At 38.4% G+C, this 101,586-nt stretch overlaps 5 protein-coding genes and 1 non-coding gene across 10 annotated transcripts; 3 read left to right on the top strand and 3 right to left on the bottom strand.

Annotated features, from left to right (window-relative positions):
- The first annotated feature begins 23,750 nt into the window (after positions 1-23,750).
- Positions 23,751-26,178, top strand: LOC113309669 (solute carrier family 35 member F2-like). The gene is made up of 10 exons (XM_026558145.1): positions 23,751-24,029; positions 24,116-24,173; positions 24,296-24,490; positions 24,623-24,699; positions 24,929-25,011; positions 25,119-25,170; positions 25,301-25,369; positions 25,532-25,618; positions 25,715-25,779; positions 25,911-26,178. The coding sequence occupies exons 1-10, from the start codon at positions 23,817-23,819 to the stop codon at positions 26,020-26,022; spliced, it is 1,011 nt and encodes a 336-aa protein (XP_026413930.1). The 5' UTR covers positions 23,751-23,816; the 3' UTR covers positions 26,023-26,178.
- On the bottom strand, positions 26,149-27,173 carry LOC113309670 (30S ribosomal protein S7, chloroplastic-like). The gene has a single exon (XM_026558146.1). It carries the CDS (start codon positions 27,053-27,055, stop codon positions 26,387-26,389), a length of 669 nt encoding a protein of 222 aa, XP_026413931.1. The 5' UTR covers positions 27,056-27,173; the 3' UTR covers positions 26,149-26,386.
- Positions 27,174-27,239: 66 nt separating this feature from the next.
- Positions 27,240-28,226, top strand: LOC113309671. The gene is made up of 3 exons (XM_026558147.1): positions 27,240-27,626; positions 27,706-27,759; positions 27,863-28,226. Exons 1-3 carry the CDS (start codon positions 27,333-27,335, stop codon positions 28,097-28,099), a joined length of 585 nt encoding a protein of 194 aa, XP_026413932.1. The 5' UTR covers positions 27,240-27,332; the 3' UTR covers positions 28,100-28,226.
- A 16,059-nt stretch (positions 28,227-44,285) lies between these two features.
- TRNAD-GUC lies at positions 44,286-44,357 on the bottom strand. The gene has a single exon. It is a non-coding gene; the product is annotated as a tRNA-Asp (tRNA).
- A 247-nt stretch (positions 44,358-44,604) lies between these two features.
- Positions 44,605-48,824, bottom strand: LOC113313475. Of its 5 annotated transcripts, none has more exons than XM_026562255.1 (6): positions 47,138-48,824; positions 46,928-47,041; positions 46,723-46,830; positions 45,889-46,103; positions 45,669-45,786; positions 44,605-45,165 (listed from the first exon to the last, which is right to left on the bottom strand). In XM_026562255.1, exon 1 carries the CDS (start codon positions 48,766-48,768, stop codon positions 47,530-47,532), a length of 1,239 nt encoding a protein of 412 aa, XP_026418040.1. In that variant the 5' UTR covers positions 48,769-48,824; the 3' UTR covers positions 44,605-45,165; positions 45,669-45,786; positions 45,889-46,103; positions 46,723-46,830; positions 46,928-47,041; positions 47,138-47,529. The 5 variants fall into 5 exon arrangements, with proteins under 5 accessions (XP_026418040.1, XP_026418042.1, XP_026418037.1 ...); XM_026562257.1 differs by having other exon boundaries at positions 46,955-47,041; XM_026562252.1 differs by having other exon boundaries at positions 47,575-48,824.
- Positions 48,825-60,576: 11,752 nt separating this feature from the next.
- LOC113311475 lies at positions 60,577-61,896 on the top strand. The gene has a single exon (XM_026560308.1). The coding sequence runs from the start codon at positions 60,577-60,579 to the stop codon at positions 61,894-61,896; it is 1,320 nt and encodes a 439-aa protein (XP_026416093.1).
- The last annotated feature ends 39,690 nt before the right edge of the window (positions 61,897-101,586 follow it).

Here is a 101,586-nt window from a genome sequence, read left to right as displayed (position 1 = left end):
AGACTAAGGAATGCATTTGCAAACCGTGGCTATTAAAGTTCATGAACCGATTCGATTGAATCAAATCATCTTTGCTTCAATTGTGTCTTGTGTAGTTACATAAGATTTCCTTGCAATTGAACAACTCTCTTAACTAGTTCATTTGAGTCAATTGAACTAGTTATGGTGAAGAAGAACATGGTTGGTATGAGACACTCATATGGTTAACCTCTTTGGGTAGACTATTGTTGAACCAACAATGTACACGTTTGGGTGCGGTTAACAAACCTAAAAGCGTACAATCATTTTTGTATGACAAGATAAGTTTTCGATCTAACGGTTGAGAAATATTATATTGAATCTAAATCAGGTTTTCATCTAATGGTGAATATTGATTGTTTTGTAACTAAGGCAAAACCCTGATTTGAAAGGCAATATAAAGGAGACATCTAGTATTGTGCAAAACTAATCCCCACACCTTACGTGTGATACTAGTTTGCGTGCTAGAGTTGATTCTCCTTTAACCTTTGGTTTTCTTCTTCTAAAACCAGGTTAACGACTTAAAGACTTCATTGGGATTGTGAAGCCAGATATATACTACTTTTATCATAGTTGGGTGATCTGATCTTGCATCTTCTATCGTAACAGTACAATCATATTGATTGGCTTGAGATCGTGAGAGTTCTCCGATAGGCAAGATATAAAAAGTAATCACAAACACCTTCGTTTCATCGTTTGTGATTCCACGACATCTTGTTTCGCTACCATACGATTAAGATTGTTGTGAGGTGATTGATTAATCTAGGATGTTCTTTGGAAATATAATACCGGATTATCAATTGGTTCCTGTTCACCTAGATTATTATTAAAAGACGGAACAAAAACTTTTAGGGTTTTTTTGTGGGAGACAGATTGATCCTTTGATAGACTTGTCTGTGTGAGACATATTTTTTTATTGTTAAAGCCTGCGATTTTGGGTCGTAGCAACTCTTAGTTGTGGGTGAGATCAGCTAAGGGAATCAAGTGCTCAGTATCCTGCTGGGATCATAGGCGTAGGAAGTACAACTGTACCTTGGATCAGTGGGAGACTGATTGGGGTTCAACTATAGTCGATTCTGAAGTTAGCTTGGAGTAGGCTAGTGTCTGTAGCGGCTTAATACAGTGTGTATTCAATCTGGACTAGGTCCCGGGGTTTTTCTGCATTTGCGGTTTCCTCGTTAACAAAATTCCGGTGTCTGTGTTATTTCTATTTCCGCATTATATTTGTTTATATAATTGAAATAATACAGGTTGTGCGTTTGAATCAATCAATTGGAAATCCGACCTTTGGTTGTTGATTGATATTGATTGATCCTTGGACATTGGTCTTTGGTACCGTCCAAGTTATTCCTTGTGTTTGATTATAGACTCGCTGATTTCTATTAGCTTGAGTGAATCAAAACAAGAGAGAGATGTTAACTCCTTGAGATACTTTTATCTAGATTGAGTCTGACTGTCTAGTTGATTCTCTAGTAAGTGTTTCGGAGTTAGTCCATACAGATTGCTAAGAGAAGTATTGGGTGGTGTTGTTAGACCCCCCTTTTTCAATTGGCATCAGAACAGGCAAAAATGTTTAAGACCTTACAAGTCTGTGTTTGTAGCAATCTGAGTATGAGGACGAAATCTCGTACGCATACCAAAATGCCTCCTAAAGCTTTCAACATTGTCAAGTGTCTCGGAAATACCTCAAAGGATTACTTCTTAGTTGATTCTTCTGAATCCCGAGATAGGAAGATTGTATCATCTTGTGTTATCCACTCTGCCTCCAATGAGACATTGAACACAATGGAAAAAACTAAAATGGAGCTCACCAGAATTGCAAAAAATTCTACTGAGTTTGTTGATCTTCAGAATCATGAACAACCCATTGATTAATTTGAAAAGTCTATTGATCGTGAACATGTACTCTATAACATCATAGAGTCATTCTCTAAGGATATTGAGAAACTTCTTCAAGAGAATAATCTACAGCATGAAAAGATTTGTGATCTTGAAAAGTTGATCAAAGAAGGCTCAATTAGAGAAAAAAGGTTTGATCAAGACACATTCATCTGATCTTGACAGACTTCGTGTTGAGAAAGAAAAGCTAGATGCATCACTTTCACTAGCCCATGAACAGTGTATGACCTTGGAAAAGGAAAACTCTGTCTTAAGGAAAATTTCTTCTATTTCAATTGTTCCCCTTGACATACAGTACATGAAGAAATATTCTCCAAGAGAAGATTATGTCGAGAAAAGTTTATATAACTTACAATCTTCTTACAGGGCTGAAAAGTTAAAACAGATACCAACTGTTGCGTCTTCTCCACGAACCTGTATTTTTTATGGAAAAGGAAATCACTATGTTGTCCATTGTTTTGCCAGGAGGAAAAAAATTTCTAGACTTCGCAATTTTCTTCTTTCCACTGACAATGGAGTAAATAGTCAGACGACTACTGCAGTGAACCTCTTCACAAGAAATCAGACTTCTTATAAAAATGATATTCTTCCTAGAAGTCATTACAGGACTGGGTTGCATTCTAGTGGTAAAATTTCTTGTGCTACCCATGAAAGCATGTCCTGTGTTTATAAGAATAACTCTGGTAAATGTAAGTCTAGAGTATGGAGACTCGTTTCCGAAGATCCCCTAGAACCAATCTCTAGAGGTCATAGACTTTGTAATCAGAAAGATTCCTCTCCTGTGCTTTCAGGAAGGGTTGTGAGACAGTTCTCTAAATCTGGAGACTGCCGTGAAAAGTTAGGAAATGCTGAAATCAGATATCCTGGAGGAAATCACAACTATTCTCTCAGAACCTTTGGTGAGACTATATCTCCCTCTACTACCTAGTAGAAAATCTCCATTCTTGTATCTAACTTGAGAAATACAAGGATGATGTCTGAGAGATGCTCAAGTATGATCGTTGATTTTCTTTCGTTTTGTATGATTGATATGTTTTTGTATTTCTTTCTTATGACTCTCTAGAGACAAAGGATCCTTGAAAAGAACACAGTATGCAATGTTCCGGATTGGGTCTAGCTTCTTTGGTATTTCGGTCGGCCCAAAAACGTCAATATCTCCTCAAGGAACTCTAGGGTTTCTATCTAGGGTGTATACTTGAACACATATAATTCTTATAGGTGTTCATTAATATTCAGAAAGGAACTCGATGGAAACTGTTCCAAAAGAAGAAGTTAACCCTAATATGGAGGATGATCTCAAAGGATGTGGTTCTGCTCAAGAGTTCATCATGAAGAAGATGCTTGAAAGGAAAGAGTATAACTCTTGGATTGGAGAATCAGTCAAGGATCTAATTCGCGTTCAGAATGAAGTCAAGAATGAACTTGCTAACCTTCAACTGCAGATAAACCAGCTCATTGATGGACATACAAAAATCCTTGGTACTCAGAATATCTTAATCAGAAATCAGAAGAAAGTTATCCTTGACTGCGCAAAGGCTCGTCATTATGCTCGCATTGTTGATCGAATAACTAACGTTCTAACGTATGAACATGGTGTCTCTACGGTCAACAGAATCAAGGATATCAGTGATCTCTATTTCGATGGTCCATTTCAGAGGTATGAAATCATCAAGGAAAACTGAGTTTAGTTGCCTAGTAAGTCTTCTGTTTGGTTTAGTTGGAAGAATAACTAGTGCTTTGAATAGCGATGATTGTGACTACACATAGCTATTATTTTCATCTTCTTGTTTTTAGGTTTTTTGGTTTAAAATTCTAAAACTATTTGGAGGATGACGTTTTGCAATATTTTTGATTTTGTTATATTGCAACTTATCATGGGATATTTGTGTTTACGTCTGTGAGCTTTGTTGTCCCATATTTTGTCAAAAGTAAAGTCGTTCATGAACAGTATTCATGTATTGGTTTAAGAATGAATAGACTTTTGACAAATACAAAAGTTAAGCCTATATTGTCAACCCTTGACAGAAGATAGGTTAAAATCTTGTGTATCCAAGGATTATTGCTATTGTATATGCTTGTGCAAAAGAATGAATCCTTGTGTATTCCATGGTATAGATCTTCATTGATCCATCCTTTGTATTACCGTGAGACTCCGTAATGTGTCTTATGTTGAGCACGATACGACTAAGTTGATTAATTTTTGATTAGCTTGGTTGGTTGTTCCGTAAGATACTTTATGTTGAGCATTTGTGAACTAAATTAATCATCTTGTTTGGTTATTTAGTTATTGCTCCGTAAGTTCTCGTATGTCGAGCAAAACAAATTACAATTAAATTGATTACATTTGTGATTAGTTTGATTGTGTATTCCAATTAGATTAATTATGGGATCTCTTGTAATTAATCTAGTTGAGTTTTTATATATTCCATGCGTTTTTCTTGTGTTGAATATATGAACGGCTATCTTAATCATTTTCTAATGGTTATGTTAGTCGTTGCTCCGTAAGTTTACTTATGTTGAGCACAATGAATTAAATTGATCACCTTTGTGGTTAATTTGATTATGTATTCCGATTAGATTATTCATGGGTTTTCTTATGAATAATTTGATTGACTGTTGGATATAAAAATCATTCTCATGGTTTCTGTGTCCAATAAAATCATTCGTTTCTCTTGAAATTAAGGTCGCTCGTTGTTGTTCCCTTGGGAATGACATCAAATGGGGGAGAGTTATTTTGAACTTGTGCTTAATGGTCATATCTTGAGGGGTGTGCGGCTGTGGAATTTTAGAGGGGTTATCTTGTATCTTTAAACTCCTTGATGAATGTTGTTAGCTTCGGCTATATGATTGCATCTAAAAAAGATGATGTGTATTTCTTTCTCTCAGTCATGAAATGTCTATTACGAAAATTTCATTATGATCCCGTTCTTGTACCTTTGCCAATTTTATTGACAAAAAGGGGTAAAATTAATATGTAGTTCACACTAAAAATACATATGTTTTTCGGATCATTGTGTAAGGGGGAGTGGTTTTCATGTGAGATGGAGTATTGCCTAAGGTGGAGTGATACATATCACCATAGTATTATTGTTGAAGTTGTGATACAATTGGACTTTGACACTGTGTAATAATACTATGACACTGTATAACAATGATCGAGGCCGATGCTTTCTCATTGTTATAGCTACAGATCTTCAACAACGGTGATGCTAAACTTACAACCTTTGGGATCATTGGAGTACGTAGAAGTGACGAAGATTTCGAGGAATGTTGAAGATTAGACATGTGTAATAGGAGCTACTAAAGTTTCATTATCTTTTTTGTATTCCATATGTATTGATAGTTTTGTCCCTAAAATTGACAAAGGGGGAGATCGTTAGAGCACTGCTCGGTCAAACTCGCATGCGTTGTTATCTCAAGCATGTTTTTCAATGTTAGTGATCAAAACTATAAGTCTTGATTTCTAGTCTCTTATAGCTAAGTCTCGGACTAGGATAGTAAGTGTAGTTGAGCTCAAGGACTTCATGGCGATTCATCATACAAGTAGAAGATCTACTCAAGGAACCGGTGGAACTTCTCGACAAAAAGGTATGTGGAGACTTGAATTTATATGTCACTCAAAAGTCTATCTATTTTATCTCCTACTATTTGAGACAAAATTCGTATGCTATATATATAGACTAGATCATACACATTTGGTATTTCGAGTCGAGTATACCTCGCCTATCTATATCTCGAAATATGTGGTGGTAAGCTTTTCGCTTTGACCAATTTTATCTTTACCAAGTGACGAAAGTCATGAATGTTTTAATCACTTTGAAAATTGTTTTGACGAGAAATAATGTAACAACTATATAACGTCCTCTAATAATGTTTCAATGATTGGAATGAGAGTTTAGATTACATAACCAATGGAACCGAAGCTTTCGAACTTTGTTGATCAAGAGAACCGGAAGTATGGCAAGTGCCAAGTCCGCGAACTCAGTCCGCGAACTTCCGAAGTTCTCAAACCCGAGAATTTCTGCTGAAGTTGACAAACTACTTGCGTGAGCCAAGTCCGCGAACCCAGTCCGCGAACCGGCGTAGTTCTCGAACCCGAAAATTTCTGCTGGAGTTTGTAAACTTTATCCGGTATCTTAAGTCCGCGAACCTAGTCTGCAAACTTGAGAAGGTTATATATCTAAAGATGATTTCTGAACTTAATCTTAAAAGACTAAGGAATGCATTTGCAAACCGTGGCTATTAAAGTTCATGAACCGATTCTAATGAATCAAATCATCTTTGCTTCAATTGTGTCTTGTGTAGTTACATAAGATTTCCTTGCAATTGAAAAACTCTCTTAACTAGTTCATTTGAGTCAATTGAACTAGTTATGGTGAAGAAGAACATGGTTGGTATGAAGCGCTCATATGGTTAACCTCTTTGGGTAGACTATTGTTGAACCAACAATGTACACGTTTGGGTGCGGTTAACAAACCTAAAAGCGTACAATCATTTGTGTATGACAAGTTAAGTTTTCGATCTAACGGTTGAGAAATATTATCTTGAATCTAAATCAGGTTTTCATCTAACGGTGAATATTGATTGTTTTGTAACTAAGGCAAAACCCTGATTTGAAAGGCAATATAAAGGAGACATATAGTATTGTGCAAAACTAATCCCCACACCTTACGTGTGATACTAGTTTGCGTGCTAGAGTTGATTCTCCTTTAACCTTTGGTTTTCTTCTTCTAAAACCAGGTTAACGACTTAAAGACTTCATTGGGATTGTGAATCCAGACCGATACTACTTTTATCGTAGTTGGGTGATCTGATCTTGCACCTTCTATCGTAACAGTACAATCATATTGATTAGCTTGAGATCTTGAGAGTTCTCCGATAGGCAAGATGTAAAAAGTAATCACAAACACCTTCGTCTCATCGTTTGTGATTCCACAACATCTTGTTTCGCTACCATACGATTAAGATTGTTGTGAGGTGATTGATTAATCTAGGATGTTCTTCGGTAATATAAGACCGGATTATCAATTGGTTCCTGTTCACCTTGATTATTATCAAAAGATGGAACAAAAACTTTTATGGTTTTTCTGTGGGGGATAGATTGATCCTTTGATAGACTTGTCTGTGTGAGACAGATTTGTTTATTGTTAAAGCTTGCGATTTTGGGTCGTAGCAACTCTTAGTTGTGGGTGAGATCAGCTAAGGGAATCAAGTGTGAAGTATCCTGCTGGGATCATAGGCGTAGGGAGTACACCTGTACCTTGGATCAGTGGGAGACTGATTGGGGTTCAATATAGTCCAGTCCGAAGTTAGCTTGGAGTAGGCTAGTGTCTGTAGTGGCTTAATACAGTGTGTATTCAATCTGGACTAGGTCCCGGGGTTTTTCTGAATTTGCGGTTTCCTCGTTAACAAAATTCCGGTGTCTGTGTTATTTCTATTTCCGCATTATATTTGTTTATATAATTGAAATAATACAGGTTGTGCGTTTGAATCAATCAATTGGAAATCCGACCTTTGGTTGTTGATTGATATTGATTGATCCTTGGACATTGGTCTTTGGTACCGTCCAAGTTATTCCTTGTGTTTGATTATAGACTCGCTGATTTCTATTAGCTTGAGTGAATCAAAACAAGAGAGAGATATTAACTCCTTGAGATACTTTTATCTAGATTGAGTCTGAGTGTCTAGTTGATTCTCTAGTAAGTGTTTCAGAGTTAGTCCATACAGATTGCTAAGCGAAATATTGGGTGGTGTTGTTAGACCCCCGCTTTTTCACTTTTCAATTCCCGCATCTAAGCGGAGTAATACAACACTTAATGCATGCGGTGTTGATGCTAAATATATCAACAATTCTTCTCCTGGAACTGCTTTCTGAAAAATAGATAAATTCATCAAATAATCCTTAATACTTTGTAGCGCTTTCTCACATTCATCTGGCCACTCGAATTTTGCTCCCTTCTTCAAGATGTTGAAAAAATGCTTGCATTTGTCGGAAGAGCGCGAAATGAACCGCCCCAATGAAGCTAGTAGTCCGTTCAACTTCTGTACATATTTTACTGTGGCAGGTGATGTCATGTCACGCACTGCTTGCACTTTTTTTTGGATCTACCTGTATTCCCTCCTTTGACACAATGTAACCTAAAAATTTCCCTGATGCTACTCCAAAGATGCATTTTGCTGGGTTTATCTTCATTTTAAATTGACGCATCTGCTCGAATATTTCTCTCAAGTTATCAACATGATCTACAACCTTCTTGCTTTTCACCAACATGTCATCAACATAGACCTCCAGTGTTGTGTGTACCCATTTTGCAAAAAGTTTCTCCACCATCCTTTGGTACGTTGCACCTGCATTTTTTAAACTGAAAGGAAATCTAGTGTAACAATATAATCCTCTTGGTGCGAAGAAAGCCGTGTGTTCTTGAGCTCCTTCTGCCAAAGGGATTTGGTTGTAGCCTGAATGTCCATCCATTAATGATAACCTGTCATAGCCTGCAGCCGCTTCCACCGTTTGTGGTATATCTGGGAGTGGGAAGCTGTCCTTTGGGCAAGCCTTGTTTAGATCACTAAAGTCAATGCAGATCCTTATTCCTTTATTTTTCTTCGGTACCACCACCATGTTTGCTATCCATTCTGGGTATTTTGCTGGCGGGATTATTCATGCGTCTAGCATCTTTTGCAATTCTGCTTCTATTTGAGGATGATATGCGGTTGCTATCTTTCTTATCCTTTGTTTGAATAACTTTATATTCTTGTTGATATCTAACCTGTGACATGCAACATAAGAATCTATACCTGGCATTTCATCCATACTTCATGCGAATACGTCTTTATATTCCCGCAGAAGGTTAATCGTTATTTACCCTTCTTCTTTGTCCATCTTAGTTCCTATTTTCAATATCTTCGGTTCTTCCTCCGTCCCTATATTTATTTCTTTTGTCGGTCTGCTGCGGTAACGTTCGCCTTTGGCTCCCCCAACGGCGATGGTTCCTTTAATTGATGCACTGGTTCTCCTTCCTTTTATGGGATCTCGCTTGGTATCCCCTTTTCTTCTTATGATCTTATCATGTATATTCTCAGTTCTTCTTATTTTCTTGATTCTTTTGCCTTTCTCCATCGATATTTTCGCTTCTTTGCGCGTCCTTCATAGTTCTTTACATCTATTAGATTGCAAATTTTCGCGCCCCCTGTATCTCCTTTGATTTCGCCTATACCGCTTGGCATTGGAAAGCGTATGCGTTGATGAAAAGTTGATGTTACGCCTTTTATTCGGTGCACCTATGGTCTTCCTAGAAGCATGTTATATGGTGACTCCACGTCTACTACGCACAACGTTACCTGTGTTTCAATTTCTCCTAAAGGTATGCATATAATCACCTCACCTTTTGGCTTTGTGATCGCCTTATTAAAACCGTGAATATTGTACGTAGGCTGCATTAGGTCTGCGTCACTATATCCATGTTTTTGAACGCGCTGTAAAATAGGATGTCCACAGAGCTCCCTGCATCTATCAAAGTTTGATCTATCGCCCATTCTTCTGATGTTTTCGCACCGTCTCCGCTTTCGCTTTGCCTGACAGGTACAGTGACAACCAATGGATCTGTTCTCCTTAAGCTTTCTTCTGGTATTTCATCTGCTGTAAACGTTGTCTTCTGCTTTTTCCGTTCATTCAGGGGTGCTTCTTTATCAACAGTCAGGATCTTCCTTCCTTCATAGTCGTGCTTGTGTATTTTTCCTGTAATTCCTGCGTGAAAATCTGCAACATTAAAAATCGATTTTGTTATTAAATTGCACTGCAGACGTATGCTTCCTCTTCTTTCTCCTATGATCCTTATTGTCTTTATTGGTTCATTTTGTTCATGTTGACTCTGCGCGTTCCTGTATAACCCTGTTTCCATTTTTTGTTCCGCCTCCTTCATCAACATATCTTCTGTTCCTTTTCTTGAAATAGATTGTTAGATCCTAAGATTTCGCTTGATTTCTTACAGTAAATCGAAAGAGTAGAGATGCTTCACAAAATATACTCTTATATTTGTGAAAACTTTTATCAAATCATGAGTTCGTTAAATCAAATATGTGTGTTTAAGCACTCTTAAGAAATCTTTACTACGCTGAAAGTTCTCAAAACTCCATAAAAGCAGCAAATAAAATCTCTTTTGTAAAAACAAGATTAACAAAAGGTTTTTAGTTTTTCTAGAAATCTAAACAGGCGGGGATGATGCCAATTACTCATCCGAGCTGTATTCTAGCGCCAAAATGTAGTTGCAGGAAATTCCACAACTACACCCTAATGATAATCTATCAAATAAACTAAGAAACCATTGATGAAATACTCAAGATCTATTATTAAAAACTTAGAACAAATACAAATGAGGTATGATGAAACCCTAACTTGGGAAGCAAATAATACTCTCTCTCCTAAAATTCTAAGTTCTACTCGCCAAAAAGATCTCTCCCCTTTACAATAATGGCTGGTCCTTTTTATAGGAGTTTACATAGTGGAGGAAAGCTAATAAAGCCCTTATTTTCGGATCTGACGTGCGTCAACGTCGCTTGGACATTTATATTGCCGCACAGGTTATTTGCCGACGCATAGATCTTCACACTTCTATCGTGACTTAGTGACATCATTAAATTCGTCATCTTGGATATGTAATGTGCGTTCGTCTTCACATAGTGCTAAATATATTAATTCGCGTAATTAATGAGTGTGCGGTATTTTGCATCCACAAAACTATACCCATATTAAGAGCCATGGATTTTTTCTCCTCGGAAAAGTAGAACTGTTTTAACTGTCTCAAGTAGAGATGACTAGTTAACCATTAACCATTTAATTTGTAGATATCACCGAAATAAATAAATAAAGGACTATGAAAGTTGAGTTAGGCGGAGCCGGTTGTGAAATCCACACGGAAGTACGTAAGGATGGGCTGGTAAGCTGTAGCTATATAATATGCAAATGCAAGCGGCATCAAAAAAAAAGCTTTGGCAAAAAAGTTGCACATATAAATTGTTAGGATATGGGATTTTAAACGTGGGACTTGGATGTCCAGTGAATGCAATATCCAACATTTGTTCCCACTTTTTTAATCTTTATCTAGTATTGTAATCCTAAGGCCAAGTATATATATATTATGGTCGGCCATTTTGCTTGGCTATAAGTTCATTATACCCAAACCAATATGCACGGGATAATAGCTGATCGTTGTATTGGAAATGCAAAGTATAATTGAGAAACATGAGACACAATGTTAATGTGTATTGAAGAATGCAAATTTGAATGGATTTTCTAATTTTGTATTCATAAACAGTGAGGTTTTTCATTTTCTAATGTAGGTGAATATCATCTCTCTTATGCATTCATGCATTGGTGCACAAGATAACAATACCTCAACAAAGGTGTATTTCTTAGCTTATAGTGACGGGAACTGAGTATCCGTCCAAATAGTTGCAGTCTTTTTGATTTGAGATTTCGCTTTTAATGAATAAATAGAAAAATTCCTAAATTTTAGCAAAAATATCAAAAATTGAATAAAACAAATTAAGTTTATGTCATGCATCGCATAGTTATAACGAGGAACAAACATTTTCCCCTTTTAAGCCAAGCCAAAAGATATCGCCGCATTATAGCTAAGTGATGGCTCATAGTGGTTGGCTCTCGCTATAACGTAGCTAAAGCTAAGCCAAATGCATTATCTTAGTGCCTGGCCTAATACAATACAATTGAACTAGACTTGCCGATCAATTTGCTCAAGAATCTAACTCCTTTAAAATCCTAAGCTCTTTAGGCTCCATGTTGAACGGTGACCGTCACCCTCTCACATAATCGCTCCGTTTCACTTTTCCTCAAAGGAGAGAAAAAAGAGGAATTCCTACACAAATTTCGGGCGCAAAACATAAAAAAAAAAAACATACTAAACCCTTTTCTGTTTCGCTCATAAAACATTAAATAAAAAAAAAAACCTAAAAAAAACCCTAGGATATGCTTTCTTCATGGAGATAATGATACAAAGAAAAGAAAAGCAACTAGCCAGGGGACAAAGGCAATCTAGGGTTTTGGTTTTCTCCCATTAGTGTTGCTTCTCTTGTTGTAATTACTGTACGATTGAATCTATGAACGCTGTTAATTTTTTGCTTTTTGATGTATTATCAGGAAAAAAACTTACTGAATCGCTCAAGTATTAACAGATTTTGGGAAGAACAGCAGGGGAAGTAGACGGAGCGAGAGATGGTTTCGTCTCCATCTCTGATAGGTTTCTATGGAAATTCTTACTGATTGGAAAGAAAAACATGTACAGGTGTATCAAAAAGGGATGACTAGGTTTGTTCTCTTAATCTTTAGCAACCAAAAGATGATGATTTAATTATGACTGATGAAATCCCCTTTTGATAGTATTGTTTCCAGGTTTTTAAAATGGTCGATGTAAAATCCAAAAGATGTGCAGCTTTTAGGGTTGTTGTAATCGGATTCTTGCGTCGAAACGCTAAAGTATTAAAAGTTCTTAGTTCTTTTTTTTGGTTTGAAGTTCTAATCAAGATAAAATCAATCAATCTCTTCCTTCAATTTATGATTTCAAATCGAATTTTATAGAGAAAAACAGGTATAAAATAATCTAGGGTTAGGGTTTTGGTTTTCTCCCATTAGTGTTGCTTCTCTTGCTGTAATTACTGTACGATTGAATCTATGAACGCTGTTAATTTTTTTCTTTTTGATGTACTATCAGGAAAAAATCTTGCTTCAGCTGTGAGCTTGGTCTTTCGTGTTTGAAGAACTGAGAAGAGGAGAATGGAGCTTGCTTTGGTGAATGGGTGAATTGCAGTTAGGTTGAGTTGGAACCAGTGGTGGTTGCAGAGCTGTTGTTGGTGTTTCTACCAGAGCATACTAATTGATAATCTCCAAATTTACAGAACGAGAGGTTGCGGCCATTGAATCTGGTGTTGAGCTGAGATTAAGACTAGGAATTTCTTTTATTCTAATCTTATGTAAACTCTCAGCCTCTCAGGGGTAGTGTCAGATATATGTATTGTTTCCAGTATTGTAGCAAGTCCCCTTTCTCTATGCTAAGTTCCCTTTTTGTTGTGCAGTTGAGATTCCCTTAGCCCCACGGATGGATTGTTTCAATATGAATATCACAATAGAGATCATAAGTCCTTTGACATGAGGTTTACAGACATTGGTCGGGACAAAGAGGTGTACAACTTCTTTGAATTGTAAGTTTCTTATATCCTGTGTCTCTTTATAAGATCTTTTGTGATTGCCAATGAAGCGTAATACTTATAACTTTTGTGATTGCCAATGAAGCGTAATACTTATTAAACTTCACTATTTTCAGGGTAGTTTTAAGTCAATGTTGTATTATCAGTTTGTTGCCTAATAATTAAAGTGACATTGGCTCATATGCTCCATTTTTTGTTGGAAATAGTGTGGTGGCTCAAGAACGTGGTACCTTAAAGTTTTTGCATTCTTAATATTCGATATTTGTTTGGTCTTGGAAAATCTCTCGATCTGGGAGTTTCTTTAGTATATAAGGATTTCATATATGCCCTGAAGTTGGTTGGTCGTTCAATCACAATTGTTTTAGCAGTGCATAATCTTTTACTAATTCTAACTCAGATTTTACATAATTACATCATTACACAAGGATATTATAGAGATAAGAGATTGGGAAACACCAGACTCTGACATATTCAAAACGACATTCTCTGACAACTAATCCCAATCTCAGAGATTGGGAAACACCATTCGCAATCTCAGATTTTACCTGAGATTGGGACAATTATAGGTACCTTTCAGTACCGACAATGTATTTTATCTAGCAAGATGACATTCTCTGACAACCAATTTTGAAGTTAATTGTGGTTTTGATCGAAGTGGTTGCTTTATCCTGAGGTACCCATATGTCTTGAAATGCTTACTGCAGAATAGATTCACATGTTTAATAGTTAGTATTCCAGCTTTGGCTCCTTTACTTTGCTTAGTTTTTATATCATCGATTCATTATCATTTTATATATAGCATCCACTCCACTCTTGAATTAAATGTTAAAGTTGTATCACGAATTGGCTGCTGATTTATTTTCCATGTAGAAGATTTTGTATCAATGGTTTCCATCATAGTTTATGTGTTTGGTGCTGATATAAGTCATACCATGGATGTGTTTATATCTTTTATTTCCAAAATGTCTTGAGCTGGTGATGGGGTTGAATGTTAATGGAAGCTGGAGTCGGATGTCATTGTTCTGGAGTACAAGAAGAATTTTTTTTTTGTTGTTGACGCAATTTGGTGATAGAGCAAAGCCTCAACCTTTAATAGTGTCTTCCTTCTTATCCTTCATTTATAGTGTGCTAACTTACTAACACTTTCTTGGTTCCATAAGAATATGCAGTGCCTTTATCATATCTTTGAAAACTGCTTTTATTTCTCTTCATGTGAGCATGTAATAAAGACGGTTCTCTCTACTAAGTTCGATTCGTGTAAAATTTCCGGGATATAATGGTATTGGCTAGCAAAACAATTCGCTTCAATTGGCATGCTTATGTAAGCAAGAGAAAACTCAGGTATGGTATTGAAAATTAGGACTGTGAGTTTAAATTAGCATCTTCATAAATAACTTTACTTATACTGCAGTTAAATAAAAAGGACGTTCTTTGGTTTTGTGTTATGTGCTTACTGAATCCAAGACTTAGATTTAGTGATGCATTTTCGTGGAGTGTGAGAATTAACTTCATAAATTAGTGATTTTGTAACCTTTAAGGTCAAATACCATTCTCTGGACTGATGCAATATTAGTTTAAATTCAGGTCAACTTCATGGTGAATTTAAATGGTTGGTGATCACTTTTGGATCACCATTACAAATATATAGTTCCAATATCGTTTTGCAGGTGTGGTGATTTTGGAAGGAAATAAAATGCTAAAGATGGCTTTATCACATGCTACAGTTTTACTAAAGCATTTAGTTTAACAAAAAGTTTTACTAAAGCATGTATTGGAATTTTCATGGCACTAAAAGTTTAGTTGTGGTCATTAACTGAACCGACGCGGTCGAGAAACGTCTGAGTGAATCTCAAACAAATCCACTCAGTTTTTATGCTACATTTTTTTTGAGGACATGATTAAGCAAGTGTCTTTTGGCCTTTTGGGTTAATGTTCACAATACATGAAAAGAAAGATCAGTAGCCCATGGAGTGTTATTCATGGATACATCTGGCATAAAACACAGGGCCTACTTGAAAATATCAATCAATGAGTGAGATGATAATATCAGTAGGGGCCTTGGAAAGTCCTCAATTAGTCAATTATTGTTGCTGAGTGGTGTTTGACCAACATATCATTTGCGATCCCTCAAACGAACCTGAAAGCTTATTTGGTTAAGAGTAAAGTTTATATCTTTGATAATCTGACTTTGTATTTTTGATAATCTGATTTTCGTTTCTAAAATACTTTAACAAAATTTAATAAGCATATATTGTAGTCATTGATCCTTTTAGTTTTTGTTTGTTTGTTTGTGCCTTTGTGGTGTATCCGTTTTGTTTGCTTAGAGATTTGGAGTTTATTATGGTTGTCTAACTAATATATGTCGAATTTTAGGTTGTTGATGATGTTGTTATGAGTTCTTATCATCTTCAAGTTTACTGACTCTGATTACTTGATACTAGATGGCAGCATTACTCTCTCCGTGAGCAGTGAACTTAATAAAATGTTTTGCATATTGTAGGTACCACCTATGCTAAGGAAGAAGGCAGATGTCAGGAAAAGGGAAAAAGAATAGCAGCGACACCATTACAGGTTGCTAATGGTTCATTTTGCTCCCTTCTTCTTTGTTTTAGCTTTCCATTTTGAACATTACATATCAATACTAGCTCAGGTAACAATCTTTTCTTTAAATTCTTTTTCTTCTATATTGATTACTTGCTATCTTAGCTCAAATGGAAGATCACATGGTTTTCAACCATGTAGATGTGCGGTTCGACTCCCACATATGGTATTCTTATTTGAGTAGGCTAAAATGTTACATGATTCCGGCGTCACATATATAATTTTTGGTCACGTAATGATCTGGCAGTCACATAGTGTATCGAGCGTTCTATTATTCAGATTTACATAACGAGCCTTGGCCAAGAAATTAAGGGTAGCAATTTTATGTTTTTGTATGGTTAAAATGTCTTAGATAATAATTAGTTATTCATCACTAATTTGCCTACATTTTTTGTTGTATAACAACAAAAGTGTTAAAATCATGATACATGCAGGAATACAAAGCAGACAATACACGAAGGATCAACTGAAGTAGAGAAGAGGAGGCTGCTCGAGCAAAAATGTCATCAAGCAGTTGTAACTATGTCTGTAAACCCTGTCTTTCAGCTCCACCATTATCAACACGCTAATGTTGTACAACTCAAAAATAAACGACGGGACGAGGCAAAGCCAAGCCAAACCAAATCAAAAATACTAAGGGACGGGGCGAGGCGAAGCCGAGCCACACCCAATCACAAATTTAACACAAAATCAAAAATACACAACGGGACGAGGCGAAGCCACATCACACCCCATACTATATGGTTAAAAAAAAGATACGCACCTAGTTGATTTTTATTGAAGTACAAATATAAGATATTGGTTTGCGAAATAGCCATAGTTCCCCACCATGGTATTTTGGCGATGGATCTTATAATGGAACAATAAAATATCATTTTACCGTTAAGTTAGTATTACATTTATACTTTTTCTCCATTAATTTTGATTTTAAGTGTGAAACGGAAAGAATAAACAAAAAAAAATCTTGAAAACCTTGTTTATAAGAAAAGGCTTGCTACCTACAAGTCCAGGTTGATTATATTTATTTTAATTGTAGATGCTAATTAGAAATAAAACAATTGTTGAAGAATATATTAGAAACAAAGATATTCGTTTCAAATATTGGTGCTTTATTAATTTGACTCATGAGTTATGACTGAATCTTAGTCTTTAATTCTTTTATCTTTACTTTTGTAATTTAATGTCTGAAATGAACGGATATATTCCTTTACTTAACCATTCAGTGACAGTTTTTCGTTACTAGCTAGTTAGTAACGTTTGTCGATTACAAACTTCTTGTACAAGTATCCTATTAAGCTCTCAAAATCTATAAATTAAATTTCATAAAATATCTAGGTCTGGTTGTGGAAAAATAGTTTAGCCTTCTATATTATCAAATGCTTTGAATCCAACAATAAAAGAAGAAGTTCGGGCATGTAATTATTCTCGATCGATTGCTTTCTTTGAATGGAATGTTATGGGTTGTGTTCTTGAAGTAAACAACTGATTTTTTGTTATTGAAATGATTTTCGGTTTCTTGACCGAACATGTTAGAAAAATTTGGTTTAGATGATTATGTGTTATTGTTCATGTTCTAGAAATAATTTTTTAATATGTTTAATGTGTTTGATAACATCCAACTTTTCAGGAAAAAAGAAAAAAAATAAGTGATAGCAACATTCCAGAGAGTAGCTATATTAGTCGGGATACTGGAGTTAGTCCATTCATCTAACTGATACACTAAAATCCCTCTTGGATGACAACTCAATATTAGCTAGTATACATGTATACTTTACTAATATATCTTCCAAAGGTATGTTTTATTTATTGGGAGAACATAACATATAAATTCGAAAACCCTAAAAATAAGATTCTCAAATATTTTTGTTTGGGATCTCAACTTGATTACTAATGAATACTTTTGAACAATGAAAGAATAAGAATTTAACGTGTGTTCAAATTACTCATTATGTCGACATCCCAATATTCACACAACCCTAAAGAATATGTAAAACCGAAATAGAAGATATGCTATTGGGACTGGTCAAGCAAGCGATCCCCAATCGGGATCGGTCCTCCTATAAATCCTCAATAGGAATCGGACCACTAATCCGATTAATTCCTTTCAATTACGAAACAAGTTTCCCAAAGTTTACTTCCTTAAACTCATGTCGTTAAACCTAGTTTTATAGGCATGGAATCAATCCTAAATTCATTACACAATCTAGTAACAAGTTACAAAAATATTGTCTATGTCCAATCACGAAGTTCAATAGATTGACGTTATACTTCGTAATTTAATATACACAAAGTTGTGATACAACTTGTATATTCTTCCTTGACACTTTGATCATAATGATCGATATGATCAAGTCTCTAATAATAGAGTTTCTTATATATAACTTCGCATGCTATGTTTTCAATCTAAACGACTTGAAAGTAACGTAGATAAAAACGGAAGTGTATTATATTATTAACCTCGAATAGAAGGATGGTACTTGATTCGAAAAAATTCCTACTAAAATCAAATACTTGTTGAAAATTACCAATTTTCCTACTAAAATCAAATACGGAAACAACGTACTATATTAAGCTCGGATGTTGACGTTGTCTCCCCAACTTCTTCTTACTCAGAGTCATGTGAAGAGAAGGAGAGCAATGCTCTTAATGGTTTGAAAAATTGTTGTACAAAAAAGAAAACGGGCATAGCCACGTGGTTAACTTTTTCTGAATAGTGTGTCGCGCACCAAAAAGGGACTTAAGCAAACAACAAAAATCTTTGAATATGTATGTTGCATGCTGCGTAGTCCATGCCTTAGGTACCTCCAAAAATAAATCCGTGTGGTACCGTAAACGTGCATATATACAATTATATACACTTACAGACACCAAAAAAGGAATGAAACATAAACATCCACACCATCATCAGCAATGAAGAACATTTGGCGGCAACACATTTGATTGTAACAATTGAAAATGATGATATCTCGGATATTGCAGGAATGCGTTGCAGGACAAGAAGCACACACAAAGCCCATTTAGTAGGCGTGATAGCATCCCTCATGATAGCTAGGAGAAGAAACATGAAGGAAGTCAATTTTACAGTTGAAGATATTAGCTCGAATATAAATCCAAAGGCAGGTGCAGAAACGAGAGGAAAGCCTTGATAATATTATCTTAAATTCTATTAAAAACTTATTTAATCATTTTAGTTTATTAAAATGTAATCTTTCTAATAGGCCAATCAGGAAAGACTTTTCTGACAGTGCAAAAATATTTCTCAATTCTCCTGCAATAGGAGGCAATTCGAAACATATGATGCCTGAAAACTCTTTATTATCTGTTTCTAATGCTAAGTGGGAATTTTTCTCTCCCACTCAGTCGATTTTAATGTAATGGTTGTTCAAGAAAAGAAAGAAAAAAACTGTGAGATTTTTTCTCTTTGCCGATCTATCTTTTTTCTTCAATATTTCTCAAAATTACCGAATTTCAAACCCAACTTGATTCATCAACACAACTTGATTTTTAAGGAATAGAACTTGAAGCTGTTGTTAAGAAGATATGTGATAGTTATAAAGAAATAGGTAAAAAGCAAATAAGTCTTCAAGTTTTGGATATAGGTAAGAATAAGTAAAGAGGAGTTCAAGGCAAGGAAATTTTGAAAGCAAAGAAGAGTACTATTAACGAAAACAAAAGACACTCCATTTATGAGCGCATTGATTGGAAGTTATGTGAAATGAAGAAGATAAACAAGATGAAGAACATTGTCCCAGATTTTTATTTTCAAAGTCTAAATTTTAAATTGTTATTGTCTAGTTTATGTCGTGTAAAATGACTATTAATGATTAGTTCAAAATTTATATCAAAAAAGTGAAATATGTTTTATGAATTTGGAAATTTAACTTATTGAAAATTAAACTTATATTCTTAATTCAGTCTTACATTTTAATTAGACTTACATTTTAATTTTAACTAATAAAATAAGAAAAATACTAAAACTTACATTTGAGCTAAAGTTGAAAATTAAGAAATTAAGACATAAATATTGAATTATATCTGGGAAACACTCTTAAGATCTCAAAGCAATTTCCATATTGGAAATATTCTCCGTTGATGCGGCGCCATTCCCAACACCTTTGTTCAATGTCCATTATGATTTCACCACTCCTCATGTTTCGAGCCGCTTTTATTATTGAAGTAACATGCAAATCAATTTCTTTATTGATTACATTGAAGCGGTGACTCAATCCGTGCTCATCCCCATTGTTGAGGTTCATTGTTTCTTTTTGAAATTTCAAAAATTTGTTTTCCAAAATGGTTGGGCTTGGAGTGCAGTACACCACCAATGATAGGACCATTAGTAAAAAAAATATAATTCCTACAATACATTCATCTTTCGTTGTATTAAATTTTGGGTTAAGATTTCTTATTTGGTTTTCTGTGAACTTAACTATATTCATAGAATCTTGTAAATGTTGGAAGATTTTTTTTGTTGTTGAAAAAATATGAAAGACGTGTGAGTTTAAAAAATTCTAGAGAAATTTAAAAATTTTAGTGTGGGTTGAAACAAACGTGAAGTTAAATATCCCATGATTTATAAAGGAAATACCACCATTACTAAGTGTTGATACCGTTTCATATAGGACAAAAAAATCCCACCGATCCTGACCGTTGGATCGATGAAATGGTATCAACGCTTAGTAATGCTGGTATCTTATAAATCGTGGAATATTCAGTGTCAACCGAAAGAATCTATTTTTCATCTTTTGAAAAAGTAGGAATTACCTATAGGTACTAGTTTGGTGATACTAGTTAGTGGCAGGTCCACCCATTAAAGCCCAGTAAGCATAGGTCCATAATTAAAATAAAACATGAAACTTGACCTAATTTTTTAAGCCTAGGTCCTGTACACGTGCGGGACACATGTGACGTCTTATCATAATTCCCAAAACACCCCGCACTATATAAAAATGGATAGAGACGTTTTTTTCTTTTTCATTCTCTCAATTTATGTTTTCAGAGAAGAGCTCTGCAAGTGAAGATTATTTGAGGTCCTTGTTCGATTCGTGAGTTCGATTCGTGAGTTCGAGCTATGCAAGTGTAATCGGTAGGTGGATTTTTTGTTCTTACGATATTCATGCTTGATTTTTTAATTTTTTTACTTCGATTTTGATAAAAATCCTTCAGATCTAGATAGAAAGTCATGTTTTATGTTCATTTCATTAGTAGATCTGATGTTTTAATTCCATTTTGTTGGTCTTTGGTTTGTTTTTAGTTTGCCTTTGTGTATTAATCATCAATACGTATATGATGTACTGGTGGTTTTTGATGAAAATAGTCCAGATCTAGTTATAAAATCATGTTTTACGTTTGTTTCGTTTGTAGATCTGGTATTTTAGTTTCATTTTGGTGGCTTTTGGTTTGGTTTCAGTTTGGTTTTGTGTATTAACCATCAGTACGTATATGACGTACTGTTAATATGTGTTTACTATGCATCTCTAGGTTTGGTTTCAGTTTTTTACAGTGTTTTTTTTGGTATGAATTGACAGTACATATATGGCGTACTCTTCTGATTTTGTTTTATTCGAAGTTTTTCCAGTTTTTTTTGTTCGATCCATGAGTATGTATGTATAATACTGAAGTGTTGTCACCTTTTTTAGTCTTATCCGTCAGTACATATACGAAATACTGTAATATTTGTTTCGATCCTCTTATTTTTCATAGATCTATTACCTATTCTTGTCATGTAGTTGATTTGTTGTTCATGAATCTTCAGTACATATGTCAATAATTTGTTGTTCAGCGCTCCACAAACAAATGAGTATAAAATGTTATAAAATCCTTTCATTATTAGCTGAAAATGATGGGTGAAATTGCATGCATGATTCAACTACCATTTACAACTGTCAACTGTCAAACAAATTTACAAGTAAGTGAATGGCCTAACAAAAATTCTTTTGTTTGTCAGCAACTCTAAGGTTACTCGAATGGGAACTCACTGATTCTTCGCCACTAAGTCATTTATACTAGAAATGTAGTCAAGTTTTATTCTTAAACGGGTTGCTAATTTTTGAAAGAACCAGCTGTGTGCATCGAGCATGTGATTAGGTTACTAAAAGTCACGCACCCCACCGACAAGAAGGTTGGACACAAAAGGAGAAACTATCTGCGCAGGGGTGATTACTCTTCAGATTTTGTTTTATTCGAAGTTTTTCCAGTTTTTTTTATTCGATCCATGAGTATGTATGTATAATACTGAAGTGTTGTCACCTTTTTTAGTCTTATCCGTCAGTACATATACGAAATACTGTAATATTTGTTTCGATCCTCTTATTTTTCATAGATCTATTACCTATTCTTGTCATGCAGTTGATTTGTTGTTCATGAATCTTCAGTACATATGTCGCATACTGATAGGAAATGCTATTTGGATGTGCTTTGTCTCATTTTTTAGTCTTATCCGTCAGTACATATACAAAATACTATAATATATGTTTTGATCCTCTTATTTTTCATAGTTCTGTCACCTATTCTTGTCATGCAATTGAGTTTGGCCACTTCTTTGACATGAAGTTCAGTTTTTAGTTCATGACTTTGCAGTACGTATATGTCAAACTGATATAAACTTCTTCTAATTCTGTTTTATTCACAATTTTGCTACTTCTTTTGGTTCGTGCAGCTTCAAAAACTAAGGAGGCATTAACACATACACAAAACAAAGGGAACCAGATCAGTGTAAATGGGGGTTCCCCTCGAAATGGTAATACTAGTGCCTACCTAAACGGGAACGTTGAGGATTTTCAGGCTGTTGCTTCAACTGGCAATGGATCAGTTAAGGTAGGTTCAACGATGCCTTTTTAGAATGCTCTCCAACATCACAGTTGTAAACGTTAATGGCAGATATTTTCCTGCACTTGCATTTTCAGTTCTGGAGCTTTGACAGTCATGATTAACACATTACATGTGATGAACAAAATTAATTGTTGGATAAATTTGCCTGTTGTTACGTCCCAACTCAGTATCATCAATTTATGTTGGCATGGGTAGAAAATTTTAACTTCCCCCTTTCTCATCAACAGCAAGATCAAGTTCCTGGAGTTCATATTGTTCCTTCGTCCCTGTTTGGAATTGGTGCCTACGGTCTGCCTGGACAGGTTGCTGCGCTGCATCCCTTTGTTATGCAGCAGCAAGGTGCTCCACCCTATGTAACATCAGCCAACACGCACATTCCTCAATCTCATGTTGGCCAACTTCAGTCAGGGCCTGCAATTTCATTACATCCACAGTGGGAGAACCAGCAGGTAAAGGATGAAGTAATTGTACAACTTGTCGTTCTATATAATGTTGCTTGTGATCTCTTAAACCATTTCGTTTCCATTTAGGCTGTACCAGAGAGCTCACAGGTATCAAGTCAGAGTCAATATGAAATGCCCCAAACTGAGCAAGGATCTGGTGCTCGTTACGAATACGAGCTTCCTGCTGATTTGTAAAAAGTGCAGCAAATATGTACTCAAATTTTAAGCATGGTGGCAGATATGTACTCAAATTTGTAACGCAAATTTAGCAGATATGTACTCAAATTTGTGGTATTTTATATGTTGTAATTAAATTTGGACCTCCCGATAAATAAAATCTCGATTTGGTAGAAGTATATTATTTCACACATATTTAACCAGTAGTGTATATTAGTCATTTCCATGTTTTCAAAAAACTTTGGACCCTAGGATAAGAATAAAATCCGGTTGGACCCTCCTATAAATAACCTTATGGACTTAGCACCAAGCAAGAAATTTTCCCTTGAACAACGGCAAACTTACCTCGTTGGGGGTTACCACTTCTCCGACAAGTAGCACGTGACTATAAACACCACCAACAACAACCAGTCCCTTTAACCGTCAGATTAGTAGTTAGATGAGAAACTCAAAATCAAACGTCCCACATCCAATCTATTCCTTAAACCTCGTAACTACCTTAATAATAATCCAACGGCCAAAATTCATCCAACAGTATTGATCTTTGACTTACTTCCTCCTCCTCCTCCTTCAATCATCATCATCAAGAAATTTTCATTTCTGAGTTTCAAAAGTTAGGGTTCGTGAATCATGATTGAATGGAGAAGCAAGAATGTGTTAGGAGTGATATTTGTCTTAATTCTTGGTCAAATCGTATCAACTAATTTAGCTGTTACTAGTTTCACTTCTTCACTCTTATCAAATCGAAGTATAAATACACCACTTACTCAATCTCTCTGTACTTACACCCTACTAGCTCTCGTTTACACTCCTATCTTCTTGTTCCGTCGACAGAAATTGATGGTAAGAACAGGGGGGTGGTTCAGTTTATCAATTCAGCAGCAATTTATCAATTTACTGTATAAAAATTGAATCTTTGGTTTTTGCAGGTCCCTTGGTATTGGTATCTTCTGTTGGGGTTTATTGATGTCCAAGCCAATTTTATGGGTTAGTAGTTGCAGAATTTATGTTTTACTGGTAGAAAATAGAAATGATTTGCAAAATTGAATTTTGGGTGTGTTTTAGTGTTTGTCATGGGTGCTAAATTGGGAATGTGATTTGATTTGTAGTGATTAAGGCATATCAATATTCGTCGATTACGAGTGTGACGTTATTGGATTGCTGGACAACACCATGGGTTATGATCTTAACATGGATATTCATAGGGACTAGATATAGTCTATGTCAGTTCTTTGGTGCAGCTACATGTGTGGTTGGTCTTTGTTTGGTGCTCTTGTCGGATTCATCGGGCGGTGGCTCATCAGGTAATTGCTTTTCTTAGATCAGTCAGTTGATTAAGCGAGCATTGTTTGTTCAGTTGCCAGGGTACTAATTGAAATTGCATTAAACAGCACTGTTGGTTCAGTTCTTGGGGTACTAATTGAAATTGCTTACAGGTGGATCGGCTCCTCTTCTTGGTGACGCACTTGTCATTGCTGGAACACTTGGTTATGCACTAAGCAATGTTGGCGAGGTCAGAAATGATGTTGTTTCATTTTCAGTCATATCATTCATAGCTTGTCACTTGTGAGAGTCCACTGGACCTGTCTGGGGTATATCATAGTTTTTCTTAAGATCCGTAACAATTTTGATAAGTCGATAGCTATAGTGATTTTCTTTACCTTCATAGTTTTTGGTGGTCATGATAGAGAGGTTGTTGCATTCATTTACTTGCATAACTTGTGTATCATCCGTATATGCAGGAATTTTGTGTTAAGAAAAAAGATCTTACTGAACTTCTTGCAATGCTCGGTATTTTTGGAATGCTTGTGAGCATATGCCAGGTGTATCCTTTTTGAAGTTAGTTTACTTTCCGTTTCTGTCAGAAGTTAAAGGACTTAGTGCCATGGCTTGCAAAATCAAAATTTGTTTCATTCTTTGACGCTATCTTAGGCTACTACTTGAGAGGAGTAATGTGGAAGCGATCAAGTGGTCTCCTGAAGTTGTAAGTAATTACTTTCTGTATGCCTCTGATTTCTGCAATGAGTATTCTATAGTAGTTAACTACTTACATCATGTGTTTCCGTCAGTGACTGTTCGCGCTGAACTAATGGTTGTGCTTCTCTGGTTTCCAGATATCACTTTTTGGTGGCTTTGCACTATCAACCTTTATGTTCTACTCGATTGTTCCTTATGTTTTGAAGGTCAGTTTCAGATCAAAAATTTGTGAAACTGTTTTCTAAGTGGGAACGAACTAATGGTTGTCCTGCTTGAGTATCATTTCTTTAAGGAGTGACAGACTAAATTGGAATATAATTTCATATTGTTCTCCATGTTTTCCACCGATGTTTGTTCTTTTCATGCAGTTGGGAGGATCTGTGCTATTCAACCTCTCAATTCTAACATCAGATGTTTGGGTACTAATCATTCGGGTTTTCGTGTATCAGCAGAGTGTAACTGTCCCTGAACTCTACTTACTTTGCTTCTAGTTTTAGTTTCTTTTAAACTTACACACAGAGTAACTAGCGAACCTGATCACCTCATTGCAGATCCCCTGGTTATACTATCTCTCCTTTGTTGTCGTGGTTATTGGACTCATCATTTATTCAACAACGTAAGTTCATATTCCAACTGCAAACAAGGCTCTTCCATCCAATATCTCTGTATATCTATTCTGCATTCGCGAATCCAATTCTTTAACTCATCATTCTGAATTCTGATACACACTTTTATTTACTCTACCAGGGACAGGAATGCTATCAGTGCAATAAACTCTGAAACTCGGGATGATGACGTTCAATACCAAATACTCGATGAAGAAAATGAGGGTGCTAGAAGTGAGACTTTGACGACCTAATATGTATGTTCTTTTGGCAGTAAGTAAAGTCATTCAGATCCTGAATTGTTATTTGTGTAGATATTTCTTATTTGAGAACAAATGTACAAGTATAGCATTCTAGTCGAGTTGAATATATGGCCAATACATCAAACTTAATAAAATCACAATTACCATAATGCTGTTCCTGTTTCACTGTTTTGAGTTTGACACAAACCATAAAATTGTGGTTATGAACTGACAATGCATTGCAAAAACATCAAAGTTGTTCGAATATAAGCGTTAATCTACATAGTCACACCAGCTAATCTAATATGAAAACATGAACTGAAACAACATTAAGCGAGAAACAAGTAGACTCATCTTTTTATCATGTACTCATGGATCACCGAAAATGCGCAAAAGCTCGATTTGCCTCGGCCATTTTATGAGTCTCTTCCTTTTTTCGCACAGCATCGCCACTCCCATTTGCAGCATCCATCAATTCACGGCTCAACTTAACATCCATACTTTTCCCCGGCCGTTTTCTGGAAGCTCTCAACAACCAACGAATAGCAAGTGCCTTCCCTTGTGCATACCCAACCTCAATAGGAACCTGATGAGTCGATCCGCCTACACGTCTTGATTTCACCGTTACATCAGGAGTTACTCCTTGTATCGCATCACGCAAAACAATCAACGGATTTGTATCAGTCTTTTGTTGAATCTTTTTCAGTGCTCGGTATATGATGTGATACGCTAATGATTTTTTCCCGTTTTTGAGAATCCGATTAACCATCATGTTAACCAATCGATTGCGATAGACTGGATCGGGTTTTCCAGTGTTTTGATTCACCCATGGTTTGGAAGATGAAACTGAATTGGGAGTGTCTCTTCTTGAACCCTTCATCACTAGTGGATGAATATTTGGAGATGAAACATTAGGTGATGGGTTGATCATCAAGAAGTTGTTGAAGTTTGGAGATTTTGATTTACTGTTACTGATCATAGAATGATAAGATGAAGAAGAAGAAGAAGAAAGGGTGATCGCTCCATTGAAAGATGCAGCAGCCATGGCTGCTATATCAAAAACCCTAGAAGGAGATCAGAGGGAAATGAAAGTAAGAAAAGGGAGAAATGACAAAATCGGAGATTTTGGGCCCCGTTCTCTGGGGCACCCTCATTTCTTTCTTCGGGGCACCCTTATACTCTTTTTGAGGTTGCATTTGCATATAACTTGTGGCTGTACATGCCCAAAGAGAGTTATCTCTAAAAAGGTGATAACATAGATATCTTCAAGCTTTTTCTTTCACATTTTGATTTTCTGGTGGTAGTTTGAGAATTTATAAGCCATGGTTGCTGCTGTTGCGAGGAAATTCTTCGCTCCTGCGTCTGCTAAGTTGCACGTCGTCCCGCGTTCATCTTCTTCATCACTTCATCAGTTCAATACCCAACAAGTTTTGTTCACTACCAACAACAATTTTGGTACTCAATCTAGTAAATTGAGTAACAGAGTTTCACTAGTTGTATTGAAGGCAACATCAGACAAGAATATTGTTCAAGCTGACACTGAAGGTGTGTCCCTTGGTACCATGAAATTGCCAGCCAATATCGATATCCCTAGATTCGAAAGCTTGTTGTTTCAGGTAAAACAATGAATTCAGCTTAATGCTAAATTTACGCGGTTTTAAATCGTCTTTTTGAAATTTTGATCTGCAATAACAGTGGGCTAATAGCTTGTGCCAAGGATCTAATCTACCACTTGCATATCCGCTAAAGGTAAGACAATGATTTATAATGTACTAGCATCATCTACATTTAGCAAGTAACTGTTGGTTTTAGGCTGTGGAATGACTTGGGGGGAGTTTGTTTCGATATACAGGTGGATAAGATAACAGGGGGAGCAAGACTGGCGTTCATTACAATTAATAATGATGGTGAAACTGAGGTTTATGTTTACATAGATTGCTTGGTAACTCCGTCAACTGACGGTTCTGGTCCAGTTTTTCAAGCAATAAGAAATGGAGGCGCCAAAGGTCAGACGCCTCCAGGGGAGCCAAGAATTATGAGAAGCTTACTTGAAGCCCTAAAGAAGTGTGTCGAAATCGCTAGAGTTTAATCATACGCACAAGTAAAAAAGATAAGGTATTAGCAGCCTTTATCTTTAATTTCAGGGTTCATACTTGTTTTGCCAAGATGTAATAATAATATACAGTTTTATGTTTGTTTCAAAACTCAGATTGTAAGTCTGCTTGTAAATAGGGGGGGAACTGGGGAAGGGACACCTATGAAAATTAAAAACACGCCGCTACTGGGGATCGAACCCGTATCACCTGCGTGACAAGCAGGAATACTGAACCATTATACTACAACGACTTGATTTGCTAGGCTAGTCCCATGATTTATTTAGTAACCATAAAGGATTCCGTCCTTGACTGGCACAAACACTCGAGTTTATTGTATCAGAACCCAGTCTCATTTGTATCTGGAGGAGATAATTTTGGCCCTCTTGGATCTTTATTTTTCCAATATGTATTCTCATCATTGTCCAACAAATCATCGTTTTTTCCCATCTCATTAACCAAATTTCCCATTCTTCATCATAGTCATTCATTGTGTTTTTGTTTGAAACCAAATATTCATCCATTGCTCTTCTCATAGAACTCATAAGTTTTTGGCTCTTAGCTTCGTCTGTCTTTTAAAAGCATCACTTGTGCATTTTGTCTTTCTAAGGCCCGTATATGATCGGAATCGGTATTTGCTCACTTCAAGAATCAATAAATATAAAACTTGTACACAATCGTGCCAAATTCATGTGACCATGTCAGTTAACTGACAGTTAAAATTTAACAATCATCATTTTGGCAACAATAATAACACAACATAAACTAAGTTGAAAGAGTACATGCTTAAAAAAATTGAACCAGTGAGTCAACTTTTAGGCTAAAGACCAAAAGCAAAATAACAAAATAAGAATTAAAAAACAAATGCTAAATTAATTGTTATACTTAGGAAAAAAAAAAGTTTGAACTAAATTGGCATTTGACAATACACAAAACACAATAGCCAAGGATGGCCCTGCTTGAAACCAAGTGCAAGTTCAGGGGCGGAGGCATCATATTGCAGGGGTGCACTTGCATCCCTGCCCAGCTGGTTCCAACGCCCATTTTAAACCAAGTTTGAGATTTTTTTCCTATCTAAGCCCATTCTCGCATTTTTGCACTCCTAAATTTTCTTTTGCATCTGTTGATACAAAGTAATTAACCCTAAAGGGGTAGCACCTTAGCATATTAAGGATTCCTCTTAAGAAAAGGGAACTTGGGGACTAGGTCCAACCCATAGGATAATGGATGGACCTAGCCCAAAAAAGAGAAACTTGAAATAGTTGGGTCTCATCCCTAACAAAATGGGCCTTTTCTAGTTCCTTGAGAACGATTTTTTGGGGACCATGGTTTTTTTGGGGGACCATGGTTTTATTTTGGGTAAAGACATTAGAAGTAATTCTAGGTCACCCCATATCTAGTTATTCATTTAATACCTAATCTACCCTCTTAATTAATTAAGTTTATGATTAGTGAAATGATTTAGTTAAAACAATTAGTGAGATTAAATTAAAAGATGGGTTTATTATTAGTTGAGTAGAATTATTGTGAGAGTAGAGTTAGAGAAGATGAAGGAGAAAAACATGGAAAATAAAATTTTTTTCCAATTCACCCCCTTTGAGTATTCAAGTGATGAAAACTCATCTGATTCTTCATCTCCATCCTCTCCTAGAATATTTGTTAATCTTCAAAATGATCCGGATTTGGTTTGTTTCTTAGATGGTGATTGTATTCTTCCCCAAAATGAAACTCAAGATGAAAATGATGGATTTTATCAACCACAACCGGAGGAAGAGTATTTGGGTGAACAGGTATGCTCCAATCTTAGATAATGTATGTTGAATTGGTAAAAACTTCCCCAAAAATGTAAAATTTTGAACTGGATTTTGCACAGTTCGGTTACATTATATGAAGAACATGTAACCGAACTGTTCTGAAGGTGTAGTTCGGTTTCCTTGTGAGATGAATAAGTAGCCGAACTCATTTGAAGATGTAGTTCGGTTACTTTATCCAAACACGCAGGTTACCGAACTCCATATTAATGGAAGTTCTGAGATGCAGTGTTACGTTCAGTTGGTTCGCAACTAACCGAACTTTACGTAAAAAAATAAAGTTTAACTAAGTGTATATAGTTCGGTTGGTTCGCAAACTACATGTACCAACTATCTAACCGAACTATGTTTAATAAGTTCGGTTGTTTCGCAAACTTGGACCTACCAGCATAACCAATCAAACTTAACAAACAAAAAAAGTCTGAAGTTCTAGTGTCTATTTCGATTATCTACATAAAATACAAAGTATTCGAACTCTGTTCCTTTTATTAGTTCGGTTGTTGCGATAAAATTCACATGTTACCGAACTCGGTTCCTTTTATTTGTTCGGTTGCTTTGCAACTTGCTTAACCAACCGAACAATGAGTTCGGTTTCCCCGATAAAATTATTATGTGACCGAACTTATTTGTCATTGCATTGATGTTGTTACATTTCTTGTAGATAGAATCATAACCTATACCAATGCATGATCAACCTGCTCCGATTGGTATGTTGTTCGAAGATACATCTACTCACTATGCGAATGAGTTGGTATTTGACTTACCTATTGATGCGAAGAATTGGGCTAGAGAACATGCCAAGAGAGTCAATTGCGTCTTGGTTTTGAATGGAAAAGAAAGCAACACTCGTTTTGAAATGGTTTGTGAGAGAAGTGCAGATCTCGATGTTAGTCACAAGAGGAAGGGTTATGAGTATAAAGGAAAGACGACGAGGAAGAACACAACGTGCTCAAAGAAAATAAAATGCCCGTTCACTAGGAAGAGCAAATTAACGACGAAATGGTTTCTAGCTATGGATAAGGTGGTAGGTCGTCATAACCACCCTCGTCCGGATGATCTTGAAGGGCATGCAATGGCCGCAAGGCTCACTTCTAGAGAAATGGAAAAAATAGCCGAGTATAGGAAATTGTGTATTCCACCTTCCACAATGCTTCGCTTATTAAAGCAAGATAACCCGGGTAACGTATCATCTTTGTACACCATTTACAATGCAATTGAGACGATTAAAAGGAATGAATGGAAGGATAGAAAAGTAATGCAATAATTATTTTTTTTGGCTCAAGAGAAAGGCTACGCGGTTCAAAAGAAGGTAGGTCCGGAAGAAGAAATAACTCATCTCTTCATTGCCCATCCGAAGAGTGTTCAATTGGCTCAATCATTCCATGAAGTTCTTATAATGGATTGCACTTACAAGACAAACAAATACGAGATGCCATTGTTGAACATTGTTGGTCGTACGTCGACGAAGTCACTGTTTACCGTTGCTTTTTGTTTTCTAAAGGACGAGCAAGAACCAAGTTACACTTGGGCGCTACAACAAGTTAAAGGAAAAACCGGAATTTTACAAGAGAATGTTTTCCGATGGGGATGATAGCCTCAACATGCAATTCCTTAGGTATCAAATCCGTCTCCACGGGGGCAATCCAATCACAAGGGATCATTGGATGGGCATGCCGATATGTGGGCACTTAATCGTCAACGCATTCAATTGTGTGGTTCACTATTTCTCAAAAGGTGATAGTTTCACTTACACTCCCAAAATAACCATATGTGTCGAGCAACTTAGACGCAGGAGAGTGGTGATTGCGTTGGTGAGCTGACGTTTTTTCCTAGTTAACCGAACCTGCATCTGGATGTTTTGGCATGTTTTCGTTTTTGTTCAACCCCTGAGTTCGGTTACACTGCACATTTGCGATAAAACCGAACGCTGAGTTCGATTACACCGTATTTTTTGTAGGTCGCCGAACTGTTCAGTTCGGTGACATGCCGTTTTTTCCTTGTTAAACGAACCTGACTCTGGATGTTTTGGCATGTTTTCGTTTTTGTTCCACTCTTGAGTTCGGTTACACTGGACATTTGCGATATAACCGAACGCTGAGTTCGGTTACACTGTAAATTTGCGATCAAACCGAACTACTTGTGTTGAATCCAAAATTTTAATTTAAGCATGACTGTAACAACAACAACATAAGACCAAATTATGAAATTCATTTAGTAATCCATATAACTAAATGTTGGAAGCAAACATAAGAAAACAAACTACCAAATCCGCAAAACAAAAGTCTTCCAAACATAAGGAAACAAACTACCAAATCCGCAATAAAAAAGTCTTCCAAACATAAGAAAACAAAGTACTAATTGTTGCAATCACTCATTTACCACGACTACTACGAGAAACTTTTCTACTCTTGCGTTTAGGAGCTTTAGGTCGTCCTTCGTCACTAGGAGTGTCATCTCCACTGCTTTGTTGTTGAACCATCCGACTTGAACCTTCCCCTTGTTGGCGACTCCTTTTCAACGGCATGGTCTGGCTTGGATCAACGTGGCTTGTATCGACAAGGTCGGGATTAAAAACATTTGTTATTTGGTTGTAGAGGTATGTTTGTTCTCGAGTGTCCATCGGCTCTCCACTCCGGATTTTTGCCATCAATTTCTTCAACAATTTAGCACTTGCCTTCACCTTTTCTCATCAAAAACATAAGTCACTATTATTTTTCAATACTTTATAACATTTTGAAAAACAAAAATAAGAGGAAATATCTTACCGCCGAATTCCACAAGATCAAGGCCTCATCACCACACACAGGGGTGGGCTTCATAATCTTCTGAGCCTCTTTCTCCATTGCCGTCGCTTTTGCTTTATCAACACGGGCTTGTTGGACACTGTTTATTACACGAGGATGAGAAAAATGTTCATACCATTCCATATATCCATCTTCAGCGGCATTTGGCTCATCAAACGAATCTTGTAACTCTTCGACTGGAACAAGATAATCCCCAAAGTTCTTCCACTGGTCCACTGGTCCACTGATGGAGCAGGATCGTATTTGGGGATGAAATTCTTCTCGTTGTTCTTAGTTCCGGCCTTCTTTACTTTGAAGTTTTCCACTTGTGGGACACTTTGGACACAAGAAAGTTGTCTAAGTACTCTTCGAGGATTATACATTGTACAACCCCCAGGATGAAACAACGGTCCATTATAACCCGCAACAGGTGAGAAATTAATAACATCAACATCCTCCTCGTCTTCATCTGATGCAATGCTGTAAGGATGGAAAACCACATCTTCCATTGTTAACTTATCCAATGTCTCCCTCAACTCCAACACCTTTTTTTCCTTATTCTTTTCCTGTGAGTTCAAAAATTCATATTTACCAGCTGTAGGCTTCGCATAAGTCCAAGGAGTGCGAGCATTAGACAATTGCAGTTTAGGGAAGTGGTCGTACACCCAAACCTATGAGAAGAGGCAAAAAATAATACATTCGCAATATGATTAGTAACAATACACATTCATTCACTTATATATTCAAACACACAAACGATAATTTAACGGGGTACCTGAACAAGGGTGTATAAGCCTCCAAAATATAGACTCCTAAGCCTTAAAGCTTTTTTGAGTTCCACTTGAACGAATGAAAGAACCGCAATGCCCCAAGAGTAGTTGTTCATCTCATCCAAGGGGTCCAATAGCTGGAGGTAATGAGCATTTACCACGTGGCCTGAAGTGTCAGGGAAGAAGATGGTTCCAAGTTGATATAACAAATAAGCAGTCACATGGTGCTTAGTCTTCTCCTCTGTCATCACCAACTTTCCTTGAGCAACCAAATCTTTCGTCCCTGAAAACTCATCAAACAAGGTTTTGAGCTTGATCTTTTTTCAATTTCTTCTTATACGTGCGGTCTTCCTCAAACTCATTATACTCATCACCTTCCTTAGGATCCTTGTTAGCTCGCCTAAACTCACATTGTGCCTTTTTATCGCTCCATCCTAGACACCTTTCGACTAGTTTTTCAAGAACTTCATAACTCATCGAGGGATCGTAGCCATCTCGAACACTTGTTCCTGTAATTGGTAGGGCTGTGATTATAAAACAATCATCCGGAGTTATTTCCATCTCACCAAAAGGTAGATGAAAGGTATCCGTTTCTGGATAAGACCTCTCGGCAAATGCAGTAACAGCGACAACATCAAATTTTTGGTGCGCATGTTGTATCCCGTTCCATAGTACACAATCAAATACCGCCAGGCGAACCTCATCACACTCATTTTCTATATTCCATACCTTGTTCTTTTGACGTTTCAAAACACGAACAACATTTTTATGATCCTAAAAAAACAATATCATATCTTATATACTAATATATATAGAAAAGAACAATATATGTCAAAATATAATAAATTGACTGAGAAATCTAAATCTTGATGGTTAAGATTGAACCATACCTTTGTTGCAAAGATCTTGGCAGCCCATGAGTTTTTGTAGCCCATCAATACCTCCCCGACATCTCTTGGAGTACCATATGTTGGATTCTTTGGCGGAAAACACAAATCCTTATGAGGAATGTACGAATATCTAGCACAAGGCTTTTTAGGCGTCTTTCTAGGTCTCTTTACCACTATGTCTGCGTGTTCCTCTTCTTCTTCCTCTTCATCCGAGCCCTCCTCTGATTCATCATCATCCTTATCTTCATCCTTGTCTCCGTCTTCCTCATCATCTCCACCCTCATCATCTCCACCCTCATTTCCTCCTCCTTGAGCTAGTTCATCTTCTCCACCTTGATTATGTTCTTGATTGCTCATCTCTTCCACGATCTCTTCATTAACTTGTTGGATTACGTTGTCAACATTATCTCTATTGACACCATCTTGGATGACAACACCCGGTAATGACCCACCTCTATACTTAGCATTTTTGGTTCCACGCTTATCGGCACCTAAGTGTTTTGGGCCTCTAGGCGTGGGAGTTCTTAAATCTTCCGGTAATGGTTGGTTAGATTTCTTACCTTTGCCACTAAACAAAAAAACAAAAGAAATAAGGAATAATTCACGAAAAAAAAAACCAACTCAAGAAAAAAAAATCGTGTTCCAGGGTAGAGTTCGGTTACTCAATTATTTTTTCGAGAAAACCGAACTCCACATATATATGTAAATAGCCAAGAGTTCGGTTTGTCAAAGTTTTTTGCGAACAAACCGAACATATAGGAACAAGTTCGGTTATATGGGTACTAAACATATAGGGAAAAAAAGAACAGTTCGATTACATGGCAATTTTTTTTTTTTTTTTTTGTAATAAGGGTACAGTTCGGTTACATGGAAGTTTTAAACATTTATGCGAAACAACCGAACAAAGGTGCTAGAGTTTGGTAGTGTGGGTACTAGAAATTTTGGGAAAAATCAAACAGTTCGGTTACATGGATTTTTTTCCTATTTTTGGTAATATGGCTATAGTTCGGTTACATGGAAGTTCAACAATTTTTTTTCGAAACAACCGAACTCACGAGTTAGGTAACCTAGTTTTCAATCCTATAAAACCGAACTGTTCTCCGTGTTCTTCGTTTCATGGAGTTCGGTTAAGAAACTAGGGCAACAATAAAAGACGCTATAACAGAACTAAACACTGTAACTTCAATTTGAACCCTATTTTGATGATTTCTAATCAATTGAATCGATGAAAATCAAATTAAAAGAAATGGGTTTCTCGGGAAATACTTGCGAATCGGTCCCATGGAAGAATCAGGCTTCTTACTGTATCTATTATACTGGATTATGGATTCACTTGGCTCTTCCACTTCTTTATGAATCTCAAAATCACTTGGCTGATTTGCTAGATGTCCTTATAGGGGACATTTTCCTGGGAGTCTTTTGGTTTTCTTTCGAAGAACCATTCTTATAGTCTATTAATTAATCGACGATGAAAATTTTATGAATCGACGATTAATCGATGATGATGACGCTGAAATGGGGAAGAAGAGAAGAACAAGAGGGAGAATAGTTTTCTCCTCAAAACTGTTTTCTTTGTTTTCCTTTTTTGGGTGCGGCTAGGTTTAGTTTAGGTTTTGAATTAGGTTTTGTTTTAGATTAAATTAGAAGCAGTTATTAAGTTAGGGTTAATTTTAATTAGGGTAAGGGCCAAATTAGTAATCTCATGATTTTGGACATTCCTTAAAATTGTAGGGTAGGTGGCCTAATAGGACCATGGTCCCCAAAAAACCATGGTCCCTAAAAAATCGTTCTTCCTTGATAACTTGGAAAAGAGGAAAGTGGTAGTTTTGTAATATATTACCCTTATGAGTGTTTATTCATAAGGAGGAGAGGAAAGATTATTATAAAAGGAAAATAAAGGAGACTTAGGATAGGACAACAATTCATCTCTTTCTCTCTTTTCTTCTAATTCTCTTTCCATTCACCTCTAAAGGGATGGGCTTGCTGTGGCTTGGACTTGCTTCTCCTTCCCATTTTTACCCTATCAACAACATCCATAGTAAATTTTTGCACCCCCATCTTATAATTCTTGGCTCCGCTCCTGTGCAAGTTAGGGGCTTTAGTTATGCTACGCCTTATCTAACAATCCTGTTATTGGGGCGGCATGTTCCATTAGAGGGGCGGCAAGTGTGATAACAATGTCCCTCTAGTTGGTTAGGGGATGTCCTATACGGGGTGTAAACTGACTAGATTACCCATTTCACCTTAAATGGACTAATTTACCCTTGTTTTTTTGGTTGAAAAGACTGAATTGTCCTCCCCTATTTTTAACCTAATGGAATTAGAAAAATCAAAACAGTTACTATTTTTTCAAATTCATCTTCTCTTCTCCTCCTCCATTAAAACTGATTTTTCATCGTCCTCGATTAATCGGCGATTTGAAAATTTGATAATCGTTGATTGAAAACTATATTAGAGATGTCGAAGAAGAAGGTTGACGAAGATTGTAGCCGTTCTAATGAACCACATCCTCCATTAGGTCAAGAACATCAATTTGAAACTCCTCAACCGTCAAAATTAGGCACAATGACTTATATGAGGTATGTTTCGAAAAACCCAGTTTGGTTTTAGTCTATTGTGTTTGATTTAAGTTAGTTTTGTATCAAAAATTAGGGTTTTGGATCAAAATTGAAACTGAAATTTCTGTGTTGCATGTAAGTTACGGCTGGTAGTAACTCCAGTTGGAACCGTAACTATAGATTTGGTTGATGTTACGGTTTGTTGTAACTCAAATACCAACCGTAAGTTCTTGATTTTGAGATAAAATGTTCAGTTACGTTTTTATTTTGAAACCGTAAATGGCTTACGGTTGGTATCGTTACTTAAGTTACGAAACGTAATCTGTCCTGTAACTTTCATTTTTTTTTTACGGTTTGTAATTGCATCACTGTTATCAACCGTATTTGAGTTACGACTTGTAACTCAAATAACCTTACCAACCATAGAACATCCTGTAACTTAGTAATTTGCCCAAAAAAACTTACAGTTTATCTCTATTCATTAGTTACCAACCCTAGGTTACCTACGATTGATCTCGATTCATTAGTTACCAACCGTAGGTTATCTACGGTTGCTATAAGTTGTCATTTTACAAACCGTAACTATGCATGCTCACCAACTTTTTTGTTTTTTGTTTTCTATATTATTTGTTCTACCCTTAGTAAATCAATCAATTGTAATGCTTGTGTAGGAATCCTGATAGGGTTAATAAAAAGAGAGGAAATAACTTAACCCCGATTAATCATACGCCCACCCCTCGCGGTGACAAGCATTTAGGGGTAGATAATAGAGGTATCCACAAGAATGAGAAGAGGAAGAATAAGTTTGAAATTAAGTTGAGAGAACCACCTGTGGCTGAATCTAGAGTTGAGTTAGAAGGAGTGGAACATAATGATCAAGAAGAGGTCAGAGTCGAACTAACCGTGAAGACAACGAAAATGAAATTGTAGAGGAAGAAACTAATGAAGATGAAGAAGAATCTAAAGAATCCGATGATGAAGAAGAGGAAGAAGAGGAAGCAAATGATGAAGATGAAGAAGAGGAAGAAAATGATGAAGACAAGGAAGATGAAGAAAATGATGAAGATGGCGAAAATGCCAAGGGAAAACAGATTGTTGTAGATGCACCTCGAGTGAAAAACAAGAAGCCGAGAAAGGACCCCGCACCGAAAGGGATGCATATTCCTAAAGAAAAGAGTTGTTGTTGCCACTGAAGAAGAATATGATACCTTGGGGAGAGGCCCCAGATAAGTCTTCAATCTTATTTGGTTATACCGGTTCCTGGTCCGCAAAAGTCTGTGAGACAAGGGTATGCTTTTTGTTACTTTTCTTAAAACATTCAATTTATAACTTATTTTGATACATTTTGTTTGTTTATTTCAGTTCACCAAAATATGTTTATATTTTTGTATATTTGTTTTTTTAGGACCGTGTAAGATGCATAAATTTGGTCAAGCGTCAAAGGGCTAAACATTGGCCATTAAGTGAAGAATGTGCTTCGATTCGCAATCTAGTGGTTAGTACATGATTAGGGTCTGGAATTCTTCATTGCCAATCGGAGTATGATAGTGTTTTGGTCTCTGCCTTCAGGGAACGATACTGGCTTGAAACCGATACGTTTCATCTTCCATTTGGAGAGATGACAATAACACCGGACGATGTGAAGCAAATTCTTGACCTTGAAGTTGAAGGACAATCTGTGTATGAAGGTTTCGACAACAACATATCTTGGACCTTTACAACCTTGTTCAAGAAACACTCGGGTGGGAGAAAGACGAAACCGAGGTGGAGTTTCGGTTGGCTGCTGGTTATGACCCAAGTGAACCACAGAAGCAACCTATCATCAGAAAGCTATTGTTGAAGAATCTGAGGACAAAGTTTGAAGGAACGCATTTAAAGGAAAGGGCGGGTGAGGTGATGGATGAAATAAGAGTTAGGCGTACAACTAAAGCGTATTTGTTGTATTCCCTTGGGACCGTATTCTTTCCCGATAACTCGGGAAATAGGGTGAATGTTCATTACCTATAATTGTTGAAGAATTTGGACAACATCAAAAACTATTCGTGGGCCACTGCAACCCTTGCATATTTACTTGACAGCCTAAGAAAGGCCTCGAGGGTTGGAGCTACTGAAATTTCCGGGAATGTTGCGCTTCTAATGGTAAGTTTGGTTACATTTTTATTAGTTTGTTATATTTTTAGTCATGTGCCAATCGTTTATACGTAATTTTTTTTAGGAATGGGTTTATGACCACTTTCCGAGCCTGAGACCTCCTATTGAATGGGAAGAACATGATTATGGCCTACGGGAAAAAAGTTCAAGTTCACTGACAGAAAACTAAGGAACAAAGAGGAGAAGCTCATTCAAATGAGGGAGCAAATAGATGCTTTCATTGTTGAAGATGTTGTCTTTGACCCTTATTTGAGGATCGAAAATGGAGTTGATGTTCGTAGGTTCACAGAGACTACAGGCTACAACAGACCATTGTATCATCCCACAGGTTACGTTATGACCAATCCTCGTCGAACTCTACGCCAAATTGGTCATATTCAAGAAAGGGTTATCAAGGAAAACTTCAAATTATCCAAGGAAGGATCTGAGACAAAATTCCCCACCATTGTACTCAACTACAGCCCAACTCCGACGGTTGATGCTCGGAACAACCACCATCAAGAAAGATACCAACTCGCAGCGGCAGAGGCAATTTCTTGTAACAACACGAAAGAAGCCGTTGCTGATTACATAGTTTGGTATTCTCATTTTAGTCATCCATATGTGATCAATAATGATCCGGAGGCCCATCCGTATATTCAAAAGGCTATAGCACAAAGGAAGGCGGTCGACGAGACTAAAGAGAAAAAAAGTCTATTTGGTTTGACTTGGAAGAAGCTATATTTCTTGTCCGTACGTAATTTTATTATCCTCATGACATTGGATTTTAAGATTAATGTATATTATGAAATAATCTCTTAACATTCTTTTTGATATGTGAATAGAAAGAGCGAGGACAAGCTTTGGCAAATAGCATGACTTCATACATCCGTAGTAATGGTGTGATTAAAGCTCCTCAACAAAAGATCTTGCAAGAGAAAATAAGGAACATGCATAATATAAACATGGAAGAATTGTATGAGGGGTTGGTCACGGAAGAAAGAGGCTTAAAGAGGAGTAGAAACTCTCTTAGAGGTTCGAGTAGTAGCCGTAGACAACCTTCACCTAGCAGCAAAGAGACAAATCTTGAAGAGGAGGTGCACGGTATGGGCACTAGCCAAAGAGGTGGTCGTGGTAGTCGTCGTGATGGTCCTAAAACTCGTGGTGGTGGTAGCACCAACAAAAGGGGTCGTGGTGGGCGCCATGCTTAGTTATGGTTGTGTGTTAGTTATTGATTTATGTTAATTGTGTGGTTAGTTATGAATTTCAACTTATGGATTTTAGCTTATGGATTTTAGCTTATGGATATTATCTATGAATTTGAAATTATTTGTGTTAGTTATGGGTTTGAACTTATGGATATTATATATGAATTTGAAGTTATGGATTTGTGTGTTTGTATGTGACAGTTTTGGTTTGAAAATTTTGAGTTTCAGAGTCAAATACGGTTCGTAAGAAAATATCGAGACGAACCGTAGATTGAGTTACGGTTCGTAACTAATTTTTGTTGCGAACCGTAAAACACTCTGGAACCCAATTTTTTTCTAACTTAAGTTACGGTTGGTTTCTTTATTGTTATTACAAACTGTAAATCACCCTGTAACTTTAAATTTTCAGATGCCACCAATTAAGGTTGGTTTGTATTTATCTAACCAACCGTAATTATGCCGTTAAACAACCATAACTCTGGAATTCAGTTTCTCCAGAGTTACGGTTCGTACATTCGAAATAATTACGAACCGAAATTCTGGAATTCAAAATTCTACAGTCTTACAGTTGGTTGAGTGATTGTAGTTACCAACTGTAACTTCTATTATCCAGAAAAATAAATAATTGTTTTCACTGACATGTCCTTGTTTGATTTGAATATATAGACGTTATAACATTCAACAACTTCATTTTCAAAAAATAGATCCGTTACATAGTATAATTTTATATATATATATGCTTATCCTCCTCAATAGAAGTTACACCTCCACATGAATCATCTCTTACCTTAAACTAGATTATGGCTCAAAATCCTGAATTCACTTTGGAAGAAGATTTATGTATTTGCCGCAACTTTGTTCTATGCTATCCAAAAAGAGGAGAAGAATGACGTCGATGTGGTTTTGTGAGTACAAGTTATTTGAGAACTCTTTTTGAAAATTTTTGTTTCGAAACATGTAACCCTTATAACCGCGATCAAATTATGTTGTATGTTCGATGTGGAACTATTCGGGATAACGTTAAAGAATTTATGGCATTAGTTCGTATTATGGGTGAAATACGATTACGGGGTGAAACTGACACTGATGTTTTAGAGAGCTCTATTCAATAATGGAGACGATGGAAAAGGTCGAGTTTTCAATACTTACCTCATTTCAACATTCTTAAAGACTTCTATCGCACTCATAGGCCTGGATATTAGTATCTTTTTAAGTCGCATGAAAGAAAATGAGTTGTAATGTCATTTATATTTGTAATGGTTTAATGGTTGTAATGTTTAGTAATGAATATGGTTTAATGGTTTTAAATGACTTATATATGCTTGGTTCTTGTTTTCAGTGTAAGTTACGGTTGGTAATTATATTATCGTTACCAATCGTAAATAACAATGCCAGTTAGAGAATACTTGTAAAGGTAGTTACGGTTGGTAACTAGATTATCGTGACCCACCGTAAACAACAATGCCAGTTAAAATGTGTTTCTGAGTCTAGTTACGGTTGGTAAGTAGATTATTGGTAGGCTCAGAAACCTACAATAATAATACTGCAAGTGCACAGTGTCTAACTAGGAGAACAATGGAAAGTACAGGTCGTTCCAACGAGGAGTGTGAAATACTTCTACTAACTAATACCAAGAATCAACAAATCAATAAGGTGATGTTTAACGATTTTTCAGAAATTCTGGACAAAATGAAATAAAAATAATTGTTAACAATAAACGGAATGAGAGCGGGTTATTAGGATTTTCGGTTTCTACCAAATAACTATGCAAACTCTACTAATCTTTAAAAATATATTCCATGATTTTATTTTCAAATACTGTTTCTCCGCTATAGTTTTCTTCGCTTCATGGGTAGTGATTCTAAAACATTACCTATCAATCCTTACATACCACGTCTAGGGATTTAACCGAAGCACGAAATATCAATTCAAAAGCATAAATAATCAAGAAAATCACATAAACGATTAAACACCAAGCTTTGTGAAGAAAAATTATTAATCAATCAAATCATTATTAAGCATATATCAATGTAGAGTTTTTACAATTAATTGGTTTCTACCTAAACCCTAACAAACAATCTAGCAAATCATGGAGAAAAAGAAATCAAAACAGCAAAACCCTCTTCTCTATAAACGACCGTAGCCGCGCCTCCTCGTTTCTCAAATAGTCACCCCCTTCTTATACACCTTCCTTTTCTTTTATTTTATTAATCAAAGTATCAAAATAAATTATTCTATGAAATATCTTGCATGCAAGTTTATGTCGTCATCAGTATCTTTCCCCAAATAGTATTGCCACCTCGTTCTTCCAACGAAATAATAAACTCCCCTTATTTCCAAAATCTCCCAAATGAAGAAAGAGTTATTTTATTTCCAAAATAGTCACGTGTAAATATTCCTCAATTAATTCTTCACATGACAAATAAATTATCTTTCTCAGTGGAATATTTTCGTAATAAAGTAAGAAAGATAAAATAGTTCCCATTTTCAGTTTCCATGTGCCAAACCCACTTTGATTTCAATTCCCTTGCTGCGTTTCTGCCTCGCCTCTGAAACAATTCTATGCTGCTGATATATATGGAGATACCAGACCAGCTACATTTTGTCATTTTTTGTTATTGTGGTTGCTGATATACGGAAATACCAGGCCAACCCATTTCATCATTGTGGTTGCTGATATATGGAAATACCAGGCCAACCCGGCTGTTGATACATGGAAATACCAGGCCAGCATAATAAGTGCTGCTGATATATGGAGATACCAGGCCAGCATAATAAGTGCTGCTGATATGGAAATACCATGCCAGCATAGTAAATGCTGCTGCTATATAGAAATACCAGGCCAGCATAATAAGCTGCTGATACATGGAAATACCAGGCCAGCATAATAAGTGCTGCTGATATATAGAAATACCAGGCCAGCATATTTCTCTTCTGCTAAGATACTTCAGCTTGAGGGGTCTGATAGAATTCACCGTTAGTGACACTCCTCTTACATCATTAAACCTGCAACAGTCATTTAAAACTGTATCTAATCCATCATGTCCCAAGTATGAACTGTCATTCTTTGATTGGTTACTTCTGATCAGTCATGTCGGTTTGTCTGTGTTTATATCGTTTCTTGTTTCTTCTTTATTTGTAACCAAGACAATTGAGTTGATCTATTGCCTCTCTGTAACTATTCTGTGAAATGAAAACCTTATACTAATTTGTGCCGAGCGATCTATGCTAAAGCGGTGGCGTCTTTGATACAAACACTCGGCCAAAGTTCCGCCGCTAAACAGATATATCGTAGCAACTACATTTTTGGTTATCCGAAATTCTAATTTCTTCCCATATAAATTCAGCTCTTGTGAACTCAAAATCTCACATCTTCTACTCCCATAATTTCACTTTAATCACGAAAAATGCCTCGCGGAATTCGTGGTGTTCAGTATACTCAAAATAAGGATTTAACTGTTTGTAAAACATATGTTTTTTAAATCAGAGAACGTATATGTAGCGATGAAGCCGAGTAGATTCTCGATCTTTAGGGTAACATTTTTGCAATGTTCATGGATGAAATGAGGAACCAGATGATGCGTGATGCTTAAGAATTGTCGGGTAGTTTTTAAAAATTAGTCGTGTAGTCACGCTAATTTGCAGCCCAGGTAACACACAATAACTGCCATTGATTGAACAATGAAACTGTCGACGAAGTGGTACAAAGAACTCTAGAGACATGACAATCATCTAATAGCAGACCCTTCCGTTTCCGAAACTTGTTTCAACATCCATAGGAAGTTTCACAGATTCAGCCCCTTCTATCTCCTAAAACCATCGCATATTCATCTTAATTATACAACTTCCTTCGACTGTGAACTATGAACTTCCTTCGACTGTGAACTATGTGCTACTAGAAACTTGGTTTGCAATAGTGGGCTAATAGCTTATGCCAAGGAGCTAATAAGAGATAGTTATCAGTACTACTGAACTATGTGCGCATTTACATTAAGCAAATATAGGTGGAAAAAGATATCAAGACAAAAAAAACGCCGTTGCCGGGGATCGAACCCGGGTCACCCGCGTGACAGGCGGGAATACTTACCACTATACTACAACGACCCTATTTGCTAGTTTGCCCTGACCAAACTTACTAAACTGAAATTTGCAACGCAGTTCCGCAACTCAACCGCGGTATTCCCGGGGCTTGGGATGTAGGAGACACCAGGCACAGACCAAGTATGAGGCATGCGTTCATTGGTTACTAGTCGGCCCAAATGCACCTGAGTCCTGTGTCATGGTCATAGATGCACAGTCCAAGTTATCTTCTGGTTCTTTCTTTAAATCTCCAAAACAAATTTATAACTTCTTAGGAATAAGGGTCATTTTTCTATTAACCAGCCAAATTAGGCAAATCAATACAAAAGGACACACAAAAGTAACATCAAAAACCAACTAAAGAAAGGAACCTCAGAAAAGGGCGCCCTCCAAAGAAGAGAGAATCTACAGTACTGTTGATGTGGTGACTCTAAGTTTGCCAAGAATGAAGGCGTAGTATGATAAACCACCCGTCTTAGCAGCCCATTCCCACACACAATACTGCCAAAATTCTGGCAAAAGAGCTGGCGGCAACCCTCCAGATACAGCAGTTAAGAAATCACTGCTTCTAGCCATCACCAGTATTTCCTTTTGATGCACCACTACTACAGCAGAGGACTTTGGTCTTCAAAAGGTCGATTGGTTTCCATTACAGAGGAGAGACGGAATTGAGGAGAATAATCTGAGCAAGTCAGTCACAAACTTCATTGAAAAAGACTTCTCCTGACAACCTGTTCTTGGTTCCATCGTACTGCAGTATTCAAGCCTGAGAGCAACTGCCTGCATATTGCTTGATTCTCTTCTGTTGCTGCTCTAACTTCACTGAACTCGCCTGCAAATTTGAACATTATAATACCAATTCGAGCATTTTGACTTCTCAGATTTAAGAAAATAAAAAAAGATAAAAAATAATATATTAGGTAGAGGGAAGCAACATTTACCAAGACATATCACACGTTTGCAGTAATATATTTGAAAATTTCTAGTCAGCTCAAAAGACGACAATTAAAAACTGATCTAATAACTTAGATCCATGGTGAAACTCTTCCGTTATATGACCCTACTCCTTTGGGCAATCCATCTATGGAATTTCGATGCACAAAGACTCACAGGATCAAGAAGGAAATTACTTTCTAGTTTCACCAATAAAAGCAGCATTGACTAAGACATATATATATATGTACGTGCCAGACTATTATCATTTCCAAATTTATAATCAGCTCAAAAGAACGACTGTGAAAATGATCTAGTAAAAATTAGATAAGATAGAACAACCAAACACACTGTACTTGAAAACAAATACTTATATAGGGCAGCAGCGCAAAGAAGAACTACCGTATCTTCCCATCCTCTCCAAGTTTCCCATGAGTGCCATTTCTATGGAGCCATCTCTATGATCTTTCCGATGTCTCTTGTGTGCACCTTCACCATCTGAATTAGGAGTGCATGCATGCTGCCCAGACGCAAAAAAAAAAGGAAAATTTTAGTTTATACATGCTATGACCCCCGGAATTAAGGAACAAGCAACCAAGAAGTGAACGCATGATACTATTACCTATTCTTGATTTTTTTCTAGAACTACTATGTCTTTGTGATTTCTTTGAATTATCTTTTTCCTCCTCCTCCGAACTCATGTCTTCAGCCCCACTTTGGTCACTTTCAGAGTTTCCTATCCTTATCCTTGTCCCATTTTCTGTCCTCCTTCACGCCAGATGCATCAACAGTGTCGCTCTCTGTATCATCCTTCTTGGAGCCTCCCTCTCCTTATCCCTATCAATAGATATGGACAATTTATGTAAAACATATTGCCGAGAATTGCCGAGAGAAAGAGAACACAAAAGATGGGAAATATTAATGAACTTAATTCCAAATCTCATATTTGCTAAATCTTAGTCGCCTCCAAGTAGTGGCCACAAATGAATTTTAACCTTTTTTCTGATTTTCTACCCAGGTGAAAATAAAAACTGACATTATCCTCGAACTCTTGGAATCACATGCAAAGCATACAGAAGATACTTAAAATGCTAAAAATGTAACGTAACTCACATAACCTGTATCATCTTTTGTTCCAGGTACCATACAATTAGACAATTGAATGTCACATATTAACAAAGTCTTCTTTATTGTCCTAATTCGTAAATTCAGAATTTATTTCCCCGGAATTAAAATACCTCAGACTTCACCAATTTCAGGGGTGTGACAGTTGTTTATATAAAGAAAGTTTAAAGTTCGCAATACCTATACTCTTGGATGTCCCAACTTGAAGATGTCGTTCTACTCTAAGGTGAGAGAATATATGAGTGCTAATGTTTGCGAAGACTATCATCTTATGAAATATTGCAGACTAAGGATATAGAAGTTCTAGTGCTAGTATATAATCATGATATACCTTAATTGAGCGTAATAGATCAGAGAAGTCATCAGCTAGGAGTTGACGGTTTTTAGCCTCCTTCTCTTCCTTCACCTTAATCCTTTCCAGCAGCTCTTCAAATACAAGCTGCAACACATGTTACAAGTCAGTGTAGACTCGCAACCACACACATCGTACACAAACATCAATAATGGAAAAAAGATAATAAGGAGCAGATACTTACGTCGCTGTAGAAGAGAAAAATCACTACCTGCAAGTTGATATCTTATACCGGGTTCAAGTACTCGGCAATAGCAGCCATGAACTCTTCATAAGTCGAAGCAGATGACATAGCAATCTGCAAATTAACCAACATATGAAATCACAAACAAACCCAAAATTTGCAACTAAACGATTTCTTCGAATAAAATGAACAGTTGGAATAAGAAATTACCTTTCCCAACTTCATAACATCTTTTACTCGAGTTCTATTGTCTCGGTACTTGGAAAAAAATAATGAAGTGTTTACATAGAAGAAAAAGAAAAAAATATCTAATGGACTCCAAAGGACAGTTGAGCTAACATAAAGTTACTAAACTGCCAACCTTCGGAAGAAACAATAGTAATCCAACTATACAAACTTTCTTATCAAACAAAAAACCACAAATAACATGCCCAAAACATAGGACTACTACTTCGTGATATATATTCTTCATTTTTTTCAAACGAATGAAGCATCTCAATATTTTTAACTGAAATAGCAATACAATCATAAACAAGAGCAGAGCTAAAATATGAAAGACCAGCAGGAACAGGAAAAAGAAGAAGAGGGAAAGACAAGGTACACTAGTTCTGAAGTAGGTCTAGGTAATTAAGCTGACGCTGGAATACCTTCATTAGTTCGGGAACTTCTAGCTCGTATTTCTTGATATATTTTTCCAAAAAAGACTTGTCTGTGATTGTTACAAATGAATTAATACAAGGTTTTTTCTGAATCAGACCCTTGGAGACTAAAATCTTAACAACAGAACACCTAGGTATAATCCTGTTCTTCAAGCTATAGCAAAAAACTTTTGAGGCTCCAGAAATACTTAATGAATTATGACCCATATCGTTCACAAGGAAATTCATAATCCCCATAATCTTCTTTTCGGAAGCCATCATACAGCTGGGATGTTTCCTAAATGCTGCATGAATGTGATCTTCAGACCAACCCCATCTCTTGTAAACATCCATCTTTTTCCTCCAATTGGCTCCATTCATTGATGTTAATCCATGTATAGCTCTAAGAAATGTGGTTTGTAAGTGATGGAACCCCATTTCTTTAACCTTTTCTAAAATCTCTTTAAATCTATTGGCGCTTTCTGAATATGCTCTTGGTTGGGCGCTTAAACACATATGAATATTAGTTTCAGGAACACCTTCATTTCTCAAAAGCTCTACATTGACCATCACTCTTTTAATTCGGTCCGCACTGATAATCCAAGAATTTCGTTTAATCATTTTAATGACATGTACATCAGAGTGAACAATGCTCTTAAGTATTTCAAAGGAAGGAATTATTTCTCCCTTTAAGCCTCGCGTCAGAAATTTTGGGAACCTGGAGATGAAGTTGGCAAGCTCAATTTCATAAATTCCTTTTGATTTGAAGAAATCCAGTTTGGGTTGAAGGGTTTTATGAGGATTAGATAAGAGGATGGATGGTTCCTTGTTTATTAGCTTAGAAATGTCGGGTTCAGTAAATCCATATGTTTTGAGTAGGGTTAATACTGAATCTGGTTTCGTTGTGGTTTTAAAATTGATTTTTTTAGAAGCAATAATTGCTTCAGTTTGTGATAATCCACATGAATTAATCAGATAAGAAACCACAAATGATGAATCAAAATCATAAGAACAATTGACATTATTACGCTTATTACTAGTGGTAGTAGAGAAGGAAGAGAAGATGGAAGTAACCCTAGATTTTGAAATTACAGCAACATTTTGATTTTGTATTCTGAAAAAATACTTAGCTGGTAATGTTGAAGAAGAAGTTGTCGTCCTCTTCAGAGTTACTCCCAATTCACACCACAAAGATCGATACATTTCGCCCTAGAAATCGCCAGAATGAAGAATTAGAGAGACTGGGCTGGGAGAGTGAATTTCAGGGGTAGTAAGAACCAAAAGAATCTTATAAGCCCCCTCTCCTTCTAGAGATGCGACATATATATTTCCACCCCTTAGAGCAATTCCAATGGGCTGATTATACACCTGGTAATGGAACCCGAGTGTCGTCTCACACTGAATCGGTCGGTTCTTCCTGCCCGACAACGACTAGAAACATCCAACGGCTACGAATCCCCCATATAAATTGAGTTGATTTCAACACTAAAATCACACCTTCTCCTCCTTTCACACTTATAAATTCTTCATAATTTCACTTCAATCTTCATCATTTAATCTCCAAAAATGGTTGTTCGAGTTCGTGGTCCTAGGTTTTTTTTAAATGAAGATTTAGCAATTTTCACGGCTTATGTTACTCAAACAAGAAATAACATCCATGTTGTTACGAATTTTACGCAAGAGACTTTCTGGCAATAAGTTTTTGCAATGTTCGTTGATACATGAAATAATCGCCCCTTAGCAGGGCTAGGAAGCCCCTAAAAGGGAGAGAAACCCAACTTAAAGCGTATGGGACTTGGAGACTAAATCCCAAGTCCATTAGCAAAGTATCCATATGAAGGAAACGATAAGGAAGGAATTAATGGAAAAGAAGAAGGTCACATTAGAGAGGCATGGCATTAGTGGTAATTAAGAGGTTTAAGGACATGTGTCATGATGACAGAAAAGGAAGGGATTTTGGGAAACTCTATATAAAGAGGTACATAGTACAATAAAAAACAAGTTATCTCTCATTTTATTCCTAGAAAGTCTGTCATTAGGTGTAACTAGGACTTGTAGAACCAAGATCACCCCTAAACATTTGGCGACCACAACCAGAGGCTTGTCTCTAGTTCACCATGACGCACCAGGAAAGAACCAACAAGGGCGCGCCAAGAAATCAATTGACCGACCGACCCATCAACCTTGATGAAGTAACAATAGAAGAGGAAAACGAGAACAACGAAGAAGAAGTTCCAACACAAGATGCAGTCCCATACCCAGTGATACATGAACCCTAGAGCGAGGAAGCAAAAGCAACACGGGATGGATACATGACAAATAACGCAGACACCAGGCTCGCCATCCCTGAAAGATATACATAAAATCTAGAAGGACGCGTTCGAAGAAAACAAGAATTGAAGGAATGGATGGAGAAAGCAACAATGACACACCAAGATCTCCCTGAGAAAACAACGAGAAAACAAGAATGCAAGAAAAATAAATCCACAACAATGTCGCAGAAAGCCATAGAAAAATATATAGAGACAAATTACCACGTGACAAGGCAAGAAAATCATGACTTTATACTCGACCCCTACCCAACGAAGATCAACACGCACCAATACCCATGAGATTACGCATCGCCAAAATTTAAAGGGTATGACGGGCAACGAAACGCGCGTGAACATCTCAGCTGATTCTTGTCAGCAATGAACGACAAGGCCTCTGACCAAAGGCTATGTCTGAGGGAATTTTCTAAGTCACTCATAGGCACGACATTCACTTGGTATGATAACCTGAGAGATGAGAGTGTTGACTCATGACAGACCATGTCCACCCTATTCTTGAGAAAGTTCTACTCAGCCAAAGGAAAGATCACATCAATAGATTCGAGAAAGTGTAATCAGCGAATATATGAAGATATAGAAAAATTCATCTCTCGATTTCGACATATTGCTTTAGATTACCACGAAGACATTAAGTGAGGGGCACTGGTGGAAATCTGTGTACGAGGAATGATACCCGTCTTCAAAAGGAACTTAACCAATTTTAGATTCCATACCTTTGCCGAGTTAGAAGAAGCGGCCGAAAGGATTTTGTCGAAGAATCACACACGGATCATACTTGGCAATACACGATTAACACTATTTCTAAAGCACCGCGTAACGTAAAATCAAACATCAACCAAGGAAATAAATAGCCGCTTCAGAATGCTAATGAGAACACGGCAGGAAACAAATAGAAAAGGAGATTTATCCCGCCACCTACCTACCATGCAGCCAAGAAAAAATAATTAGGCTTTCGGAACGATGGTTAGAAAACAAAGAAGTCGAACTTCCACCAACAGTCGTAGTAGATGTCAACGAAATGGACAAAAGCGCCGCAAAGTACTGCCACTACCATAGACGACTAGGTCAACAGTGGAACAGGGGAATGCTTCGTCATCAGGAGCATCTTTGACCATAAGCGCGTAGCCGGTGAAATTAGAATAACATGACAGGCGATCGAGCGTAATCCTCTTCACCGCCACTAAACCATAAAAAGTCACCACGCAGGCGAAGCGAGAAAAAAAAACGGAAAAATAACATAAAGAGAGAAGAAGAGTGCGGCGAACCCTCTTCACTTTGCAAACCTAGTCCGCGGAAAATAAGCAACAGCGACCCACCAACAAAGGAAAGTTGTACTCTTTTTGTATGTTTCCTAGACATATATATATATGCTACTAGATTTTGTGCCCATGCTACGCACTGGGCGGACCCGAAAACCATCTATCGTCATTCTATTTTTTTTAATCATTTTTTAGTTTGGTGTGATGTGGCTACGCCTCGCCCCGACGCGCTTTTTTTTTGTTGATGTCGCGGGGGTTTCCACCGCCCGGTTGCACTAAATTTTTGATTTGGTGTGGCTCGGCTTCGCCCCTCCTCGTCGCTTAGGAGTTTTGATTTGGTGTGGATTGGCTTCGCCTCACCATGTCACTTAGAATTTTTAATTTGGTGTGGATCTGCCTCGCCTCGTCCCGATACATGCTTAGGATTTTTCAACATGGTGTGGTTCAGCTCGCCTCGCCTCGTCCCGATGCATGTTTAGGATTTTTTATTTTGATGTGGTTCATCTTCACTTCACCTTGATGCATGCTGAGGATTTTCGATTTGGTATGGCTCGGCTTCGCCTCGTCGCTTAACATTTTTGATTTAGTATTTTTCTTTATCTTGGTTCAATAAAGACAGTGTTCGAAAATATGGTGCTTTTGTCCTATAAGAAGGAAGACACCTCTAAATTTCATTCTTTGTTTTCGTGAGTCATGACTAACAAATCCAACCCTTCCAAACTCCGTCAAACTACCTATTTAAAAGTTCATGAATATGAGCTGATAAAAAAAAATGAAATTCACTATTAATTAACAAAAACAATAACTAATGTACTTATTAATTAATATATACCTAGTCAATACTGAAAATTCACTATTTGTATCGTAGTACCAAAGAGTGGAAACGTCCATACTAATAAACAAAAAGAATAAGTGAAACCAAAATTAACCCTTGGCCTTTTTTTCTAATAAGCAACACAAATCTGGCTCCCCTCAAGTGTGCGCTGCAAGGCCTCGAGCATGTCTTGACTGAAACGAAACACAAAACAAAAAACAAAAAAGTATCAGCAAGAGCAGAAAGCATGTCAATATCACTCTTTAGTGTTCTATTCTCTGGAGATTTCATTGTATTCCCCATCTTCCTTATCCGTTTTTCTTTTCCAGTTTCTTGTTTCCTAATGGAAATGTGATCACACCACTTTTCTTTCATTTTCTTAGCCTACCAAACATCAAGGAGTCCGAAGCCATTTAAACCCCAACCATATAACTTTAACTAAGCTAATGATTGTTGGTAGGATTGCAAAGATTCTTAATTTTGTTTCTTCCTTTGGGTCAAGAACATCAACTATGTAAATGAAACATTCTTTTCGAAATTGTCTAAACTATTAGACGAAGAATACAAATTTTATGATTGGAACCGGAATAATGGAAACAAACCCTAACATCATAGATTGGTACAGACAGCAAATTCAAGACATAAAAACGAAAGATTAGTTCGCTAGTCCCTTAATTAGATTCAGGTCAAATTCTGAGATGAGCAATCTTAAGGGTAAATAAATAATGAAGGTCTAAGAAAACGATCTGAAATCCTTCAAAAATGAGGATTAAAAACATATTTATTTTAATGGAGAAAGTGAAAGCAGGAGGAAAGTATAAGTGAATCCCTAAAGAATGTCAAAGGGGTATTACTAAAAACATTGATAATGATCTTAAAGTATGGAGGAAATAAGTTCTCATTCACTTAAAAAGATACTCAAAGTACCTGACATTTGCTGCTAAGAGAGTTGGACGACACATGAGGGATCATTTCTGTTTGGTCGAATTGATGCGATTGTTTCAAAACTGTTTCTTGTTTCGCCTTGTTCTTTGGTCTAGATTCCTTTCTATACCTGGATTCAACAACAAATGATTTACTTTAAAATTTTATACAATTAGCAAACAAAAATGCCATTTTAGGATGAATTTAGTTTTAAAAGTTCGTACAATCAGCCAACAAAAAGTTCATCCATTTAGCCAACTACATAGACACCGGTGCATCATACATGTAAGTTGTACATAAAGTTGGATGAAATGAGAGGCAACGTTAAATAGAAGGAGAAGCCTTACTTTCACGACTGACAACACCAACACTTATTTGGCTAACTTGAAATGAAAGGCAGTGATTAATAGCAGCAGAAGCCTTACTAATGCGACTGTAAATCACTTTCTAAAAAAGTGTATGGCTAATTTAAAAACAATAGTGAACCAACTAAAAACAAAATTAATAGCTTAAAATTAAAATTAACCTGGTTAGAATATTAATAATAATCATAATTGACATTAAATTGTTATTCCCTAGAATAACAATGGAGATAACATCAGTTACAACTTATAAATCATGACAATATCTCAAGAGTGGAAGCATTGCCATAACAGATGTCTTCTTTTAAGATTCGAAGATGTCAAGTTTGAGAGGCCTGTAAATGTAAAATATTACAAAATTATATAAGAGAGCATGTTAATATAACGAAGAAAAGGATGAAGATAAATAAGATGATTAGATGTTAGAACATTATGGAGGTGGATAGTGATTAGAAAAATGGTACGAACAAAAGACTAATGCTATTCGGCGCCGTTTTGCGGGTAGATATCCCGCTCAAACGGCTTCTGGACCGTTAGATGATCAAATTAACGGTTGGATTCGCATTCAGGAAGGGGCCCACCACTTTCAGGATAGGACCCATCATTTTTCTAAAAGGTTCAAGGCTGTTAGATGTGGGTTTTAGCATGATCTAACGGTAAAGAAACCGCTTGAGCGGAATAGCCACTCGCAAAATGGTGTGGGACATCACTGCTCCAAACAAAATCAAGACTCGTATAAGCTAATACTATAGAAAATGTATAACCTAAGTGACCACACACATGCAATGGTAGAACAGACCACATATATACATGAAATGAAAGAATTACAGCTAAATAGAGTTTACCTGATTCATAATTAATGGGTCAGTCTTCGTATGATTTTAGGATTTTCTTTCTCCTTTCCTTGTTTGTTACCTGTAAACAAAAATAAAAGAGCCCCAATTTGGATACAGTTAGGTTGATTACAAATTCAGTTGAATCGATCCAGTGCGAATATCTCCTATCCACCTCACATGAAGCCCATAGCATCATATGTAGTCGTGCACATGAGAACGCTCCTCTTTCACTATGTCGGTTGATTGCAGCTTAACTGATAGCCATAAAAACAAAAAGATCAAATATGAGCATTATTTCCATTGCTAACCTGCACATGTAGAGGGAGAACAAGTATCCAAAAACTGAACTGTAATAAAACCAAACTAATATGGGAACCCTTCAAGCAGGACACAGAATCTAGACCAACGAAGGTATGCATTAAAATATCTTGTCAACTCTCTTTATTTCTCAATGTGTCCTTGTCCCATTTCAATGAATTGCACAATAGTAATGTACCTTAATAGATCTTAATGAGCTTCATAGGACTCCATTATTCCTCTGATACAGTTTCATGACCTTAAAAATAAGAAATATTGGAGATCAATCTAAAATTACTTTTTTTTCTACTCTAGCTGTAAAAATCGATTGTGGGTTTACCTTGCTGTTGGAGTGCGACGAGATGATCACTGTGATTTTTAATGCCATCTGCAGGAGGATTAGATAGTTCCTCCCCTAGGATGGGAGGATGGATTGTCTTAATCATAGTTCGATCTGAAAGTAAAATTAGGGGGTTTTGCTGTTGGATTACTTGTATGTTAAGAATTGAACTGAACGCACATTTTGATTACTATCAAACTCTGATAAGAAAAACAATCAACCAATTAAAATTGTAGGTGTAAATAATCCACATATCCAGGTGGAGGAATCCTAGGTAGTGGGGGCATCGACAGCAGATGAGGCGTGAAGCACCAAATCATTCTACCTGGCCTAGGCGCGAGAAAAGAGACACCAAGGGAACCCGTGCAGACAATACGTGTAAAGGTCGGAAGTGAGAGAAGAGACAACCATCGAGTACAAGAGCAATAAATGCATTGACGAAGTAGTTGAGCAGATAAGAAGAATCTGGTCAAAGTAAGACCCAGCTAAGAATATCAAGGGCGATATCGTCCATACTCACTAACTGATCGACATCGGATGAATGGATGTCGGGAGAAGATATCACCAGGCCTAGCCCTACATCTCGTTAAAGACATCGCCTGCTACCCGATAGGGACATCAAGGAAGATACGTCGCGACTTACACTGTAACTTGGATGTATCATCACTTGTAGTTATAAACATAGAGCCATGTAGAGTTAGAGGGCAAGTAATGAGTGAGGGAAGAGAGAACACCAAGAGATTAAGAGTGAGACTTGAGAGTTTGTAAGAAGAGACGTCCTTCGTAACCTTGAATCAAGTAATAAGATCATCCCTTTACCCCCGTGGAAGTAGGTAATCATACCGAACCACGTATATCTTGTGTTTTTGTGCTTCTCTTATTTGTTTACTTCATTAGGAGTGTGTATGCTTATCTTCGGATGTAGTTGTAGGGTTTTCCACATCTACATTCTGGCGCCGACTAAGGAGAGCGTGTAACATCTTTTGATACCTTGCATCGAAGCCATTAAAGAGAGATTCACAAGCTCCTAAATACATCCTTCGATGTTAGTTGACGCTAAGTGAAAGACTCTTATGGTTGAGAAATATGAGTTGATGGAATAGTCTTTTAAAGCTTTTTTCTTTTTTTTCTTTCCTTTTCGAAACTCGGTGTGTTACTTTCGTTTTCATTTAATTTTCGTCGAGTTTGCAAAGTTCTGATTTAGACTCGTGTCAACAATCAGAGCTGTTGTGCTCTTGTAAAACAAGATTTTTCGTTGCATATTTATTAAAAATGTATTTTATCTTACAAGATTCTCTTGTAAAACAAGCTTGTGAGGTATGCTTTTGAAAACTTTCTCTTTACGTCAAATAGTTCTGATAAGAAGTCCGGTTTAAGTTTTGATCGATTGTGTTTTCTTTTGTGACTGAACGAGTGATCAGAAGGATTTGAAAATCCCAAAAGGACTGTCTTTTATGTTTGGTAGAAGCTAGAAAAAACACCACCCCGCTGGTCGTGGGTAACTTAATCACAACAGTAGCAGCAGTAAAATCAGCTCGAAATCGTTGAGTTAGGGTTTTCCAAAAGCTATGGATAGAAAGGGTGCGATAAGTACTTTGAAAACAGTCTCATCTTAAACCTGTCACAAGAGCCCTACGACATCATCACAAAGCCAAAAGGAAGAGAAAACTCATTAGGACAACTTGTGCTGGTGAGACACCGACAGATCGATTGGCGGAGGTCATCACCATAAATCTTAGTCAAGAAAGAAACTTTCCGACCGAACGTACAGATAATTAATGATTTCTGGAAAAAAGAATGTTGGGACAAATGATGATTATTGCATAATAAAAGTAACGAAAGAGACATAACAAAACAACATTTCTAAAGATTGTCTTATTTGTCAAAACGACCTTTTTTGCTGAGTTCAGCAAGATGAAGCAAAAAGGAATCGTACTTGGTTGAACTTTTTCTTTTTTTGAAATTCAGAGTTGCTGTACTTCATCCTTAACTTTTTCAAAAACAGTCCAAAGTGAGGTGATGGCTACTTTTCTGACGTAGGTAGGGAAGGGCGAGCCGAAGAGTATCAATTAGACCCGAGACGATGGCAAGTACTTCCGGGACGGTCAGGATTCTGAGGAATCGAACGGTAACAGGAACTAGCGCGCAGGAGGGAGTAACGGACTCTCGACAAAACAGTCAACAACATCAACAAGAAGAGTCATGGGCACCAGGTGGAGGCATGACAACTGTTAATGAGGAAGTCGACTTAGGCCAAGACGATGAACTCACCCCGAGAGAACTAAGAAATGACCCGAGTCAAATGAGACGAGGGGAGATAATAGACGGAATGACTGCATCGGACACAAAGTAAGACGAGTAAGCACGAATAATATGAGAGGACCGTAGACGATCTCGGCAACGTGCAGAGTATCAGTGGGCTTTGGAATAAAAAGGCGAGAGGCTTAGGCGAGTAACCTAGAATTGGGTAACACCACCCGAGACATCCCACCAATTTCAACCGCTCCCCCCGTAGCTCCTCCTGTGGCACCACCAGTTAAACCACCCAATACGGTAGGGAACCAAGGAAATGGTCATTCCAGTCACGAGAGCACCGACCCGACACTGCTGGCAATTCTGGCCAATCAGAGGGGACAGGAGGATATGATGAGGAAATTACAGAGAAGGAACCTGGCGTTGGAGCATGAAAACTATCAACTTCGAAATCAAAGATCTGAGTCACGAGGGTCATCGAGCCGAGGAGCTTCCAGCAGCCACACCCGATAAGGACGAACTCAAACACCGCCCTTGACCCGAGGACATGCACCGGACCCCAACCGGACGAGAAGCGGGTATGGTCCACCCGAAAATTCTTCAACCGACGAAGAAGTGCACAATGGGAGATCTGAGGCGGCGACGGAGGCAAGAAATTGGCGGGAGACGGCGAGGACGACAAGTTGGCAGAGGTGATTAGCGAAGAACATAAAACTCTTTTCACCAAGGAACTTGAACGAGCACCGTTCCCCCCAAAATGCACACTTCCAACCTTCCCATCCAGGTTTGACGGCACCGGCGACGCAGGAGAGCACATCAAGATGTACATCATGTCCCTAGTACAATGGAAGAAATATGACGTGGTTATGTGTAAGTTTTCCCTATCTAGCCTAGAATGCGAGGCGAAGAACTGGTTTTATACTTTGCCCGATAAGTCCATTGGAAATTATGGCGTCCTAGTGGAAACATTTCTCGAAACATACATGCATAACAACATTTCTCGCCCAAGGGTGAAAAAACGGTTCACACTGGCACGAAGGTTCAGGGAACGTTTAAGATCTCTAACGGACAGATGGAGGAAGTTGTGCACCGATATCGGAAAAGTACCAGTAGACCAACAGATTATCGGATTCGAAAATTCATTAGCAAAATCCGACCCTATTTGCATAGCTATGTATACTGAGAAACCGCAAAACTTAAGGGAGATGAGGAAGATGCAAGAGTATTACATCGCCTTAGAGTAGATACAAGAGGGAGCGCATGACAGAGGAGTACAAGAAGCCAGTGCGTCGGTGGAACCTGTTCCTCGAGAAGACCCAAAACGATCAGAGAAAAGGCCGATGGCACCACATCAAGGCTCGGGCAAGAAGGAATGGGTTGAGAAAGGAAAGAAACCTTGTCATGAACCAAGGAAGTACACGCCTCTGAATGCACCATTAGAGGAAATATTCAAGGAAGTAGAAAAGAGAAACGACATCATATACCCAAAGACAAGGGGAATCCAGTTTGACGAGACAAGAAACCATCCCGAGTTTTTCCATTACCACCAGTACCGAGGCCACTCGACTAACAACTGCCGGGAGGTAAAAGACATTGTTCAACATTTGATCCGAGATGGCTATTTACGACATTTTGTTAAGACAGCGCCGACATCGACCCAACAGCCCGATGCTCCCGTGCATCAAATGAGGATCGACTGAGGGACTCAGTTCACCTGCAACACCATTTCACACTCGGCGACCCAAAGATTCGACTTAGGGGGCAGTATCACTTCTAGAATCTGCAAGAGGGATCGGGCAAGAAAAGATATCCTTAGTGTAGTCAGAACTTTGCCTATGGAACCCTGGATGATGCAGCCGATCACCTTCTCGGCCGAGGACGTCCCATCGAATGGCCAAGCACATGGAGATCCCTTAGTAGTTACCTTACTCATCGAGGAGTGGGGGTGAAAAGGATACTGATGGACAGTGGAAGATTAGTCGAGGTCCTATTTTACGACACCTTCAAGAGGATGGAGCTATCAGATGACGTTCTGATCCCTTTAACTTATCGGATCTACGGCTTAAACGGTACAGTGACAGTGCCAAAGGGGGAGGTCACTCTTAGAGTCTCGAACGAACAAGGATACTTGGACACACTTACCACCTTTTGTGTAGTGGATGTCGTATCGCCCTATGAGGCTATCATTGGAAGACCTTGGATCGCGGGTATCAAAGGTGTGGCATCAGCATACCATCAGAAGTTAAGGTTCCCATCTTACCGAGGGGTTGTGGAAGTACTGGGCGATCCACAGGCTGAAAGACAATATATGCAGCTGGATATTCAACAAAATGAGGAAAGGCAGTCAAGACATCGCCGAGAAAAGAACAAAGCTAAAGAGGCTAAAGCAGCGGAGGAGTTAGAGAAGGTACTCTCGCAAGCCATTGCGACCTATGAAACATGCGAGCAAGAAATTTTGTAGCAATCAAAGGAGGCCGAGGAATCAAAACCTAACTTCTCAGCCTTAGAGGCTACCCGACAAATCAACTTAGGGACCGAGGAGGAACCTAAGATATTAAGAATTGGGACCTTACTATCAGACGAACAAACATAACAACTAATAACCTTATTAAAGGAACACCTGGATGTGTTCTCCTGGTATATGCATGATATGGAGGGAATCGACCTAGAAGTATTCTCACACCACTTAAGAATAGATCCTAAATTCAAACCGATCCGACAAAAAATACGGAGGATTGCGCCCGAGTTGCAGGCAACAGTAGAGGCCGAGTTAAAAAAGCTACTGATAGTGGGGATCATTCGGAAGGCTCAATACCCCCAGTGGATATCTAATATGGTGATAGTCCCTAAAAGGAATGGAGGGGTCAGAATATGTATCGACTTCAGCGACTTGAATAAGGCCTGCCCGAAGAATAGTTTTCCCCTCCCCAGCATCGATCAATTGGTAGAGTCCACAGTTGGGTACAAGGTGATAACACTGATGGACGTGTACTCGGGATATAATCAAATTCCCCTAGATCCATAGGATCAAGAACATACGTCTTTCTTCACACCTAGAGGGCTATATTGCTATACCAAAATGTCTTCCTCAAACATGTCCTCCACCAACCGTTGATGATCTTAGGGAAATATTTCGAACCATGAGAAAATATAAGATGCGAGTAAACCCGGCCAAATGCACCTTTTGGGTTACCTCGAGTAAGTTTCTGGGATACATAATCACTAATAAAGGTATATAATCCGATCCAGAGAAGATTAGGGCTGTGTTGGAAATGCCGTCCCCGGTGACGATCAAAGATGTACAACGGCTAAACGGAAACTTTGCGGCACTAGGACGATTCATCTCACGATCCTCAGATTAATGTAAAGATTTCTTCGGGACATTAAAGAAAAGAAAAAAACTCAAATGGAGCGAGGAATGTGAGGATGGCTTCCAAAAGATTAAGCAACATCTCGCAAGCCTACCAGTTTTGCAATGACCCGAGCCCGATGAAGTGCTTAACCTGTATCTCAGGGCGACAGTTTATGCCATAAACGCAATTTTATCCAAGAATTTGGGGACCGAGGAGAAGCCTGTGTACATCATAAGCAAAACCATGAACCCGGCAGAGAAAAATTACACTAGAATTGAGCAGTTAATACTAGCCTTCGTATTTGCAACACAAAAACTTCGAACATATTTCCAGACCCACAGAATTCGAGTGCTTATGAAGTCTTCTATAGAGTCAGTGCTCAACAATGCAGCGAGGCCAGGACGGATTTCTAAGTGGAGTGCTCAAATCAAGCAGTTCGATATCTTCTATGAGATGAGAATAACAGTAAAGGCACAAGCAGTGGCCGACTTCCTGGAAGATTTCCCTTTAGACGATGAGGAAGGAGTTGACGATATACCAGGCATGGAAGAAGACCGAGAAGACCCCTCCGACCTCCTTGAAACTTGCAGCTCGACGCGATGGGGAGCATTCGTCGATGGGTCGTCCAACAAAGATGGGTCCGGCTTAGGGCTCGTCTTCACCACACCAAAGGGGAAAAAGATGGTTCATTCTTTCAAGATGGAGTTTAAGGCAACAAACAATGTCACGGAGTACGAGGCCGTGATACATGCTTTACGAATGATAGTAGAAATGGGGATCCACGACGTGAGACTGACCAGCGACTCCCAGTTGGTCATTAGGCAGATCACTGGGCAGTATGCTATACATGATCCAGTATTGCAGAAGTATTGGGAGCTCGCCCAATTCTATATCGGCCAGATACCAAACATCAAATTGCGACATATTTGTAGGAAAGACAATCGACATTCGGATGCACTGGCGTATATCGCCTCCATGCTAACAGACTCAAGCATTGAAGGCATCAGAGTCATGAGAATCATGATGCCATCTTTCCCTGAGCCAGTAGACACAAAAGCATATGTAGCAGTAACTACAGCTGATAAATACGAGAACGACGATTGGCGCAAACCCATTCATCAATATTTGGAGACGGGAGAATTCCCTAAGGGACGACCCGAGATCAGTAAAGTTAAAAGCAAAGAGGCGGCATACGAATTACGAGACGGCGTTCTGTATAGGAAATCCTACCTAGGACCATTATTCAGGTGCCTAAGAAAAGAAGAAGGACACTCAATCTTGAATGAATTGCATTATGGGGCTGCGGGCAATCACAGCTCGGGTCGAAGCCTGGCAGCCCGAGCTAAGACCATGGGTTATTTCTGGCCATACATGAATGACGACGCAAAACACATAGAATTAGCCTGCGATGAATTCCAAAAATTTGGAAAAAAGATACATGCACCTGCAGTAACTTTGAACTTAGTAATAAGCCCCTGTCCCTTTGCCAAGTGGGGGATCGATATCGTGGGGCCCCTACACGTCGGGTCGGGGGCAGAGAAAATACTTGATCGTGGATACTGACTACTTCACCAAATGGGTGGAAGCGGAACCACTAAGGCACATTCGAGATAAAGACGTCTTTCGCTTCATTTGGGAGCACATTATCTGTCGTTTTGGCGTGCCGACGGAAATTGTCTCGGAAAATGGACAACAACTCCAAACAAAGAACATTGACATGTTATTTAACACCTATAACATCCGCAAAATCAAGGCTATGCCTATTTACCCACAAAGTAATGGGCAAGCTGAGATTACAAACAAAACCATAGCCGACAACCTAAAGAAAAAGTTGGATAGAGAATATGGAGACTGGTGCGAGGAGCTCTACAATTTCCTATGGGCATATAGGACCACCCGCAGGGACGCAACCGGATTATCACCCTTCATTCTAACATATGGGACCGAAGCTTTCCTCCCAACTGAGGCAATGATACCTACTACAAGGACTCAGGCGTGGAGAAGGAACATCTCGGCAGACCTCATTTTGGCTAAGCTGGATGATTTAGAAGAAACTAGAGAAATGGCCCTACAAAATATGGAGAACTACCAAAGGAGGTTACAACGTGAATACAACAAACGGGTTCGACCAAGAGAATTTCAACCTGGACAATTGGTATTGAAGGAGCTACCCAGTTACGAACGTGATAAGAAGGGTGGGAAGTTGGCGGCAAGATGGGGCGAACCCTATACTATAGTGGAAAAAGTCGGCGAAGGAGTGTATAAGATATTGAAACCAGATGGAACACCCGAGCCGAGACCGTGGAACACCCAACATCTGAAGCTATACCACCCATGACAGGTGTATCAACAGGTATGATATTCTGTCATTTATTTCCTTAAAAATCCACGTGGGGTAGGGAATGTGACAATTGCGTCTGATAGTCATTCATACTCGGGGCGACGACAGTGTGCAAGTGCCGAGGTGACTTACACTCGAATGGACATTCGTACTCGGGGCGATGGCAGTGTGCAAGTGCCGAGGTTTCTTACACTCGACGGGCTATTCGAACTCGGGGAAATGGCAGTGTGCAAGTGCCGAGGTAGTCTAAGGGCCCTGGTGGTTGGAAACCAGTGGACGATTATCGGGGCATGAGTACCCGATAGTCGAGCATACAACATTGCTCCCATCGCAAGTGGACGAAATCACTTTCCCAATCTAGTTAATTGATAACTTCTTGGGGTATCTAGCCAATAAAACCTAGGAATGACCGAATAACCTACCACTAGATCTAAATGGAGGTGATGAGATACCTCAATCGGGACATGCCATTGGGCCCGATGACCCTCCCTGTTGATTGTGTTCGACATAAATGGACTTTATACTAACTAGTTCAACCACTTTCATGCAGGAAAACGTCGACATGCCTTGAAAAAACAACGAAAGATAATCGTAACAACAAGCATGAAAATGTCAGAAGTTCAGTAAACAAACTGGTTGGCGACGCAGCACCCCTTAAAAAGAAAATGTTAGAGAAAATAAGGATGTTCAAACGATTTACAGCCCAACATAAGGAGCATAATAGTGGCGCAGCACTACAAAAGATCTACTCAGGCCTTTGGCGGAACTGATCCCGAACCAGCCTTCTTAGTAGCAGTATCGGCTCGCTTCTTATCCATGACTGCCTTCACACCTTCTTTGACCTTGAAGATAAGCTCAATTGAACTTCTCTTTCTCGGCCGCAAGATCCTGAGTCAATTGAAGAGATGCTGCCTCGGCAATAGCTACCTGCCCGAGTAGCTGGGTCTCTCTCGCCTTTAGCCGAGCAGCTTCCTCCTCCAACGACTTCACTTTTCCTTGTTCAACTACAAATAAGAAAGACGATTAGTAACAGGGGCACCAACATCATAGCAACAAAACACGAGCAAACACAACACAATATGGGCTACAACACCTTCTAGCAAAGGAAAAACTACTTTAACGATCTCCTCGGACTTAAGTAGACTACACTCAAGGGATGAAATCTCGGAGGTTAACTCATGATAACGTTGTTCATTAAACTCATTTTTGGGGCAATATTTCTTATGATCACTCCAATCGGCCTTCTGTCGATCATGTGCCTTCTGCAGGCCTAACAACTGAGCCCGAACCCTTCTAATTCCTGATTGGACCTATCAACAACGTATCTTTCCTCTAAAATGCGCTGACGATCAGCATGCAAATCCACGTTCTGACGCCTTAAACGTTCACACTGGCCCTCCAAATTATCGACCAACAGAGCCCTATCGGCGGCAACACCTTGAGCAAGGGAAAGACTCGCTCGCATATTATCTATCTCCTTGGGCACATATTCGAAGTTCTCATAGCGGTATAGCTTGGCTCGGAGCTCCTCAAGCTCGGTTTCTTGGCGATCAATTTTTCATCCTTGTTAACGATTCTTTGGCGGAGATTCTCAACATGGCTCAGCTCAATATCCAGTTTTCTCTTTAACAAACGATATTCAGAAGCTGCATCGGCATCTATACTAGACATCTCGGCTAACAAGATAATACTAAGTTCAGGATATTGGCACTACGAAATCAATCATAGCTACTTAAGTTCTAAACAAATACCTTAGGTCTCGACCAATCTTTTCTCTAACTCTCGGGATCGGTCCTACTCTTGCTTTAATTGGAGACGAAGACTCTCCTTCTCTGCTAGTTCTTTTCGCCGAAGAGAAGCCTCCAACAACTCCTTATTGGCAACCTGAAAAAACTATGAACGTCAACAACCACTCCACGTTATAAATGTATGAATAAAGAAATACAACTCACCATTTGATCAAAATTTCCCCTCAGAACGGTAGAGTATAAAGATACAACACTGATCATCTGATCATCAGAAAATGATGCAAAGTCGGGAAGTGAGAGCCCCGAGAGAATTGCACATCGGATCCCATATAGTAAAGAAGGTAGCCCCACCCGAGCTAGGGTCATGAATAACAGGAGATACCTTTTCCAACAACCTACCCTCAGGGGTAACATTTTCTTCACCAGCACCAGACTCATCCTCTTTGTCGCCCACACCACCAGTACTATCCTCCTCTTCAAAAAGATCGCCATCATCCTCACAATCAGAAATAAGGAGAACAACACCATCGGCAAGAGTGACACTTCTACTAACAGACTGCTGCGGCATAACTTCCCCTGGGGCAGATTCATCGACCTTCGATTCTTTTCCCCCTCCACTAGGCTTACCACCTACAACGGTAGAAGAAACACCAGAAGATTTCTGAGACAACTTCCTCAGAAAATGAGAGAAGGGAAGCCGCTCGTCGGGGTCCTCACCCTTAATCGCCGGAGCATTGTCCACATCTCTCCCATCAGCTTTCGATTTCTGCACATGAGTCTTCGTTAGATCCATTCAAGGAAACAAATAGGAGAAAGTACATGTACTGTAGGAAGAGCAATATATTTGTTACCTTCCTTTCCTCTCCCTCGACTCCTGTGTTAGGACCCATATCCCTCTTCTTAGAAACCGAAGCTTTAAACTGACTACTTTGAAACTGAGACTGCAAAACAGCAATGAATCAAAACATGGCACATCTGCATACCCGGGCTGACAAAGTTAAAACAGACGAAGAGACTTACTCGATCAACATTGACTACCCAGAACGGGTAGGACTCGTCTGGAGGTGGAAATTGGCCATTAAGAAGAGGACCGTAGATAGCAAGCGGAACTCGGTCCCAAGCCACATCACTGGTATGTCGGGCATGCTTGTTAGTCGTCTTCCCCTCAGGGTCCTCATCCAGGAGAAGCTTCTTGAAACCATTATGGATAGTCTTATTACGGTCAGGATTAGCAGCAAAACCGGCAAGGTCACCATTAGTGGAAGTCCCACTCCGATAATTGGCAGCAAAACTGGCAGGGGCATAGTCGCCTGCTTCAGACGGATCATAGGTTGTCCAGGCCGTAGGAGTGCAACTGACCCGACTTCGTCTCTCCCACTCGTTTATGAGACGAAAAGTATTACCATTCCACTGATCTAAGGCACGATGAGGACGAAGATTTGAAAGAGCCTCATACATGAATGGACGGCTAGGGTTGTACAGAGGGAAACGTATCCCGATCTCCAATTGACCTTTGGTGACGACGGTCGCCTCGGCCGAGTGAGGGAAATTCACAACATCACTTCTCTTCAAAATGCTCCTTTGGCCCGACAAGAGTCTGATGTCGTAACCATGAAGATCAAAATCACTCTTCAACTGCTTGATGAACTGTTCATCAGTCAAGTCTTTGGCAACTTTCTTGTCATTCCTACATACAAATGAAGGAGAACCATCAGAGAGGATAGAGTTAAGGGCATGATGATCATGGTGTGAAGGGATTTCAACAATAAAGAAAGAATCAACGGGAACACCATCATCCTCAGAAAAGGTATAGCTAACACACCTCTTTTCTGTCATGGAGGGAGTCGAAGAAGCCATGGAAAAACTGTTGGGAAGAAACTTCGAACCGAAGAAGATAACAAGCAGCAAAAATCGCAACAGCAGCAAGGGGAAAGTAATGGAAGGATCAAAGGATGATTGAAACTTTCAGAGAATCAGAAGATAAAGGAATATCATAGCAGCAGTTGGAAGAAGAAACGAATGAGAGAGAGTGTAAATTTTCGGAGAAAGTAAAAGTGAAAATCCAAGGGTTTAAGGCTTGAATTTATAGTCCCAAAAATTGTAACCGGCGAAGAGGGTAAACAGGTCATAAAGACGAGTGTAGTGGGGAACAACATGGCGTGAAACACGGCATGGAAGCGGACGTGGAAGGCGAAGCAGTTTATTCCCCTCGTGTCGATCACACGAGTGAAAGAATGGGCATAAATGTAGGTGTAAATAATCCACAGATCCAGGTGGAACAATCCTAGGTAGTGGGGGCATCGACAACAGATGAGGCGTGAAGCACCAAATCATTCTACCTGGCCTAGGCGCGAGAAAAGAGACACCAAGGGAACCCGTGCAGACAATACGTGTAAAGGTCGGAGGTGAGAGAAGAGACAACCATCGAGTACAAGAGCAATAAATGCATTGACGAAGTAGTTGAGCAGATAAGAAGAATCTGGTCAAAGTAAGACTCAGCTAAGAATATCAAGGGCGATATCGTCCATACTCACTAACTGATCCACATCGGATGAATGGATGTCGGGAGAAGATATCACCAGGCCTAGCCCTACATCTCGTAAAAGACATCGCCTGCTACCCTAGAAGGACATCAAGGAAGATACGTCGCGACTTACACTATAACTTGGATGTATCATCACTTGTAGTTATAAATATAGAGCCATGTAGAGAGCTAGAAGGAAAGTAATGAGTGAGGGAAGAGAGAACACCAAGAGCTTAAGAGTGAGACTTGAGAGTTTATAAGAAGAGACGTCCTTCGTAACCTTGAATCAAGTAATAAGATCATCCCTTTACCCCGGTGGACGTAGGCAATCATATCGAACCACATATATCTTGTGTTCTTGTGCTTCTCTTATTTGTTTACTTCATTAGGAGTGTGTATGCTTATCTTCGAACGTAGTTGTAGGGTTTTCCACATCTACAAAAATTATATGATAAATTGATAATGATAGATGTCATTTGGCTCTTATTAAGAGAGAGTGCGGGCGAGAGCCAAATAAGCATAAACTTAGGGTTATGAATTTTTGGTTGTGTAGGGTTCCCGGAAAAAGTAAGAGACACAAATAGAAAGATAGAGAAACGTGAGTGAATATTAATCAGGTATCGATGATTCAAAACCATTAAATTGAACCAAATTTTCCCTAAGCTTTAAACCCTAAAAACCAAACTTTAAACCCTACCTGCAACCTTCACTACCGCCATTAATGAAAACCTGGTCAGGGATCTCCCCAAATTCTTTAACCAACAATATAAAACCGTAAAAATGAAAAATCGTAACTGATATTCCCTGTACAATGAAACTCAAAAGGAATAACCCCAACCGAAAGAAGAAGAAAAAAATTCGATAGGAGAATAAAGAGCAATTTTCTTTTTTTTTTGAGTTTCCATAAAGACCGTTTCTTTATCCGTTTTTTTGTTTCCGTGAAACTGTTTTTTAATTAAAAACCGCTATTCACTGTTACATTCATAGAATTTGAGGAAATGTGGAATAGAGAATTTTCAAGGGGGCGGTGATGCTCACCCAAAAGTGAGTATTTTCACCGTGCGATGTGGGGACTTATATGACTTAGGGATTTAAAGAATTTGATTAATAAAGTTGTTGCGAAGAAAGAACGGCGAAACATCGTAACCACTAAAAGGCCACAGGTCATGAAAATGCACCTGATAGGCTAACGATTATTAAAAGGCTACGGGATGAGAAAACTCACCCGATCCGCTAACAATCATAAGAGGCTGCGGGATGTGAACGTACACCCGATCGACCAACAACTATCAGAGGCAACGGGATGTGAAAGTGCACCCGGTCGGCCAACGACTATTAAAAGCTACGGGATGAGGAAACGCACCCGGTTGGCTAGCGACTATTAAACACTACACGCCCTGAAAATGCAGCCGGCTGACTAACGATTATAAGATGCTAAGGATGCGAGAGTGCACCCGATCGGCTAAAAAAAGAAGAGAAAAAAGAAAAGAAGAGAGAAGAAAGAAGAGAAAATGAAAAAAAAAAAAAAAGAGAGGGCGAGAGAAAGAAAGAGAAGAAGAGGGCTACAGAATGCGAAAGCGCACCCAATTTTTCCAATGACCATTAACGGCTAAAAGGAAGACATCGGCTGGGCGATGAAACATTACTAGAAGATAGGGGGACTACAACTACCTGTCTAAGAACTCGCCTTGAAGCAATCGGAAGATAAACGCTTACCACAAAACAACTACGAACATACTGCCAAGCTCTCGAAGGAACGACAAAATTTCATGAAGCACAGGAAGATACAATAACGGGAGGACGCGCCTCACACCCACCTACAAAATAACAATGCACAAAAGGCACTACATATACACAGGCTGATCCCAAAAGAAACACGCATACCGGTTTTCCCCGAGCATAAAAAACAAAAAGAGAGAGAAGCAGAATAGTAGCTTCCCATCCCTGCAACACGCTCGCACCAACATGGCCGTCCTTTACACGCGTGAGCTGGTCAGCTACCTCGACAAAATTCTTATTCATGTAACACAAAATTTTCATGTCAAGCAAACCCTCCTTAACCATGACCACCACCGCGCTCCAGAATGTCCCTATAAGTGGCATCCAAGGCAGAGGGCACCCAAAAACCATGAACCCGCTTGTAAGTAGCAGTGTCCACACCAGCATCAGCGGTATCCACCACCGTCGGAAAGAAAAATTCAGGGTCCCTGGAAACAGCGGGTCAGACAGTTTGGCTTGTTTTTTTAAAGGGTCAACCAACGAAGGGCCGCCTCCATCCAGTTTAGCACGCTTTATAGATCCCTCGCCATTGGGATTAACTAGCCCCCCACCTTAAACCCCAGAACTTTCGGGTTTCAACTTTTCCTTACGACTATTGCCCATGCTCTAATAAGAACATGGTATAATAACAATTAATAACTAAGGAGCTAACATAATATGAGAGGGCGAGGCTTCCAAAAGAAAAGAAAGAAAGAGGAAAGAGGAAAGGAAAGAAGATAGAACCAACCTCGTAAATAGGGGACTCAAAGGGGCGACCGTAGGACTTCGAACGAGAAGATGATAAGCCAGAAGAAGACGCGGAATCACTCGTGGAACCTGCAAAACAAGAAACACACAACATTGTGAAGACAAACCTGGATATAAATAGAAGTCAAAAACAAATGATGCCACGAATTAAACAAACACACACGTGTCGAACGAAGAGTGAGCAGTTACCTTTAGGGGAATCTAAGGGAGGCGCCGTGGGGCAGAAGACCCACCTGAAACCAACCGATTTGACCAGTAGGGACTTCACAAATGCAACACATCGCCTGGGGACTCCAAAGACTGACCCTTAATGCGAACGGTCTCTTCCCGCAAAGGGTGAACCGACGATACATGTAAGCGCGGAGACACCCATCCAGCGCCACCCGACATCTTAACCCGAGACTCAGCATAATATCTACGAATGAAAGAGTTGGGATACCACAAGTTCCCCGGTGTGCCTATATAGGAAACGCAGACTAAGGATCAATAGAAGAACTAAGATGGGAAGCGGATAGTTTGGCCGCCTCTCGCTTATCATTCTTAGCAAGACTTTTCTCAGACCAATCACGCTCAGAAATGTTGAGATACTATTCCACCAAATAAGAGGGCGGCTTCCACCTCACGGGATAGGATAGAGGAGCTCCCTGAGAACGTAACACCCGACATCTTTTAAAACAAAAAAAACGGGGAGAGAAAGGCATCATACAACGAAGAAAAATAAAAGACATACCTACGCCATCGTAGAACTAGTGATGGCTTTTGGATATGAAGCAATGGAGTTTCTTACTGGAAAAAGGCTTTGCCCCCTATTTCTTCTTCCTTATGGGATCGCACCTTTCAAGAGGATACCAGGAAATCACCACTGGCTCTAAAGGGCGGCCTCTGGTACCCGGACTGAAACCATGCACATCAACCACTTCGTCATCAAGTTTAATATGACCTGACGCGTGGAAAATCCTAAGATATGCATAAGTCAAATCTTGAGAAGGAACCGGATCATGCATAATAAAATTTAGGGCACGACGACGAATGAGATGTTGATAATCATGAGCCAGCTCAGTAACCGCCAAAGAGCGCTCAACAATGGGCTACTGAAAAGAAAAGTTGATACCGCGATCACTCAGACGAGTCGGACCCTTGAAAACAAAGCGATCAAAACCCACTTGTCGAGCACAACGATCAGGGTTATAAGACATTGCTATGAACTTACCAGCATGAAAACCAGGCAGATAACCGGGAAGCACCACCATCATCGAATGAAAATTCGACTCTGATAAGAACTGCGCGAAGAATCTAAATTCACATTTCCCAAAGGCGATGTGAAATCATAATGTGCTAGACCAGAACGACCATCATGGTAAGTAAAAGACTCGAAGTTTTTAGCTATATCCATGAAGTTTGCTATGTCTCCTTTATCCACTTTCCCCTTGCCATTCCAAAGAGCTATCCTCGGATAACCATAAGTAACAACAACCTTACGGACAATGCCATCATCCTCTTCACGATGAACCGCCAGAACATGAGGATCGGGAGCATACTCAGGAAGATGCTCCCAAGACCACACTTGCATAAAAGAGGCGAGGACAAAGGTCTCAACCTTGTAAACTGCATTAACTACACAGATGTGATGACAAAGCAGGTCTAGCTGACGATATAAGCTACCAAGAAACATGGGAGCAAGAGGAAAGGAAACACCACGAGACATCAATATTGTCATCGGCATGAGATCGCTCTTAATGGTGTCTTGATGGATATACTCAAATACGTCGTGAAAAATACAGAACTAGATAAAGGCAACTAGTTTAGCGCGAGGTCTCTTTTCCTCTCCGTTAGGAGGCATAACCTTCTTATCGACTAACCGCGGATCCCAATACTTTATCCAAAGAGGAGAGGAGGCACGCCGATTACATTTAGGAACGAGTTCTGGACCAACTGGCGTAGAAGGAGTGGTCGATCCTTGAAGAGTTTCATGAGTGCGGATTGAACTAGCAAGAAGACGCTCACTTACGGGGCGCGGAGAAGGGGATTTTTTATACTTGGTCACCTTATGCTTTCCTTTGGAAGCGGGCGTCAATTTCTCCTTCCGACTGGCACTAGCAGACTTTCCGTTCCACGTACTCTTTACCGGCAACTGATCTCTCCTCACTAGATCGTTGCTCGAATCATCTTTGCATTGCAGTAGATAAGTCCACAACTCGCCGTCTTCATCAGTTAAGGCTTTGAATGGGAAACCCCGTAAGAGAAACCAAGTCCTCAAAGACCACAGTGGCTTCCTCCCACGAAATAAACAAAGTATGAACAGGAGACGCCCAACGGAAAAAAATTCGCATTATATCACGCTTGTTAGAGCATTGCTCGGTCGAACTCGCATGCGTTGCTATCCCAAGCATGTTTGTCAAGTTTAGTTGTCAAAACTATATGTCCTCATTTCTAGACTACTTATAGCTAAGTCTCGGTTTATGAGAGTTTAGTGTAGTTGAGCTCCAAACTCTATGGAGATCATCTTACGAAGATGAAGAACTACTCAAGGAACCAGTGGAATTTCATCCGACTAAAAGGTATGTGGAGACTTGAACTTATCTATCACTCAAAAATCTACTCTATCTCATACTCTTGAGACAAAGTCGTATAAGTATGATAGTTTTCATACATACACATTTGCTATTTCGAGTCGAGTTTACTCGCCTATCTTTTTCTAGAAATATGTGTTGGTAAGCTTTCACTTTAACCACTTTTCATCTTAACGCGTGACGAAAGTCATGATGACATTTCAATCTTGAAAATAGCTTTGATGACGATAGTTGTGAATAACGACTGTTATAACATTATAGAAGAATGTTTCAATGATTGAAATGTAGAGTTGATATTACGTAACCAACTATGGATATAAGCATATATAGTGTGTTCGCACATTAGTGTATAAATCCATGTTCCGGAAACCAAGTGTTTGCATATGTGTGCATACGGTATTGGTGAAGGAGACAGGTTGGGTACGCGTACCAGCAGAAGTTTTCGAACCGAAAATTTCTGCTGAGTTTGTAAGTTTGCAAACTGTTAAACAAGTCACCTTAGGTACGCATACTCGTACGCGTACCCACAGAAGTTTTTGAACCGAAAATTTCTGCTGAGTTTCTAAACTCAAATCCGGTAGCTATGGTACACGTACCCGTACGCGTACCCAAGCTGGTTATATTTCTCAAATCGGAAGATCATGAACTTAAACAATAAATCAATAAGGAATGCAATCTTTGCAAACCATGGCTATATTGTTCATGAATTGATTCAAGTGAATCAAACCGATTTCGTTTCAATTGTGTCTATTCATAAAGACCTAAGAAATTGAACAACTCTTCAACTAGTTCTTATGAGTCATTTGAACTAGTTATATGAAGAAGATGAATATGGTTAATATGGAAGTACTCAAATGGCTAACCATTGCTTAACTATTTGTGAACCAACTAAGTGTACACGTTTAGGTACAGTTACTTAAACCTAAATGAAATACATTTCATTTGTATGTGACAAGCTAAGTTTCGATCTAAAGGTTGAAAGATATTAGCTTGGTTAAATCAGGTTTTTCATCTAACGGTGAATATTGAATGCTTTGTTACCAAGGTAACTTGGATTGCAAAACCTGATTTGAAAACTATATAAAGGAGACATCTAGCAACTGGAAAAATTAATCCCCACACCTCCTGTGTGATACTAGTTGGTTTTGCTAGAGTCGATTCTCCTTTAACCTTAGGTTTCTTCTCAAGACCCTGTAGGTTAACGACTGAAATACTTCACTGGGATTGTGAAGCCAGATAAAACTACTTCTCTTGTAGTTGAGCGATCTAATTTTGCCATTTTCTATTGTACGAGTTCAATTGAATAATTGACTTGAGATTATATCTCCGATAGGGAAGGATAAAAAGAAATCACAAACATCTTCGTCTCATCGTTTATGATTCCGCAATATCTAGTTTCGCTACCATACGATTTAGATTATTGTGAGGTGATTGATAATTCTAGGATTTTCTTCGGGAATATAAATCCGGATTATCAATTGGTTTCTGTTCACCTTGGTTTTATCAAAAGACAGAACAAAACTCTTAGGTTTATCTGTGGGAGACAGATTTATCTATCGTCGTAGACTTTTCTGTGTGATACATATTTATTTATTAAAGTCTTCGACTTTGGGTCGTATCAACTCTTGGTTGTGAGTGAGATCAACTAAGGGAATCAAGTGCGTAGTATCCTGCTGGGATCAGAGATGTAAGAAGCGCAATTGTACCTTGAATCAACGTGATATTGATTAGGGTTCAACTACAGTCCAGACCGAAGTTAGTTTGTAGTAGGCTAGTGTCTGTAGCGGCTTAACACAGTGTGGTGTTCAATCTGGACTAGGTCCCGGGTTTTTCTGCATTTGCGGTTTCCTCGTTAACAAAATTTCTGGTGTCTATGTTATTTCTATTCCGCATTATATTTTGTTATATAATTGAAATATCACAGGTTGTGCGTTAAGATCAATCAATTAGAATATCCAACCTTTGGTTGTTGATTTAAATTGATTGACACTTGGATATTGGTCTTTGGTACCATCCAAGTTTATTTCTCTAGTATTTGATAAAGACTTGCAGATTTCCATTTGCTTGAGTATAAATCAAATCGCGAGATTGAGATATTAACTCTTTGATATACTTTTATCTAGATTGAGTCTGACTGTCTAGTTTATTCTCTAGAAAGTATATTGGAGTTAGTCCATACAGATTGTTAATCGAAATATTGGGTGAGGTTGTTAGACCCACGCTTTTTCAACGCCTACACCTAACTACCTCCCGTTTAAGAGATAAGTTTATAGCTTATTCAATACCTTCCGAACGAAGGGAGGTTACCTGATCAGGATTGGAACGGATGTAAGATACCTAATGTGGCCATATTGTTGGCATTGTGGATGTAGAACGAATCTCTATAGTAGGAAGTCATAGTCGCCTCGCTGAGTAGCAATACGCAGAACCTTTTTGAATGAGAAGGTATCCAGATCATCCGAGTTGGGGTACATAAGACATCCAGGTGTGGAAGTGTAGATGGTGGATTTTCGACAAGGGCTAAAATCGTAAACTCATAATTATACGAAGTTCTGATACAACAATCAGACATGAGTATCGAGACACGGGTCTCTCATCGAATTCTCAACGGAGAGTACTTTCTCTCAGAGTACATGTAGATATGTAGTCTCACGACTGGACAACGACATATCTCATGAGTACTGAATACTTTCAGTGATTAATTCTATATAGTATCACGAGATGGACGGCTCCTAGACAGCTTGCTCTGCTAGTATAGAGCGATAACGTCTTCAGGAACAGACAACGAGTTTACCCAGACTATATAAAAGATATGACTTACCGACAAACTCATATCGGGATAATTAATGCTCCTAGACATCTTGCTCTGCTAGTATAGAGCCACAAAGTTAATTATTACTAATTACAATTGCTCCTAATCCATGGTTGAATCCACAACTGGTCCCATGAAATGACAATAACAATTGCTCCTATTCCATGGTCGAATCTGCGATTGATCCCAAGGAATGGCAATAAACAATTGTTCTGATTCTATGATCGAATCCACAGCTTGATCTCATAGAATAACAATAACTATATTATCTCATTACTCCGATTTCATGATCGAATCCACAACTGGTCTCATAAATGGTAATAGATAAATCTTAATTACTCTGATTCTATGGTCGAATCTACGATCCCATGGAATGGTAATGCTCACTTTATTATTCTGAATTCGCAGTTGAATCCTCAGCTGATCCTATGAATTAATAATAAACATCTTATTACTCAGTTTTGTAAATTATTCTCCACTGTATTCCACAATTAGTAATAAATAATCAACAACCGGTCGTCTGAGCTACCTCTAAGTAAGCCCCGATTCAAATGGTGAAAGTGTATTCAACGACGATACACTAACAGTCACCGCACGAACGAGTATTTCAAAATACAACGAAACGATGAACCTATGCAAAATAGGAAAGAAAATAATAAATAATTAAAAATATTGACCAAGGTGCTGGGAACACGGACACACGACCTACCGACCGTACCATGGTCAGTTTCACGCCAGTTTTATATTTTTAATACATTTTTATTATTTTCCATGATTTGATGAAAATTCTCTCATCTGATCAAATCTCCTTCGTCTCGAGGAAGATCCTCGGTTTCATGGTACTTCCATAAATCCATAACAAATAATATAAAATTAAGGAAAGGAGTGTGGGGCGTGACCATTGGCCAACCGGCCATGCCTTAGTCCCAGCCAGCCCCACACCCCACGGTTCCCTATTATTTTATTATTATTATTATTATTTCTCTAATTTCATGAAAAAACTCCTTGATTTCATGGTATTTTTTGCACAAATCATCATATAATAATAAAATAAAATAAAATAAAATAATGGAAACTTATGGGACCGGGCCACTAGCCGGTCGGCCATGCCCTAGCCGGTCCCACACGCCCTTTGCTTTATTATTTATCCTATTTTTCCTTGAATTCATCAAATTCCTTGATTTTATGGTATTTCTCTCAAATTAGGAAAAATTCCCTCAAATTATCAAAAATACCTAAAAATATTAAAAATTTATGAAAAACTTGTGGGACCGGTCCATAGCCGGCCGGCCATGCCTCCATGGTCCCACACGCCCGAGTTTTTTATTATTTTAATATTTTGTCTCCATGAACTCATGAAAACTCCTTCAATTCATGGAAACTCCCTAAATTCATCAAATTTCTCAAAATTCATGAATTTTTCATAAAATCATTAAAATATTATAAAATTAAGGAAAAAGCACCACGGGACCGTGGCCACGACCGACCGACCATGCCTTGGCCTCGGCGGTCCCACGCCTCCTCATTCCTTATTTTATAATTATTTTCCATCATCTCATGGTGTTTTCCTCAGTTTCATCGAAATCCTAATTTTGGCATATTTTCTTGAATGGATGCTCAATTGCACGCCAGAAAATATCAAAATTCTCAGGACTGAGACGCGGACGCCTTGAAGACACGATCACGCTATCTTGACCGACTAATATTGGCTCTTTGGCTCACGGAAGCCGGTCCCATCAATTTTCACAGTTTTGACCTAATTTGCACAATTGCTCGTATTAGGTCCAAGACTCTTCCAAACACTTTGGATTTTCATGAAGTGATCGTCAGGCAGTCACGTGACAACCCAGGGCCGATTTCATGACTTCATGGTTGGTACCTCTTCTCGTCATAATTAATTAGGTTTTCTCACCTAAGGCTCAGACGAGCATTTTTGAATAAATGATTAAGCAAGCATTTAATCATTCTTCCACCAAAAAATCGTCAACTCTTCAGGAGTTCTTCGTATTTTCTCACGTGAGCATATGGACATACATGGTTGATCCACGGTCCCGTGTAGTCGCTCCCTCCTTCTTCCCATGGTTAAACTTCTGACGAACCATGAATTGATCATCAATTGATCAAATTAGGGTTTCTGAATCCAAGGATCATCATTCCAGATTCCAACCTTAATAATTTTACGACGACCTCATGGTCATTAATTTTATTAATTATGCTCGGTTCAACGACCAGTATTTTAATTAATATTTTTGGTACGCTGCCAATAATCCATCAGATGAGCAACACATGCTCAGACGATCAAATATTCAACAATTCATCACATGAGCAACATTTGCTCAGATGATAAATATTTGCTCAAACCAAGGAATATTGGTTCAACAAACAATATTCAACGATCCACCGAATGAGCAATACTTCCTCAATTCATCATAAGAATTATACATCTGTCTAATGACATGTTCAATTCATGAGTTTCAGAACATCATGTTCGACACTCAGCAACTACATGGACTCATCGTCCCATCAAACCACGAAGTCATCAATTGACTAACAAACCACGAGACGTCAATCGTGTCAATTGGGGGGGATATCACTTAGGGTTTTGGTCTATCGGTCTATGGAACGTGTGTTCAAACACACGATGGAATGTGAGCAAGTCGTGCAGTCAGTTGAAGGAATTCACGAGGTAGTGGGTGGAAAATCGACCAAGTCTCCACACGTTGAGCAACTGGTTTCAAACACGATCTCCACTTCCCCACTCCTTGATTCCATCAATTGTCAAACTTCATGGGATCATGGTGTCTAATATTCCAACAAGATAAATAAGTCTCTGAATCATGATTGAATCATCAGCATCATCAGTATCATCAGTCTCACGTCAAACTGACAACACGAGATCATCAACTCATCAATTGAGCAATTTCAATCATTCAGAGCTTATCATATTCAGAATTCACACACCCACCATCTTTGATTACCATTGATTCCACACATTTCCCAGATTCCCTCCTACAGATCAACCCATCCTCTCCTGTGATCGAATTTACTCTCGAACGGTCATTGTCTTGATTTAGGTCGGAGTACTGCAGATTGATCTATCGAATCTAAAGCACCCCCTTTGCAGCGGTGCATCTGTGTGAGGTTTAACATTTCACTCGGTTCGAGGAGTCTCCTCCGTACGGTCGTCTCCTCAATCCCTTAAAAACCAGCAAATCGTTTTTACTCATCTACAGATTGGCGACCACAGTGGGAGATCATTCTCTCGGTTGCAATCTCACAATTTCACAACATGGTTGATCTCAGGTCGGGTTCAGTTACGAATCCTAACACAAACCGTGCTAGCACTAGCAACAACAACAATCAGAATATCCCGGAGACAATTCCGACCTCCAACACTGATGGTGGTGACATTACTCCTCCTCACGCTGAAGGTTATCCACTGTCCGGACGACACCCTTAAGAAGTCAGAGGAGATCCACCACCTACCATTGCTGATCTTATCAAAGCGCAGGAGACTCTTGCAAAGAATCAGACTGACATGGCTGCTACACAGAAGGAGCTGTGTGATTATCTCAAAACTCTTACTGACAAGATGTCATAGAAGACTCAAGAGAAGGGAAAGGAGAAGGAGAAATCCTCAGACGACGATCCTGAAGTAATTCCAATTCATACAGTAGAAGGCGACGAAGTCCACAAAACTGCTGCAGACAACTCATCAGCGCAGGGATCATCCAATTTCATCACTCGCGAGGATATGGAGAACCTTTTGGAGAACCGTGGAAAAGACAAAACATCGCATGTCCATGGTCATCAACCTCCTTATCCTGCCGCTACGCAGAGGATTGCACTCCCCAAAGGTTACGTTTCTCCAACCTTCACCTTATATGATGGAGTTGGCAATGCTCGAGAACATGTCTCTCGTTTTCTCGAAGCCCTGGAGAACATGAACATAATTATGTTTTTCTTCTCAAGGAATTCTCAAAATCTCTGAAAGGCAGAGCATACACCTGGTATAACAACATCGCACCAGGGAATATCAACAATTGGGGAGAAATGGTTAATGCATTCTACAGGAAATACTTCTTCGTGTCAGAACAAGTCACCCTCTCCGACCTTGGAAGGATATTTCAGAGGGTCAGTGAAAATCCCAATGATTATGTGAAAAGGTTCATAGTCCAAGCACTGGATTGTCATGACCCAAACGTCACAGAGCAACAACTGGTGGACTTTTGCATCAATGGCATGCTCCCGGTCTACAGGGCCTTGCTGGAAAACCTTCTATTCCAGATTTTCTCAGAGCTTCACGAAGCTGCGAAGAGGTCGGCAACCACTGCACCCACTCTTTTGGAAAGAGCAAAGTCTACAAAGACTGGGGATTCAAAAGACACTCGAGGAAGCAGGCGTTTGATCAACAAGCAGTACAACCTGCAACCTTCAACAAATGCTGTCACAGAAGGGAGTAAGCGAAAAGCAGAACCACAGCATAAGCAGACTTCCTCCACCCCTTCAAAGGCACACAAGAAGGAGAATTCGAAAATCCCTCCTCAGCATACGGAAGATCCAGAAGCACCTGATTTTCCCTGTTCAATGGAATAAGTTAATGAACTACTCGATTCCTGGATACAAGATGGTGCAATCAAATTGCCTTATGTCAAGAAGGAGCCAACTGAAAAATCCATGGAAAATCCTCGGTATTTCCGCTTCCATAGATACGACATCCATCCCACAAGTGATTGCAAATTCTTGAAGCGCATATTCAAAGAAAAGGTCGAATCAGGAGAGATCAACCTGGGGACTGAGGGAGTGCACAAAAAACCCCTCCCAGTCAGAACTTTTACCATCTCTGAACCTCCTGTCAAGGAAGCGTTCCAATCTCTAATCGAACATGTCTGCGAGTTTTTGTATCTTTTGAAAGCTCAAAGGAAAGACATGTTTGCTGCAGTGAACCACATCGTGTCCGGAAGACGTCTGCTGATCCAAGAAACCACCACCGAACCTTCATCCACCGAAAAAGAAATGTATGACTGGGGACTGCTCACCACAGTGCACATTAAAGGAAATGAGTTCAAAAGAGCGTTCGTCGATGTTGGTACCGCTGTCAACATCATCCCTTTGAAAACTCTCAGAGCTTCCGGTATTACTCGACAGGAAGCCACCCACGCTCCCATAGCAATTAGGGACCACGAAGGAATCTCCAGAGACGCATACGGCTTCATCACTCTCAGAGTTACGAAAAGATTGATCTGCACTGAGGCCAAGTTTTTCATAATCCGGGAAGACCCTGGATACGACATGGTCCTTGGAAGAACTTGGATTCATTCCGGAAGGATAACGATGCCTTCAACACATCCTGTCATCGACAAGGATTCCGAGTCGGAAGATGAAGCAGAGGACGCACCACCGTTTGAGCATCTGGAAGAAGTAAAAACTCTGATGGGACTTACGCAAGAACTTGGAGAAAATCCGCACACCTTTGGCAGAAGGTTTCGAGCTCAGGCAAGTCTTATTCTTCCTCATGCTCCAATATTACCAATGTTTAAATACGCTACTATAGTCCAGGGACTTCTCCCCATGAACAATTTAGCAGTCATCAAAAGCTATGAGTGGGTAACTTCACCTCAACAATATTACACTCAATGGTTGGGTTCAGAACTTCTTCAAATCGGTCACTCTATCGAGAGGTTTATTGCTGAAGACCTGTCTAAGCATGATCAACACTATGCTAGATACTCTCTTCCGCGCGAGTGTCCATATGTTCCACAATCGTGGAATTCCGTCAAACAGGGAATTCCGAATCAGCGGAAGATATTCAAGGTACGATCGACCAAGCCTAACAAGTTTCATGAAGGGGACCTGGTTCTCAAAGCAGTTCAGCGCGGTCTTCATTCTACAAGGAACTCCAATTGGTAAGGACCATTCATGGTCGTTAAGTCCGTGGCCGGAGGATACTACAAATTGATCAACACAGATGGCATGACCTTACCAGTAATTCACGAAAAAGGCGTTTATCTGAAATTATTGGACATTTAAGGTATTGGGCATTCGAAGCATTCATGGCGTTTGGATTTAACATTTAGGATTTTCTTTCATTTGTATTTCAATTCCTCCAAAACATTTGCAATACTTGCAGTCAGTATTTGAATTCAGCAATTTATCAAAATTCAGTTCGTATTTCGTAAAAGAAAATCCCTAACAAATCTACAAGAATTTCCTGAACCATCAGTCAATCCAAAACCATCTAAATATCAAAACCCAAGTATAAACCTCACATCTCTCAGAAGATCAGAAGTTCAGCAAGAAAAGGTTTTCGCTCATCAGCATCCTTCAAGATTTGCAAAGCCGCCCTCTCCTTGTTCAACTCCTCGGTCAGCTTGGCAATCTTGTCTTCCTTATCCTTCACAGCATTATTGGGAAAGGGTATGTTCTTCTCACATGAATCCTTGATAACGTTTATTTGCTTACGAAGCCATTTCACGTTGAGGCCAAGTCTTTCTGAATTCTCCAAGTTAAACTCCCAATCAAAGAGTATATCTGGAGTCACGGTATTCCTGGGTCTCGTATGCATATCACTCACGACACGCAAGATAATGCCTACTTGCATGGTTAAAGCATAAGCACGCCCAGGGTTCCTGTCAACGATCATGTGGCCAAACTTCTTCCATATCGTCTCGTACAAGCGTGCATATCCAATGGGAACGCTGAATCCACCGACCAGTTCATGATACAGGAGTGAAGTATTAAAGGGAGGATCGAAAGCAACCCCTGCAGTTGGATATTCATACACTATTATACGATTTTCAGTCACTGGAACGGCTTCCACGACCAAAGCAACAGTTCCTTCGGTATTCTCCGCTGCTATCTCAGTTTTTTCTATCACTGAGGCAACAACCATCTGGTTTTCCATAACATCAGCAGCGACCTTTTCATGGCCTCGAAGTGCAGGGATGGCTGTCTCTTCATCAATAACTTCGGAAGGGTTAGAGTTATCATCATTGGCTCCAGTATCCTCAACTTCGGTATTTAGCACCTAATACGAAGCTTACATGAGGTTAGAGTCACGAAGCCAAAGGAGATTATGAAACACAGTATACCCGCAAGGAAATATCATCAAACTTCATCATACTACATTCAAGGCACGAGCAAATAACATGAAAGTCATGAAAACACATTTTATGATGAGTCCGTCTGAAGAAACTGAAATCTGCTCTGTACTAAGAGACGGACTGGGAGCAATCTACAAGGAATCTTAGGATGGGTCATATACAATTCTCTTCGTATGGATGTCCTCTATGACATGTCTACATTTCATGACAATCCGATGAACGAGCGAGTAAATGTGGCCAAAATATCAAGTGATGCACAATCTGAAAAAGTTCTAGAAGTCTCCTGGAAGTTTACTATTTCGCCTTTTTCAGGCTCTGAACGTGCTCAAAACTTAAAAAACTTCTTTGGTAAAGCTTGGGAATTTTCCGCGCTTGAATTTTCACATGCAGATCGTCAAAATCCAACTCCGGACGAATATTCTACAGCGTTTCTACTAAAAGCTAGGTTCTGAATTTTCTGACGACGTTTTCATATATTCACATGGGTTCTCATTCATTCATTCACAATCCAGCACTTTATACTTCTATAAAGAATATACAGGATATACACTTACTTTAGGAGTCTCCAAAGTGTCCAAGGGATTGGAATTGTCCACATCAACGACAAGAGGAACATCACTTCCATCCGGCTCTGAATCTTGGGAATTACCTCCATTCCCATTCCCAGAGGATGATTGAGTTCCAGAATTCTCCATCTCCATGACAATATCCTCTTGTACACGTCCTTTACAATCAATATTTTCATCTATGAAGCACCACATTTGAACATGTGAAGAAATACTTACAGTTTCTTCGTCACTCAAATCAGCGATTGCTTGTTCAGTAGCAGAAAATTGAATACCTTCAAGACTTGATGGAGTAAAATTCTGCAAAAAAATTAACAACATTGGCTTCATGATTCTAATGTTAATAGAAATGAAAGTCACGGTGAGAAATATTGGGAACTCACCAAAGAACGAACTTGGGACTTCACGGTATTAGGTAACATCTTATAACTTTTGTTCCTTCCTTCTCTGCCATGAAAACTTCTCCAATATCTGAAAAATCTGCATGGATTCGAGGTCTTACGCTACGAACGTCCTATAAAGAATTAAATGACATGATCAGAATACAGTTACTATGGTTTCATAAAAGACATGTGGAGAATCTTACTTGAGAACATCCTGGAGATAATTTTCGTTTATCACCATAAAGGTACTTCAGTCTTGGTCGACCAGAGATCATCTCAGCAGACGGAGGAATCTTCACTAGAGGCTGACTAACTGTCACGAATTCATGCAACCTCTCAAATTGTTGATGCCAGAATTCTATATAACCTGGGGTGACATATGCAAATCTATCAGAACCAGGAAACCAGTAACTACTCCCTTCCACGTGAGTGTGATCTAAACGAGACGCAAGCTGATCAACTGATGGTTTCCTTCTCCGGGTAGTTGGAACACATTGATCCATACCCATTTGTCGAGCCTCCCTATCAATGTTGTATTCTTCTACGGCCCACTATCCATGCATAACAGATAACAAGTGACCAGGAGTATAGCTCAACATGAAGGATCTCTCACCATCATTAGGGTTAGCACCATATTTCAGAGTCGTGCTCTCTCCAGTATTGAAAGTCATTCGTTGAGAAACATAATTAGGAACCGACACCCATGGACGAAAGTCGAACTCCGATTCTTCGTCCAACACATCAATGAGGCGTGCTTTAGACCGAGGTTTCTTTGTAGACCAACGCATGATTCAGGCATTATCTTTCTCGGCGAAGATGTGACGGGCATCAGTATTTGGTCCTTGCAGGATATTACGTGGGATAGGCACATAATTATTGAAGTGTTCCCACATCAAAGCTTGAAGAAACATCGTGTTAACATAAAACTCAATCTTCATGAAGCCATTCGACACGATGGAATCTAACACCAAGGAGTCTAAGTTAGAATACAAGGAACCCAGGAATAAGCTACCTATTGGGAGTCGCTCACCTTGAGCCATCTTAATAGCAAAAGGGATTGTGAAAGGCTTCAACAAATGCCCACTGTCTTCGAATATGTCTCTGGATAACCATAAGCATAAGAAAGCGGCAATAAGTAACATACCGGTGATGGGACTATCAGAAACTTCATCTCTTGGCCACCAACGTGTCAACCAATGGGCATAACAACCTTTACTACCAGACTCCTTGTTCACTTCTTCCATCGCAGCTGTTAGAGTGTCAAAAACCACTTTTTCCCCATCCGAAAGACCTCCAGAGAAATTACCTGTAATCGGGAGATGCATCAAAGCAACCACATCTTCTAAGGTAACAGTAAATTCTCCCCATCTACATATGAAGGTGTGAGTGGGAACACACCAACGAGCCAGCAAATCCACGATGCTTTTCACATCATGATTAATAGACAAGTCTCTAGAAGCTTGAATAGCTCTCGTCCCTTGTGCCTGGTTGAGCATAGTCCTGACATGAGGGAAACCCGACATATGCCTCGCCCATCCAGAAATTTTTTCCAAAGGGCGTCGAGAAAGCTTAAACTCTATGGTCGATGCAAGGAAAAGCCCTCGTTCGAGACAAAGTCGTATTACCATCTTCGGGGTCACCAATTTCTTCTGAGTCACAGTCCTAGGGTTGATCAGATGACGATATACTGGGGATTTGAGATATGCTTCAGCTCCTTTTGGATCTTCCTCAAAGAATGCGTCGTCTATATTAGGAATGTTCTTCACGCCAGTGTCATCCTCCTCTTCCTCACCAATGGAGGTCTCGTTCATGCATGCATCATCCCTGGAGATGTCATCATCAGTATGCGATTCGTCCCTTGAAGTATCGTTGGATGGGGAATTGGTCATTTTGCTAAAACAACTGCAAAGTCCACATTACATTCTACTTCAGTATGTTGTCCAGACATGAATCAAGGATATACGGCAAAAATGGTAACTCTTAACTCTCACCTTTTTTACTTCCACTAAAAATAGTGATAGTAACGGTAGAGTTGACACCTCAAAATCGTTCGTCTCTTCGAAAACTGCAAAAACGAACGAAACTTTATTAATTCCGAAACTGATTTTCATGAAATCGCGAACACAATTTTCATAATGTGAACATTCACACAACTGAACTATGAAGTTTATAACAATAAAATATTTCATCATAAATATATTGTGTATCTTCGAAGGTTCCTCAAAACACACGTTTTGATTTTTTCAAAACAGCAATTAATGCAACTTGCATACATAAATTCTCAAGGATTTTTATCTAATGAAAACAAACTCATGAAAATAAAATATATCATCATATTTTGCACAATATATGTCACGCCTGCATATATATATATATATAAAGAAAAACCATTTTTCCTTCGTATCGTCGTTATTTGTCTTTAAAACGAAGGTTTATTTCGAAATATTGTGAAAGCTCACATCTCATACATATGATAAAGTTTTGTATTTACATGAAAGCTCATAAGCAAAATTTTATCACTGGACACAAGTTCATCATACATATTTTCCTTCGTGTCGTCGTTATTTGTCTTTAAAACGAAGGATTATTCCGATTTCATGAAAATTCACTTCTTTTATGATGAAACCTTGGTATACATGAAAGCTCATACACTAAGTTTTATCACTGGACCTAGGTTCATAAAAAAAAATCTCTCTAAAAAATCAGGGATTATAGTTAGTTTTCAAAACTAACGATCGAACGAACGGACGTTTTCAAAACTAACGATCGAACGAACAGACATTTTCAAAAAAACGAGGTTTTTTCATAAAACTCACACCAATTGTATACACATGTATATGATTTCAACATGATCACTTTATGAAATTCATGTAAATAACAGCAAACATCAAAAAAAAAAAAATCGCTCACCTGGTCGGCGCCGGCCGGAAACTGGTCGGACGGTGGCGGCGACGGTCGGCGGCAATCGGAACTCCGCCAAAAAACTCCTGATGCTCGGACGTGATGAAAATGAAGGCGTGATGGAGCTCTGGGAGTGAAATAAAAAAAAGGGGGGATTAATTCCTTTTATACAATTTTTTATTGCCAAAACCTAATTTTCTAAGGATTTCCTTATTGGGCCCGGCCCGCGAATCCTAACCGACCATGGACTCGTCGTCCAAACCAGCGGATCAACACCAATTTATGCTCATCAAACGATGCTCCAATCATGACATTGAAACCTTCATCAAGTCGTGGTTTGCTAATGCTCTCTAAATTCGGTAACGTCTCAACTTACGACTAAGTTCAATTACTGGTATTATTATTTATGGCCGGAAAATCACCATTTAATGCTGACTGAGGAACACAACTTTCCTCAGTAAGCAGGGGACTTAATGTAGATGGTGGATTTTCGACAAGGGCTAAAATCGTAAACTCATAATTATACGAAGCTCTGATCCAGCAATCAGACATGAGTATCGAGACACGGGTCTCTCATCGAATTCTCAACGGAGAGTACTTTCTCTCAGAGTACATGTAGATATGTAGTCTCACGACTGGACAACGGCCTATATCATGAGTACTGAATACTTTCAGTGATTAATTCTATATAGTATCACGAGATGGACGGCTCCTAGACAGTTTGCTCTGCTAGTATATAGCGATAACGTCTTCAGGAACAAACAACGAGTTTACCCTGACTATATAAAGGATATGACTTACCGACAAGCTCATATCGGGATAATTAATGCTCCTAGACAGCTTTCTCTGCTAGTATATAGCCACAAAGTTAATTATTCCTAATTACAATTGCTCATATTCCATGGTCGAATCCACGACTGGTCCCATGGAATGGCAATAACAATTGCTCCTATTCCATGGTCGAATCTGCGACTGGTCCCAAGGAATGACAATAAACAGTTGTTCTGATTCTATGATCGAATCCACGGCTTGATCTCATAGAATAACAATAACTATATTATCTCATTACTCCGATTTCATGATCGAATCCACAACTGGTCTCATAGATGGTAATAGATAAATCTTAATTACTCCGATTCTATGGTCGAATCTACGATCTCATGAAATGATAATACTCACTTTATTATTCTAAATTCGTAGTCGAATCCTTAGCTGATCCTTTGAATTAATAATAAACATCTTATTACTCAGTTTTGTAAATTATTCTCCACTGGATTCCACAATTAGTAATAAATAATCAACAACCAGGTGTCTGAGCTACCTCAAAGTAAGCCCCGATTCAAATGGTGAAAGTGTATTCAACGACGATACACTAACAGTCACGGCACGAACGAGTATTTCAAAATACAACGAAACGATGAACCTATGCAAAATAGGGAAGAAAATAATAAATAATTAAAAATATTGACCAAGGTGCCGGGAACACGGACACACGACCTACCGACCGTGCCGTGGTCAGTTCCACGCCAGTTTTATATTTTTAATACATTTTTATTATTTTCCATGATTTGATGAAAATTCTCTCATCTGATCATATCTCCTTCGTCTCGAGGAAGCTCTTCGGTTTCATGGTACTTCCATAAATCCATAACAAATAATATAAAATTAAGGAAAGGAGTGTGGGGCGTGACCATTGGCCAACCGGCCATGACTTGGTCCCAGCCGGCCCCACACCCCACACCCCATGGTTCCCTATTATTTTTTTATTATTATTATTTCTCTAATTTCATGAAAAAACTCCTTGATTTCATGGTATTTTTTGCACAAATCATCATATAATAGTAAAATAAAATAAAATTATGAAACATTGTGGGACCGGGCCACTAGACGGCCATACCTTAGCCGGTCCCACACGCCCTTTGCTTTATTATTTTATTATTATTTATCCTATTTTTCCTTGAATTCATCAAATTCCTTGATTTTATGGTATTTCTCCCAAATTAGGAAAAATTCCCTCAAATCATCAAAAATACCTAAAAATATTAAAAGATTATGAAAAACTCGTGGGACCGGTCCATAGCCGGACGGCCATGCCTCCATGGTCCCACCCGCCCGTGTTTTTTATTATTTTAATATTTTGACTCCATGAACTCATGAAAACTCCTTCAATTCATGAAAACTCCCTAAATTCATCAAATTTCTCAAAATTCATGATTTTTTCATAAAATCATCAAAATATTATAAAATTAAGGAAAAGGCACCACGTGACCGTGGCCACGACCGACCGACCATGCCTTGGCTTCGGCGGTCCCATGCCTCCTCATTCCTTATTTTATAATTATTTTCCATCATCTCATGTGTTTTCCTCAGTTTCGTCGAAACCCTAATTTTGGCATATTTTCTCGAATGGATGCTCAATTGCACGCCATGAAATATCAAAATTCTCAGGACTGAGACGCCGATGCCTTGGGGACACGAGCACGCTATCTTGACCGACCAAGATTGGCTTTTTGGCTCACGGAAGACGGTCCCATCAATTTTCACAGTTTTGACCTAATTTGCACAATTGCTCGTATTAGGTCCAAGACTCTTCCAAACACTTTGGATTTTCATGAAGTGATCGTCAGGCTGTCACGTGAAAACCCAGAGCCGATTTCATGACTCCATGGTCGGTCCCTCGCCTCTTCATAATTAATTAGGTTTTCTCACCTGAGGCTCAGACAAGCATTTTTGAATAAATGATTAAGCCAGCATTTAATCATTCTTCCACCAACAAATTGTCAACCTTCAGGAGTTCTTCGTATTTTCTCACGTGAGCATATGGACACTACATGGTTGATCCACGGTCCCATGTAGTCGCTGCCTCCTTCGTCCCATGGTTAAACTTCTGAAGAACCATGAATTGATCATCAATTGATCAAATTAGGGTCTCTGAATCCAAGGATCATCATTCCAGATTCCAACCTTAATAATTTTACGACGGCCTCATGGTCATTAATTTTATTAATTATCCTCGGTTCAACGACCAATATTCTAATTAATATTTTTGGTACGCTGCCAATAATACATCAGATGAGCAACACATGCTCAGACGATCAAATATTCAAAAATTCATCACATGAGCAACACTTGCTCAGATAATAAATATTTGCTCAAACCAAGGAATATTGGTTCAACAATCAATATTCAACGATCCGTCGAATAAGCAATACTTGCTCACTTCATCGTAAGAATTATACCTCTGTCTCATGACATGTTCAATTCATGAGTTTCAGAACATCATGTTCGACACTCAGCAACTACATGGACTCATCGTCCCATCAAACCACGAAGTCAATTGACTAACAAACCACGGGACGTCAATCGTGTCACATGGGGGGATATCACTTAGGGTTTTGGTCTGGCGGTCTATGGCACGTGTGTTCAAACACACGATGGAGCGTGAGTAAGTCGTGCAGTCAGTTGAAGGAATTCACGAGGTAGTGGGTGTAAAATCGACCAAGTCTCCACACGTTGAGCAACTAGTTTCAAACACGATCTCCACTTCCCCACTCCTTGATTCCATCAACTGTCACACTTCATGGGATCATGGTGTCTAAAATTCCAACAATATAAATAAGTCTCTGAATCATGATTGAATCATCAACATCATCAGTATCATCAATCTCACGTCAAACTGACAACACGAGATCATCAACTCATTAATTGAGCAACTACTCTCAATTGAGCAATTTCAATGATTCAGATCTTATCATATTCAGAATTCATACACCCACAATCTTTGATTACCATTGATTCCACACATTTCCCAGCTTCCCTCCTACAGATCAACCCATCCTCTCTTGTGACCGAATTTACTCTGGAACGGTCATTATCTTGATTTAGGCCGGAGTACTACAGATTGATCTCTCGAATATAAAGCACCCCCTTTGCAGCGGTGTATCTGTGTGAGGTTAAACATTTCGCTCAGTTCGAGGAGTCTCCTCCGTACGGTCATCTCCTCAATCCCTTAAAAACCAGCAAATCGTTTTTCCCCATCTACAGGAAGGATAAGAAAATACAGGAGGATTAAGAAGGCGCAGTATAAGAATATCATACATGGGAGGAGCGCGATAACCATCGTGGAGGCCTCTCAATTTTTGTGCGCGTTTTATGATGGGGTAGTGTGTGATTTCCGTGACAGTATAAGATTTTCCATCTGCGGGAAGAGGAAATTGCAACACTTCCTGACCCGCATCGTTGCTCCCCTCTGAGACAACACTCATCTCTTCCTCGGATTCCTCATCCTGCTCGGATGAACTATTACTACTATAAGAACTGTTCGACATGGCGCGTGTATGAATGTACTTGAAGTAAAGTGAAAGAAAGTGAGAAAATGAAAACAAGAAGAATGAATCAGCGAACCTAGATATAGGTGGTCCTGGGGAAACGACGTGGAGGTTACGAGAGAGAGAGAGAGTAACTAAAAAAAGAACTGCAAAATCCTCTGACACGTCGCGGAAGTCCAACCGTCACCAAGGGCGTGGGACTGATAAAGGGGGACCCCCTTTTCTTACTTTTAGGGGAGGCGTACACATGAGAAAAAGAGATTGACTATTGGGTCATTTGAAAATTAACCCAATAGTCAGGGGACTAATGTTGATACATGAAAATAATCGCTCCTTAGCAGGGATAGGGAGCCCCTGAAAGGTAGATAAACCCAACTTAGAGCATAGGGGACTTGGGGACTAAAACCCAAGTCCGTTATCCAAGTACCCATAAGAAGGAAAGGATGAGGAAGGAATTAATGGAAAAGAAGAAGGTTACATTAGAGAGGCATGGCATTAGTGGTAATTAAGAGGTTTAAGGACATGTGTGATGATGACATAAAAAGAAGGGATTTTGGGAAAGCCTATATAAAGAGGTATATAGTACAATAAAAAGCAAGTTATCTCTCATTCTATTCCTAGAAAGTGTGTCATTGTACTAGATTCAACTTCTTTTAGGTTAAAATAGAAAGTTTAGGAATGTTGGTACATACAAGTATTATTCCGAAGAGCTAAAGAATTTGAAGAAGTAACGACTACAACGCCGACATCATCATTCCACTTGAGGTTAGTAATATTTACTTGAATTGTTTCAATTCCCAACATATCTTTCAAGTTGTGCTATATTGAAAACATAACTGCGAAGCTTTATATATTGTACACATTGTATAATAATCTAGTGATGTGACATTATCATAATAGTATGATCATAGTATTAAGGAATTAGAATACGAAGTATAACACTTAATTATCTTTTGAACTTCGTATATATAACATCGACCCAATATTGTATATAATGTTTATGATTATATGAACAAGTTATGGTGAAGATTTCATTCTTGGAAACAATGTATTACATTTGTTTAAAGGAAGTACATTCATGAACGTGTTTCATGAATCTAAGGGAAATCAATATATTTATTGGTCCGGCTATTCATTGCATATATTTGGACGACCAATATGTGTGACTTGACAGAACCGATCTGAACTCTTCTATGTATCTTGGTATAACCGATCACAATGCATACACTTATGGTTTGGTTAGTGTAACCGATCTTAAGTAATCACCATGAGATGGTATGATCGATCCTTGTAATTGCACTTCACCAACACAGCCGATTTTGGACGGATATACGCGTTGCAATGAATTTAACCAACACTTATATCCGTTGGTAATATAACATAGAAAATTTGTGTGCAATGCCAAAATACGTTGCAAAAATTAACCACCAACGGTACTCGTAGATCTTCCCAGTCCCAAAGAAGTCTTTAAAACGAGCGGTCTTAAGAGATTTCGCCTAATTAAGGTACTTTCCTCTCCGGATAGACGGCTCCACCAGTAACAACACAACTAGGTAGTTTTGCTGGCTCTGAGGATTAGTTTGTTAGAAATGCAAACTTATGTATTTATAGGCAAAGGAAGTTTGGACACCAAGGAATTTCCAAAACTGAATATTCTCAAAGATATGCAATAAAGTCCAAATCGGTTTTCATAATTCCTGGAAATTCTTTGTCCAAATCTTGACCGAAATCTCACTAGAAAATCTCCAATTAGTAAATGGACATTACTAATTTTTATTCTCCAGAGATATGCATTTAATTGCTGGAAATTAAATAGCATATATAAAAACTAAAAACCTTAATTAAAAGATTCTCGATTTATTTCGATCCTGGGATTTTCCTTTAGCTATTAAGGAATATCTTTGAACAATAAAAGATAAGAATTATTGCACATGTTCAAAGTATGTCGACATCTTTGCTTTGTAAATCCTTTTTCATATTTACAATCTTGGAACCGATTTGCCACACTTCCAAACAAGTTTAGAATTGGTTCATATGACTTCCAAGAACTATGTGATTGATCATCATATCAAATCACCAAACATGGGTTTAACGGTTCTACCAAAACAAGTTTCGATTCTACCTCCATGTGGGTACTAGAATTAGTCACGCTAGTTACCAAAACTTGGTTGACTAGGTACTAGGATCTGTTCCCACATATTTATGGTATAAACTTGTATTCGATTGTACAAGTCATAGTATCGGTTCCCCAATTACTAAAACTTGTTGCACCTCTTATAAGGATCGATTCCATCTTGCATGTGATCGGTTGCACCTCTTACTAGGATCGGTTTCCCAATGTCTAGAGTTGGTCAGACCAATTACACTAAATCGATCATACCATCTTAGGTGATTTCTTAAGATCGGTTTCACTAATAAAAGTCATACCAATACAAAAGTCATGCCTTGTGATTAGTTTTACCAAGATACATAAACAAGTTTATGAATGGTTATACTCAATCACACATATTGGTAATTCAAAAGATTTGCAATACATAACAATACCAATAAGCCTAGCGATTTCCCTTTTGATTCAGAAAACAAGTTTATGAATTTACTTCCTTTCAACGAATGTAAAACATTGTTTCCTAAGACGAAATCTTCACCCATACCCATACATAATCACAATAGCATTCATACGATTATGTCGATGTCTTATATACGAAGTTCAAAAGATAAGCGTTATACTTCGTATTGTATTCCTGAATACTATGTCTAACTGGAGTATAATCATTCACAGCTTCGCAGATATGTTTTCAATATGCACGACTTGAAAGATACGTTAGGAATGAAACAGTTCAAGTCAAATATTACTAACCTCAAGAGGAAGGATGATGTCGTCGATGTAGCTCTTTACTTCTTCACATTCTTCAAGTCTTCGCGTAATACTTCTAAGTCTCATATCCTAATACTTTCAAGCTAACCTATACGAAGTTGACTCTAGAATATAATCAAGCGACTCTTCAAATGAGTTTTGGTTCAGTAAAATATGACAACCAAACTTGACGTACCAACGCTTAGTGGTTCAACCGAGCTATGCTCTAACAAAAATAATACTGCCCCATGTATCGAGCTCAAAGACCGTGGTGAAGGAAATTCCCAGAAATGTTTTCCATATGTGTCTTATTCGTACAAGTGTGCAAATGCATAAAAAATTTGCAACCATGGCTTGAGCATTCAATAATCATCTGTTTTGTAAACTTTACTACTCCGCAGTGATCGGGTTGTGACTTCTTCAACCTGACTTTAAGATTCAAGTTTCTCCAAGATGCTGCTAACTTGTGGTCTTCTTGCTCATTAATAACATCAACTAACATTCGTGGTTCTGCACGGCAGTTACGATCTTGACATTGCAAATACCTAATATTTTCTGGTTGTGATTCAACGACCATTCTGTTTGTCGAACAACCAACTTGTGGATGCTTGGAACACATCCAAAGACATTTCATGAGACTATGATCATCCATGAAACATAATGGACAAATCTCTTTTTCTTCCATGCATATTATTTGTTTTCCTTTGCTTTTGGAAAACATTGTGTTGGATGAAGAATGTGGAGAAAATATTGGAAAAACGATTTCAGATAAAAATATTTTTGGTTGTTTTTGGAAAATATTGGATCTATATATAAGGATAAATATGACCGTTACAATGGAGACATTTTCTCGCCTCACAGTTGGCCGATCGGCGTTGGTGGAGCCGACAACAACTAGTATCAACCAACATCTTTCATTCCACTCCCTATAAATTCTTACAATTTCAACTCCAAAACCACACCTCCAGTGCACAAAAATCTCAAAAAAATGTTCGTGGTTGTAACACCCCGAGTTCCGGACCAGGATAAAACCCGTATGGAGATCCGAACTCGAAGTGTTACGGGCCGGAAAGAGACTAATGCATATTATTATTTTTTTGTTGCTAATTTACGTTTACACAAAACATAGTTGAAACTTTATATAACGTAAATTGAAGCGTATAAATCCACTAATCATCCATTTGGGATTTAACACATCAATTCACAATTCTTCCATTTAAGTTCGTACTTGAGTTTAACAATTCATTGAATTGTATTTCACACATCTCACCAACAAACCTTGAGTTCACGGTACGAAAACCTTGGTTCGTACACCTACTTATCGTTTATCGGCACAAACAACCTTTTTCGATGGTCAGGAACAAAAGTTCCTATGGAGATCATACCCATCTGCTCACGGGGATCATTACCCATTTCATTCACTGTAAGAAAACCTTGGTTCGTACACCACCTATCTTTTACCGGCATGGACAGCCGCCATCAATGGTCGGGAAACACAAGTTCCCATGGGGATCATTACCCGTTTAACTCTCGGGGATCATTACCCGCCGCTAGCATGGAATTAACTTCCATCTAACGGAAAAACATGAACTCATTTCCTTTTGTAAATCATTTTCACAAAAAAAAAAAAAAAAACACAAGAAACCATGGATTAACAACATGAATTTCATTAAAGCATTTAATCAAACACACTAACTGCAGACATTTTACATCATGTGTTTCAGGTGATAACTTTGTCCGATCTACCTCAAACTTTTAGTGAACATTCCTGAAACCTTCATGTATAACATACACAAATTTCACATGAAACTAACGGCTAAATCAAAAGATATAGATTTTAAAACGCATTACAAAATCTGGGCAGATAACATCATTTTACCAAACTATTCACCATAAATTCATAATAGTCTCAAGTTAAGCAATCCCAAATCACAATGAAAGATAATACATTTATATACAACTTTTGTTAAGACCACAAATGATTTTAACATCATTAAGATTGCCTAAGAACATCAAAATCACAACAAAACAAAATTGTCCAGAGTTTAACAAGTGAAACTATCACCCAATTCTAAACGAACATTCAACGGTGAATTTGTGGTGTATTTCTCTAAATATTTAAACATATACGCCTAATCATGTTATCTAACAATTTCAAAATCCTGATCATCATTAGGAGATATATATATATATTTGTGTCACTAATTTACTAAAACCCAGCAATACAAAATCATGCAATATAAACACCCAAAGAAAAACACCAAAAGAGAACGCCACGACTATGATGTGGTCGGGCCACATACTTGAAGAATGTGGCCCCTCTTATTTTTGTGACACCTATTACAACTAAAAACCCGCCTCCTCCAAATCCCCGTCAATATTTTACTTTTTGAGAAAAAGTAGGAAGTTAAAAAAATATTAGTTACACTTTTAGGTATTTAACTATTTTGTGACTTTATTTCCTTCTTTATAATAAGTGTCACAAAATTAAGAAGGACTACATACTTGAAGTATGTGTCCCGACCACATCGTAGCCGCACTGAAAAGAGAAAGGGTTTCACATTCTACCTCAATTCCATTGATTCTCCACTGATTTTCCATGGTTTCCCTCTCCAAAACAAACCCTAGCTTTATCTCCTTCTTCTCCCTAGCTTTTAGTTTTCTCCTCTCTAAAATTTCTTTCCTAAACTTTTTTCTATAAAACCTTAATAATACTGATGTTAATAATCATAACTAATATTTACTGTTTTATTTATTTCTTTTAATTGTCTTTTCATTTTCTATTCATTTTACTTAATTACTAAAATGAAATTAGGTGACTCTATTTCCACCCTAACTTGTAGTATTTGTAGTTTAATCCACCCACCTAGGCTAAGGCTAAGGAACAACAACCTAATCCACAAGGTTAACTAATCTGGGTATAACCCGACCGAAATAGTAGCAAAAATACAGGGTATTACAGTGGTCCTAAATTTACTCATGAAGAGGATTTAGCTATATGCAAAGCCTACGTTTTTCATAAGAGAGAAAATGTTCTACGCGATCAAGACATGTCAGACGCATCTTTTTGGAAGAAGATTTTCACAATGTTCATCTCACAAACGTGGAACCCCGGAAACCGCGATGCTCGTGGTTTGTATCTTCGTTTTCATTCAATTAATCATTATGTTACGTCATTCATTGATCGTGTAAGGGAAATTGATCGAGAAAAGTTTATCGGTGTGACCGAAGCTGACGTGATCCAAACATCTCTGGATTGGGAAGAAGCTCACGACAAAACTTTTATTCACGAAGCTTGTTTCAGCATTCTAAAAAAATGGTCCATCTCAATCAATTCTTCACTACATCATAAGGTCCCTCCATATCTTTAGTATGGAAGAAGATGTTACTCCTGTTCGATGTTGGGTACATCATACGGGCACTCCGGATAACGGTGATCATTTTTGGGAAAAAGTGTTGCAAATGTTTGTAGTGTTGTGGAACCAACACATAAGAAACAGGAATGACCTAGAACTAAGATTTTCATTCATCACTCTAATGATGTCAAACATAATACATAAGTTTTATAGATTGTCCAACGAAGAAATGGTGAGTATATATCTTAATACCTTTGTCCTCATTGAGAAAATGCATCATAAGATATCTTAACTAACTTGTTGTTTCTGTTTTTCAGAGAATCAACGCTTAATCAAGTTTACTGAAGAGAATGGAACAAAGTTTAAGCATTTTGAATGTTGTCAACTCTATAGAGATAATGTCGTTGGATTAGATGGAGTTTGAAGATATTGTTGTCGTTATTAAATTAATTACTATATACATGAGTCTAAATATACATCCAAACACTTAATATAAAACTTAAGTCTAAATATTTTCATTAATTAATATTACTGCCACTTGTTTTACAAGTTATAAACTTAGACAATAATAAGAACTCAATTAAGTACATCAATAAAAATCTATCACAATCTTTGGCCTCCTGGTTTTCTTCATCTGCTGTAACATCCATTCAACCCACTCTTGAATAGTTTCTCCTTTGTTTTTGAATTTTCGGTTGTTAACTTTCAAAACTGGAGCTTTTCTTTGCTTTTTAACGAAACATTTTGCTGGATTAACTTCTAAAACTTGCACAGATCTTATCTTTTTACCATTTTCAATTATTTTTTTAAATTACCACAAATTTTATCTACAGTAGCCTCAGGTTTTGCTTCACAGAAAAGAGAAATTTCTTTATGAGACATTTCAAAAGAAAGATTAGTGAAAAAATCCAAGAGAAGATTGAATTTTGGTGTGAGTTGTATGTTTAAATGAGTTGGATATTTATAGGGGTAAATAGCCGTGTGAAAACCTGACCATTGTCGGCTCAGTTGGAGACGATCGACTCAATGTGCACCGAGCCACGACCCTATGTGAGACGCTCGTCTCCATCTGAGCTGTCCGGCTTATTTGTATTCGAAAAAACCCATCCCCACTGCCTAAAACCCAGTTTATCCATCCAACTGGACAAGCATATTATCAAATTTATTGTGTCCCATTGGACTTGCTCTTAGGCCTATTCGTATGCACAATGTTAAAAAAACATGTTTGACATAGTAAGTGGTATGGAAAATGAGTTGCGTCATTATGGAAAAATCACTGATCGACAGAGATTTTAGTGAACGAAATAGTTAATATCGCTCGATATTAACTATATCTCCAAAGTTCAAATTAAAATCACCAACGGTCGACATTATAACGTCTATAAATGCCGCACCATTCTCATTTTCCCTTTACACCTTCTCTTCCATATCTTCTTTTATCTTCTCTGGTTTAATAAAATTATCTTTAGTTGTACGACGACCGAAGGAAGGAGTCCTTTAGTGGTGAATATATGTTTCTTTGTCCGTCATGACTTTTGTGCAGTAAAAATGAAAAAAAAAAACTCAATTTCTGGAATTTGAAAAAAAAATGTGAAGTATTCATAAAATTAATCATGAATGTCGATCAAACACAGTCAAATTAACATATTTGCAGTTCAAACTTTTTTAATAAAATCATTACATTAATCGGATGATTCGGACTCTTAACGGAAAAAATCTCTGTTTTCCTGAGAACCAATGTTCTTGACTTTGTCAGGTGGAGAAGATGAAGTTTAGGGTATGGGTAAAACCCAAACCACATTCACAATATCCATTAGCCCATAAAAGAAATTATTTCCACCCCAACATTAGGCACATCTTGCCCATTTTCTTGAACTCAGTTAGTTATTTATTAAGTGAATCAACCGAGCCATCCACTGAACATGTTCCCCATGCATTATCATGATGTAAAGTGTATCACAACACTTGGAGTGACCGAATGAGACATCCAACTGGGCATAGACTAGGAGATTTGACTAAATCTTCGAACTTACTCATATTAAAACTAATTCTTCTACTTTCATGCAAGTATTTAATTTAAACTCTTACTTCATGCTTTAAACTTTTCTCACAAAAATGAGGTGGCCAGGTTTCTTACCCATGACATAGATCCTCGTAACCAAAGAACCAACCCAATAAAACGAGTACCTATGCTGTTTATATATATAGATATAATTCATCTAAACTTTTTCTCAACTGTTAAAGACTCGATAACAACAAAAAACAATTAATAGACATAGAACATTTTGATCTCTAGACATGGAAAAAATGAAGAGTTTGCTATTTACCTATTTTCATAGCAGTGCAGTCCTAACCCAGGCTATGGTCGCCTAGATGAAGAAACAAAATATGTTTCAGAAACAATATGATAGTACCTGGGTTATATTTAGAACTCGCAATTCCGATATGAAAACTAACTGGGGATATAAATTACTTCTCCCAACCAATAGTGTTTGCTAAGGGGTGTTTTTTGGGGGCAAAAAAACTAAAATACCCTTCCCTCCAAATAAAAATCAAAAAACTTATAATCAAAAAACAAAATCATATCCCCATTTCCATCTTCACTTCTTATTAATCTCTTTGAGGGTTAGGGCTTTGAAACCTAAATATTCCCCATTCCCTTTCAAATTCTAAATTTTCCCCATTCTTTTTCAAATTCTCTTCTCCTTCTCTGCTGGCTCCTCTCTTCGATTTTTTTTTACATTCGGAAGTGATGAAGGCCATGCAAGTAGTGATGAAGACCGGAAGTGAAGAAGACCATGCTGGAAGTGATGAAGACATGCCGGTAGTGAGGAAGACCATGCCGGAAGTGAGGAAGACCATGCCTGTAGTGAGGAAGACCATGCTGGAAGTGATGAAGACCATGACGGTAGTAATGAAGACCATGTCGGAAATAATTTTTTTTTACAATGCCGGAAGTGATAAAGACCATGTCTGAATTAAAGAAGACCATGCCGAAAATTGTACTGGCATTCTTGGTAACTAACATCCAATGTCGTAACTAAATGTCAGCATGGTCGACAACAATCTATCAATGCCGATAGTCAAGCGAAAAAAAAATCAATTTTCTGGATACTTTATATCATGTGTCGGCAAAGAAATTTAAGCAACATACTATGTCGTTAGTAGTACCGGCATGCTCGAGAGTTAACTAATTGTGCCGGCAGTGGACTGATTAAAACCAGAAAAAATTCAAAACGGACCCCCCCGGACCCCCTGGATAGCGTACAAGCATAGTTTTTTGGTTGAATCCTATGCCGACTTGAATTTCAAAATGGGGGATAAGCTCGGTGCTGGCATGGACGTGGTATGAATACCATGCCGATATGGCTGCTTCCGGCATTGTATTCATACCACGTCCATGCCGGCATCGAGCTTTTTCAGCTGCAAAAATGGTGGATTCAAAGAAAAAAAATCAAATTTTCAACCTCTTAGCAGCGATTTTCTGTTCAAAATCATCCTCCATTTTCACCAAAAAAAGTTTCTTCTCAAATACTTTTTCCCTCCTTCTACTGTCACCTCACTCACCCAAATACAAATAAAAATACACACTAATCATTTAACAAATACTTAAGACTTTTCCTAATTATAATTAAACACTAAACCTGATTACTAAGGGGTAGATTAGGAATTATATAAAATACATATATAAGGGGTGACCCTGATTTGATATTTAATTCCAGTTTTTGTCCTTTTCCTCTATCCCCCAATTAATTTTCATATCCCCCAATTACGCGTTTTATATTTATGGTCATTTAACTCGAGATCGTATGTTATAAACAATTCAAATGGAAGGCATTGGAACTTGGATATTTAGTTGTGTTTCTTTTCGTCACCCCCACCGCACGCGGTCATCTAGTTTTACTTCCTAAACAAATATGAGTGAGAAAAAAAAAGAAACAGAAAACTCAAAGGATCTACCAGTACCCTAGCTAGTGGATCAAGTTATGTTATGGATAAAGAATATGAGTTTCAAAATGTTAGACAACTAACTGGTGATGGTCCTTATGCACATATTTGGTCATCCGAAGCGAGTTTTCAGTCAATCTAAGAGGTGATTGGTCCGAGTTTTGTACGGTGTTCATGTTACTTCCCCCTGCTGCTCAAGAGAGAGTCCCAAGATATATTTGACGGCATTTATATCATATACAACCTAGAAACCGCATAACTCAAATCATTCAAGTTATATTCGGACGATGATGCAAGACTACAAACACATTCTTTTTCAAATAATTTAATGTGGAAAGTTTGTTTTTTATTTTAATTAAATTTTTTGATTATGCTTTTTGTTTGATAAAATTCAACAAACTCTAATTATGAATATGTTCTTAATAAATAGGAGTTTCACAGTTAGATTTGTACACGTTAACAGAAATTCCATGTGAACGAAACTTACTTATATTTAACAGACTAAATTAGTTATCAAAAGATAGATCGAAAGAAAGACTCCTAGTGGTGTTGTGAACATTGAAGCAGTTAGGGAAAAAAATCTGTTTACCCCAATTGCCTTAACCCCATCAGCATTTCAACCATTTCAGCAACCTCCATCATTTAAACCTCAGGCATTTCAAGATTTGTATCGTGTCCCCTTCCGTGCGAGTGAACCTGTTTCCTATCAAGGTTATGATGATTCTGAAGAGACTCAACCACCAAGCCAGTCTCAAACTGGCACAATAAATGATATGTTGAACAACACTTTGATCCAAAAAATGCGTGCAATTAGATCTTTGGTTAGAGAGGAAATGGTTAGGAAAATGAGTAGTTTATGGACTTAATTTAGTTTAAATATTTCTAGTGCAATCTTTTTATTTTAATTAATAAAAACTATCTTTAGATTAATGTTCAAATCGAAACTAGTTTTACATATCATTAGAAATTAACCGCAATTTCATAACATAATACTTAATGAAAATGAAATCCTTGCACGTGAATCTTGCATAGTTCATTACATTCGTCATAACTAAACCTTCTTTTGTTGTCTTCAACAAATTTGGTATGAGATCTAATTTTTAGTCGATTGATAACCCAGGATGATCTTCTTTTATCATCCACATTATTTTTAGTCGACTGATAACCCAAGATGATTTCCTTTTATCATCGAAATTATTTGTGCATACTTTCTCACATTGTTATTGATGAAACAACAACGAGTTTCGAGACACTCTTTTATTCTTCTTGAATTTACATAACTTAACGTCATTA

The sequence above is a fragment of the Papaver somniferum genome, chromosome 9 (assembly GCF_003573695.1).
Source record: "Papaver somniferum cultivar HN1 chromosome 9, ASM357369v1, whole genome shotgun sequence".
In the NCBI taxonomy this organism is placed as follows: domain Eukaryota; kingdom Viridiplantae; phylum Streptophyta; class Magnoliopsida; order Ranunculales; family Papaveraceae; genus Papaver; species Papaver somniferum.
The sequence above is the reverse complement of the archived record's forward strand: the minus strand, read 5'-3'. Positions and strand labels throughout refer to the sequence as shown.

Excerpts from the sequence above, each read along its gene's own strand:
- LOC113309669 (XM_026558145.1), top strand. The coding sequence starts at position 23,817 with ATGATTGAATGGAGAAGCAAGAATGTGTTAGGAGTGATATTTGTCTTA. Across the intron at positions 25,012-25,118 it reads CTTGTGAGCATATGCCAGGT|GCTACTACTTGAGAGGAGTA; the intron begins GTATCCTTTTTG and ends ACGCTATCTTAG. Across the intron at positions 25,619-25,714 it reads TTTTCGTGTATCAGCAGAGT|ATCCCCTGGTTATACTATCT; the intron begins GTAACTGTCCCT and ends ACCTCATTGCAG.
- LOC113309670 (XM_026558146.1), bottom strand. The coding sequence starts at position 27,055 with ATGGCTGCTGCATCTTTCAATGGAGCGATCACCCTTTCTTCTTCTTCT.
- LOC113309671 (XM_026558147.1), top strand. The coding sequence starts at position 27,333 with ATGGTTGCTGCTGTTGCGAGGAAATTCTTCGCTCCTGCGTCTGCTAAG. Across the intron at positions 27,627-27,705 it reads TCGAAAGCTTGTTGTTTCAG|TGGGCTAATAGCTTGTGCCA; the intron begins GTAAAACAATGA and ends CTGCAATAACAG. Across the intron at positions 27,760-27,862 it reads CACTTGCATATCCGCTAAAG|GTGGATAAGATAACAGGGGG; the intron begins GTAAGACAATGA and ends TTCGATATACAG.
- LOC113313475 (XM_026562252.1), bottom strand. The coding sequence starts at position 48,768 with ATGTATCGATCTTTGTGGTGTGAATTGGGAGTAACTCTGAAGAGGACG. Across the intron at positions 47,042-47,574 it reads AAGTTCCCGAACTAATGAAG|ATTGCTATGTCATCTGCTTC; the intron begins GTATTCCAGCGT and ends GTTAATTTGCAG.
- LOC113311475 (XM_026560308.1), top strand. The coding sequence starts at position 60,577 with ATGAACCCGGCAGAGAAAAATTACACTAGAATTGAGCAGTTAATACTA.